We start from the raw sequence: 144179 nt of genomic DNA, 5'->3' as shown, positions 1-144179 counted from the left end.
AAAGAGAGCTTTGCAAACACTATTTGCAACTGCTTAACTGTGTGGTGCATATCTCTGCAACCACCCCAAAATATGCACATGCAAAAGGAATTTCCCCAAATAATGACCAGGGGTGCTGCCAAGACAGCAGCTGTCACCTGCCATTGCGACTTCCCAATTCTCTCACAAATGATACAGTGACTGTTCTCGGTGGTCTTCATGTTAAGTGCAAGACAGATGATTTGACTCATAGGATTATTACTTACTAATAAAATACTATTCTCAGGTGTTGTATTTGGTAGACGTGCTGGTTGCTTCCTGTTAACCAGACACCAGACATATCTGGGAAGAGGGAACTTTAGTTAGGAAAATACCTCTGTAAGACTGACCCATAGGCAAATCTGTAGGGTATTGCCTTGACTGCTTATTAATGTGTCTGGGGGGGGGCAGTTGACTGTGGGCTGGGCCACCACCGTGAACTTGGCCCTGCATTGTATAAGAGAGCAGGATGAGCAAGCCATGGGGAGCAAGCCGGTAAGCAGCTCCCCTCCATGGCCTCTGCATCAGTTCCTGCCTCCAGGTTCCTGCCCTGCTTGAGTTCCTACCCTGAGGTCCTCATGCATGGACTGTTAGCCTGGAAGTGTGAGCAAAATAAACTTTCCTCCCAAAAGTTTGCTTTTGGCCAGAGTGTTTTTAATCATAGCCACAGAGATATGCTAATTAAGTCTTTTAATGCGGTGATTGATCACTTGTGTCATGTGTGGACTGTACGCACAGTTTCCAGACTATTTGTAGCTCGTACATGCAGACACTATACTAATTGCTTAAAGTGCTTCCCCTAGAAATCCCTGTTGGGATCTTATGCTCATTTTGAGTTGAGTTTTTCATGTGATGAGAGATAGGGTCCACTTCAGGAAGGGACACTTTGCAAGCAGATGTCCAACTTCCTTTTCTTGGGGAGATTGTCCTTTCCTAGTGCTTTGTTTGTTTTGTGTGTGTGTGTGTGTGTGTGAGAGAGAGAGAGAGAGAGAGAGAGAGAGAGAGAGAGAGAGAGAGGGAGAGGGAGAGGGAGAGGGAGAGGGAGGGAGAGAGTGCTATTGTTGAGAATGAGCTGGTTATAGGCATATAGATTTCTTTCCAGGATTCTGTTCTGTTCTAGGGATCGCCAGCTATGTCACATAACCAGCATAACCAGAACATTTGTTTACAAAGCTAAATAGATAGCAGCATTTGTCCTGTGGGTTAGGCTATATTTTCCTGTCCCTTTCCCAAAGCATTTACTACCAAATGCTTACACTGGACTACCAGAGTGAGTCACCTAGACACCCCCCCCCCACAGGAAGAGGGGTATGTGAGCTGCTCTCATTCTGTACCAACAGTTATTCTTGGGAGAGGTCTCCTAAATTCTGATTTCAGCGATGCCACCACATGGCTATCTAACTTGTAGTTGAATATCTGGTCACATTGTTTTTGAAACCTACCAACTTTAAATCAAGCACTCAGCTTTTAAACAATGTCTCTAAATGCACTCCATGTTTGATGACAGCTTTTCTTATGGTGCAGACTCTCTGGCCAGTTAGCATGAACTAACCCTCTCACTACCGATCTCATTTGCTCGAGTAAGTGCAATGCTTACACTAGGCATCATAACCTAGTTGTTCAAACGGACACTTGGTTTTCTCTTCTCACAATGGCTGGATAATCTAGTTTCCCTGAATTGGCCTGAATAAATGCATCGTCTGTCACTAGCTGGAAACTGTCCTTATTAACTTGATTAATCAAGTGCCTCTCTTAAAGATGGATTGAAACACAAAACATCCAGTCTGGGTCTACATAGTGAAGAGATAATTTGACACTCAAGATAACGGATGTAGTACCACTCAACATCACACTTTCTTTAGAAAGCCATCAATTAGTATGTTTTCCCCGCCCCAGATGTACTGATTTGTCTTTCTAGTAAGAAATGATGATCTCCTCTGAAGTGTATATGCTTCCCTTAAACATCAAAAGAGATTGGCCTCCGCACTCTCAAATTCTAAAACATGAAGGTCTATGTTTTAAGCAAAGATGAAATTCATGATGGAGTCAAAAGCTCCCCGGGGGAGACTATCATTTAGGACCCTGGTAATTTTCTTTCTGCAGCGTGACTACAGGCATGGAGGCAGAAGCCACAGCATGAGAGACCTCAAGCGCTGCTGTTTCCACTCTGGAAGGAGGCTAAAACGGACAGTTACACACCCTGAAATGTAAAGAACGCACCAAATCGCGGGGAGACTTCTTTGCTTCTTAAAATGAGTGTGTTAGCTCAGAGAGGTGGTTTTTGTTTTGTTTTGTTTTGTTTCCCAAACTAAAAAGAATGTTGCCACAGTGTTCATTTTCTTCGCGTGGCTGGTATTGGAAGGCATCGAGAGCCACGTATTCACGAGGCTCACGTGGCAAGTGGACTTTTTAAACATCCCCCTTGAGCAGCCTTTCTCATGATGATGAGAAGAAACAGCAGCAAGGCCCTCGTTTTTTTAACTAAGGCTAATGATGCTTTTTCTGGGTTTCCTGTCCCCTGTGCCCGAGCTGTTGGATGTGGTGTTTAAACAGCTCTGAGTTGGATTACATTCCAAATGGTAGACTTGAAGAATTTCTTTTTTTTTCTCTTTCTCAAAAGAGTGATGCTGTTTCATTAATAGTTCATGGGAACTTACCCCTTGAGAGGCTAACGTGATGTGTTTTAGAACCTATTGTGGGTTATTAGATGCAATGCCACTTATGGCTCTGACAGGCTGTTTGGGCCAGGGAGGGGTCTTGGCATGAAGTGTACATGTGACTTTCACATGCACTAATGGTTATCATCTCCACTGTGGCATGTAGTCCTCCTGGGGTTGGCGGCAGCTTTCCTGGGTTCCAGCGCAATGTTACACACGGGTAGGGAGACTGACAGCCAAGGGTAGGCTTCCCTGGTTCTGCTGCTTTCAAAGGCCTATCCACACCAGTGAAGCCAGGCAGTAATTAAAGGAAAGGTAGTCATTAAGCATCCCCTAGGTGCCCCTCTTGTGGGCCATGCCAATGCTCGCCTCATGACTCCATCCTGTCGTCATGAGGCAGGAGGCCTTGGAGGCTTTTTAAAACAGGGTCCCTAATCCAAATGATCAAAAAACATCCGAGTCACTAATGTGGAAGATGTAAACACAGACACTTGGAATTTATCCCGCAGATCTGAAAATGTTTTCTGAGAAGATGAACATAGGAGCCAGGGTTCCTTGCCCGGTCTCCCTACCAGTGAGCAGGGAACCTGTCACCTAGGTGAGCTTCCTGATCTTTCAGATACTGGAATAGTCTAGAAAGTGGACAGTGTGAGAGGCTCACGTAAGAAGAATACATTAATATTTTGGTGTTCAGAGGTGAGCGCTAACACTTGCAGAGCATGTGTATTTGAGGGAAGGATGAGATTAACACTGAGAACGGACTCCCCCAGGGTAGAGACAGCTTGCGAGGGACTTCTGTCCTTCCAGCTCTCTTCCAGTGTTTAAAAGCAAATGTCAGCATCTCCACACCTTCCTGTTATTTTTTTTCCTGATTATGAAATGAGGTGCCTAAAAAAAAGAATATTTAGAAAATAGAGAGTATGACAAGGAGATAAAATAATATTAGTACTCACCGAGTAAAAACGAATTTAAATATTAATATGACTCTGTGGTCTTCTAGCTCCTGCACATATATTTGTAGACATACACAATCCTAATTGTATTATAGTGTATACAGTAGCGTATACAATCACTTGTTTTATTTAATTACATCCTGTGACCATTTTTCATGTTACTGTATGTTCTTCTAAAATGTAAATTAAAGTAAAGCCATGGCTTTAGAGCATGAAGCTTGTTTAAAATATTTTCTTTCCCATTATGGAAACCATGGGAAGAAGAAAAATAAAATCAATGATAATTCTATTATAAAATGTCCATCTTCCCATCATTTCTGCAGGCATTTCAAACATCTTCATTGTATTCCGTACGTGTGTGTGTGTGTGCACGTGTGTGTGTGTGTGTGTTATGCATGTATGTGAATGCTCATGTGTGTATTATGCATGCATGTAAATGCTTGTGTGTGTTATGCATGTATGTGAATGCCCATGTGTGTATTATGCATGCATGTGAATTCTCATGTATGTATTGTGCTATGCATGTATGTAAATGCTCATGAGTGTGTTACACATATATGCGAATGCCCATGTGTGGTAGTTTGATAAGAATGTGCCCCATAGGCTCATAGATTTGAATACCTGGTCATCAGAGAGTGGTAATTCTGAGGAGTGAGGGACACAGAAAGAATCAGAGAGGGTAAAGTGGGGTGAAAATGAGGTTAGTAATGAATGAATAGATATTCCTATATGAATAATAACAGTAGGCATATATGAAATTCCAAAAAAAATAATTTAAAAAGTAGGTAGGGGCTGGAGAGGTGGCTCAGTGTTTAAGAACACACGCTGCACTTGCAGAGAACCCACAGTGGGCTCCCAGCACTCTCATCAGGTGACTCACGGCCTCCTGTAACTCCGGCTCCGGAGGACCTGATGCCTTCCTCTGGTCTCTGTGGACACACACACTCATGTGTATGCACACACACGCTCCACCCTCCCCACAGTTAGGAATGAACTAAGCAAAGAGTATGCATTGAGACCTTACAATGGGATACCGTTGCCATTTTAATTAGACATGTTCCCTAAATGATTATTGACCAATTACAATATTTCTCTGGTGACTTACTTTTATTTACTGGTCTTGAGTCATAAGAACTTTTATAATATTAAGGACATTAACTGTGTTTCACTCTGCAGTTTGATATTCACTTTAAGGATTGCATTTCCCCACATTCAGAAGTTGTGTATTTCAATTTATTCAAGCGCACCAATCTGATATTTTATGTCAGAAAGCAACTCTCCTGGCACTCCTAAATTATACATACTTAAATTTTACATGATTTCATTTAGAATTTCGCATTGTTAGTGTAAGTAGAAACCGGTTATTTTGGTAAACAATAAAGTATAAAGATTACCTCTCTTCTCCACTCGGCAGGCACCTTGTGTTGGGCCACAGGCCCTGGGTGCGGGCCTGAGGGCTCACCTGGGCTGCCGGAGCTTCCAGCAGGCACCGAGGTCTTGGCTTGCGGTGTGACTGTTGTTAATTTTAACATCTGGGGGCTCACACTCGCCTTCCTTTTCTTCCCTTTCGGTTTTTCCTTGGAATTACCTTCTGATTTTCCCCCTTCCTGTTTTACGGATGCAGTCTCAGGTTAGTCTTCTAAAACGTGGCACACAAGAGGTTTTTGTCCTTCTAAAATGCCAGGCAGGGTTCTCTGCTTGTTTTCACTTTTCTTCCCAGAATTGTTGTTGAGGAGTCGAACCCAGGTCCTAAGACAAGCGCTGCTGCTGGGCTACACCTCCAGCCCTCCTGTGTCACTTTCTAGTTTTGGATGATCTATTAAGATTTTGGTGTTTATATTTTAAATTTGGTGAATATTTCTTTGAAGTGTTAATATATACCATCAACTTTTATACATATTTCATTGGTTTTTGAAAAGATGTGATAATGTACGGCTCTATTGTTCGTGTCTGGTAACTTTGCCCTCATTTGTTTTTGAATTTCCTTGTTCCTTTCCATTGTGTCTTGAGGACAGTCCTCAGTTTCATACTCCAGGACATTATTCTGGTTATCTGCCCCTTTGGGAACTTTTAGCGTGATAAACATTAGTATCTTAAATGCATACAACTTTTATTGGATAACCACCTGCTGTTTTCCCTCTGTGAAAGAGAATTTCTGTTCAGTGCCCCGCAGAACCCAGTGTCCTAATTTAACCGTTTTCCTGTTTCATGTATTGAGTACCTTCTTGAGGGCTTCCTTCTCTCCTCTACTTCCTCTTTCCCTATTTCCTCCCCTCTCCTCCTTTACCCTTTCCCATACCCCCCTTTTCCTTTCTTGGTGCCTCTGCTGTGGAGACTTTTATGCTAAGAATCTTAAAGACTTATTTATTTGTTTAACGTGTGTGGGTGCTTCTATACACATGTAACGTGTGTGTGTGTGTGTGTGTGTGTGTGTGTGTGTGTGTGTGTGTGCAGTGCTCCCGGAGGCCAGAAGAGGGCGTTGGATCCCTTGGAACTAGAGTTATAGACAGCTGTGAGCCACCTTGTGGGTTTGGGGTAAATCTCTGAGTGTACGACTTAACTTAAACATGTGGTGTCTCTTTTTTTTTTTTTTTTCATTAGGACATGGTCTGTCTATGTACCCCCAAACTGATCTCAAACTCACCATTCAGTTCTGCTGTCTTCCCTCCTAAATGCTGTGATTTTAAGGCGTGTGCCACTATGAATGGATGTACTGAGGCTTTCTCTAAATGTCCTCCTATAAATCAAAGACAGTTCGGACTTAGGAGCAGGGGGAGATCCTGTCTGTTTTCATTACACGACTGTGTGTGTGTGTGTGTGTGTGTGTGTGTGTGTGTATGTGTGCTTTGTTTTTTTCTTTCTGTCACCTTGACACAAACTAGAGACATCTGAGAAGAGGGATGCTCACTTGAGAAAATGCCTCCATTATATTGGCCTGGAAGTGAGTCCATGGGGACATTTTCTCGATTAATGACTGATTGGTGAGGGCCTAGTGCACAGAGAGCAGTGCTCCTCCCAGGGCAGGTCATCCCGGGAGGCAGAAGGATGGTAACTGGAGATGAGTCTGAGGGATAACTGTAAGCAGCAGTCCCTCATGATCTCCGCCATCAGTTCCCGCCTCCAGGTTCCCTCCTACATCGAGTTCCCTCCTCCAGGTTCCCTCCAGCCTTGAGTTCCCGCCTCCAGGTTCCCTCCCACATTGAGTTCCCTCCTCCAGGTTCCCTCCCACATCGAGTTCCCTCCTCCAGGTTCCCTCCCACATTGAGTTCCCTCTTCCAGGTTCCCTCCAGCCTCGAGTTCCCGCCTCCAGTTTCCCTCCCACATTGAGTTCCCACCTCCAGGTTCCCTCCCACATTGAGTTCCCTCTTCCAGGTTCTCTCCAGCCTCGAGTTCCCGCCTCCAGGTTCCCTCCCACATTGAGTTCCCTCCTCCAGGTTCCCTCCCACATCGAGTTCCCTCCTCCAGGTTCCCTCCCACATTGAGTTCCCTCTTCCAGGTTCCCTCCAGCCTCGAGTTCCCGCCTCCAGGTTCCCTCCCACATTGAGTTCCCACCTCCAGGTTCCCTCCCACATTAAGTTCCTGCCTCCAGGTTCCCTGCAGCCTGGAGTTCCCTCCAGCCTCGAGTTCCCTCCTCCAGGTTCCCTCCTGCCTTGCCTTCCCTTTACGATGAAGTGTAAACCTTAAGATGAAATAAACCATCCCCTCAAGTAGCTTCTGGTCACTGTTGTTTGTCAGAGCAATAGAAAGCAGATAACCTTGGTCCTTTAATCTTCCGTTGCCGTGGTAACGAGAAAGCAGTGAAGAGATCAGGGATTTGCTCTGCAGCGTGGATGCCCTGCTCTGGGGAGACTTGGTTCTTTGGGGCTCCCAGCCTACACCTTCTTGCTACTCTGAGGAGCACCTAACCCGGGTATCTTTTCTGCTGGGGTTGCCACCTTCATGTCTTCACACAGCTCCCTTCTGGGGAAAACATAGGACAACGGACCAAAGACAGGGGCTTTCTTACCGTGTGTGGAGGCTGCTGATGAATGGGCCTGCCGGCTGCTCGACAGCTCTGCTTTCTTCTAGGTTTCTGCACTTTGGATTCTCACAAGCCCTGCTTCCTTGGGCTAGAGAGGCAGGAGACAGGATGTGAGGGAGGCTTTGACACTTCATTACCTGCCTGGTAGCCAGACTGTTAGCTTCATGTGTATCTGTGACCCTTCCATCACTCTCAGACTGAGAAGGTAGGAAGGTGGAGTTGGGAAGATAACCTGGGTCCAATCTCTACCACCCATGTGAAGAAGCTGGGTGTTGTGGCTTCATGGCTTCCTTGTCATTCCAGGTGGGGGAGCCTGATGTAGGAGGATCCCTGGGGCTTGCTGGCCAGCCTAGCTTTCTTGTCTAGGTTAAGGCCAACGAGAGATCCTGTCTCAAAAATTAGGTGGACAGCACCCGAAAAGTGACGTCTGAGATTGACTTCTGGTCTCCAGGCACACCTCTCTCTCCCTCTTCCTCTCTCCCTCTTTCCCTCTCTCCCTCTCCCTCTCCCTCCCTCTCTCTCTCTCTCTCTCTCTCTCTCTCTCTCTCTCTCTCTCTCTCTCTCTCTCTCTCTCTCACACACACACACACACACACACAAGGAGAACACAACAGCAACTCTTAAAGCAGTCAGTGTGGCTTAGTGTCTGAGAAAGAAGATAACTATTTTTTGTTAAATGATAAGACCTTTAATTTTATTTATTATATACACACTGTTCTGCCTGCGATCCCACTATAGATGGTTGTGAGCCACCATGTGGTTGCTGGGAGTTGAACTCGAGACCTCTGGAAGAACAGCCAGTGCTCTTGAGCTCTGGGCTGCCTCTCCAGTCCATAACTCGAGTCTCTTGTAGTAATATTTCTGTACATAGGTCGCAGTCTTCACTGAAATACCTTATTTGGAAGCAGCTAAGTGTTCATTTGCATAGACTCTGTTTTAAGGGGGCAGCTACATGACCCTGAAAAATACGTGTTTTAAGGGTGGCAGACTGTCCATGCCCTGTCGCCATTCTGCCAAGAATAGCTACCAGGGCAATAGCTACCTTGACAGAGAGAAGCCCGTTAACTAGAGTAACTGAAGTTGGAAGCTCAAGTCCCACTGCTTGGGATTTGCATGCGGCATCTATCTCTACTCTTGGGGTGTGGCGGGTTGACCGTGGTTTGTCAGCAAGAGCCAAGCAGAGTGGAGGAGCAGAAATGCCACCGCTCACTCTTTTCCCCAGTCTTCGACTCCCAGAGGCTCCAAATTTGGAGCTGCAGGTATCACCTCTGCACCCAGGATGGCAACTAAGTGAAAGGATCTCTGTCTGTCCATTCGCGTGTGTGTGTGTGTGTGTGTGTGTGTGTGTGTGTGTGTGTGTGTGTGTGTGTGTATGTGTTGGGGTGGGGGTCGGAATGACAGAGGAGGAAACATGACACACATCAGACACCTTGAACCAGAATCCTCAGTGCACTGGATGGGATCTGAGAGCTGTTCAGAGCAATAAATCCTCGGGAGTCAATATCCTGCCTTCTGAGCTCTTTGAGCCTGTGGGGGAAATACGTGCAGACTGTTCCTCAGCGTTTGGATCGGTGGAAGCGTGCCGCAAGCTTTATACATGCAGTTGCTGTTGCGGTCTTGAAGAAAGAAAGACAGAGCAGAGGAAACCATGCCCATGGTGGCCCGTTGGCTCCTGAGCCATAACTTGGCTGCCCATGTTCACGGTGACCCTTGTAGTGAGTTCAGCCTCTTGGTGCTCAGTGTCAAGTTCCAGCATCCTGCCTCTGCTTCCAGCGGCTGCTGCAATCGACAGCTCGGTACAAGTTCATGCTCACCTTGCTCTGAAGTCAGGCATCAGGTGTCTTTCTGCTCTCCTCCCCAGGGCTGGCTTCAATGCCAGCGCTTACTCTATCTACATGCAAGCGCAGCCACGGAGTGTGTGTTGGGGGGTCATAACCCCAAGGTCAACCCTCAACCAGCGTGAGACAGAACCCAGTGGCCAGTGTCCCAGCTTGCTGTCATTTGTGTGGACGAGAAAATCGTATCCTGTTTCCCATTGTGGAAGCTGGGTAAAATACACTGGGTTGGTTGGGGTTTTTTGCATTATTTTTGTATTTTATTATTTACTTTTTTTTGTTTTTTTGTTTGTTTGTTTGTTTTACGAAACAGGGTTTCTCTGTATTGTTTTGGAGGCTATCGGTCCAGCCCAGCCTCGAACTCACAGAGATCTGCCTGCCTCTGCCTCCCGAGTGCTGGGATTAAAGGCGTGCGCCACCAACGCCCGGCTTATTATTTACTTTCTTAAAGACTTATTCATGGGTAGGAGTGTTTTGCCTGCATCTACACGTGTGCACCGCGTGCATGCCTAGCGTCTGCAGAGGTCAGAGGAAGGCATCAAATCCCCTGGCACTAGAGTTTTAGATGGCTGTGAGCCGCCATGGGGGGTTAGAAACTGATCCTGGGTCTCCTGATAGAGCTGTACCCACTCTTAAACCCCCCCCCCAGCGACCTCTTCCGCTCCCTGGGGACACGTTTGTTTTGTCTTTTTCTCCCTGTCTTTGCTCACCCTCCTGCTTCCTCTGCTTCTTGGAATCCTCTCCCAAGTTAAGCGTCCTCAAGGCCTCATCGTCCCAGGCTCCACTAAGACAGTGACACTCAGAGACTGCTTTAGACTTTGGAGCAATGGCTCTGATGAGGAGAGGTACTTCACAGCAATCCTTGACCGTACGGGGGAACCGTCAGGGAATCCATCAGGAATCTCAGTGTCCTCCACCGGTCCCCAGGGATGTTCATCACCTATGCAAGGAAAGCCCCTGGTAAAACTGAAGGATGGTCTATGTAGTGGGGATATCAGACCTGCTACCATCTTTTCTTTTGTGTTAACGCTGTGATAGCTGTTGTGAGAAATAATTAATTTAGCCTAATTGCATGATCTCCTTCCAACCACATAGTACAGAGAACTTGAAGGCTATAAACCAGGGTTTTCCCAGTACACACTCAGTGTTTATTGAACTTTAACTGTTGTGGCAAACGGGTAGGAGGTGTTGCTCCAGTCAGGGCAGAGTCAGGTTCCTCATTTAAATAACTATCATAGAAACCCATGGCAGGTCTTCATAGATCACAGCTTGCTACGATCTGTTGTTTATTGTTATTATTTGATCTTCCTTTTTTAATTTAATAGAGAGATTATAATTACCACCCGAAAGAGCTCCTATATTCGTCGTGGTAAAGCAGCATGGCCAGAGCCACTCACAGAGGAAAGTGTTTACTTGGGCTTATGGTTCAGAGGGTTAGAGTCCAGGATGCAGAGTGGTGGGAACAGCTAAGAGCACACACCACAAGCCACAAGGAGGAGGCAGAGGGAGACACTGGGGATAGGTCTTTTGCAATCTCAAAACCCCCAGTGACACAGGGCCTCCCACAAGGCCACACCTCCTAATCCTTCCCAAACAGCTCCAGTAGCTTGCGAGGGGGGGGCACTCTCACTCTAACCATCACACTATCCTTTTGCTTTATGTCGCAAACACTGAGTGAGTGTTTGTAGTCGTAAATGCCTGATAAAAACATATGCATCTTAACTACCTTCCAAGGAGGGTGAAGGGGTGTTGATGAGGATATGTGACCTTTGTTCAAACTGTCACCTTCCCTTCATATATATGTATATAAAATTTTTGATTGCCACTATTTAAACAATTCTATTCTCTTTGTGAATTGCTATCAGAGACTCTGGTTCATAACCAAAAAAAAAAAAATCCTAAAACAGGGGGTGCACTTTCTCTTTGCAAGGAGTTTTGTTTTTATAATCAGTTAGATCATCCAATTTAGAAAGGAATTTAAAACAAATGTCACAAGCTTAGCTCTTTATAAATAAAATATAAACATTATATTCTAATAATGTGATATTTAAATTAGATATTTAAATAGTATTTGATATTTATAATCAAATGACATCTAGATTATGATATATGTTTACCTATATAATGATAATATATAATGTGGAATTATATAATATTTAAAGAATACGAATAAATATAAAAACAAAACAGATTTGGCTTCTGTTCCCCCTTGACATTAAGAAGTTACAATGATGAAGCCGGGCATTGGTAGCGCACGCCTTTAATCCCAACACTCGGGAGGCAGAGGCAGGCAGATCTCTGTGAGTTCAAGACCAGCCCGGTCTACAGAGCAGCCTCCAAAACAATACAGAGAAACCCTGTTTCAAAAAAACCAAAAAAAAAAAAGAAGAAGAAGAAGAAGAAGAAGAAGAAGAAGAAGAAGAAGAAGAAGAAGAAGTTACGATGATGAGCTTTCCATTGCTGTCACAAAACACCTGAGATTATCAAGTTGGGAAGAGAGACAGTAAATCTTGTCTTGTCATTACAGAGGCCCTTGGTCAGTTGGCTCTTGTGTCCTTCGGGACGGTGATGAGGAATTACGGGACAATAGGAAGCGATGCTGGCCCCGGGGTATCAGTCAGGGTGTGCCAGATGAGCAGGACAGACGCACGGGATGTGTTCAATGTTCTCAGGTTACACAGCGTGTTTTAAATGTGTCTCTGTCGTATCAGAGAAACCGAGAGTCTGGTTATTGTTCGGTCCACCAGGCAGGATGTCTTAGCAGTCCTAATTTGGCACATGGGTGCCAAAAGCCTGGGAACTCCTGGAGAACGGCTGGTCTTCAGCCCACATGAGAAGCCAGAGGAAGCTGGCTTTAAGATCAGTGAAGGCGATCCACAGTGGCGGCAACAAGGCGGTGTGACCTTGCCGGTGAGCGTGAAGCCCACGTGAGGAAAACCCCAGAGTTCTCCTTCTACAACTGTCCTTTATGTGGGCTGAGGGCAGGTCCTCCCACGTGATTTCAGGCCACGGAGACACAACACACATAGCCACCGGAGAACGGGATGCACACGCTCCCTCACTGAGCCTCTCTTCCCAGACAATTCTAGGCTGCATCAAAGCTATGTATGGCTGAAAGGGGTCCCCAGTTGTCTTCAAGGGCGTGTCTCCAGGAACCTCACATCATCTGTTAGATCACATCTCCCAAGGCTCCTGCCACCTCCCAAGAGCACCAAGCGTGGGCGGGGGTCAAACCTCCAGCACAGACATTAGGGTTCTCAGCTGTGTTGGAAGTTTTTGCGTCTGCTCTAAAACACTTCACCAAATCATAATTCAAAACATACTGGAAACAGTCACAGCATTGTAGGGGTAAGAGTGACCCCCATAAGGTGGTCGTTGACGCTGGTGCACATCATTTACGGTCCATCTGATTTGTTTATGTGGAGAAATGGGAAGTAGTTCTCTGGCTATAAATGGAACGCTGTAGTTCCTTATGCAGTTGAAACCTGGTTTGTATCCTATCTGGAGCTACATTTGCTTTACCTTACCTCCTTTGTAATACATGGTTTCAATTGACATGTGTGTTTTTTTTTATTCTTAGAATCTTGAATAATTGTGGCCAATGCTGGGCAAGTAGAAACTATGTTCTTAGTTTCTATTATATAGTCATTTATTTTAAATCTGTCTTACCAAGATAGTGATACTAAATAGAAAACAGACTATTATTTTTTAAATTATATTATTAAAGTATGTAGACAACAGAGTTTATAAGTAGGGTGTCACTTTTTAATGGTCTCCAATGTTTGTCATAAATATATTTTCTCACCTTTATTTTTGTTCTTTTGTCTCTTCTAATAATATAAGTGGACAAGTTTCATTCATTTGGTGACAAAGTCTCTGTTGATGTGGCCAAAAAGATAAAGGGAATCTTGCAATTTTCTGACAAGCTAATAAGGAAAAACTTAGACCCCTTTTTGGTTAGGTCAAAAACAACAATTAGGAAAAATAACCCATAACCACATTCTTTGAAAAGCAATTCTCCCGGGGCTGTGTCTGTCAGAGCTAGACTGCTGTGCCGGGGATGCCGTGTTAAGCTGTACTGAGAACTTACGATTTTTCACAGGTGTGAAGCTACGCAGGTGACTTCAAACTCAACTGTGTCAAATGTCATGCTTAATTAAAAGGTGTTCTTTGCAAATTCAGATCTAAAATTAGATCCAAGAACTCATTGCCTTTCCTCATCATTCTTGAAAAACTCTACGCTGTACTTCAGGGGTTTTACTAAATAACCTAACCCCAAGTCATGCCTTTTCCATTTAAAAGCAAGAAGGATGACATTTTACCGGTAATGTGTGTAGACTGCTGTAGAGAGACGTCAGGTTTAAGCTGGACATTTATAGGTTGACTGGATTCTAATCCTAAGAGAATAGGGGTTTTTTTTCCTTCAGATTCTCAGCTTAACATGTACTGGATTGCATTGCTGGAACAACAGTTACAGCCTTGATTGGTTAAGAAACTGTCATGTTATTATCTCAGGAACTTGATCATTGCCCCTAAGCATAGATATGACCAGTTTCGTGAAATGCCACAGCGGTTCTGCTCAGATTATCGTTTTACCAGTGGTTACATCGGCACAATCCCTTAACGTTGTGGTGACAGTGGTGGAGTGTTCATAGACTCAAGTACCATTTAACCATCTGAAACTAACACTTAAGCGTGTGTCTGTCTGAAATACAAACTAGAAGTACTAATGACTAACAACGTATTGATTGCCACAGAGCAGAAATTTTAGTCATCAAATGTCGGAGCACAATTAGATTTTGTATTTAATACTTCAAAATTAAGAATTCCTACACAGACAAACTGAAAATTCTGCACATTCAAATTTAAATATTGGGAAGCAGTGGAAATGAATTAAACTTCCTGCTCCTGAAAAAAAAAGGAAGATAAATTAAAACACAAAAGTGCGTTTTGAAATCTGCCTCTTTCCCAAGCACACAATCTCCTGTAAATTCTACTTTTCTCTTTCTCCCCATGCCACTGAGTAAAGTCGCCTCCTTGGTCAGATCCTGAGAATAGTCAAGGAGCATTGTCTGGGCTACTAAACACCGTCCATCCATGGCATCCAGGCAAAGATGCTGTCTTTGTCGTCTTACTATCTGTGCTTGCTCTGAACACTATTGTGGTTCTGTGATGGTTACGCACGGTGTTGACATTTTCCAATGCTGCCCATCAGCTTGCTGGTTTCAGAAATCGCACTAAGACTTGAGGCCTTAGTGAAAATGATAAGAGGAAAAAGCCAGCATAAGAGCCCTTGCTTTGATGCATCTCATAATAGCGGCCAAAACCCACCCCAGGAAGGCTCGAGAGCAGAGACCACTCTGAGGCGCACTCGGTTCTTTGGGGGCTGATTATGGCTTATTGAGGCAGAAAACTTCTTCGAGTTCAAACTCTTTGAATTCCTTGTTCGCTCAATAGTGTGTCAAAAAAAAAAAAAAGGAGCACTCAATGTTTCATGTCACAAAATCACCGCCAGCCTAAATTGTTCCTATTTCTCTTTTGCATATGGTGCACAACAGAGAGAGCTCAACCCTCTTCCGCAGCACATAATTCTTTGATATGGGTAGCATTGCCATAACAGCCTGCATTCAGGAACTTTATATTTTATTCTTCTTTTCAGTGTACATAAAAATCCCAGCTTAGTCCTTTTTTTGTCTTTTCGATCCTTTGAACTCTTTCAAGCTATGATTCGAGACTTTCTGGGCTTTGACGGGGCTGGGCATTCACTGTAACCAGGGCCAGTGTCTCTGTGAGATCACAAGCACAACCGGGAGTGTCTTAAGCAGGGACCACACAACTCTTGTGAGAATTTGCATATTTTAGCAACTCCAAGCGAATGATTCGGTTCATTAATTTCCTTCGTTAAATATCTTGGGCCAGAGACTCTCCCTCCTCCCCCGGCCCCCCCCCCCCCCACCGCAGCATTACCTGTGTCAGATTCTTGGGAAGTGGGACACAGAGGGAACTGGACCTCTGTGTGAACTTTCGGAACCGTGCTCCTGTATGGTAAGCTGGCTCCAAAGTGTCACCACGGGATCCGCTCTCTCTGTGGTGTGAGAGCCTCCAGTAATGTGTTGATTCAGACACAACAGTGTATACACGTCCCATGGTAGCCGGCTGTGGCCTCAAAGGGAGCAAGGCCAAAGCTGGACTGTTGAGTCCAGTTTCCAGCTCAGTAGCTGTCGTAATCCAGCTTCGCCAGCTGCTAACAAGATTGGGTCTGAAGTTTACCTCCACAATGAGATAATCAGATTACAGCCACAAAGATCAAATAATGACCCAGCTTTCGAGCAAGTTCAGCAGGCCCTTGATAACACTGTGTGGTCCTTGAGGCTCCATTAAAAAAAAAAATTAAATGGCTAAACTTTGCCTCAAATATTTTGCATTGAGGTTTTGGGTGACTTGATGTTTCTTTTCCAGGTGTCACTTTCCTATTCTTTTGCTGGTTTGAAATTAAGAGGTAAGAGAAAAGGGGGGTGCCCCGCTGTGCGGTTGTTCCTGAGCTGGGTTTTCAAACGAAGCATGCGGAATTTTTAATTTGGCGGCAGAGGACAGAAGACAAGGCAAAGGCAAAGCCGTTTGCAAGCAAGGAGTTGGGCTGTAACAAAAACAACAGCCTTAGCTCCCCACTACATGTCGTTTTCCAGCGTTGGGACAGCATAGATTTGGTCTTTTTTTTTTTCCTCCAAAGGGGGGGGGGAGTTTGGGAGTTTGTGTTCTGGCTACTATATGATGGCTGTTTTCAGCGGTAAAGGGATTATTCCGAGAGGCACACAAATGTGATTGTCTCACAGCAGATGGTGCCCACTGTTTCACCTTTGAGGGAAGTTAATTAAGCCAAGCATATTGGGCCCATAGAGAGGAAAATGTAGATGAATATTGAGCAATCAAACTCAGTGTCCCCTTTTTTTTCATGCCTCTGCAATGGGACACAGAATCCCATTGAAAAGGAACTATGTACAGAATCAAATTAATTCACACCCAACTTTACTCTCCTCCCACGTCTTAAAGGGTGCGCACCAGGCCCTCAGAAGTTTTGTCCGCGATCAATGGGCCACACTGCGGTGTCCACTAAATTAAATGAGCCAGTGCAGAAGATCTCTTGTGAGATATTAAAAGGGCGAGAGAGGCTGTTTAATTCAAATCCTTCCGCAGAGTCTTTTCACAGCCCTCTTGCCTTGGTACAGTATAAATTATTAACTAACTTCTTTCATCTCAGATCAATTTACAAAACAGAAACAATTACCCCTTGTTAATGAGAATGAACACTTCTGATAATTATGAAAGTTGTGTTTGCTTCTGTTTCCTCACAGGTTCTTGTTTACGATCTAATTTAGAGTTCTGTGCCCAGGGAAACAGAAGGAGGATTCGCAGTCAGCATTGCTGGTCAGGAAGCAAACGGCCCTTGGGATGTGAGCGTCAGGACACTGAGGGATACGCTCAGATGGACTCTTACCTGCCCGGGTCAGACATCTCCGCTCTCAGATGGTGTGTGTGACGTGCAGGCTGCGGGAGGGGTTGCCTTTCAGGACTGGGTTTTGGAAGGTGTTCACACAGCTCTACAAATGGCGGGTCACTACTGATGCTCACGGTTTCCTTGGGAAGAGGCAAGGGTCTGAGGCCCCAGGCAGGCTCCCGACGTTTACTTTATGTGTCCCCCGAGGGTCAGAGTCCAGAGGGATAATGTTAGACTCCAAAGGAGCCCCCAGCCCCAAACAGAAGGGCCACTTTCCATCTCAACCGGACATAAAGGGGCCAGAGGAAATGACCCAGATCTTTGAGAGAAAGGGCCCAGTCTGAGGTAGGCCTAGCAGCTGGGCTGCTGTACCTGGTCACCCTCCTTCCCAAGACTGGCCATCCCCCAGCCTCAGCTATTATGTTCACTACTCGGGCTGAATTCAGAGAAGACTAGCAAAGAGGTAAGGAGGGAGGGTAGTCACCGCCAGGGGAAGAGGGAGGGTCTCGCAGGATCGGAGGGTGTCCCAGGCTGTAGAAGGGAAAAAGTCCAAAGCGAGATGAATTTCGACAGTCACACAGGCCACAGGTGACACACTCATACCCTGTGTTAGAGTGGACACAGGACAAGTGACCCAAAGGCTTGGAGATCATTAGCCGAGAAAGCCGAACCGTGTTCTAGTTTTCAAGCCAGGTTCGCCAAAACTTCCTTGTGGAGAGACAACAAAAAAGCAGGTCGTCAAGGCAAGCGAGCTCTACCTTGCCATCTCTCCCTGTCCCAGACTTAAGTCTTCCTTAGCCTGGTGTGGCGGTGCACGCCCTTCCAGCCGCAAACGCGACACGGGCCATTCCCCCTACCCTGTGCCCGCTGTCCCCGTTACTGACATCGTGGATGGGTAGGACACACTCATCGCGGTTAGTGAGCTGATTCTGCCACGCGGTCCCTGGCTCGGGTCCATGCTTTCCTTAGACCTCCCTACTCTTCAGCTGAGGCCCCTTCTACTTCATCGTCCAGCCCATGCCTTCTTTGTGCTTGGGGTGGTGACACGCTCCTTCTGCGGGTGATTTTTGATGGGCTGGAGGGATTTCGTATGTTTTGTTTTTTGGGGGGGGGGACCGGCCTTCAACTTTCCTGCTGTCTTTCTCACGGGGCAGAGACTGGCGTTACCATCCCCATCCTGTGGTCTCCAGGGTGCTGGTCATCCAGGGAACACTCGTCACAGTGGGTGTTGGCTGCCGTGGACAGCCACTTGACAACAGCGCGTGCAACTCCCTGCTACAGCGCTGTGTATTCACTACACACACAAGGGGGGAAGCATCTATGTAATATACATTACTTAGAATTCTACATGGAGATTTGTTGACTTTATTTGGTCAGTCTTTATGTTAGTGTCAGACTTAGGGTTCTCCGATCACTCTGGGCTGTCACCTGACTGCTTTATGATGTTGTTTAAGTTGTCCCAGATCGTGACATTTGGAGCTCGCTCGGGTGGTTACGGGAACGCAGTATCCTTCCAGCAAACCTCCTTTAGTTTTTCACTACTCCAGGCTCCACACTCACCCTGAATATTCCAGATGGTTCCAGCTCTAGAATAACCTTAGAATCATTTCTCTATCAGTCTCTTGTATCCTTTCGCTGGAGAGTCTTACAAGTCAAAATCTGCCGATGCTGCTAGACGTTTTCAAAACTGTTGTAAGTTCTGAAGGCGAATAATTGCGGCAGAAATCCCAGGTCCTAAGTTCATGCAGCTTCCCTCCGGTCTGTTGACAACTCAGTGCGCGGAGAATAGTGTTAGACACCAGGGGTACAAAATACTGAGTAACCCTTGCAAACATGAAAAATGCATGGCTGTCCGGAGGGACACTTGGGTATCTACATAAACGTTGCACACAGTTTTGTTCGATGGTATTCAACAGGTGCTTGCTGCGCACACTGTGTTCATGGAGAAACATGGCTCAATTTCTGCTTTTGAAGAACTCCCACTTAGTGGGGTAGGGGAGGGGACAAAGGTAACCACAAAATGGTGTGGTCCTACTTTGCACCAAGTGTCTTTTCAGAGCTGGAGACCTGGGTCTGCATTCTCACCAAGTAGCGTTTCGAAAGTGAACGGCACTCAGCTTCCTGAAGGCCTAGAAATTCCGCCCCCCCGCCCCCCCCCCTCTCAGTGTGTGCCTTTGCAATGGGTGTGGGAGCTTGTCAGGTTTTACCCAGCTACTGTGTTTGTCCTTATCCCACCACTAGGGTTGAACTTGTACATCCTGCCTGGTAGCTGCTCCCAGAACTTGTTTCACCAGGAGTGTCTACAGTCCCCTTCCCAGAGGGCTCGCCTCTGCTCACTGCTGCCACCCTCTGGAGCTGGGGCACATCACAGCCCCTTCTGTGTCGGCTGTATAACGCTCCCTGGTAGCTTTCTTACCTCAATATGGAACTCTCCGTTGGTTTAAAGATCTTTCGGACACAGAATCGGCATCTCAGATAGAAGTCACACAACAGCATCTGTATTATAGCAAATAGATACATACAGAAGGCTTTAACTGTAGACTGACCTGCCCATGATCATTAATGATCTTCAAAAAGTCACCCTCCAATAAGTGTTGGGAAGAGGACACGCCTAGGGATGAGTTCTATCTATTTATCTATCTATCTATCTATCTATCTATCTATCTATCTATCTATCTATCTATCTATCTATCATCTGTCTGTCTATCTATCTATCATCTATCATCTATCTATCTATCTATCATCTATCTATCTATCTATCATCTATCTATCTATCTATCTATCTATCTATCTATCTATCTATCATTTATCTATCTATAATCTATCTATCTATCTATCTATCATCTATCTATCTATCTATCTATCTATCTATCTATCTATCTATCTATCTATCATCTGAGACAGTGTCTCATTGTGTAGCTCTGGCTGTTCCAGAACTCACCATGTAGACAAAATCGGCTTCCGATTCACAGAGACCCTACCATCGCTGCCTCCCAAGTGCTGGGGTTAAAGACGTGTACCACAGTGCCCTGCTAGGGGTGTATTTAAACACATCACAGTCTCACTCTTTCTGCAATATATGCACATCAGTGAAATCCGCCCAGAACCTCAGTTCAAACTCACAGTTGTATCTGCACTGACTTCAGGTCTCTCTCTCCCTAAGGAGGACTAAGGGCTCTCTGATCATCCCTCCCTGTCCTCTCTTTGCTTGTGCTGTCACCGGGAAACTCACATCCGGGAGGGACACGTTTTTCTTCCTTTTCTGTCCCACGCCGAATTACTCACAGGTCAGTGTGGAGGTGCAGCCCGCAGCCTGGTCTCCTCCGCCCTGCCAGTCGCTACCAGTCTGGTGCCAGAGAGGAAATGACTAAAAATTGAATGGAGACTTCCAACAGGGCTGCGGGGAGATCTAGCCCATTTTTAGCACCTTTTAATGTGAAAATGTCTCTCAGCAGGGCCTCCCCCCCCCCCCGCCCCTTATTGTTTGTTTAGTTATGTGATCAGGAAGTGGACACAATTGTCTTAGATTATTCCTGCCAGACACTAAATTACATCTCAGAGAGATAACCTTTTGATTATTTTTTCCCTCCCTTTCACTATTCATTTTCATTTTTTTGTTATCACACCAGAGCTGATCCAAGGAAGCCGTTTTCTCACTAAATTCCGGCAGAAGTAAGGAAAATAAAAATAAAAATAAAAATAAAACAAAGCGAGTCCAGAGAATAAAGGGGCCCGGACAATTTGCTGCTGCATTGGTGGGATTTAGGCTCAGCCTTCTTAAAATGTCGGCACGGACCGGATGACGTGTTTTCCAGGACAAGAGAACCCTAGAAACTGTTGACCAAGCCAATGACACAGTGAGAAAAACGGCCACTGTTGTTCCTGAGTGGTACAAAGAGGTAGGAAGGGGTCGGGGTCAGATGAGAGTGGGAAAAAAATGACACCTTGTCATGCAAAGTTAACAAGTTTGATACCGGCTATAAACTAAAGCATGGGGAAGAAACCTTAAAATATGGGCCGACTATGAAAAAGCAATATAATTGCTAACCCTTTAAATGATCTCTCAGGTCTAATGTTATTGAGAATGGGAGATTGCTGCTGTGTAGCCCAGTCTGGTCTTGAACTCACTATACGTTGACCTCAAACTCCTGGCCTTGTGGTCTCACATGTCCAAGTGTGAGGATTGTAGGCATGTACCATCACACGCAGGCAATTCTGTTGTGTACAGTTCTAGCTGAATGCGCACGTAAATGTTAGTTCTCCCTTCAACAAATAGGCACCGGTGATCATCTATATGGCAGGTTCTGGGTCCCAGAAGCGAAAGCAACCGACCAGGGTCACCCTCTTGTTAGCCCTCCAGCTCTCCCGACGTGAAGGCCATTATTTGACCTTCTGACCCTCTCCTAATCCAAACCACGAAACTATAGCATTTAATTACACAGAGCAAATATCCATATATCTAATTAAGGTAGTTTTTTTGTTGTTGTTGTTCACAGCAAAACTGATTGAAAACCATATAGTTTTGTAATAGTTGATTTTTCATTACTGTCAATATTTTTGTTCTGACGTGCATTGCTGTTTTGCCATGGGTATCGGGTGCCCTGGAACTGGAGCTGCAGACAGGCGTGAGCCGCCGCGCAGGTGCTGGGAATTGAATCCCGGGGTCCTCTGGAAGAGCCGTCCGTGCTCTTAAGTGCTGAGCCATCTCTCCAGCCCCCACATCGAGTTTCTATATACTCCCGGTCCCATGTGTTCAGTCTCTCCACTGCTGGCCTCCCGTCAGGGAGGAGGATGCATTACCATCGACGTGAGCGGTCCCTTTTACATCTTCAGCTATAGACATAATTACTGAGGTGTGGCACCCACGCCGCCCACATGGGTTAGCGGAAGAGTCCCAGGAGCCACTTCCTCCTGCTTTACGTGGGTTCCGGGGCGTCTAGGTTGCCTTTCTGTTTCTGTGATGAAACACTGCGACCAAAAACTCCTCGGGGAGGGCAGGGTTTGTTTCAGCTTCCCCACACCGAGGGAAGGCAGGGCAGGAGGTTGAGGCGGAGTCGGTGGAGGATGCTGCTTGCTGGCTGGCCCACTCAGACTCAAGGTTAGCTAGTTTTCTCATAGAGTCCAGGAGTGGTGCTTCTCGCAGTGGGCGGGGCCCCTTGGCAATCAAGGAAGTCTCTCTCAGACATGCCCACAGGCCTGCCTAGATCGGACATCTCTCAGTTTAAACTCAGCTCTCCCATGACCCTCGGCTGTTTCAAGTTAGCAACTAAAATCAAGGCTAATCAAGACACGGGGTTGAACTCAGGTCCCTACACTTGTGCTGTGAGAACACCTGTACCCATGGGCCGTCCTACTTACCCTGTGAATGAGCTTTCATTTAAAAAGCATTCCAGGGAAATAAAAACTCTAAAAGTCAAGTCTCAAGGGAGGTGTTGACCCCCGTCCATCTTCTATTCACAGGAGTCCTCACCATACTCTTTCCCAGGCGGGACCGCCTGAATTTGAAGTTTACCCTCTCACGTGTTTTCTTACATTCTACTTCATTTTTTTGTACACCACAATATGACATTTCAGTGCATTTCTTTTCTCCACATAAATGGCATTGTCTTGGCGCGCTCCACAGTAGATTTTCCCAGTCAAGACTATGTTTGAGAAGCGTTTCCATGTTGGCTCAGCAGCTCTGGCCTACTTCCTGTGCTGCTAGGTTCTTCCTTATTTGATAATATCCATAAATATTTAGATTATTTCCTGTCGTTTCTGCAATTAAAAGCCAGTTCTTCTCCGGGTGTGGTGGCACATGCCAGCACTTGGGAGGTGGTGGAAAGAGGATAGTTCAGGGTTAGCCTCCGCTACATAGTTTGTTGGAGGTCAATCTGCACGAGTCCCTGTCTAAAAACACCTCAAAATTTATCTTAAAATGGCTGCCATCAATATTTTAAGCCTCCCCTACATATACAAAAGTTCCTTTATGAAGAAATGGAGTTTGCAGCATTATTTGGAGCTGCAGGCTTATATTTCTAGCAGCTGGGGAGGCTGAGGTTGGAAGATCTAAATCCAAGGTCTTGCAAGGGCTGCAGGATGAGTTCAAGGCCAGCCTGGGCAGCTAAGTGAGACCGTCTAACGGAGGACTCACTCGGTGGCCAAGTGCTGGCTTTACATGGGTAAGTCCTTGGATTCAGCTGCAGTACTGCAGACAAACACCCCAACTCCCTGGCCAAAGCTCAGGAATGGGGTTTATAGATCCCAGGATGGTCACATGGCATGTCCTGGCTTCCTGCCCTGCTTCTGTATTTCTGCACACTGACATTTTATGAGGCTCATACATTTGCTCTTGGCTTCAGACCCTTGCAACACTGGGAATGAGAAGGTGCAGTTCATAGAACAGGGGAGATTTATTTGTTTCTTTTCTCCCTCCTCCCCCGTTTTTTTTTTTTTAAGAATAGGTGAAATTTCAATGTCAGTATAATTTGAATTTCACTGTTTTCTAGGATGTTGGACATGCTTACGATTTGGCAATTTGGATTTCTTTCTCTTTGAAATGTCTCAGTAGTACTTGTTTGTAAGAATCCATTTTATTTCCTTATTTCTTTAAAACAAAAACAAAAACACCAAAAAAAAAAGATGGAAAAGAAAGAAAACAAAATATAACACGTTGAGGGAGATTTGTTTGTGTCGGTTGCCCCAAGACTACCAATAGAGTCCAACCTTGGTTTTTAGGTCGGAGTCCACATTTAGCTGGCTGAGGCGAAGCACAGAGTTTCCTGAAGGACTCAGGGGGAGACAGAAGGATGTGAGGAGGAGCAGGAGGAAGAGAAGGAGCCGAGATGCTGGGTCCCTTTGGATGAGGAAGTGGAGCGGAGAGCAGGTTGTCTTGTCTCCATCACTCTGTGTGGGTCTTTCGGGATTATTCCCTAATGTATACGCCTGAGTTTTATTTTATTTTTAATTAAAAAACATTAAAAGAGATCACAATATCTGGCACAAGGTAATGAGGAAATTGGTCAGCTGCTGGTGAGACATTTCTGGAAGCCTCAGAACTTCATAAGAGACATGCTGTGAACAGCAGAGGTTTGAAGGTTTTTCTGTGACTTGGCAGCAAGCTAAGCAAATTATGAGGGCATGTCCTTCTAGTTCTTTGTATAACCAAACTTCACCACCTGCAGGAAGTAACCCAAAGGATACTCAAAGAAAGGAGATTTGGCAAATTTGTTTTTTTTTCCTTCCGGAGTTTGGAAAATTAAAGTATGTGCACCATGCCATAGATACTTGTATTCAGGATTTCAGTGGGCAATTCCTTTAAGTTCTGAAAAGGCTGATTCTGTAGTCACACATTTGTTATGGCTATCATGGGGATACCTGTACAAATTAAGACTGACAATGCTCCAGTATATGTCTTTAGTAAAATGAGATAGGTTTTTTTTTTCACATTACAGGTATAACCCACAATCCTACAGGACAAGCAGTTAAAGAAAGATCTAATCTCAATTTTAAAGCTATGCTAAATAAGCAGAAAGGATTAAGGAAGGCCTCCCCCAGAGACAGATTGCACAATGCTTTATTGACTTTAAATATTTAAATGCTAATGAGAAAGGGACCGCAGTTGTAGAGAGAGTCACTGAATGACAGCAAAAAGTAGACCACTGAACTAAATCAGTCTATATGCTTTAAAGATGCGTTGACCTCAGAATGGAAACTAGGATACATGTTATGTTGGGGATGAGGTTTTTGCCTTTGTTCCACGGGAGAAGAAAAAGCTATGGATAGCATCAAATTTGATAAATGTTAGATTTGAACACGAGGGACCTCTCGATTAGGAGAAGTGATAGTTTACCAAACAGTGAGTCCATCCAACCTGCCAAAGTTAAGGTTGGGACAGGGTTTTGTTTTTGTCTTCCCAGGAGAATGAAAGCATCCAGCTAAGGAATCTGAAGACCACTGAACGAATGACATATCCGAAGAAGGACTAACCATCCAGAGAAAATGTGCCAAGGAAAAGAGCAAATTGGCCTAGGGTAGAGCACATTTCCAACAGGATACTATCTCATAGGCTCTGCAGCGAACCATGATCTTTCTTAACAGTGTCAACCTTTGAAATCTCCAAAAACCCACTATGACCATTCCACCTGAATTGTGGTAATGCCACTAAGCTGACAAATGCCATTGAGAAGGTCAACTTTGGATTGCAAACTGCTCAGGACAATTTCAATGTGGTTAGCTAAGGGGGTCCAGCTTTGTAGATGACTCCAGTCAGGACTTCAGACAAGCCTTGCACTTTCCCAACACACCAAGACTGGACAACAGCTAACTCCCTGAGGACTTGACCATTATCTTAGTTTTCCCAGGGTCCCCTAAAGATGCCATAATCCCCAGACAACTGGAAGCAATTTTAAGAACAGAATGCCCACTTTCCAAGAGGTGGGGTGGGTGTTTTTTTTGTCAGTAGGTGGGTTATGGATGCTTATCCTTACTTAAGGGGGTTGGTTACAAGTTGTTATTGGTCATGGTCAGGGAGGAAACTAAGCAAAGGAGATTAGATTCTAGGATCTCATTCTGAAAAGGGGTTATAGGATTGATAGGATAAAAGGGTAGATTTTTGAATCTACTTTTAAACTAAAATAGTAAATACTAGTCTGAAACAGTTTACATTGGTAATGATTTTTGTACATTGATACAAATTTAAGGTTATTTTTGTTATACTGTATATATGGTTCCACTTTTATTTAAGATATTTTTATATTTTGATACAAATTAAAGGGTTTTTTTGCTATACTGTATTACACGTTTCTATTTCTTGTTTAAAGTACTGTATCTACACAGCTCATTTAAAAATGGGATGTAAAGTTCTGGTCCTTGAAAGCTATTTAGGATAATAAAGAAATATAGGTTAGTAGTTAGTCATCTATACAATGAAGCTTTTAGTCATGTTAAGTATATTATCAAGGTCTATCAGAAACATTTTAAATAGATGGACTTCAAACACTTCAGAGAGCCTACAGAATATGGCATTATTATGTTTTAATAACATAGGGCTTTTCATGATAGTGAGACATGTCTGCTCCTGGCAGCACCAATCTACTTCATAATAGGATGATGGGCATCGAAGAAACTCCATATTGAGTTTGCATTCTTTGTGGCAAAGTTAGCCACTGGGCAAGAAACTGCCCTTGCCTCAGCTGCTGGCATTATGCTGCCCAAACTGGACAAGCAGAACACAAAAGAAAGGGACTGCCAAACTTTGCCTTTTGAAGGACAGTCCTTCCAAAATCCTGCTTCACAGAAAAGTCTGTCAGGCATTCTAGGCCTGTATGCTGAAGATGGATGCCCCAGCGTGGCTGAGGAACCTCGGGTGCTTTCTCGGAACTTCCGGTTCACTCAAGTAGTATTTTATCCTTCTTGGATCTCCGATGGGGATTGAGGGATAGTTAGCTATAGTTTTACAGTTTTCCTTGTTATCAAATTCAATTTCCTTGTTATCAAAAGAAACTTACATAAGAGAAGTAAAGTTTACAAGGTTGAGAAACATAAAATCTTAAGTTGTTTATTTAAGAAGATGTTTTAAGGTCTAAGAAGACATTTTTAGGATGGTAAGGCAAGTTACGACAGAAAATGGTTTAGGTATAAAACTTTGGATTAGGATAGGATAGATAATACAGTACTTTCTCTGAATTTGCCAAATATAAATGGGCTGGATATCATAAATGTAACCCCTTAATTGATAATTGTTCTTATTGTATATGGTCTTACTATGGTAGGGTCAAAGCCTTTCATTTTTATTTAGACAAAGGGGGGGAAATGTTGTGGAATATTTGCACACTGTGTGATGTGTTGCTGTGACGGGTGTAATAAAAAGCTGTAAGTAGCTAAGCAGGAAAGATAGGCGGGCCTTCCGGGAGGACGGAAAGGAAGAGGCAGAGAGATAGGCGGGCCTTCCAGGAAGACAGAAAGGAAGAGGCAGAGAGATAGGCAGGCCTTCCGGGAAGACAGAAAGGAAGAGGCAGAGAGATAGGCGGGCCTTCCGGGAGGACAGAAAGGAAGAGGCAGAGAGATAGGCGGGCCTTCCGGGAAGACAGAAAGGAAGAGGCAGAGAGGATTGATCAAGTCACTCGAGAGAGAGGCCAGGAGACAGGGAGAGGACATGGAAGGTGCAAGGTGGGGGACAGGTAACGCCACGGGATCAAATGTGGATTAACATAAATGGGTGAATTTACATTATGAGTTCTAGTTAGGAACAAGCCTAAGCTAGAGGCTGAGCTTCCATAACTAATAAGTCTCCATGTCATTATTTGGGACTGGCTGGCGGGATAAAGAAAGACTCGTTATATAACATTCCTTCAAAAGAAAACACACACACACACACACAATTTGAGGTCCATTATAGACCCTGACAGGTTTGTTTTGTAGCTTGCCTGAGGAAGTTCATATCATCTCCACTTTGTGTGGTTACTTTGCTGTGTTTGTGTGGCTGCAGTGGGAGCCCAGCCAAGCAGCCCAAGGTTTGTACCTGAGACGGGGAGTGTGGACTGAAGAAAGGCCAGCTGAGGATGTTAAAGGCTTTTCTTCCTCATCACCTGGTCTCAAGGGTCAGGAGCAACTACACCTCAAACCAGGTCTGTTGTTATTAGAATAAGACAGCCAAGGCCAAGATCAAGCATCCTAATGTAGCCAGGCTTTTGACCTTTAGGTCTTAAGACTTAACTGAGGACGGTTTTGAACTCTCTGCCCTTGAGCTAAGATGGAGTAGAGCCATCTGATGAGCACTTAGCTTTCTACACATTTCCAAAAGAGGATTGTACGTCCACCCGCATGCTGGCCACTTCTGCGTGGCTGTGACCAAAACGCGCCACAGAAACAAAGAAAAGATGTATCTCAGCTCAAGCTTTCAGCTGTCTTCACCTCTTGTGGTGAAGAAGTCAGAGTTCAGGGAGGTAGACACATAGGCTCAGGGACAGAGTTACCCCACTCACCCACTTCCACCTCCTAAGGTCCCCACAGCCCTCAAAACATCCCTCAAACTGGGAACAGAATGTTTAAAACACAAACCCATAGGCCAACACTTTGGATATAAGCCATGACCAGCTACGTTCAGAAAATAGAAATCCCTGTGTGTGTGTCTGTGTGCTTATTATACATATGTATGATTTATATTTGCATGAATGGAAGCCTATTACCTTTATCACCATTTACATACTTCTTCGTTGTACGTAAACTACAGGTTGGAGGAGGAGAATGCAGTCCTGACATGTGGCCCCGTGTCACACTTAGAATGGTCTGTCACCTCTCAGAGGCGGCGGGCTGAAGTGATGGTTTGAGCCAAAACCGTTCTGTGATCTGGGACTCCGAAGAAGGCATGGGAGGGCCCTGTCTGCTAGGAATCCACAGGAGGCAGGCTGCTTCCGTTTCCAGGAAAATAATGGAAATTTAATAAGACTCTGCAGTTCCACCTTGCACTTCTCATCTGCAAACCTCAAGGCATCCAGGAAACATTAATTAATTAAACCCCGTGAACGAGGTAAGGACATAAGAAACGCACCTCCAGGGAGCCGACGTGGCAGCTGTTTAGGAGCAGGCGGAATACTAAGTGGCAGTCAGTAAGGAGCCATGGGCACAGGCAATTAAAAAGTGGTGAGAGGCGTGTGGGGTGAGGCTCTGTCCTGGAACTTGGCCGGGATTCTGGCATGGAATGCTAGCAGGAGGAAGGTCTGGCTGCAAGGTCGGGCGGGACTCAGTCATTTGAAGTAAGTTCTGCATGACGACGCTGCCCAGCGTGCTGAATATTGTTTGTTGTTTTTAGTTTTAAAATACTTCCTTTTTTAAATATTAACTATTGACTCTTTATGTCCAAATACCATTTCTTCTTTAGTCTAAGAAGAGAATAGAAGTGAGGCATAAAAAAACAAAAGAAAACAAAAACAAAAAACAAAAAAAACCACCAGTAAAACACCAAATCCTCAGAGTAAAATATTCAGTATTGGTAATCTAAAGATTTCTCCTGTTTTTTTTTCTTCTGTTTTGGAAATAGCCTAGAGGCAAGAAAATGGTAGATTATGTTATAAGCAACAATCAAATTAAAGGTGCACATATTTTGGACCTTAGAAGAAAACTCAAATGTTTGTAAGTAGAAGTTTAAATACATTAGTTGCAGTTGGAGGACAATGTAACTGCTTTTAACCCTACCTAACATTTGACCATTTTATGACTCTGAGCTATTCTTTACACCTGGAAACCTCAGGCAGAGAGGGGTTTTCCGTTTTGAGATCCTCACTTATCTTCACGCATAAAGAACTAATGATTCGGGCTTTAGATGAAAGAGGGGTGGTAGGTTTAGAGAGAAATTTCAGCTGTAAGAGAAAATATTGATTATCGCTGCTTAGTGCCAAGGACCTCACATACTACAGTGTCATTTCATCTTCATATATACATTTATACAACTAATGCTCTAAGCAAGTGACAGGTAAGACAGCTCTCCTCCTTCACGTTTCTTCCCTTTGAGAGTAGTTTCAGAAAAGACAGCTTTTCTCTATGTGCTTGCGTGTTTAGAAATATAAGTCACACACAGGTGTGTTTTTGGTTATTACTCTGGTTTCTTTTCCCATTGTGACAAAAGGGGCCGAAGGAGGAAAGGCATGGTATGGCTCGCAGCTTGAGGTTGCGTCCATCACGACAGGGGAGTGGCAGGAACTTGAGGCAGCCGGCCACTCAACATCCACAGCGGAGCAGAAGAGCTGTATGAGGAGCTCACTTACATCAGCTCACATTCTTTTCACACAGTCCGGGACTCCAGCCCAGGCAACGGTGCCACCCGCAGTATCTCAAGTAACTTAATTAAGACATTCTCCCACAGGCGTGCTCAGAGCCCCGCCCCACTCATACAGGCGACAGTAGGGGCTAACCCTCACAATCGTAGATAGATAATGAAACCGTAAAATGATGTTGTGCCTCCCACAGCACCGTTTGCGTAGCTTCAAAAAATGAAACAATCAGGGCGGGCAGTCATTTTCTTTCCAGGACTGATGTACATGGATCTAGGCCCCCTTGACTTTTAAAGTGTTTGTTGAGGCCTGCGCTGGTGCTCGGCTCGGTTCGCCTCTTTGTGTGTGGCGTGGTGCTTCTCTCTCCCAGCCCTCGACGCCGCGTCCTTGTCTGTGTACTCAGCGTGTAACTGCGATGTGACACGGGAGGTTCTTTTCCGGCCCTTTAGCGTGGCGTTCTAGATGCTTCCTGCATCTGGCAGAATGGTCCCTACTTGGATTTGAGACACTTTCTGCTGTGATTTTATCGAACATATTTTCTACGCCTTTGGCTTGTGCCTTTCCTCCTCCTCCTACTTCCGTAGCTGCAGATTTGGTCTGTTATGGTGCCCCAGAGATCTCACTCGGTCTGTTTCATACTTTGCTATTATTGCTTTAACGTCTTTGAAGCTTTCCTTCCTTTAGCTTGTCTTCAAGCCCTAATAGTCGTCTGCCTTCCTCTTGATACATTCTATCGGTGAGTCCTCTTGATACATTCTGTTGGTGAGACTTCCTATTGAATATTTTTTGACTCCCTGAGATGATCACTTCCAAGGCTTTAATTTGATACTTCCCACATTTTTACGTTTAGAGGCCAACCATTCTTTCACATCCCGAGCCGACCATTCATTTGGGTTCTCTTTGACTCTGCTCAGAAGTTTGTGTTCTCTTTGATTTCACTGGGCATCCAAAAACAAAAATAAAATATTTTCTGGGATTCTTTTTCATCTCCTTTACTCCTGTTGAGGCTCATCACTCAGGAACCAGTGCATTTTTTTTTTTGGAGAAAACCGAGTTGCCTTGAGTTTTGGAGTTGCTTGTGTGTCTTCAGTGGGACTTGGCATCTCCAGGATTAGGTTGGTGGTTGGGCTGCTTTAGTCGCCCGAATTCTCTCAGTTGGAAATGTTTGCGGTGTTAAGTGGGACTGGGGTGTATTAAGGTTTGGATTTCATTTCTTCTCACTGGAGTGGGAGTGAGGCTCAGCAGCTGACCCCTCAGCCCCACTTGCCAGGGTGGTGGTGTGGTATCCAGCGTGACCCCGAGGATAGAAAACTAACCCCTGAAGCAGCCACAACAGATGCACGGGCCACTGTGAAAACACCGTAACTGGCTGGAAGATACTCCGCTATTAGGTGCTCGCTGCTCAGTCATGAGGCCTGGACTTTGAATCTTGGCACCCACGTCGGGAGGCTTACAGACACCTGCAACTTCAGCTTCATGGGGTCTGAGGCCCTCTCTGGCCTCTCTGGGCACCTGCACACACACTCACAGACACATGCATACACATAAATACTACAAAAGAGAAAAAAACAGCCAGTTATAGAGACAATGGCTCCCTAACTCTGGTAAAGCTTGGAGAGTAAAGGAACAGGGGTAGACCAGTGTGTGCGTGCTAAGGTTTACTAAGGGCAGGGATTGGAAAAGAACAAGCTGAGCAAGATGAGCAATTAGTATCAGAGCCATGGGGGAAAACTGAACTGACAAAAGTCAGCAGAAGGGAGAAACAATAAATAAGGAAGAAGAGGAGGCAGGCCTAACTAATGGCAGATCAAAACGAGGAAGGGATTGAGTCTCAACCACAGCATAAAAGGTGAGGTTGTGGCAGGGAGGTGCCCAGTCCTGAGCCAACCTTTGTCTTTTAGGACAGGTAGTGGGGAAGTCCTGTGTATATGTCAATAAAGCACTGTTGGCCAATAGGGAAGCAAGATAGGTGGGACTAGGAGTCCAGGAGGACTCTGGGAAGGAGAAACACAGGAAGTGAAGATGTAACCGCCATAGAGGTAAGAAGCCCGGAAACTTTTCTCTGGTAAGAGAAATACTTAGATTAGCAGTTATGTGGTAAATACTTAAGTCAGAGCTAGCCAGTAAGAAACAAGCAAGGCCAACAGCTTCATAATTAATACAGAGTCTTGTGTGTTAGTTGGGGACTACAACTTGGCAGAGCCCAGGTGACTGGTGGGGAAAAAACCAAAGCGGCCGGCAAGGAAAAGGCTTCTCTCTACAGACAGGCTGTCTAAAAGCAGAAGGGGAGGACAAAGAAGTTCACAAAATGGAAACTGAATATGAGTAGAGTCTGCCTGTCTCCATGTGGGTCACTTACATGGGACGAGTGCAGACCATCTGCGTCACCGCTTACCTAAGCACAGATGCAGAGCCTGCCTCTAGGGCTGGCTTGCTTTTACTTCTCTGGCTATTTGGGCTGGTGTCTTCTAGTGAGAACAGGACCTTTGGTTAACACTTCTGGCGTTGACCTTTGCGCGGTGGGCATCGTAGAGGTGTTGGAAAGGACTGTCAGGAAGTTTCCCCCTCCCTTGCCTGAGACCCCCTGTCAGTGCTCATTTCTACTCTGGGGAGGCACGAGTCATACTTTAACCTCTGTCTCTGACAGGGTTCCCACCTCATGCAACACGGCAGGGCAGGAGTCGGAGAAGAGTCACCTGGCACTTGCTCTGGGTTCTTGTAGTGGCAGGTCCAAAAAGGGACAAGTCTCTAGAGATGCCTAGCCGGTGACCGATGAGGGAGCCTTTAAAATGGCTTCTTGTGGCTGGTGTGAGTTTCCATTAACCTCCAACAGCCCTATCATCAGGGAGCCAAGCTGTCAAAACATAAACCTTTGAGAGGATATTTATGACCAAAGTGTAACATTATATTTCTAAGATCCATGTGTATTTTTGTTGCTTTGGAAAACAATTGGCATTGCCTCAAGAAGTCAAGCATCTACAGACCTTACTACAAGTCATTCTGAAGTTTGTATCACAAAGAAACTCTTAGAATATGTATATATATAAATATACATATATATATACACACACAAGGAGATGAGTTCAACAACATGAATGTACATGTGGAATTTTAGGCCTGATACTGTAATCTGCTAGTTTTAATATCTGACCTTATTAAAATGCTCTTGTTCTATAGATAGATTAGTCTTATGGTGACAAAGGTTATACATTTCAGTCATGACCAGAGCAGTGTTTATTAAGGGACATGTTTTTCCACTGCTAAGGTAAAAGCTTCCTGGATACATTTCATCACACTCTATGTGTCATAGGGCTTCACTGAGCCTCTCCTCCCCCTCCCCTCCTCCCCTCCTCTCCTCCTGTCCCCTCCCCTCCCCTCCTCTCTCCTGCCTTCTTCTCCTCCTTCCCACTCCCCCTTGTAAATTATAGTAACTTTAACATTCTTGAACTCCCAAGTATTTCCCTATTTAGCAATATTTTTGCGTTATGCCTGATTCGATTATTTTTCTTTACCATTGTGTGAATACTTTTTTTTAGCTGAATGAAAAACACCAACAACTCCTTCATTGACTCATCATGTTCAGTGCTGTCAGTGGATATCTCATGTGGCAAGGAAAGTCTAAGGGCTATTTCTCCTCCTCTGCCAGACTGGCACGTCCACTCTTTAAAACTGATCTATCTGTTGTATTTTTTTCTCACAACCATTCCTGCATAAAAAGAATCGTTTCTATCATTAGGTCTTGTACTAGTTAGATATGTAGCACCCTGGTTTTTGTTTCAAATTGCTGCCTCTTATTGAATACTCTTATCATTTGTGCCATTCTTCAGCTGATCCTATTTGCACTGGGAAAAGACCCTGTTGTAGGGAGCCTCTGAGGATGTTGATCTCTTCGGTGAAGCACTATTCAGTGATCCTGGCTGACAGAGGTGCTCAGAAAAGATTCATTTTTTAAAATATATCAATGCAAAACTTATTTTGGGCCTATAGAGATGAAATAGAAAGTCACAGAGAAAAAGAACAGTGAAGACGGAGGTTTCTGTCCCACCTGGTCCCATGCCACTTTGATCCAAATAAATACACAAAGACTTATATTAAGTATAGAAAGTATGACTTCAGGCTTCTTAGTGGCTGTCTCTGTCTTAATTATTGGCCCATTTCTATTAATCTATGTATTGCCATTGGGGTTGTGACTTACCTGTAATCTGACACATTACTCCTTGGGCAGCATGCTGTCTCTTTGCCGCCTCTCTCTCCACACTTTCTCCTCCTCTGGTAGCCCCACCTAGGCTTCTTGCCTGGCCACTGGCCAATCAGTGTTTTATTCATCAGCCAATAAGACAAACATATATACAGAAGGACATGCCCCATCAGAACAGTACAATTCGTTCCTGATATAGAACTTGTTTATGTGTCTTTGAAATAAAAATTTGTGTGGATTTTCTGCTCCTTGGCCCCTGCAAGTATTACCTGTGCCCCTGGCACAGGGTGGGGAAGCTGAGGCCAAATGAACTTGGAGACACTGAGTACTTGATCAGGCTAAGTGCATATTTGACCCCATCAATGACACCTTCACTGACTTCAACTGTGTCATCTTTATGATGCAGTATGGGCCCAGAAATTCATGGTGATCTCAATGACACAGCAACACAAGAACAGAAGGCATGCCATTAGTAGGAAGTCCATCTCTGTCTCCAGGAGTATGATCACACCCGTATCAAATGGAGTGATGCCAGTGTTCAATAAGCAATGGAGGCCACTGGTGTCTTCAGCACCATGGAGAAGGCTGTGTTAAAATCTGTCAGTTCCCACTCTGTAGCTTGGAGATGATCTTAACTCATTCAAGTTGTAAATTTTCCCAGCTCTTGGTATGATCCACAATTTCTTTTGAACATCGAACCCAGAATATTTTAGCTGTATATCCGATGACTTAATCACATCTTATTTTCTGGGCATTCTCCCTTCTTACATTCAACATATCTTGTCCAGTTTCGTGGGCCAAAGTTCCACTAATGATTTGATTTTTTCAGAGACTGCCATTTGAACTTGGTACAGGTGAGAAGTCTTGAATCTTACTTTCCCCTAAAATCTGGAAACTTTTATTTGATTGTGGTACAGCATACAGCATTTTTTTTCCATTTTAATGTTTTAAAGTCCATGGTTCCGGTGGCTCTTTCCTCGGGCACACAATTCAACATAACGAGGTTCATCCTTTTAGTCTTGAATTGAAAGGGTGGTGCTACATGGCTCAACACAGGCTGGATTAGTTACTAGTCTGGTGTCACGCCCAAACACCTGGCAGGAAGCGGCAGATGTATAGCCTCCCAGGTACCACACCCCTAAAGAACACTGACTCTCCCTCTCCCGGAAGTCATGATGGTCAATAGCTCCTCGGGTAGAGGGTGGACTTCATGAACACCCCTCCCCCACACTATGGTTTTTATCAACTATTCCTTTTTGTTTTTTTCCTCTCCCCAACCAAGATAGGGGTTCTCTGTGTAGCCCTGGCTGTCCTGGAACTTGCTCTGTAGACCAGGCTGGCCTCAAACTCAGATATCCACCTGTCTCTGCCTCCCAAGCACTCAGGTGGGCCACCATCACCTGCTTTAGCAGTCATTCTTCTAACTTTCTAAAATGATTCTTTTTTAACGTTAAAAAATGTACATTGATATTTTGCCTGCATGTATGACTGTGTAGGGGCATTGGATCCCTTGGAACTGGAGTTACAGACAGTTGTGAGTCACCATGTGGGTGCTGGGAATTGAACCTGCATACTCTGGAAGAGCAGTCAGTGCTCCTAATCTCTGAGCCATCTCTCCAGCCAGCTGCTAGCATCTGTTCATAATAAGCACTCTAAGTCACAACAATAATGGACAAACTCTTCAGCATCACAAAGACCATTCAGAAAAACTGGAACGGGAGTCAGAAAACTGTGGGCTGTGTATCAGATACAAGCCACTGTGTATTTATATAAATTAAAATTTGTTGGAATGGGTCACACTAATTTGCATATGCACCGTCTGCCTTCTTTCTGTCCTTTGTGTTGTACGGAAGACTTGAGAAACGCCAACGACGGCCAGACAGATCACGAAGTTCGAGGTGTGTATTATTTGGCTTTTTATGGGAAAAAATCTTTCTCAACCCCGTGTTAAAGAGGTAAGAACAACTGAACAGTATACCTACTCTCAGATATTGTCTATTCTGTCCTCTACTTCAAAGGAAAGGCAATCTTAAATCCAAATCCGATGATGCAATTTTCCTTAGAAACCTTGGTAGAATGCCTTTCCCACCATGCTTAGAAAGAGACCCAAGCTTACTTGTAGGATCTGTAGATAGGCCCTGGATGACCCGCCCTCTGCTGCACCTCCAACTTGCTGTCTCTCTCTTGTTCATCAAACTCCAGTTCCACGGAAGGAGGAATAGCGTATGATCCACTTGAAGAAATGCAATGGGATTGGTTTGGCGGGAGTCCTGACAATGGGGGAGTGGCCAGAGCTTGAAGTCATCATGTGTGTTGGGCATCAAGGAATATGCCGCTGAAGAGCGGTGGTAGAAACCCGGCTGGATCCCTCACAGCAAGCGGAGAAAGCATTCCTTTCTCCCCTCTCAGGTGTGGGGATGAGCGTGCCGCGAGACCTGATGCACGCTCGGATCAAACATCTTTGGAAAAGTACAGGCTTCTGTAGCTCTGATTTTAGAGTGACTCCTTTTCTCCCTAGAGAAATTTACTTCGGTACCTGCCAATCACACGCTGTCTACAAGAGCAGTGCTAGTTCCTTAGGTGCTGCTGCTCGCCGCACCACTGTTCTCTGCAAGAAGGAACAGCCTTGGAACTTGTTTGCAAAACCCTGTTGCTGGTTTCCCCAAGGTAGAGGATTGGGGCACGAGGGGTAAATGCTGGAGGCCTTGAATGTGTCTTTGCTTCCTTCTTCGGAGCCAGAGACAGTCTGGAAATGAATATCTTTTTTATGTGGAGTCAAGTTCAAAACAACATGCCAGGTACCCAATTTACACCTGTGGGGAAAAGAAGAAACTTCAATGAGAGCTAATTGAATAGTTTTTGCCCTCGTAGCAGGCACTTGTTTCCGCTAGTGGAGAGAAGGCCCCTGGAGAACCAAGGATCCAGTGACCCCAATTTCCCTGGGAATGCCTGCATTCTGGAGAAGCCCAGGATTTCCGAGGAAGTGCTTCTGCTTGCCGAACATGTGGCCTCTATGCGAGATGAGCAATTGGTCCCTGCGCTCTCAGTGGCTGTCTCCTGTAGGACTTCTGCCAACTGCTGGAGAGAGAGCAGTGGCTGTGAGGTGATCCCCAACTGTCGAGTCCCGCTGTTGTGTGACTCTTCCCTGGGGAGACGTGAGTGAATGCCTCTTCTTCCTGTAGAGCAATGGGTGACAGACCAAAACAAGTATTCCACCAAGGTCCACCTTGGTAAAGCAATGGCTTTCTCAGGCTCCCTTCCAGAGCCTGGCGAGGGGTTTCTGAGGGGAGTGTGGACCACTCAAGAACACCAGAGTGATGACTTATGGTGATTGCCCTGTCGGAACTTCCCCATTAAACCTGGCAGCTTGGCCAGGGCATCCTTCTCCTGGCAGCTGTTGCTGCTTGTACAGCCTGTAGGAGGGACTTTGTAGCTCTCCGGTTTCAGGAACTTCCTGAGCCTTGTGAGGTCTCTTTCCTTCCCTAATCCCAGTGAGCCTCCTGAAGGATGGGATGCTTTATGTCTCAACCCAGAGGGAGTTGCTCAACACAAGATCTCTTCTGAGGGAACCCAAACCTGACAGATCCAGGCGCACTTGCCCCTGAGGGTCTGGAAGGCTGTTCTGAGCAGGAACTGCATGAGCCACAGTGGAGCAGGACGGACTTGTTCGGGGATGTACATAAAGAATGCCCTAGGTCAGGAGAAACGAGGTCTCCCACTGGTGACAGGGGCATGAGCTGATCTTGAATTTAATTTAAAATTTGTTCTGGATGGGCACCGGGGGAATAGCTTGGTGGTAAAGTGCTAGGCACTCAGGCCTCAAGGCCCTGAATTTCAAGCCCTAAACCTCAAACAAACAAACAAAAAACAAATAAACAAAACCAACAACAACAGAAAAACCCTTGTCATGGTGGTGTCATTTGCAGTCCTAGCACTGGGCAAGTGAAAACAGGCAATTCTCCAGAGCTGTCTCGCCAGCCATCCCAGCCTAGCAGATTGGGTGAGTTCCTGTCCGAGCAAGAGACCCTATCCCAGTAAACAAAACAAACACAAAATCAAGGTGGATGGTATATCTTGAGGAACATCGGCTGGGGTTGACCTCTGACCTCCACCGCTGCGCACACATAAGAACAGCATCAAAAACACAAACAAACAAGCAAAAAAATGAAAGATTTCGGCCTGAGGAAAGGGAGGCTAACGGTCATTGTAGACAGAACTTGGGGACGGGTCATCAAGGCTACTCAAAAGGCCTCTCTGGCCTGGACTCTGCTTGGCATCCGCCCTGCCATTGGTCCCTCATCATCTGCAGATCGTGTCAGCTGCTTAGCCTTGACTTATTGAAGCCCCCCCTTCCCCAGCCCCATGCCCTGGTCCTTAGTCTCTAGGAGCGTCTTACCCTAGTAGCTCTCTGGGATTCCCATGGCATTTGTACCTTCAGGCTCTGTCTCTGATTATTTCCTCTAGAACGTTCCTCCTGACTGCCAGCCTGGATGTCAAATGCTTCCTTCCAAGATATCCCAAGTCCTCACCTTCGGGGTCATGAAGGGTAGAAGAAGGGAGAGACTGTTTTTCTTACTGGTTGATGAAGAAAACACTGATTGGCCAGTAGCTAGGCAAGAAGAATAGGTGGGGGGAGGGGCTCCAGATAAGGGGAATTCTGGGGAGAGGAAAGAGAGAGGAGCCACCAGGAGAGACACCATGCTGCCAAAGGAGTAACATGCCAGATTACCGGTATGCCACAGCCTCGTGGCACAACATAGTTTAATAGAAATAGGTTAATAATTAAGAGAGATATAACCAGTAAGAAGCCTGAGCCATTGGCCAAACAGTTTATATTAATATCTATCAGTGCGTATAATCGGGACTAAACAGCTGTAGGACAAGGCAGGAAGAAATTCCCTTTACAGAGACTCCTTGTGTTTACTCCAGGGCCTCTGCTCTCAATCCATGATGTCTCACCTGCAGGAAGAGCTCAGCAGGCACTGGTCTACACTGGTCGCAGTTTCAGTGTGTGAGCGCTCACTTTGGGAAGTGAAGTGCCCTTAACTCTGCCTCTTTTCCTGCTATGGTATTGACAGCAAGACACATTTACACCCGGGTTTACTTTTCAAATTTGTAGAACGCCAACCTTGTTTCTATTTATCCACAAGGTCATTTTCTTCTTCTTCTCCTTCTTCTCCTTCTTCTCCTTCTCCTCCTCCTCCTCCTCCTCCTCCTCCTCCTCCTCCTCCTCCTCCTCCTTCTCCTTCTTCTTCTTCTTCTTCTTCTTCTTCTTCTTCTTCTTCTTCTTCTTCTTCTTCTTCTCTCTCTCTCTCTGTCTCTCTCTCTGTCTCTGTCTCTCTCTCTCCTCTTTTGCTTTTTTGAGACAGTCTTACTATGTAGCTGATCCTGCTGGTCTCTACCTCCCAAGTGCTGAGCCTAGTTTGTGCCCAGCTTCCCACAGGCCAATTCATCTGCTATCAGCACACATCCACACCCAAGAACGTTGGCAAAGTTTAGCTCATGAACATAGAACTACATCAACGCGTGTTAAGTGGATAGCTCTTCCGAAATGGCAGGGATCAACAACTTGCTGATCGGATATGATCTAATATCAAGGGAGAGATTAGAAGCACACCTTAGAATCAAAAATCGCATGTATCTTTGTAAACAGGTGGAGGAAGGGAGGCTGACAAGGGCCTCGGGAATGCCTTCTCCTCATTGGGAGTGTGATCTGTGGCAAGGTTACACTCTCTTCTGTGTCCTCCCAGCAACTGATACAGTGTACGATATGGAATCTTGCAGTGAAGAGGAGATGGGCTCCGTGTGCAATCCTAGGGTAGCTCCTGGCACAAGAGTAGCCCAATAGCACACAGTTTGTCTTGCGGCATGGCGTGGGACTAGATGGGCTGCGAATGGCCTGTTGGCTGTCTATGGAGACCCGAGACCCAGACTCTCTCTAGCTACTGTGCCCCAGAATGCAGAATAAGCTTTGGGGGTGACTTATAGAGACAGCACTATAAGCAGTGTTGGCAATAGCAGCAGCAGCTACAGTGACAGCCGCCAGCAGGTCTGTGCTTCTGAGCAATACTGAGACATTCTCGGGGTTGGCGAGGAGGCTAGGGTCTTACTCAGTGGCCTGAGACACTCAACTGGGTGCAGTAGTTTCTGGGGGGGTTTGTCCCTCCCTGACTGCATGACACCATCCTACAGCATGAAAGAGCCCTCATGAGTCAACAGGAGGGCCACCTGAAGGATCCAGCATGTATCACCCCGGGAAACAGAGGCACTGACATCTTCTATTAAAATGCAAATACAGTGTGGAAGCCACGGCACATTGATCTTTTACCGTTGTTTCTGAAGTTATAAATCAGACGCGTGAGCCGGGCAGGTATCAGAGCACCCGGATACTCTGTCATCCCTAAAAATAGCTCGGTGCTAAGTTGTCATAGTGTATCTTCTATGCTCAAGCCTGGACAATTTCATTTTCTTTTCACTGATTTTTATGGTTGCATGCAAGTAATTCAGGCCCGGCTCGTACAGCATTACACATTTCTACAGCACAACAAAAACAATAGTTTGGAAATGAAGGATACTCTGGGAAAGTAAACACTTTTGTAGGTCCTGGTTAGTTCAAACTCAGACTTTTGGTTTCTCTTAGCATGTCCTGATATCATCATCATCATATCATCATCATCAAAATTCTCCCTGTACATGTGGACACAGGGAAAATTGCTTCATCAACAACACCTACTTTATGTCCTTAAGTAAAGGAACGGACAAATTGAGCACTTCTATTGTGAAAAGCTTGGGGTGGGGTGGGTGTGAAATCAGGAGACAGATTCTCATAAACCTTGCACTAGCAGGATGTGTTCTAGACCAAGAGTGCAGTGAGCTGTTCTTGGTTATGGGGGCTACAACACTTCACAATGATCTGAGATCCGAATGAAAGGCTAAGTGTAAATGGAGACAGACAGCGGCTCATTCTTGCAAGGAGAACGGCGTTTATTTATTTATTTATTTTTTTGGTTTTATGAGACAGGGTTTCTCTGTATTGTTTTGGAGGCTGTTGGTCCAGCCCGGCCTCGAACTCACAGAGATCCGCCTGCCTCTGCCTCCCGAGTGCTGGGATTAAAGGCGTGCGCCATCACCGCCCGGCTGAACAGCGTTTCTTTTAACAAGAGCGGAGCCTTAAATACCTGTTGGGCACTGGTGGAAAACCACCAAGGTCAGAAGCCTATGTTCCCAGGGCCCTCCTGGCAAAGGATGGGACAAAAACAGGAATTATCATTTAGACAATTAAGGATGGATGGAAAACAGGAACTTGCGTGCAGGCCTTACTGGGAGGAGGGGAAAAGAGGTGTTTTGCTAGAAGCTCCCAGTCACAAGCTGGTCAGCAGACCCCCTTCGGGGAAGAGGGAAACAGGGGCTGAGAGGGACAGTGAGATGAGAGGAGGGGGCGTGGCAAGGCAAGGGGCGGGGTACCGAAGGCTGGAGAGGCAAAATGGCTCCCAGGTGCTGAGCTTGGTTGGCTGGTGTCCTGGGACCGACACAGAGGGGGGGGGAGGGACAGGACGAGGGACGATTTGGGGCACAGCACAGGCTTGAACGAATGCGTGTTAGGGTGCCCTGCTGCCTCTGATGAAGATGAGCTCCTTACTGAGTTCTGGCTTCGGCATGGGCTCCATTCCTCGGTTGTCTTCACTGGGGATTTGCACCACCAGGCAATGAGAGGGGCTTCAAAAGATGCACCCGCGTACCGCCTTGGCACCCCTAGAGTTCTGGCCGAGTGGTTGAGACGATGGGTACCTGGTTGTGCCAGACACCGAGCCGCCACGTGAGCAGCGGTGAATGGGAAGACAGAACCGCTGGGACGCGACACGTGGCGGTCTGCAAGCAGCAGAACTGGACGGTGTTTTGGGGAGAGCATGCAGTGGGGGAGGAGGTGATGGGGGAAGTCCTGCCTATGTGTCAATAAAGCGCTGTCGGCCAATAGGAAAGCAAGATAGGTGGGACTAGGAGTCGAGGAGGATTCTGGGAAAGAGAGACACAGGCAGTCATGATATAGCCGCCAGAGGAATAAGAGGTCCGGACCCTATTCTCCGGTAAGAGAAAGTACTTCGATTTACAATTATGGGGTAAATAATTAATATAGCCTCCTGTGTGTTTATTTGGGGACTGCAACTGTGGCAGGGCTCAGGCGGATGGTGGGAAGGCTTCACTCTACAAGGAGGGGTGTCATTATCCCTAGAATCGAGAGCTTGGTTGCCCCTTATGATCATTTTATAAGGAAGCTCTCATGAAACGAAAAGGTATTTCAAAGTATCGATCCCGTTTAAAAACAAGCAAAGCAAGGGGAACAGGCACACATGCTGCTGTAATAACCTTGTTGACATTTATGTACCAGAGAGAAGGAGGGAGGGAGGGAGGGAGGAAGAGGTCACTAGAAATCGAGAGCAGGGTTTTCTGAAACCTGAATGAAGGCAACTTTCTGCCCTCAGGAATAACCATTACCATACTGGGTAAGGGACACCCAGAGACGTGGTTTTCCTTTCCTTTAGCTACCTCTCCAGCGGCCTTGTGTCCGGGGCTTGCTTTGGGTTCTCTGTCTCTGGAAGCCTGCTGACGTTCACGGAAGCTCACCCAGTTCCTGAGTGCATCTTATTGTGACTGATAACAGAAGTCACCAGGGCTCCGGTGCCGGAACTCATAGGCCTTCACCAGTGCTTCCAGGACAGATGGCTGCTCACACCATTGTTGTCTAGGGCTGTCTACGCGGTGTAATTAGAGTCCCTCAATATGAGGCTGAAAGCATGTGTAATGATAACAAGTCCTAGCAAGGACATTACTTCAGGCTATTGAAAAATACTCAATATTCTAATGGCGGTGTAGGCGGCTGTTAACAGTGGGGCTGGAGATTTTAGAATCATTGGAAATCATTCCCCTCTGATGGGGCTCCCATGATTTATTATGGACAATCAGGAGCAGTAGCAGGTTTGGGACACTTGACATTTGTTGTACACGTTTTTTTTTGCATCAACCTTGCCTTCTGATGGTGGCCGTGTTAAGGGTGAGGACTTCACTGTCTCAATTAAAATAGTGCCATCTAGTGGTGAATATTTCAAAATGTAGCCAGGTGCCCAGAGAGTTGCCAGGCACCCTCATGGGACCAGTGCCTAAAGATTTAACATTTGCATATATAGATTTATGACATTTATAATTCATCTATTCTTTTACCTAATTTATTTTACAATTACTCAAGAATGGGCCTCTTGGTGGGGGGTTGTATTTAAGCAGGGAGGAAGGCACTGCTCTGGTCTCCAGGGACTTTTAAGATCTAGATTTTTCTTTGTAATCTGGAGCCAATGACTATGACATAAGAACGCGGGGAGCCCGGGAGACTCTGGTGCTGCCAGGGCCTTGGCGGTGTTGTTACGAGTCCTACCTCTGTGTATACAGATGGTCCTGGTTTGGAAGTGTGGAGGCCAGGAAGAGAGCACCAGATAGAGGTGTCATCTTCTTGAGCTACCGTAGGGTTCCTGGACCTCCGAGATCTCTCTTGGTTCTCTTTGTATCTCTTGCCCTATGCCCTCAGGCTCACAGATGTCCCTCCTGGTCCTTCTAGGGTGCAGACATATGATAGTGCGTTGAAAGCCTGGAATGTTTCTCAGGCAAACAGCAGTGAATTTTATGTGCCTTATCTGCCTTTTTTTTTCTCATTTATATTTCCCTTTCTTCCCTGGGGGTTTTCTCAAGCACCTTCCTCCTTTCTCCATGGCTGTCCTTGTGCAGCCCAACCAACCACACAGTTCTTTTCTGAAGAAGTTCACACTTGTGCAAGTCTGCTGAGGCCGCTGTCCTTTCCTGCTCCAAGGGATGTTTTTGCTTAAGAACCAGGCCAGTAATATTGACCTACCTACCTTAATTAGCATTGGTAAAGTGTTTTTAATTATGATTTCGTAAGCTCTAACATCCAAACACAAGCTTGTTATACCTCCTTTTCACTTGTTTTAAGTTACACTTTTGGGGTAGAGTTTAACACTTACAAAATTTCCACTTCATTTGCTTTTTAACACCAAACTCCTAGAATAAGTCTTTTCACTTTCCTTCTAATTGGTTCTTATTAGTTCCCTCGCCCTTCCCATGTTTTTGCTACGAACAGCTTTTCTGTACCTCATTCCTTGGTGTGGTGCTCCCTCCCCCTACTGTCCCGCTCATGCCCCTTCCTCCCTCCCCCCTCCATCCCTCCTTCCCCCTTTCTCCCTCCACCCATCCATCCTTCTATCCCTCCCTCCCTCCATTCCTCCCTCCCCCTCCCTCCCTCCATCCACCCATCCCTCCACCCCTCCATCCACCGAGTAAGCATGGGGTACCAAGCACTATACCAAGGGGCAAATGGGGGCAGAGACTAAGAATGGGCTGGTTCTTGCTCATTAGGCACTCAGATTCCAACCAGAATCAGTCTCAGCAAGTTGCTATGATGTAGTTATGGCCTGGGCTACACAGAGACAGGCAGAAGGAAACCCTGAACTTAACAAACTGGACCTGGAAAACTGGTGAAGCCCCCCTGTAGCGTGAGGTTTTCTTGGCCCGGTTTGATCCCACCACCCTTCCCTGCTCCAAAGAAGCACACAGATGCTATATGGTTATAAAGTTGTTGGCTGGTGACTGGGGCTTCTTATTGGCTAGCCCTGTCTTAGTTATGAACCCATAGCTACTAACCTAAGCATTTCCACACCATCTTTGTCTTACCGGAGAAAGGTCCGGGGACCTGTTACTCCTCTGGCATCCTACATGGTGACTGGCTCATCATGTCCGCAGAGAAGAGGAGGGCGCGATTTCCTGTTTGTCCCTGCTTATATTCTGATTTTGCCCAGCTATGTCACTGCCTGACTGTCTGTACAAACCTCCAGGCCTCTATGCCCAGTCACGTCACTTCCTGGTATCACACGGCGACTCCTCTCTGCCTACACTTCCCAGAATCCTCCTTGTCTCCTAGTCCTACCCATCATCCTACCTGACCAATCAGTGTTTTATTCATCAACCAATAAGACAGACATATACGCGGAAGAACCTTTCCCATCAGCCCTGGGAGCAGGTCTGTACATCCGGGGAGAGGGGAGTCACACTTGGGAGTGGTTTGGGCCAGGGAAGGGCGGCGTTTCAGATAGCTGACTAGAGAAAGGAGCTGTCAGTGCACGTGGGTGGGTCCAGACCAATAGGAAATGGCGAGGCTGGAGGAGTATGAGGACCGTGCTGTGGGAGGCCTGACGTTCTCTGCAGTAGTTAGGGAACTGTTGTGCAACTATTGGGTAGTCCTGTGCAGATGGCGTGTCAGCAGGTGTTGCTGTGCCAGGGTTAGGAGACAGATAAAAAAAAACGAATGGATCTGATGGATATTTCAGCCATCAAACGGACAGACGTGGTGAGGGACTGGCTGCATGTGTGGGTGGAAGAGGAGGAGTTGCTTTCATTGGCGTGCTTCCTCCCAAGACCTCCAAACTCCCCTGAACTGGTTTCCCTAGGTACACCATGGACTCCGGGTTTTCTTTTTTTCTGGTCTTTCCATAAGGGAACCCAACTCTGCACGTTTCTGTGCATCTACGTGGAGGCGATGTCTTACATTTGAACAATAATATGTTTTCCTGCTTTGTCTGGGTTTGGCTCTTTATTGTGGGGCCCTTGGCGACTCCGCTGTGAGTCCCTTATTCCCCTGAGCCCGCTTCTGAGGGAGACAGGGTGTAGGGTGCTAGCATGTCCACACTTGTGCTAGTGTGGCGGGAGGCGGTAGAGCAGATTAGGGAACAGAGGGAAGTTCAAACGCTGAGCTCGCAGCCCAGGTGCCCTGTTGGTGTTTGTGATATGTAATAAGTAACATTCCCAAACGGTGCACAAAATAAAGAGAATGTGTGTTTTCCTTCTAGGCATCTTCAAGGGAAGACTGGAGCTCAGCAACTATTTTCTTGCTACACAAATACTCAGATTATTTCCTATTCCCCAGCTCAAAACCAGGGTAAGGGCAGGATTCTCCACTGTGGTAATGACCGCGTCAGTATTCTCCCGTCTTAGAATCCACTAAAGGTTCACTGATGGGGGAAGTCCTTTTGTGTATATGTTGTCCTATTGGTTGATAAATAAAGCACTGTTGGCCAATAGGGAAGCAAGATAGGTGGGACTAGGAGTCGAGGAGGATTCTGGGAAATGTAGTCAAGAGTAGGAGTTCCCATGCGATCCTGGGGGGAGAGGGCGCAAGTCTGGCCTTCTCTGTAAGATAAGACCTTATAAAAATGTATATTAAGCCAGACGTTGGTGGTGCCCGCTTTTAATCCCAGCACTCAGGAGGCAGAGGCAGGCGGATCTCTGTGAGTTCAAGGCCAGCCTGGGCTAGTGCCAGGATAGGCTCCAAAGCTACACAGAGAAAAAAAACCATATATATATGTATATGTATGTATGTATATTAGTAATTATGGGTTAATAATTAAGTCAGAAACCACAGGAAATGGCCAACAGCTTCATAATTAATATAGCGTCCTGCGTGTTCATTTGGGACTGACGTGGCTCTGAGACCAGGCTGGCGGGAAGAAGCCCGTTACGGTTCACTATACCGACTTGCTGTAGGGTTTAACAACACGGCTTGAGAAACGAGACACATCATGTATGGATTCAGCAGCCCTTCTCCATTCCCTCGCTAACCGCCTCTAACCTGCCAGCTTCAGTTGGAGATTTTCTGCTTCTGCTGCTTCTTTCAGAGAGGGGGCCGCTATACGCTTATTAACTCCCCGCTTCCCTCATACTTCCTGCACAACTCTAATATCTTGTGTGTGTGGAGCGCCGTGTTTCTTCACATCCATACACAAATTTCTGTCCCTGAAACCTGGCCCAGGGTGGCTTCACGCCAGGCTGACCGCATTAACTGCCTCAGTTCTACAAGCCTTCCTGACCACATGTGCTGCTGCTGACGATAATATTCCTCTGTAATTTCATTTACTGCCATTGGTTTTCCCATCCTCTGGTTTTGAGATTAGACACTTTGACTTTGGGCAGTGGAATTGGTATAAATAAGAGCCTGACTCCAATTGTGATGTTAGGCCATTGATAACATTTAGACTGTTGGGGTACCCTGAATTGAGGAGGGGTCCCCAAGCTGGATTCGTCACCCCAAGGATCAAAAGTCCATGCGCCAATTGATGCAACACGCAAGAGGCTTTAATTAGGCATCTGCAGATGGGCCTCTCAGTCAGCTTTTAGACTGATTGGCCCCGAGGTTCAGTTACAATTAACTTTTAAAGACAAAAACCACAAGCCTTTGGGAGGGGTCCCTATCTTGTGACGGGGGGGGGGGGGGGTGGTACATGACTACTGACCAGGGGAAATAGATGTCTTCCTGACCTACACGTTGTAAATTCCTCAAACCTTGGTATGAGTTAATCATCTCTCCCTAAGTAAATGGTGGTTCCCACAAATCTTGTTTGCCCATCTCTGACGCCCTGGTCAGTTCTTCACAGGTGGTCAGCAGCCCGGAATTGGCTTTTTGTGGGTTTACAGCCCTTCTGCAATTAAGGTTGCTAAACCATACATTCCATTCTGTGGTTTGGCCAGTTCCTGGGATGGGGTCCTTTGTTCACTTCCCAAGTTCTCTAGTGGGGTGCCCTCCCCCTGTTTAAGCTTATATTTTATTTCTATAAATTCGGGGTCTTTCAAGACTTCTACGCTTTCTTCCTGTGGTGTTTGCATGAGAACAGTCCTTACAGGCTCATGTATTAGGATGTTTGATTCCCAGTTGGTGGACTGTTAAGGAAGCATCAGGAGGTGTGGCCTTAGAGAGGGTTGCCACTGGGGTGGGTTTTGAGGCTCAGGCTCCCTTCCTCCCTCCCCCCCCTCTTTCTCTCTCTCTCTGCCATGTGGTTGTAGGCAAGGCATGAACTCTCAGCTGCTACTCCAGTGCCACGCCCACTTGCCTGCTGCCATGATTACAGCCGTGAAGATCATGGACTAACACTATGAAACTGTAAACAAGGCCCCCCAACTAAAAGCTTTCCTTTATAACCTGCCTTGGCCATGGTGTCTCTTCACAGTAATAGAACAGTGACTAAGATATTCCCCTACCGCTGTCTCTACGTCAGGAAATGCATGGACATCCTCCGATAATAACCCCTCTCTGTCCCTATCACTAGACAGGATCAATCTGTTTTGTTTTGTTTTTGTTTTTTTTTTTTTGTCTTGCCATTTCAGATTATCCTGATCCCTATTGTGTGTGCAATCAGCTCTGTGCATACAATGGCACCAGCCTATGAATCAGGGGCAGAGTGGGGCCTCAGCATCAAAGGGTGTCTAAACAAAAGTTAATGTATGTGACACTTGTACATAGTTGGGAAAGTGCTCCCTTGTCCATGGCCATGTAGGCAAAGCACATGGGATAGTACGCTATTGCCCAGACCCCTCCATCCACCCATCATGGACCCCAGAGTTGTGAGCAACTCATCTCATGTGAACAGCATCTCCCGGTTAAGCCACAGTGGCCTCAGCAGCCTCAGGAAGACCAGGTAATATTAGCCAGGTCCACCAGAGATCAGCCTCATCTCCAAACTAGTGAGCTAAATGGTTATCGTCTATTTCTTCATGGTTCTGTGGTCTGATGAAGCCCTGTTGCCCCAATAGATAAGTGAGGAATCAAGCCTGTGGACTTCTAGAGTGACCTTTGGGTAGATGATGCGTCTTCAAACATTAGCAAGTCCTGCTATAACCAGCAGGTTCAAAAGAGAAGTCAAGGGTTAGGAGCAGAACTTCCTGTTTAGTTCTTGCCCCTCCATTTTTAAGAGTTTATTTTGTTTAAAAAATTTTTTTGAGCTAGGACTCTTAATAAGCAATTAAAAAAAAGCCTTAAGTAAGATTAGCAATTTGCACCTTTTTAAAAATTAACAGCACTCTGTTGTTTTGATATTGAGCTCCATTATCAATTTGCATCTTTAAAGAGGTGTAACCTTTCTCAGATATTTTGCTCTGTGTTCTTATATTTAACGAGCGAGGCTTGATTTCTTTTCTTTTTTTTAACATTGCTTATGTTGCATTTACTTCTGCACAATTAAAGCAAGAGGGAGGAAGGAAAAGTTACCCGAGGCTCAGGAATCGGGAACTCCACATAGGCTTGGGGAACTCGCAGGCTGTTCAAAACGGGGGAGTGATCCTACCGAGAGGCAGCCCCGCGTGCTCACAAAGAAAGAAAGAAAGTTCTAGAGTTTTGGGAGACATATTGTACGAGTTACTCCCTTGTTGCTGTGATGAGAATACCGTGAACTCTGTAAAAGCAGCCAGGAGGAGGAAAAGGGTTTGTTACAGCTTAGGGCTCCAAAGGGATAGTCTCCCGTGTAGGGAGGGAAAGCATGGTGGGAGCTGGCAGATCACATTTTTAATCCACATAGGAAGGGTGTGGGGCAGAGTCCACAAAGCCTGCCAGTGACATAATCCCTCCAGCAGGGCTATGCGCCCTAAAAGTCGCATAACCTCCAGAAGCACCACCAGCAACCAGGGATCGATGGAGACGTTTCTCATCCAAACCATAGCATATGTCAGTGGGAATTTCTTGAGTGGCTGGAGACCATGCCCTATTCTTTGCTACAGGAACGCCAAAGAACAGTTTAGTGCTGCCACCAGCAGTGTGGTGTCACGGACTTTTTCCCCCATTGTCTACGCAGAACGGTGTTGAATTTTTTTTCCACCTTCAGCACTTCCCTTGACAAGACGGTCCAATAAGCTGTGCCTTGAGGTATCTTGCGGCAGAAGGTCCACACATCCCGGTCATCCTTTGCTTTCCAGTCAATACCTTCTCTGGAAGGATGATGCTTGCTGGTGGCCACGAGCAGCTCCTTCCAAGTAAAAGCAACAAAGTTTCTTTGCTTGATCAGGAATAAAAATCTATCAGCCTTATTTCCCAATAGAAGGAAATACATTTTAACAAGTAGATTTTGGGAGGGGGGTTCTGGAGTGATGGCTCGATGGGTAGAGAGCTTTCTGAGCAAGCTTGGGGACTTGAATTTGACACCCAGGACCCATGTAAAAGCCCTGGTGAGACAGCATGTTCCTAGAGTCCCAGTCAGGAGGTGGAGACAGAATGACCCAAAGAGCTTGCCTGCCAGCTAGTCCAGAGGGAAACCCTGTCCCCCCAAGGTGAGATGGGGAACCACTGGGGGATACAGCTGACTCTGACCTCTGGATCCACACACGTACTAACAGGCATACACATGTGTACTCACATATGACATACATATGTACACACACACACACACACACATACACACACTCTACAAGCATGCAGGCACACCTCCTCGTGTACACATTTTTAAATTATTCCAAATTATGAAACACTTCTTTATGACTATGTAACCAATAGGCAGCGGTCATGAAGCCCCAAGCAAAAACAATGTGTTCCTTTTGTATCAATGGACTAGTGACAACTGGAGCCTACCTTATAAATTGTCTCAAACCCAGGACCTGGAACAGAGCCAGGCCATCAAAATTTCTTGATATTCTGCGAGGATGAATCTTTGTTGAAGGTGCAGGTATCCTTGGTACTTTTGTATCGTTCTGTGTGAAAACCTAAAAGCTTGGTTTTTATCTTTAATTAATGTCGTTTGCCTCCAATTAATTGTTCTTCGGTACAGTGAGTAGAAAGTTGTCAGCAATCAGGGAGGTGGAAATGTGAAGCACTCAGGCAGGTTCTGCCTCGGCATCTACTGCACCATCTAAACCATCCTCTAAGGCTGGTATATGCTTGCTTGTGAGGGTGTGCTGTCCCCTGCGGCAATGTTCTGTAGCTACTTATGTGGAGTTTTCTTTGGGGAACCTCATTCTGGAAATATCACAGGATATTTTAGTTTATCATTATTAGTGCAGTCGAATGATCTTTGAACTTTTTTTGTATTTTGTATTTCTAAAATCCTAATAGGTCAAGGTGTGAAATGTGAGAACAGCTTACATATGTTGATGAAGTGGACCTGACTTATGGTAAGATTAGTTCATTTGTTTTTTTTCAAAGATGATAGAGAGATATGAAGAATTCTCTTAAAAATACTTTACATTTATATTATTAATATTCTTTGTGTGTGCATGTGCACACGGTGCACGCTGGTGCATGCGTGTGCATGTGTGTGTGCGAGCGTGTGTGCATGTGAGTGCATGTGTGAGCGTGTGTGTATGCATGCATGTGTGTGCATGCGTGCATGTATGTGCACACATGTGTGTGGTGTGTGTGTGTGCACCCACACAATGTCAGGCACATGGAGTTGGCTCTGTTCTTCCATCCTTACATGGGTTACAGGGATCGAACTCAGGAGCCACCAGGACTTGTACAGAAAGTACGTTTACTCACTGAACTATTTTGCTGACCCCAGGCGAAGTACTTGGAAAGGAATGAAAATATTTAAAATGACAAAGATGTGTAAAACTTGCCACATAAAAATGTACCGTATTTGAAAATTTAGGAAGAAAGGCAGCCTGTGCTGCCCATGAACAGCTCTGGCTGTAGAACGTCCTGAATAGGCGGCTCTGGCTCAGCTGTAAGCTACAGGCCCTGGAGAGGAGGGATGCATGGTGTCTCTGACGGGCTGTTCTCTACTACAACAAGGGTGGGTTCCTAGCAGATGCCACTTGGATTCTCAGCTTTATTTTTTTCTTTGCTGTTTTGTAAATCACACAGAAATCCACAGTGGTTGTCACAAGCGAAGCAAGATGGGGCCTGGGGCAGCTGCCCCACCCAGGCTCGGGAGGGGCCCCAGTTAGCCGCCTGCTAAGGTCTTCCATGATTTTTATCCTTTCACATTCACTAAAAGTCACATCGGCGTGCATAGTTTTAAAACAGGTCTCAAAATACGACCGGGGCCGTGCAAGTTAACTTTCACTTGGCGCTTTACATTTGAGAGCGAGCGTACCTTGGCGAACTCCGAAAGCAGGGCCAGATCCAGCGTCGTCGCTCTTCGTTGCCATTACTGTTTTCTGAGGCAGCGTCTCACTTTGTAGCTGGCCTAGCTTGGACCAGAGAGCCCTCCTGCCTCTGCCCACCCCCCAACGGCTAGGATCAAAGGGGTGTGGTTCCACGCCAGGCCCGTGTTCATTTCTGTGCACACAGAGTGGACACCCATGGCACCAGTGATATAAACTGTTGCTACAGTTCTCCTGGTTTGCCCCCTTCCCTTCCCTTAATCCTGCTTCACTTTCCCAATATTGCCATCCACATTCACAATTCGGTGCGTTCCTTCAGGTTTCTCTATTCTCAGGCAATTCTTACTCACAGGAAGATACACACAGGTGTATTTCAGTTCATATCATGAACCTTTCATACATTTATAAAATGCTCAGTTTAAATTGAAGTTGGGAAAGACCCCTGCGTCCCCCTCTCCTCCCTCCCTCCCTTTCTCCATATTTCTCCCCTCTTTCCTTCCTTCCTTCCTTCCTTCCTTCCTTCCTCTGTCCCTCCCTCCCTCCCTCCCTCCCTCCCTCCCTCCCTCCTTCCCTCCCTGCCTCCTTTTTGAGACAAGTTCTCCCTATGTAGTCAAGGCTAGCTCGGAACTCACTATGTAGCTGAGGCTGGCCTCAAATTCCTGATTCTACAGTCCTAGCTTCCCATGTGCTGGGGTTACAGGCATGTACCACTGTATCCAGTGATCTTCCCTGAAATCTTCTTTGGTTAGGGGCTGGTCTTTCTTTAACCTCATCTTAGGAAAGTCTCGGATTCAGCCATTCCTCCTGTCTTGCTACATAACCCACTTAGGCAACCTCACGCAGTCACTTCAATGAGCATGCTTTTGCTGTTCACATCCAAAGGTCTGTTCCCAATTTAGAAATCTATTGCCCCCCAACATTCAACTTGTGCCAGATATTTCTGACTAAGCTTTCCACAGGTACCCCAAATTTGATGTGCCTTTAGTTTCCTTTCCTGCACCTCTTTTGCCCCCAGCATCTATTGAAAATGTGCGATGGCCATTCCGATACAATGCTGGAACTCAACCGCTTTAGTCCAGCACGCGAACGTCTGCCTCTCCTAACTTCTCATCTAGACAGCCATGAATAGATTACATCTCTCCTCGTTCTCACTAGTGTGCCAGTTGTAAGGCTTTTATGAGTTACGGTAAGGTTTTCTATTTTCTTTTTTTTTTCATTTAGTTACCAAACTGTGGCGAGTCCCTAGGAATGTATAACGTTCAGCCTGTCAAAGAAAAATGCCTTATTATTTGGAGCAAGGTTTGGAAGTATGATAGACTTATTTACACGAAGCTTCTACTTGTTCTTTGGGGGTGGAAAGGGCAAACTGTTTGCTAACGTATAAGATAAAAACAAAGGCGAGCAATGAACAGAGAGAGAGAGAGAAGCCGGACAGAGACGATGTCAGAACAAGGAGGCCACGTGTGTGGGTGCCAGGGTAGCCTCAGCACCTCACCCTTCCCTTCCACGTCCCGCCCTCGTGGTCGGTGCTGGGGCTGCCGCCTTGGACTGCTTTGTAGTTATTCCTCCCGGTAGCTGCTTTTGAAGTGTGCTGTCTTGGAGCCAGAGTGAGCTGCGCAAACACAGAATAGCAGCCGAGAGACTTTCGGGCTCTTGAAGCATCGCGGTACTCGGATAAACGTGGATGGCTTTAAGGGCTAGGGTTGGCTCAAATTCACCCGGCAGAAGGACAATACATGAACATAAAGACCTCGAGTGATGGGAAAGTGTCCACAGAAAGATCACCGGTGCATCCCGGGGGAGGGGGCGGGGCGGGGCGGGTGAAGAATAAGATGGCCAGACTCGAGCTTTTGTGAAGCGCCACACCCAAGCATCCCTCATCTGCGTTCCGCTTTGTCAACTAAAAGCTAGGCTGCACTCGTAAATATCTCCCCGGGACTTGACTGCATTCTTATCTGCTCAGGGAGTGGAGCCGGGATGGAGTGGAGAAACGCATTGGAAAGAAGGTGTAGTAGACAGCAGTGATGTAGCAAAACTGGGGACGGCAAGGAAGAAGAGCTAAACATTCTGACGCTGGGCAGGCACCATTTTGCCAAGAATCCTTGTCTTTGTCAAATCTTGGACTTGTGCAGGGCTCTGAAAATGTTTTGGAACTAGGAGACAAACTGAGCCACGGCTTTCTCCTGTCTAGATGTTGAGTCTCCTGGGCAGCTTGGGCAGTCTTTCATCATCCGGGTCTTCCTGTCGGGGTAAGCCAGCACGGCTTGGGGTGCTACAGAGGGTAGTGAGTGCTGAAGGCTTCTCAGGATCCCTCAGCTAGCTCCTGGGTTGTCGCCATGCCTAACCGATACCCATGTCCACAACTTACGGTTTTCCAACTTTACAATGATATAAAAGAGGCATTTGTAGAAACTGTGCTTTCAACTCTGAATTTGGGCCTTGCCCCACAGTTGTGTTACTCTGGCAGTCCTGGGAGGCCGCCATGATTCCCACCTCCAGTCATGAGTGCAGTCATAAGGAACGTGGCTGTTTCTCTGCAGTGGACCCAAAGCACAAGACACTAAGAATGTTCCAGCATCCATAAGAGAAGGCAAGTACTAGCAGGATTCAGTTGACTTGGAGGAGAGAATGAAACACCAGCCTTATTTTTTGCAAAAGGAGAACCTAGGTTAATCTCCTACCTCTGGATCACAATGTCATTAGCCTTGGAAACAAGGGTGGACATTAAATATTGACTCATACCCAGAAGAGTGTGCACTGTTGACAGTGAGGGGCCCTAGGAGGAGTGTGAGCCACCAGGCTGGGGCTGGCTTTTCTGCACAGCTGCTACAAGAGGCGGAGCCTCTGCTGATAGCATGTGAGCCGGCCTTACTCTTCAAAGGTGATGGCCCTGAACACGTGTCCTCCACCACCCGACTGTTACCTTGAGGGACAAAGCCTGGGGGTCTATGCTGGCCCCACCACAAAGTCCTCACTGTTTTCGCTTCCCTTTCAGGAAGTAGCAGGTAGGCGATGACCCCCTTTGGAGGTAGAGCATCAGACAGAGGCATGCTTTGCCGTTAAATGTAGACTGGAGAGAAGAAACAGCTAGGAATGGGTTAAACTCCAGAAGCCCCAGAACGGCATCTCAAAGAACAGAGAGGAGATGCTGGCTGAGCTTTGGAGTTCAGCTCTCCTACAGGTTTTAACAACACTGTCAGCTGCATACTCACCTTTCCCTGGAAAGTGGAGAGGTTTGGCCACATTTCTTGGGTGGACGTGGTGTTGCTTAGAATAATGTATCATTCTATGGTGATCTACCAACTGTTTCAAAATGTGTTTTTTTTTTTGTTTTTTGTTTTTTAAATTGGGCATGTGTGGGTGGGAAGACAAGGTAAGGTGATATAAGCTAAATATATACAAATCAAGGACTTACGGGAGAAACAAGGGTGTCCATCTTTTAAACTAACATTTCTTGCAAGTAGACCACATCTGAGGGGGATTTCTCTCAACTCCCCTTCCTCGGAGTCCTCCTTGGAGCCCTTATTGTTCAGGTTTTCCATTCTCCAGCATGTCACCTGGGAGACAATACTACACACAGGGCTCTGGAGATGAATTTCAAGTGTTGAGTCTTCTAGCGAATTCAAAATGTATCCAAGCCTCTTCTCCCATTCGTACTTAGTATTCCTTATAATTTCCTGAGGAACTTTCCTACTGGGAGATGTCTCAGACAGTGACAAACCGAATCCTCATTAAAACAAAGAAAGGTTAAGGGGGAGAAAAAATAACCTATTTAAAACGAGGTACCGCCCCAGTCTTTCAGCCATAAATTGACAATAGGATTTATATAAATCCATAATTGTATCTTTTACCTGCAGTTAGGGCAGTTAATGATGGAAAAGGCATGAGGCTGATCGTGTGGCTTTAATGAGGATTCTTTCTACAGAGTTAAAAAAAAAATTCCGCCAAATTAAATTCTGCCAATTTACTCCATTGCAAATGGTGTACCACCCTGTGAGCCAAAAAGAAAAAAAAAGTAGAAAGAAAAAAAACGAGGAGGGGGGAGAGAAAAAAAGTCATCAAGTAGCTTAAATCAGTTACAGCTAAGTGTGTAAGTCAGCATGGGCTTTAGCCTTTAGTCATGAAGAATATATTAGATTTTAAAAATAAATGGCTTTCTGCTGAGTTTTCATTGCTGTGGCTTTCTGACTTTTAATTAAATTTTCAGTACTCATGGTTGCTTCCCGTGTTCCTCTGGCCACAGAGCTCGCATCGCCTCCGTCGCTAAGTGGAGTGGAAAACCAAATTGGAGATTATTAAGCTTGTTCATTTCTTTGTCATCAGTATCTGGCGACTCTCCTCTCCTTTTTTACTTGTTAAGTGAGGAGTTGGGGGGAGGCTTCTACCGGGCGATTTCCCAAGAATGAGATAAAGCTCTCACAAACAAAGCACGATTAGCCCAATGCAGGAGCTTGTTAAATGATCCTCATTATACATTTCTGGTCTGTTTCATCAGTGTTAAATGAACTTAATGTAAATTAATAAAAACAGGTTCGCATTATTTGTAACAGCATCTAGAGCAATGAGGAAAGCTGCAAGTAACAGGCACAGAGACTCGATTTGGAGTTTGCACTTCTGGGCTGCCCTCTCTGCTCTGTGGAGCTGAATGAAGTTGCTCTGTGGGCTGAACGGCTAATATTCCAGAGCCCAGTCTTCCACGGCAGACCCTAACTGCTAATTTGGCACCGAATTTTGGCTTTGCTCCCTTTGAACTCCCGAGGCACAGAGAGATTTATGGAAAATCACATGAAATTCTTGCACGGAACAGTCTCCCACAAAGGAATTTGGAATTTTTTTTTAGTACCAGGGGGGTCAAGAACAGCATCGTCTTGGCCATACAACCTATTAGTTGCTTTTAAATTCGTATTTGTTTTGGTTTCGTGAAAATAAGTCTGCTGCAGATGCTTCAAGGCGAACGCGTTGGGTAGAATTCACATTGTTTTAAACAGTGACAGTCTTAAAAACACAGGGCTGCTTCTCCTAATTAAAGAGAAACCACAGTGAAGAGACACTTACACAGGCACTGCAGGTCAACAAGCCAAGGGCCACTAATCTAAATGATAAAGCGGTTTAGCTCGGAGTTGTGGAATTAGACGCCCATGAGCAAATAAGAATAATTAGGGATCCCAGGACTTAAAACTTCACAACCTTCATCAACTAAAATAGAATACGCCTAAGCTATAAGCTTCTAAATGCTTTATTCGAGAGAGGAAGCCTCAGGCGCTTGGGCCTCACGGGCCACTGATGGACTTTGGTGAGCCCTCCCAAAATATCTCTCTCTTCCCTCTCTCTGTGTTTACCTGTGTTTATATCTGTGCATGTGCACCTGTGTGCATGTGGAGGTCAGAGGTCAAACTTGGACTCTCTTTTTCAAGTTGCTGTCCGCTGTCATGTTCTGAGGCAGTATCTCTCCCCGTCAGCTGAGCGGCCGGAGGACTCCGGGGACCCACTGTCTCTGCTTCCCCAGTGCTGGGATTGCAAGCATCAAACACGTTAAAAGATGGATTTTTTTTTTGGGTACTAAACTCGGGTTTGTCTCTTCTTGTGCTCACAAGGTGTGCATTTAGGAGGCTGAGAAATCGCCTAAGCCATCCATTGTAGTTACTTTGGGTAACTTGTATGGAGTCAAGTCAGGCATTTCTCATTTGGTTTTTAATGTATTACATGGGCATTGAGGATTGGAACTTTTGTCTTCATGCTTGGGTAGCAGCGTTCTAAACAACAGGGCCACGGCCCCACTCTTTGTAAACATCTTAACACTCACAGAGGTGAAGGAAGTGTGTGAGATCACATAAAAATGCTTAAAATGAGGCGCAAAAAATCATCGCGTAACTGTGGAGGCGGTCCGATCTTAAGTGGGGTCTTCTGGAATTTCACTTTTTATTGCAAAGCGTGTAGCCCCTCAGGCTCGGCACATGCAAGCGTGGTTTATTCAGCAGTAGCTGTTGCATGGAGAGTAAAACCTTGATTTTTAGCTAGAATCCTTTAAAAAGCTTTTTTTTTTTTTGGCTTTATTTTTATCGAATGCGTGTGGGTGTCCTGCCTACACGTATGTAAGTGTACCACACGGGTGCAGTGTCTGTTGGAGGCCAGAAGAGGGCACTGCATTGCACCAGACGGGTAGTGCAGATCCTTGCAAGGCATCATGGGAATGTTAGGACCCTAACCCTAGTCCTCCTGAACTGCAGTCAGTGCTCTTAACGGCTGAGCCATCTCTCCAGCCCCTTAACCAGAATTCTTAAAGAATGTCATGCTCGTAGCTCAGGCCGGTGAAAACCTGATCGTGAGCTCTCACAAATACCAACCCGTGGCAGTGTGTGCCTGGCTGCTCAGAGCGTTGAGTTCCCGCTCAACCTTAGACCCTCCCTTCACACACTATTGCAGAGAGCTCAGCTTCTACCAATGGGCTGCTGTCGTTACGTGGGATGCCTATTGCAATTAGTGAAATTCTCGAATATTTTTCTTTTAGGTCCAGTTAGAAATTTTTTTTTTTTTTTTTTTTTTTTTTTAGCTTTTATAGCCAAACCCTTCTGGGTCGCTTCCTATCTTTGCTGAGCCTAGCGAACTTTTCATTTTTATGTCGTAATTCATTCAAATCTCCACTTCCCGAAGGCCTTCTGATTCAGCATCATTACTATAAAATGGATTTTACGTCCATAGGAAACTACGCCAGCCAGCCGAGGAGACACCCGGAGCCCAGCTCTTCCTCCTGTTTTCCCTTCCTCTCTAGCTAACAAATCTTCAGTTCTTAGGGCGTTGCTTAGGAAAACAACAACAACAAAGCAAGCTTCCCAAGCCAGGGCTTAGTGGGAAGACAAACACGGGCTCCGTGAGGCGTCCAGGCGCAGGGCCGGCCACTCTGAACCCGCTCACTGTTTACCTTCCCCTCCCTCCAGTTGGCTTTGATCTCCTCTCTGCTGTTTTCACACTGTCCTCTCCTTCCTGGGCAGTTCCTGACCTGGGCCCTCCGAGCACGGATTCTGCTTGTTCTTAATAATAAAAATCCGGAGTCAGGTACTGGGGGCCGGGTGGGGAAGCTGAAAGATAAGAGAAGCAGTCAGCCGCTAGCTCTTCCGTCCACCTCAGACCAAACGGGAAAGCCTGTCTCCACGAATCCTCAGACTGAGTGCCTAGACCGCCCTGAGCTCCTGTCTCCTCCTGCCTTACATTCCTCTCGGCCCAGCCATGTCCCTTACTATCTCTACCTCCTTAGTGTCACTCCAAGTGCTGGGATCACCTTTGTGTGAGCCCTGTTTCTCTTTTTTAGACTGGATCAATTTCGTGTAGCCCAGGGTGGCCTTGAATTAACAGAGATCCTTCTGCCTCTGTCTCCGGAGTACTAGGATTAAAGGTGTGTGCCACCACTTCCTGGCCTCTGTGGCTAACTAGTGTGGCTCCTTTGCACTCTGATCTTCAGGTAAGCTTTATTTGTTAGATCATAAACAAATGAACACCACAGGCCCTTGTACTGGCTTAAAAAAACACATAGCTCTCTCCTTCTGCTATACCCAAGTAAAAAATTAAAACCAGATCATATTTAATTGGCAACTCTCATTGACAGAGATCTGCTTAGCAGAATTTACTAACTGTATTAACTACAAAACCCTGCAAAAGAGACTGCATCCCTGTGGTTAGGTAATGTCAGCCTCCAGTTACTTAAAGGTCCCAGGGAAAAATGGGGGCATTTCAGCGTAACACCAGTCATTACCTCAATATAAAAAAAGGAAATGCAAGGATTTGACAGGGGTCTCCTTGTGGGCAAACATTGTAACAACAAACAGTTGTGAGTTATCACACACACAAAAAAATCCCACAAAATAAATTTATTTGACATACCAAAAAGTAATTAGAAAATGTTCTTGAAAATGAAGAAGGAATGATTCATATATGATGGGAGATGTCATTCTGAAATCTGTCTCTTATTGGTTGTTGAATAAAGCACTGTTGGCCAATAGGGAAGCAAGATAGGTGGGACTAGGAGTCGAGGAGGATTCTGGGAAGGAGAAACACAGAGAGTCACGATGTAGCCCGCCAGAGAAGTAAGATGTCCGGACCCCTTTCTCTGGTAAGAGAAATACTTAGATGGGTTAAATACTTAAGTCAGAGCTAGCCAGTAAGAAACCAAGCAAATGGCTAACAGCTTCATAATTAATATAGTGTCCTGTATGTTATTTGGAGACTGCAACTGTGGCCAAGCAGCTGGCAGAGGAAAACTATACCCAACACATATATTTGTAAGATAATTGCAAGGGTTGAAAACACCAGTGGACTACTTTCCTGTGTTCTAACTATTGCTCCAAGTGTTTGAGTGTGTTGACCGTTTCATAAAACACTCAAGCTGCCATGACCGCCCTCCATGGTGATTCAGACATAAGTTGTAAGGAAGTTAAGTGACTTGTTCCAGGAACTGCTGAGTGACAGAGCTGGAGCCTGAGCCCAGGGAGGCTGGCTGCAGGTTTGGCTTGGCCATAGTTTCTAAAGCTGAGTGCTTTGTTTCCTTCCAGTACTCTTGAGTGACCTCAAGACCAAAGTGACGTCATCACAGTCGCTTCCCCCCCCCCTTCCCCTGTGATGCTTGAAGGTTGCAAGAGGCTGATGGATCACCTTCCGGGCTTTTACATCCCAACTTCCAGGAAACTGGAAGGAATCAGAAACCAGAAGCCAATCAGCAAATCTCAGACCTTTGGAGCAGGGTTTCCATCCTCATTCACATCGAAGAGCTTGAAGATGTTGACAGACTCAAAAGTGGGAGACGCTTGGAGTCTGTGTGTATACAAATGAAGCAGAGGCTGGACTTGGTGCAGTTCTGGCTTCTGCACCCCTCCGCCCCCACACCCGGCCCCCATTACAGAATGAAGACACTGTAGGAACAAAGGAAGCAGAGCTAGAAATTGTATCCAGCTATCTCTAGAAAACTGTCTGGTGGGAATAGGGACGCTGCTGTCACGAGCAGACGGGACAGCCCTCGTCACACCCTGACTTTCTGGCAAAACAAAACAAAAAACTGATGTTGGTGCACTCCAGAACAGCTCATTCTAAAGGGCGTTTATCGTGCTTTGGGCTGGATTCTCAGAAGCTGCATTCTAGGAAAAGAACATGTTTTTCTCTCCTCATACATAGCGAAAATCCAATATGCATGAAGTCTGGTCAAAATTACAAGACAAAAAAAAAAAAAAAAGAAAAAAACCTCTTCGGTGGTGGGGCCTGGAGGAATGGAGACGATGGTCTCCTGGGATAGGCGGCTTTTCTCAGAGCATCAGACGAGTTATACTCCGAGGGTTAAGGAGGCCACATTGAGTGAAGTTCTCATGAGTTTTGAGCCGTATGTAATCACAAAGACACACCGCACGGGGCAAAACCATGTTTCTTCATAGAGGTGCATGGAAGCAGCCAGTTACAACGAATGATCTAAAGTAAACTCACTCTTACCTGCTACACCGGGCAGGGGCCCCAAAAGCACGTTCCGAGAACAATTCCATGTTTTTGAAGAAACTTGAGGTCACAAGGCTCTTGTCTAGGTTTCTTGGGGTTTTGTCATGAGCACGCAGAATTCCCCTCACATGATTCCACTCTTGGGCCATGACCCCAGACTGTTCCAGATGTTTGTTTCATGGAAAATTGTGTTTTCTTTTTGATCCCACTCATCCATCTTCGTGTTAAAAGTGTTGATGTAGTGGAGTTTCCCAGAGACACAGCATGCGTGTGTTTCCCCTGAACACTCTTTCCTGTCACCCTCTAGGTGACACTGACAGGCCTACGAGGTACCACTTTGCAGTCAGAAGACAACCCATGACTCAACTCTCTGCCTACTGGCTGCATACAAAGTTAATTGTACACGCTATGTTGGACCCTATCTGTACATAGGACATAAAAAAAAAATAACTTGGAAGTAGTGGTGAAGAAAATGTGAATTAGTGATTCTAACCTCAAAAATAACTTCCCAGGTTGTTCTGGAAAGTGAAGGAAAGGTAGAGGAAGGAATAGATTTTTAGCCGTCAAATGTCCGGGATATCTGAATGGGTAGTGTGGATTTCTGGCCGATGCTGTGTGAGGTCACCAGCTGAAAATGAATCTTGTGTTTGGCAGAAATATGGGTTGCTTTGTGGGCTTCTCCACTGGGCTTCCCTCAGACACTTTCAGAGTTGAGTGGTTTCCGTGCAATGTTTGCCAACTTCACGGACCTTCCTCTTCAAAACGCAATCCAAAAGGCGTAAGGCAACCCTGTGTCGGTTTAAAAGACAGTAGCATGTATTTTCTTCGCCAGGTTTCCAGAGAGGGTTCCCTGGATCAGTTGGTGTCTGTGTGGTACGGACAAGGCCAGAGGTCCCAAGCACCAACACTGCACACCAGCTTGCTGTCTTTCTCTCTTTACCTCTGCAAGGTGATCCAGGAGAGAGCCAGCCAGCAGAGGCAGGAAGCTGTATGATGAAGCCAGTCATAAGAGCTCCAACTCGTCAGGGAGGGCTCAGTGAGTGGGAGGCCACTGTGCGCCCCCAGTTTCTCAAGGCAACCCTGCAGTGTCTCGACGACACCGTCTCTGTCAGCTGGAAGAGACAGACAAGACTCAGAAGAGTTATCCCCATGCCGTCCTGTGCTTAGTCAGAGGCGGAACCATAGTTTGCAGTAAAGTGTGCTGGGGGGGTGGAGTTTCGGTGCCATGCCCCTTGGTTTCCTAATGCGACCCTTGTTAGAAAGTCCTGTGTCACCTAACCCATGCATGGCTGGAACAAAAGGGAAAACACTGCCCTCTTGGAAAGTTAAATACCGAGGGGGGGGCCCTGTGAGCCCACCCAGCTGTTCCCCATCACTGACAACTAACGCTTTGGAAACAGGCTCTCAAAAGCGGCTTTCAGTCAGGCAGGTGTGTATGTCTAGACCGGACGAAGGCACAAGGTGCTCCTTTCCTGTCAGAGCGTATTTCCGCAGAGCCCCCTCCCCGCCCCCCCCCCCCGCAGTCTGCAAGCTGGTGACACCTCCTGCTTCTGCCTCCTAGTGGGCTGTCTGAGGAGGCTATGCATATGCATCAGGTTTATTAAGTGGTGGTACGGGGTTCTCACAAGTTCAAACACAAAGCATGCTGGGCCTCTGCTCCAGCATCTCCAGGAGGGCCTGGATTAGCAGGCATGCAAATGCAGCATCTGCACAAGGGCCATGTGATTAGAGCCTCCCACTCCTCACACCTCAGAGTCAAGAGCAGAGAAACGCTGCACGCCAAACACAACAACAACAACAAAAACCCAAAAATCAAAAAAAAACCGGTGATGTGATATGCAAAGCCTACTACTCCCCGTGGCAACAGCAGTCAGCAAAACATTTCCACCCGCACCACCACTCAGAACAACTCTGCCCCGGTTCTATTATGTAAGCCACAGTGTCTCGGCTCAGATGAAAGGGCTGCTGGGTGTTTGGGAGTCTCTGCTCACTGCTTTACTGCTCAGAGCTCAATGCTTACCATCGAAGGGTCCATCCCAGAAGCATACTGCCACGAGGAAGGGTCTGGCTTTGATATATCTATATCTATATCTATATATCTATATGATATATCTATATCTATATCTATATCATCTATCCATCCATACATCCATCTATATATTTTACCTCAATTCCTTCTTTCTGGGGTAGAAATATAAACGTCCCCGCCCCCGGGCCTCCCAGCCTCAGCCCTGGCATCACCAGGCTGGTTTGGGCTGCAGTGCCAGTCACAGGCATTGCCACCTTTTGAGGTAGACAGTCTTCCCTACAACTGTCTTCTCAGGGCAGAGGAGGCCAGATCCCAGCGCCTTGTCACAGTAGGCACTCTGGATGTGATTTGGGGACGAGCGGATGAAAGGGTTAAGTTAAAAGAAAAATCCTCTTTGTCTCCCAGCACATGCTACAGGCAGGGGGATGGACAGTATGAGGGGCTGTGGAGGGTTTAAGTCGCCCCCCCCCCGCCCCCCACGCCCACTGAAAAGAAACTCTGGAATTGCTTACACCTTTCCCTGCTTCCTCTCTCGCCAGGCCATTGGTCTCCCAGCCCGAAGCCAGCCCCTCCTTCACTGTAGATGGCTGATTGGGCTTATGCGTGTCTAAGTGACTCTAGAGAACAACCTTTTCCTAATTTCAACCTTGTGAAGTTGTCTAGCTGGTTGAGAGAAGCACAGTATTTTGCTGTCCCAGGGAACAAAGGGCACCTTTGTGCGAGTCTCAATCATGCGTAGGGATGGACTGTGAAGGGATTCTGACACCTGAGTATTAGCTATACTTTTGCATATGGGCATGCATGTGTGTGTGTGTGTGTGTGTGTGTGTGTGTCCCAGGATCTCCCAGGTGAATGTGAGTAGATAGAGATCAGGGAACAAACTCAGGTGTCATGCCTCAGGGCAGAAACTACATTGACCTTAGAGACAAAGTCTCCAACTGGTATAGACTTTCCCAAGTTGAATAGACTGACTGGCCAGGAAGCCCCAAGGGACTGCTTGCCTCTGCCTCCCCAGAGTCAGGATTATAAGCACACACCACCTCACTTGGATATTTTTTTTAAGACATGGGTCCTGAGGCTTGAACTCAGGTGTTTGGGCTTGCAAGGTGAGTACTTCATCACTAAGCTACCTCCCCAGACTAATGTTTGGTATTTTCTATGTTTCTGTTACTTCATGATTTGAATGGCAGCTGATCTGACAGAGATGTAATAATGGACTCACCAGGTGGACTGTGTTTCTGAGGGATATAATTTGATGTAGTGGATGTTGCTGCTGTAGACCACCTCACCTTATTTGTATAAGGAGTCCCATCCCCGTGACGATGGGGGTGTCCTTCTGAATACATGTTTCTCTTATTGGCTGATGAATAAAACACTGTTTGGCCAATGGAAGCAGGAAGTAAGCAGGGCTAGGAGAATTCTGGGAAAGGTAGGCGGAGAGAGAGACGCCATGCAGTGGTGAAAGGAGTAACAGGTCCAGGCCTTCTCTGGTAAGTTAAGACCACGTGGAAATACTTAGATTAATAGAAATGGGTTAATAATTAAGACAGAGATAGCCAATAAGAAACCCTAGCTATTGGCCAACGGTTTTATAATTAATATGTCTCTGTGAGTTTATTTATAATTAATATGTCTCTGTGAGTTTATTTGGGGCTCAAAAGAGGGCAGTGAGACCTGGCAGGACAAGAAACTCCAGTAACACCCATTCCTTTCCTCCAATAGACTGTCACTGTCCCCTGCACCCTATTTCTTATACTGTCACTGTCCTAACCACCCCCCCCCACCCCCTGGGCTTCAGATGTGTTCTTGTGACTGGCTTCTGGGCATTTCCCCAGAATTCGATTACATGGGCATTTACTCCTTCCACATCCGGCATCCCATAGCTGAGTTCTGCCCCTGCAACTCCTCCGCTTAACTCAGCAATTTTCGTTTGCCTAAGAAGCCAGACACAAGCTTCTCTGAGAAGAGAGGTTCATGCCTATAAGTCCCAGCACTTGGGAGGTTCAGCGGGGAGGACTGCAGGGGGGTTTGAAGGCAATCTGGGCTACACAGTGCATTCCAGGTTAGCCTAGGCTACAGAGTGAGTGAGACTCTATCTCAGAAAAAGAAAATTAAAAAAAAAACGTGAATAAGCAAAACTCCAAGCTTCTCACCTCGTCTCTCATCTCCCTTTGTATCTTCTGACACTCCAAAGTGTCTGCGCTTAAGCTATAGGATGAGGCTGTGCCTTTTCTTTTTAAACCCCAAACACTCTTCATTCCGGTGGACAAGAAGCTCCTCTTCCGCCACACCGCACTTCAGATCGTATCCGACTGTCTCTCTCAGGCCCCACTCACCGCTTCTCAGTGTGTCTGCCTCCAGCACCGCCCTCTGCTTCCTGTCACTCGGACAGGGATGTGTTAAGACCAATTTCAGTTACTCGCACAGCGAGGACTGTTGAATGAGTATCCACCTCTGGCTCACCTCTCCCCGTAGAGTTCAGGCGGACCCCTGAGGGACTCCGAGCACCATGAACAGACTGGGTCCCTGGGTCAGAGACCTGCACGTGTGCCCCCTGTTTCTCTGCAGGACCTTGGGACAAGCCACCTGCCTTCTTCATGTCTCATCTTGATCACCGTTTGTAGAGCGCACGGATTTTCCATGGTGGACTTGCTTGCTCACAGGCGAATTCCTTTGTCCCTAGAAACGCTGAACAGGGAGGAATGGCTGTGGACATGCAGGGAACGGTGTCTTCACATAAATCTTGGTATGAAACTGACATTGTATACACCATAGACCCGGTTAAGACTGCAGCTGAAAATAACGAGTCAGGTGGGCATCCAACCTTCTTGCTGGCGTCGACCTCCGGGGCAGCCGAGAACAATGTAAACCAGCGGATCACTTTTAAAACAGTGCCCACTCTGATAGCCTGACTAATCTAGAGACCCAGCAAGACAAGTGACAATCCAAGGGTCGGCAACTAGGAGTTTCTTGGGATGGGGAGCAATAGGAGAGAGAATTCTGCAGTGATTTCTAACATCTGCAATCCTAAATCTGATTTAGTATTAGTGCTGCTGACAGGAAAAGAAAATTCAGGATAGTTACTCACAGTTTTTGAAGGTTTTATTTGGTTTAACCTCAGAAGTAAGCAACCCGGTGCTCTCCGACGTGGGCGTCCTCTCTGAAATAAAGGACTGGAGCCTCTTCCCCACGCCGAAATGGGCCCCGAGGTGCTGTGGGGACCTCGCAAAGACGCCCCTGCACATTTAATGGCTTTTCTCTTTTCTTTTTCTAGAATTCTTAGACTGAGAAACCTCATTGACTATGCAATGGATTTGAGCGTGATGCATATGGAGGCTCAAGGCTGACACGCTTGTCCCCTACTGGGGTACGCTCGCTGTCATCCAGGGCTGTGTTTTGTGCCCTAGCCGTTGAGTTATGTATGGTGAGTGGTCCACCCACTTTCCAGGCTCTCCTGGAATCACGTCCACATTATTTACAGCACCACGTTGCTCTTCCTGGCATCTGTCCTTTTCCCCTGGCCTCGTGTCAAACTACAGCGGCAAAGCATAAAACAGAAGGCACGGTCATTTTTTTTCCTGTTGGGGGTGAGATAACTAAATAAGAGACCGCCAATCTTACAACAAACCCTACAGGTGGAATACCTATCCGCGCCACGGCACTGGTAAAAGGAACGGCTGGTTTTAGCATGGGCGTGCCTGAGCCTGAGGCCACATTGCTGTTGTTCATTTGTGTCCCCTGCTTCGTCTGATACTGTAAGGGCTCTGAAAAAAGGAGATCGTGGTCCTTGAACACGTCCTGATTTATTTACAAAGTGCTTCCCACACGTTTTAATATCGAAGGGGGGCACCCACGCTTTTTTTTATTTCCTAAGGGTAAGAACGAAATCAGACTTTATTAGTTAAGTAACCACCCCCTGGAGGCACTCCATGCTGCCCATCATTTTGCTAACAAGGGCCCCTGGAGGCGTTAAAGTGCATGTGGAGTGAGCACTATCCCAAGACCAGTGAGAACCCAAGAGGTTGGATATGGATGAGGAGCACTGCTAAAAGTTCAGGGTAGCTCATTCTGGGAAAACTGGATGGAAAGGTATTCCCAAGAAGGTAGGCTAACCTCGTGCCTCAATATCGACACTGGAATTCAGGGGCCTAAAAGGGGAGGAGCCCCAGGAGTGTTGTGCGGAATAACTGTAGCTGTCTTTTTGAGTCAGAATGAGCAGGCTCAGATATTGGATTGCAAATTTGGAAATGTTAAGCCCATGGACTGACAACACCTGGGAGACCTAGAAAATAAAATGAAGAAATGTTTGAACAGCAAGGATAGGAAATAGGACTACGGCTACCCTAGGAATTCCCCGCTCATTTCTTAACTCTAGCCTGTGAGGGTTGATGTTGGTTAGCTTGACAGGTTCTAAGGCGATCAAACAGACACATCTCTGGGCATGTGTTTTTACAGATTTATTGTTAGTTTTCATTATGGAGTGTATGTGGGCATGTGCACACGTGAGTGCAGGTGCTTGTAGAGTTAAAGGAGGTCCCTGGGTCCCCACTGGAGTTAGAGCCAACTGACTAAGGCACCGGAACCAAGCCCAGGTCCTCCAATCTCTTCAGGCCTCAGGTGCCATATTTTCATTATGTTCTTATGTTATTTACTTATTTCTGTATGTATGGTATGTGCGTGTGTTGGGGCGGGTGTGTGCATGTGTGCATGTAGGGGTATGTGTGAATATGTACTATTTGATCTCTCTCTACCTTCCTTCCCCCTATTCCTTCCCTCCCTCCCTCCCTCCCTCCCTCCCTCCCTCCCTCCCTCCCTCCCTCCCTCCCTCCCTCCCTCCCTCCCTCCCTTTCTTTCGTGACAAAGTCTTTCACTGTACCCGGAGCTCATCAATTCACTGAAACAGACAGGCCAATGAGCTGCATAGACCCACTTGTTCCTGTTCGCGCCAACTCTGGGATAACAGAGCTGAAGGCAGGGACTCATGGTCTCACGTTTAGGCCCTTTACTGACTGGGCCAACGTCCCAGCCCCATTAGTTAATATTCTCAATTAATAAATGCTTCGTTTTAAAACTGCTTGACTGCATGAAAACCTTCAAAGATGACGGATGGGTTAGGTTGAATAAAAACGTAGGCCAGAGCGCCCATGACACAACACGTGTCCCTTTCTTTTCAAGGAGTCCATGCTATTAGTGGTAAAAAATAAAAAAAAATAGCCAAACAGAGCAGGACAAGACGTATGACTGATGTTAGCACTACCGAGCCTCCCTCGTACTCACCAGCAAGCCCGTGTCCAGTCCTTAAACACCGGCTAGATCCACACGCTCTATCTCTGTGAGCTTGTCACCAATGCCCAAGTTCAGTTTATGGTTATACCAGTTAACGCCCTAATTATGTATGTCTAACTCATTGGAACTCAGGAATGTAGAAGTCCCTGTGCACTGTGTTTCCAGATGATTGGTCACATCACACAGGCAGAAAATGGTAGGGATAATGAAACCAGAAGCTGGATCTGTGACTATTTACTTTTCATGCTAATCCCTTACCTTAGCAGCCTGTTCTAGGAAACTGTCTAGAAGTAGTTTTTTTTTTAAATAGGCGTCTGCCTGGCTTTGGGGCTTGGCTGACCCTGCCACAAGAAGTGGAGAGCAGTGTTGATCCTAGAAGACCCTCCTGTCACTGATACACAGGGAATCCTAGAAGACCCTCCTGTCACTGATACACAGGGAATCCTAGAAGACCCTCCTGTCACTGATACTACGGGGAAACAGCGATTGCTACCCACAAGGAGACCCTTTCTTGGGGTTCTCAGAGGAGGGGGTCACTGTTTTTGTCTATTTGTTTTGAGACAGGGTCTCACATAGCCCAAGCTGGGTTCAAACTCCTTACCCACCTGCCTTGGTATCCTGAGCGTTAGGCATATTCCACAGCAGCTGGCCCGATCCTGAGTTATGAGAAGAGAAAGCATCAGCCAGCTAAGGGGGTATTTTCCCATCTTACACATAAGTCCATGATAGCTCTGTGTTCTGAGTCACAGACTGGTGACTAAAAATACCTCATTCTGACTTTAGTTGTAATCACTGAAGATGTAATTCACGCACTCATAGAACATATATACTCATCACAGAAGCCACAAAATCAGTAAAGATAAAAGAGAAGACCAACGGTGGTATGAAATGTACTTTTTAGGAGCCCCTTGTGTAGGTGGAGTTTTTCTGTTGTTTTGGCAGCTGCTTCCCAAACAACCAAGACAGAGGTTTAATATTAACTATAAGTCCTTGGTCAATAGCTCAGGCTTGTTGCTACCTAGCCTTTATATTTTAATTAACCCATATTGCTTATCGATGCTTTGACACCTGGCTCACGGCTTGTTAACCTCATTTCCAGGGCAGCTGGCTGGCGTCCCTTCTGACTCTGCTCTTCTTCTTCTTCTTCTTCTTCTTCTTCTTCTTCTTCTTCTTCTTCTTCTTCTTCTTCTTCTTCTTCTTCTTCTTCTTCTTCTTCTTCTTCTTCTTCTTCTTCTTCTTCTTCTTCTTCTTCTTCTCCTTCTTCTTCTCCTTCTTCTCCTTCTCCTTCTTCTATCATTCTCCTAGTTTGGTTGTTACACCTATAATTCCTGCCGGGCTACCAGCCAGTCAGCCTTTTATTAAGCCGATCAGAGTGACAAATCTTCACAGCTTACAAAAGGGCTATCCCCCAGCACCCTTGATTTCCAAGAGAGCATCTGGACAATAACTTCATCTTGACCTTTTCTGTGGAGACATTTATTTCAGCTTGACCTGGAGGGAAGGCCGTGGAGGGAGAAGAAGCTCAGGTATGAGAAGATGGACAGGGCTGGCCAGATGGTTGCAGGAAACTGGACAGCTGCCAGTAGGGTGGTGGGACAAGCCAGCCGCGCCGTGCCTGGACTGAGGAAGCTCAGGGGTGCCCCTGGCAGAGAGCAGAGCCAGCTACCAGTGTGAGGAAGGTGAAGACTCATTGGAGAGATACAGGGAAGGCCTGCATGCCAGGAAGGTAGGGCCTGAGATCCCAGGGTAGCTCGGGATTTGTTTTCCTTTCTTTTTCTCTTTCTCTCCTCTTTTGAAGGAGGCAGGAGCACACGTGGACGCACGTGGGTGCGTGTGGTGTGCGTGAATTCATGTGCACACTCGTTTCTGTGTTTGCGTGTAAGCCCTTGTGTAAATGTGCATGCAGAGACCACAGGTCAATGTCAAGTTTCTTACTCAGTCATTCCACTCTCCACCTTAGGTTTTTTTATATATATATATATATATATATATATATATATATATTAATTTAAATGAGGTCTTCACTGAACTTGGTACTCACTGGTGAGGCTGGGTCACCAGCAAGTTCCAGAGAGCCATTGGTCTCCCCAAGACCCCGTCACTGGGATTCTGTCATAGTGTCTGTTGCTACACCCGGTGCTGTGGAGACAAACTTATGTCCTCCTGCTTCTGTGGCCAGCACTTTACTGACTCGGCCAACTTCCCAGCCCCCTGGGTCTTGTATTTCTTTAAACTCACTGTCTTAAGTCATTACCCCAGTATATCTACCCACTAAAACACCTGTCCTTAGAATGAGGTCCTTTGCAGTCCGATTAATCAAATACTAACACTTCCGTGAAGATAACCAACACTCCTTTTTCTCAAGGGAACAGCCCACAGCATTCAGCACGTCCCAGGGCATGAGCTTATATCCCAAGAGGCAGAGAAAATGTGGATGATTGGCAGAGGCGCCTTCTATCACCGTACTGATCTGTTGCCCGGCAATGCCTTTTGGTGACTGGTATGGGGTTAGGGCACCAGAACTCATGGTCGCCCACCGGCCTTTATCCCACTGAGAAATGCGCATAAGCATGTGCCAAGTCCTAGCTAGGGTCTTGATGGCTTCTCAGATTTCTGCGCAGAGCTGACAAGCCACTGGGACCTACAGATCATAAAACCGGGACAAAGGGATGAAGAAGGAAGAGAAGAACAGCTGAGGACAGTGTCATTGAGATTTAAGACACGGTGCGAAAGGCATTTGGTAGTCAAAGATCTTGGCTAGTAGGCAGACTTGAGCCAGGAGCGCCAATAGCACTGCCTAATGTCAGAGTATTAAAACCTGCCTGCTGCTTCCTGTAGTCCCTTCTGCTATTATAAGACAGCTCTCCAAAGTGGTAGGTAGAGTCTGGAACCACTCAGACTTCTAGAGAAAGTTGCAGGCTTGCTGTTAAGAGGAGGCATTAAGACGCCAAAGGGCAGGGTGTAGGGCATTACAGGTAACCGTATTTGAAAACGGAACACATCCCTTCTACCGGGAACATGCGCACAGTGGTCTCTGAAGTCAGCCCTGGTCTGCATGCTCTCAGTGCTGGATGACGAATCCTGGGTGTTTCGGGTAACAAGCTACCTGCTGTCTGAGTGGAAGTATTTAAATGCCTGCTGTTTTCCATCACTCAACTCATTTCCCCCTGTGCTTCTTCGGCTATCAAACAGGGCTGCCATATGTACAGGGCCACCTGGCTGGGGGAAAAGAAAAACAAAACAAACAAACCAACAAACAATCCATGAGGGGCACGCTTGGTGTTGGCATTGTGAGCGGCTGTGATGTCCCAGGCCCTTGAGGGTTTGCTTGCTTTGGCAATTCTGGGAGACCGGCGTGGCCATCGTGCCCCAACTTTCAGAACAGCCACTGGGTACTAGTTTCAGCTGGAAGTCAGGGGTCTTAAGAAACCCCTGGGATGTTAGCTTCAAAGCTCACGCTTGTAATTTCAGCGAAGAGATTGGGTTCTGGAGACCCCGGGCTTAGAATCAGGCTCTGCCTGAAGCAAATGATCTAAGTCTTAAGTTTCTCTATTTATAAAACCAGGCTACGACAGTCTCTCTCTCTCTCTCTCACAAGGTTAGCTGGGGATAAATGGGGCAGCACGTGTGAAACCCTTGGCCTCGTGGCAGCATCCAGTGCTTGTTCACCTACCTTGTGCCAGACGCCAGCGACTGGCCACTTCTTACCTCCCCCTACCCCCCGGAGCTCCTTCACCTGGTTTGCAATGTTCAAAGTGTTAGCTTGTAGAAAAGATGTAAGATTATTTTATGCTTTCTCTCCCTAAATATTTTAGGAAACCAGGCTCTGTAAGATCCAACGCCAAATGCAAAACAGTTCAAAGGAGCGTAAACGCCGCGAGTCTCCATTGGTGGCCCTGCCTTTCATAGAACGCTGAAGAAGCGTTGCATTGAACGCTAAAGCATTGCGAGAGGCAAAGGCACTGCGATTCTAATTCCCCATGTCTCAGGCATCTCATTTGCAGCTATCCTTGGCTTTCTACTGGCGCTCTCCATCTTAACTACTTTGTTCCGCCTCCTTCTTCCGTTCCCACCAGCCATAGCCCTAGGTCAAGGCATGGGCGCGTACATGGAAGCAAAGGGTCCCCAGGAGGAACTTGAAAAGCCCGTTTTTGTTGCATGGGTGGCTTGTCCCGTGACGTTGCAGATGTTAGGGGGTCCACTGCCAACTTTGCAGACTTAGTAATGCACTTCTGTGTAAGTCCGCAGGGGGCTTTCCCAGGAGGCTTAGCTGCACAGGGAAGCCCCACCTCGGATACGGGTGCCACCACCCGGGAAAGGGGGAACAATGTGATCAGCCACCCCGAATTCCTTCTGCTACAGCTGGGGCTGGTTTTGCCTTCCTGACACGATGGGCTGAACCGTCATGGTTGAGTTGTATTTGTTTTTGTTGTGTTTTGTTTTGTTTTATCACAGCCATGAGGTTAGCAAAGTGTCCTGCTAATTCCAGAGAGCTCATAGGGGAGAAATGTAAAGAGGGCACCGGGTGAATAGCTGAAGGGGGGTGTGTAGACGTGGTGGCACGGGGAAGTCTGTGGAAGCTGTTAGGAGGAGTGGGGATGGAGGGGTTGAAGTAGGAAGGAACGGTGAAGTACCTGAGAGAGAAGTGAGGGTTAGGGTTAGATGAGATCACCACACGATACTGGGGGTGGGGCAATGGAACCTTGAAACTCTCTGGCAAATGGACGGCACTAGAAGAAACCATCCTGAGCGAGGTAACCCAGCCAGAGAAAGACAAACACGGTATGCACTCACTCATATATGGACTTTAGACATAGAGCAAAGGATGATCAGCCTTCAGTCCACACTGCCAGAGAAGCTAGGAAACAAAGAGGACCCCAAGAGAGACATACATGGCCCCCTGGAGAAGGGGAAAGGGATGAGATCTCCTGAGCAAATTGGGAGCATGGGGGGAGGGGGAGCTAGGAGAAAGAGAAGGGGAGAAGGGGAGGGGAGAGGAGGACATGAGGGAGCAGGAAGGTTGAGCCGGGGGAAGAATAGAGGAGAGTAAGAAAATAGATACCGTAATAGAGGGAGCCATTATAAGTTTAAAGAGAAATCTGGCACTAGGGAAATCTCCAGACATCTAGAAGGTTGACACCAACTAACAATCTAAGCAATAGTCAAGAGGCTACCTTAAATGCCCTTCCCTGATAATGAGTTTGACGACTACCTTATATGCCATCCTAGAGCCTTCATCCAGTAGCTGATGGAAGCAGAGGCAGACACTCACAGCTAAACACTGAGTTGAACTCCTGGAATCCAGTTACAGAGAGGGAGGAGATATGAGCAAAGGGGTCAAGACCAGGCTGGAGAAACCCACAGAGACAGCCGACCTGAACAACGGGGAGCTCATGGATCCCAGAATGATAGCTGGGTAACCAGTATAGGGCTGTTCCAGACCCCCTGAAGGTGGATGTCAATGAAGAGGCCTCTGTCAGTGGATCAGTATTTATCCCTAGTATACAAGTGGACTTTGGGAGCCCATTCCACATAGAGGAATACTCTTACAGCCTAGACACACAAGGGAGGGCCTTGGTCCTGCTCCAAATGATATGACAGACTTTGAAGATCCCCCATGGAAGGCCTCACCCTCCCTGGGGAGCAGAAAGGGGTTGGGCTAGGGGGTCAGTTGGAGGCAGGGGAGGAGGGTAGGGAGAGGGAACTGACATTGGCATGCAAAGCAAGCTTGATTCTAATTTAAATAAAAAATAGAGAAAGAAAAAAAGGATCACAACGTGAAGTTCGCTGAGGATAGATACATTATTTATATATTATCTATATATCTATATATTAGCAATAGATAGGTATATTATCCTATTACCAAGCCTCACGTAGCAGGTAGACTAGCACAGCTGAAGGCCCCAGAAACAGCTGTGGATGGGTGGAGCCTTGAGCTCTACCTTGCAAGACACTGGTGACCTGTGACCCCCGATCCTTCTGTCTCCACTTCCTGAAGGCTGAGATTAAAGGCGTATGCCACCATGCCAGGGCAGGTACGTGGTTTTAGTTTTTTTGTTTGTTTGTTTTTTGTTTTCTATTGTTTCTCTGAGTAGAGAATCTGTCTACAAGTTGTGAGAGTCATGGCGTCACCAAGAAAGACAACATTCTCCTGTGAAGACACTCATAGCCATGACTTGAAAGGAAAGGAGGGGGGAAGGGCGGTCTAGCTTGTCCCCCCCCCCAAGCTGGGCAGCTGAGAAGTTAGCTTACTCACGGTAAGTTCCTGGGGAGATGGGGAATGATGGTGGCTTTCTGTTGTTAGTCTCCACAGCCGGCCATAGCCAGAAGAAACACGGGGCTGACAGACCACACAGGCAGCTGTAAACAAGCTAATTATCTTATTTATTAGAGCCATAAGACATGCATTAAGCATTGGCCTCATTGTGTACACAGGATCACTGACAGCAGGATTGAGACTCTACTAGAGGAAGACCGTTTACAGGACAGGAAATCCACATGCGTAGAAGGAAGGCATTTAACCGCTAGAAAGTTAGGCGTGTTACTGAAAAAGCTCCTTGCCTGAGCTTACATTGCGACTCTCCGGGCAGTCATTGCTGTGGATGCAGCAGGTTCCCTTGCAACCAACTTAACGGTCCTACCCAGAAAACTTCCTAATTATAGTTGTTTGGCTTAGTCGTTTACCAGGAAGAGAATGAAGCCATAATCGAGAGGTCTTGGTGGGAAAACTCTGCAAGGGAAGCTGTGTGACAGCTAGATCAGATCACCTGGGGCGGAAACTTTTCACAAATGCATACATTTTTAAACAAGGGGGAGGGCATAAATGTAGGCATGCATTTTAGAAGCAGCCATATAACTAATTTAATTCTAAATGCCTCTTTAAAGGGCAGGTGAGAATGCGGGATGTAAATCACCCCAAGGAGGGTAATCGGTCTGAACTGATACCATAAAAGGGGTGCTTCAATGAGTCTTACTTAGTGCAGGCATTTAGAGAATCCACGGCAGAGACTCGTCCTTCAGGAGAGTGATGGAATGGAGGTGATCATGTTCTCTTCTCAGCCCCCTAGCCTTCTGCTTAGGTTTGGTAGCCACCTGGCTTTAGAAATTCCATAGAAGCCAAGGCGATCGATCCAACCCAAAGATCCTCCAAAACACAACTTCAAACTGATGAAGCCTTTCCATTGACAGCCAGAGGGACACAAAGAGCTTCGACCTTTAGAAGCAAGAGTACAGATGCCAGGAAGGACAGACGCCAGTGATGGGGAAGTCCTGTGTATATGTCAATAAAGCACTGTTGGCCAATAGGGAAACAAGATAGGTGGGACTAGGAGTTGAGGAGGATTTTGAGAAAGAGAGACACAGGCAGAGACATCATGTAGCTGCCGTAGAAGTAAGAGGTCTGGACCCTTTCTCCAGTAAGAGAAATACTTAGATTAACAACTATGGAGTAAATACTTAAGTCAGTAAGAAACTAAGCAAACGGCTAACAGCTTCATAATTAATATAGCGTCCTGTGTGTTCATTTGGGACTGATGCAGCTCTGGAACCAGGCTGGCGGGAAGGCTGCACTCTACAAGGAAGCACGGGTAAGCTTAATCCAGGTTCTTCTGATCCTGCAAAAATGGTCAGAATTCCTGCTTCCAGCGAGCAGCAGAGGCCGCATTTCTGGTTTAAGGGCTGAGAAGCTGTCCTCATTTAACATACAGAGGACACTGTGCTACCTGGACCACAGACAACCGTTTCTGTGACTGACCTCTCAGCTGGTTTATGGATTTCCTGTCTCTTCCTCTCTCACAGACAAGGACACTGACTGACTGACTCAAGTGGTGCACGCTTAGTGGAAGCCTCAACTAGAATTCCATCCTGAGTCTTTTGACCCTAATTCTGATAGTGTCACCTGTTCCATGAAGAAAGATGCTGCTGTCTCAGCCCCATGCAATGGCCCTTTAAGGACATTTGCATTTTATGCTGTAGGAATAAGGTCTTGAATCATAGTAAAAGACTGTTTTAGCATCACAGGGCAAGTGAGTAGATATGTTTTTGGGTGATGGTTCCCCCAAGCTTTCCTAAGACCATATACCTAATTCTCTGTGCAATCGATCATCCTCATTCTCTCCCCTAAATATGAGCCTAGGATCATGGTGTCCTTAACAGTGTGTCTGTGTGTGTGTGTGTGTGTGTGTGTGTGTGTGGACTTCACATGTGCTCATCCATGGGTGTGTGGGTGCACACACAGGCATATCATGCATGGTGTACATGTGGAGGTCAGAGGGACAGCCTTGGGTGCCAGACCTCAGATATTTTCCAGGGTTCTAGAGCTTTATTTATGTAGGCTAGGCTAACCTGCCCCGAAGCTCCCCTGTCTGTCCCTCCAGCCTCATAACATATTATTTGCTGTTGTTGTTGCAAGCAGATGAGGGATAATAAAGGAACAAGAAGAACCAGTTTCTCAGAAGAAGAAATTAGGAATTGGGGAAATAACGATGAGGGCATGGTCTGTGCAAAGAGTAAATGTACAAGTTCCAGGTTTTGGCTTTACCAGCTGTGGTCCAGGTGTTGGCTTTACCAGCTGTGGTCCAGGTGTTGTTGGCTTTACCAGCTGTGGTCCAGGTGTTGTTGGCTTTACCAGCTGTGGTCCAGGTGTTGTTGGCTTTACCAGCTGTGGTCCAGGTGTTGGCTTTACCAGCTGTGGTCCAGGTGTTGGCTTTACCAGCTGTGGTCCAGGTGTTGTTGGCTTTACCAGCTGTGGTCCAGGTGTTGTTGGCTTTACCAGCTGTGGTCCAGGTGTTGGCTTTACCAGCTGTGGTCCAGGTGTTGTTGGCTTTACCAGCTGTGGTCCAGGTGTTGTTGGCTTTACCAGCTGTGGTCCAGGTGTTGTTGGCTTTACCAGCTGTGATCCTCCTACAGCACCCTGCAGCCACCATACATTATCTATAGAACCAGAAAAAACGTCACCGGCTTGTGCAGAAGTCCTCATGCTCAGCCCAGCTCACTATGTGCTCAACAAGGAGAGTTCCTCTAAGCGGTTTCTCCCCTTAGTGTTGCTGGCATCAAGTATAGTTATTTATATGTTTTCCATTTGCTGCTTGATTTATTTTAGAGACTGACACTTTTACAAGCTGACATCTCAGCATACAGACACTTCTTCTTTTCTTTTTTTTCCCTTTGCTGAATGCGGGCCATGCTACTTACTTGACGCCATGCCGAGCGAAACCTAGTTAAAGGTTTTTTTTTTTTTTCTTGGTGCCACGATCCATCACTCCCTTTTCAGTTCTTCATCGGGAAGAGTGTAAAATGCCTCCTAATTCTGGCATCTGTTACCTGCCTCCTGACTGCTCCCTGTTGCTTCCCGAGATCACTCTGTCAGGTAGACACTTGAGGATTTCACTCCCGCCCACGAGTGTAGCAGATTCTACATTAATTTAATAGGCTTTTTAAAAAGCTCCTATTGAGATAGTTATAATGGGTGAGTGACTAATAGCAAACCAGGTTTTAAAATAGAAACTTGGTCTTCTATTTTGAGTCAGTTATTCACTTACCTATCCCGTTAGGAGGGTTTGTCTATAGTGAGCCGCCCTATTCGAGGTGAAAAATAAAGTCCTCTTCCATCGAGAAGTTCAGCGTCATGAACAACCATCCAGGGATCTGTTTAGCTCACCTTGGGTCCAGCTCCCATCCTTGTCTATTCTTTCTCTGATCCTACGTTGTTTCTTTGCGAGGACAGCTACGCACATGCACCGTGCTCCTGGTGCTCTCCGTGTTCCTCATGATCCCCGTGCTCCAGGTGCTCCTCATGCTTCAGTGCTCCCTGTGCTCTCCGTGCTCCCTGTGCTTCCCACATTTCTGTCTTCCTTTCTAGTACCCAGCATACCTGACATGTGGGCCTTTTTTCCTGTGCTGATAGCCAGCTAACCCAGTGAACAGAGCCAGGACTAGCTCTACCTACTTGGTGACAGATGTTACCTCTGGGGTTTAGAATTTTTAAGGGCCAAGGGCACTTTTTAGGTTGGGCTGCTCTGTCTGGAGCTCTCGATCACGAACCAAATAATAAGACGATTCCCCTCTTGCTGAAAGTCTGAGCCGGCAGCCGCTCCAGGGAAGTGGAGAAGCCTTGTGCTGTGCGTTAGGCAGAACCCCCACACCTGGCTGTTTCCTATCCATCACACAGCTGTCCTTTAGGGCACTGACCTAGCTCAACCCCCATGGAAGAGCTACTGTCACGCCCCACAGACTGTGAGGAGCCCGGGAGGGTAAGCATCCTCCTTCCAGAGTACAGCCTGGAAATTGTACCAACCATTTTTCCTTAGCTGTTATGGGCCAGAATTACTGTAAAAGCCACGCGGACTTCGACGGAATGACGGGGAATGCCATCCCTAACCGAACAATTAGATACCCGTTCCTATATCTAGAGGAGATTTATATTGATGGAAACACAGGAAGTGGGGGTATTGGGGAAAAATTTGCTGCCCTGCACCAGTGTCTGTGCAGAGTCTTTCATAAGGAAAGGGTCATACAAACCATCTCAACTTAGAGGACACAAAATCAGAGAGGAACACTTCCTTGTATGCTGCGTATCACTGTAAGGGTAAGAGCTGGGAACCGACTACGTTTCAACAGACTGTGAGCACCTTGCTCCATTCCTGTCCCTGATGTTTCCTGAGGAACTCACATGGGCTCCAAAGTATCTATTCTTGCTGAGATCTGCACATGAACTCTTCAAGGACTTGGTACACCTGAAGTTCATTACTGGGCCTCCTCAGCACTCGAGTTTACCCGTATATGGCTAACTGGCCCCTTCTGGTCAGCTGATTGGAAGCCGCTTTCGTTCTTATGATAATTGCTAATGGCCCTATTAGCAATGGGTCCCTCGTGGAACTTAAATCTTCCTCGTCCAATTTGCCCCAAGTCCTGTCAGCAAACGCATCATTGTGTGTACCATGAGTGGTACCGGGTGCCAGTGCTAGGAAGGCAAGAAAATGAAAGGGGAGAAAAAACTACAGTGTCTCTTTCCTAGTGTCTCACAAGGCAGGAGGAGAGACCGACAAATACACGCAAAGGATGTGTTACGTTTCGTGCTAGAAAGATGAAACCGCACCCGAAGCCCCGGCTGGAAGGCAACATTGAACATGAGGGTTTGTCCAGTGTTCATGGGGTTGTTGGATTTTCACCTGGAAAAAGATGGGTAACCGTTCATCTGCTTCATTTGGCATGTATGGATCACGTGTCTGCCTGACTGGCTCGTGGGTTTGAATAGATACCAGGTGCTGGGCTTGGTGGGCAAAACTAGGGGAAGGAAGAGACTTGTGGGAGGCAAGCTCTCATTTTTGGAGTCAAATTTTCAAGGTCTTTGCAAAGTGAAGTAAGAAGCTAAGAAAATCCTAGGAGAGGTCTGTGGTGTGTCTTGGACTTCTGTGTATGAGAGCAAAGGTGTGTGGCGTGGTATTCACTCTGCGTTTTGTGTGTGTGTGTGTGTGTGTGTGTGTGCGTGTGGTTGGGTAGGGAGAAGAATTAAGTGTCAGCTGTGGCTAGGGGATAATTGTGGGAGTAGAACAAAGGTTTTGAGGGTTTAGTCTGGTTGTGGTGGCTCACACTTGAGAGACTGGGACAAGAGAACTGTTCCGACTTTAAGGCCAGTCTGAGCTTCCGTTAGAGAAAATGTGGTAAAAGTGAAAGATCTTAAAGGTTTGGTGACAATGAACTTCTGGAGCTGGTGGAGAGAAGGGGTGAAGGGAGAGAGAGGAGAGAGAAGGGAGGTAGGGGAGGAGAGAGAAGGGAGGTAGGGGAGGAGAGAGAAGGGAGGGAGAGAGAGGAGAGAAGGGAGGGAGAGGAGAGAAGGGAGAGAGAGGAGAGAAGGGAGGTAGGGGAGGAGAGAAGGGAGGGAGGGAGAGGAGAGAAGGGAGAGAGGACAGAAGGGAAAGAGAGAGAGGAGAGAAGGGAGAGAGAGAGGAGAGAAGGGAGGTAGGGGAGGAGGAAGGGAGGGAGAGAGAGGACTTCTATTTTCAACTACCGAGAAACACAAGTTGGCTTGTGGATACAACTGGAGATATTAGGACCTTGCTCTGTTATGCAAAGGCTTTTAAAGGGCCTTGGAGAGCCAAGTGCTATAGGAATCCCAAGGTAGCACTCTCACATTTCTTTAGTGGGCCGTGGAAAGTGTCATGCTCTACAGGGAACGTGGGTGTCTTATTTCCTACCTGTAGCCTATGTTTGACAGAACAGTGAATATTAACCCAAAGTCTCCCAAACGTCTTCAATAAAGAAACAATCGATGCTTTGTTCCCCCCCCCCCCCAGTATTTCACCCGGCTTTGAACCATTTTCATGAAGCTGCCCCGTGAATGTCTCACAGAGTAGTTTTTATAATACACCGAGAGACACTGCCTTGGGGTAGTATATGATTAAGGGTTAAGCGATGAAAGGGAGAAGGGCACCAGGGTGTCTATCTGTCTGTCTGTCATCTCTCCATCCGTCCATAATAGAATTAAGGTCTTTGGGAGCCTTGAGGAGGAGCGCATGGCTGACCTCTTCCCCGACACCTGATCACAGGTCTTAAAAGGCGCATCACCAGTTAAAAAAAATGTGTCTTCAAAGCTGTAAATATGGCCCTAGGACTTTGCTCTTTAGACTCCGGTTCAAGGTGATGGTCGCAAGTATGTCCTGGAGGCAGTTCTGAGACCTTAAAAAGCCTCATTTAGCTTTCAGACGTTTACCCGTGCTCCAGGCCCTGGGAGGCTACCAGACACTTTTAGAATTCAGAAATATAAGTGAGACGCGAGGGCCAGGATCGAATTATCGTGGTTTCTTTTTAAGGCACTGCTTCTACGATAGGGAGAAATCATAACACACACACACACACACACACACACACACACACACACGCACGCACGCACGCACGCACGTATGCACACTGCAAGAAGTTATAGTTTCTCCTATAAAAACTCTTTGCAGGATGGGTAACAAAGGGAGAACATCAATGCAATAAGTGTGTGTGATTTCTTTCTATCTGCTTGCAGCCATTTAAAAAATGACGGCATTAATATTTTAAAAAGGCGTTGACAAGCTTTCTGCATAACATACACACACACACACACACACACACACACACACACAGGTTGGTGTCCTAGTCACTTTATCCCATAGGCATTGTATTATCATTACAGACCGACCCTAGGCCTGAAGACTAGGATGGTTCACAGTTCTACTGAAACACGTGTTCTGTGTCTACCCCTTTGAGGAGTGGCAGCCATGCTCGCCTCTTGTCAAGGCAAAAAGGACTGCTGTTTCACGAGCTGTTAAAGTGCTGGGAGCTGGAGATTCACAGTTCCCTTGCTCACAGTGCTCATGCCCCTCTTGTCTGATGAAAGACACCCATCGCCAGGCAGATCTCATTTACAGAGCAATCCTTGGGTTACCAAGGCAACATTAGGTTAATCATCAGCACCACACTCTGACTAATTGAGGGAGAGCACTCCAGCTCCCACTTCAGTCCCCCTGGAAGATAAAAACCTTTCCTTCCACCCTTCCCCGCCCCATGCGTGCAGGTTGTTTGGGATGTACTTCACTCCAGAAGTGCTTCCCCTCACTGGTGCTGACACATGGTTGTCTGCCTAGGTGTCACCTATGCCTGAGTGACCGGGATTTACAAATAGGTCACCCCCTATTTGTTAAATAGAAATGGAATCACCATTGCGGAGCGTTCTACGAGCTCTACTGACATAGTTGAACTTATGGTTTTTGTCTGTTAACACCAGCATAATGAGTTTCTAAATTTACTATTCTTGGTCTTTTGAGTGGCTACAGATGAGGAGTTTTATTTAGGCAAAAAGCTCTGGAGATTTGGCTGAACTTCCTAGAATATTATGTGCCAAACTTTAAGGAAAATGTCCAAGTGCCATTTTAAGTTTCCTCTTCAGTTTTTTTTTTATTTCACCTCCCTCTGAAGAAGAGCAAACGTACCCCCACAGGCCAGCTGCCAACTGCCTGCCTCCGAGGAGTCCCATCCCAGCTAGCATGGACAGAGTGAACAGTGATTTGGCCCTGTTGGAAGACAGATATAAAAGTTATGAGCGGCGGTGCATGTTTGTAAATCCAGGACTCTTTGAGTTTGGGGGTTAAAAAAAATCCCACTAGAAACTCCATCAGGCTAGGCTTGGTCACCTGTCTCAATATGTCAGCCAAACAGACAAATGGTGAAAAGCAGAGGAAGTTTCCTTGGGAAAAGGAAACTAACAGTGTAGGGTTCGGGCTCATTTTTTTGTATTTTCAGTCTCAGAGGACACCAAGATTGGTCCTAGACCAGGGGTTCCCAACTTTCCTAATGCTGTGGCCCTTTAATACAGTGCCTCCCGCTGTGCTGACCCCCCCCAAACCATACAATTGTTTTTGTCGGTACTTTGTAAGTGTAATTTTGCTACTGTTATGACCTGTGATGTAAACACCTGTGTTTTCTGATGGCCTTGGGTGACCCTGGTGAAAGAGTTATTTGACCCCCAAAGTGGAGTTGAGGACCCCTTCTCTAGAGAGACACTGAAGTGATGGTGTGTCTACTGCAGGGGTAAGCAAGTGCCCCAGGGTGAAAGAGACAGATGGAGAAGGGGGCCAGAGCCGGGCGGTGGTGGCACACGCCTTTAATCCCAGCACTCGGGAGGCAGAGGCAGGCGGATCTCTGTGAGTTCGAGGCCAGGCTGGACCGATAGCCTCCAAAACAATACAGAGAAACCCTGTCTCGTAAAACCAAAAAAAAAAAAAAAAAAAAAAAACCAAAACAAAACAAAACAAAAAAAAACAAGCAGAGAAGGGGCCAGAGGTGGCATCCTTCAGCTCATTTTTAGTTATAATGAAAAAAAAAACAACAGGAGAGAGAGACAGAAAGAGGGGGAAGGGAGGGAGAGATGCCATCATTCGACAGGGCTCACATGGAGGGTTTTTTTTAATTAGGGGAAGGGAATGGGAAAGGGGGGCTAAGACCGACCTCTGGAGACAGGAGCAGGGGAGGAGAGACAGGAGGCAGGCAGGGCCACCTTTTATGAGGAGACTGATGACATCGTCAGGACCCTGAGCAGATCAGAGTACTGCCTGAGTACTGGAATCGCATCCTGCCAGGCAATGGGCGGTGGGCAGCATCATGCCTGAATGCTAACAATCTCATGGACCCAAGGGGAAGCCAGTGTAAAACGCAAAAATAAAGAGAACAAATTCGCAGGCTATTTAGTATTCAGCCTAGCAGACCACCTTCTTAGAGAGCCAATCTACAAGATTATGTAAAGTCAAGCCTTTAAAAAAAATCTACCCCTGTGGTACATGTCTGTAATCCCAGAAGTTGAGAGTCTAAGTCTGGGGAACCAAGAATTCATGGCCAGCCTAGGCTACATAGCAAAGCTTGAGACCTCATGAGACCCTGTTACAAACAAGCAAGCAACGGTAATGGCAACAACAAAAATCCACTCCATACCTGCTCAAGGTGTTGGTATTTGATTAGGTGATTTTTGGCCGCAACTAAAGAGAAACAGTAAGCAAACATTAAATGGAAAAAAAATCGTGAGTTTCAAATCTGAGTTCCAAGACTGCACAAAAGTTGCACCACAGGAGTGATTTGCTCCCCTCTCCTACTTTTTATCTTAGACTTTGGGAAGACCATGGTTGGCTTTCATGACGTTTCATGTTGCTGTTTCATTCTGTGTGACTTATAAGTATTTTCAACACATGAAAATGGCTAAATGGGGGAACATCAAAAAATGTTGTTCCTCCCGTACCTTTGAATTAAGTGTGAAAGTTTACACACTCTGGAAGACTGAGAATTCTGTAAGGCTCTAGTTCTTCAAGATTCTGTGGAGATGTCCTTGTACATTGAGTTCTCTGTTCACTTGATAACTGGTTTGGTCTGGTTAACTAATTTTTTCCTTTAGTATAATGAGAATGAATTCTTACATTTTGGGCTGTTGTGGGGATTGAATGAGATCAAGGGTTTGTGTGTGTCCTGTCACTAAGTGCAAAATAGAGTTATTAGGGTGATGGCTAATGTTAACAACTTGATTTGTTTTCATTTATCTTTCATCCCCTTGGGTGGATAGTAGCCATTTTGAGTGACCTATAATTGTTTTTATCCAAACACGCAATTTTAGGCTGTATAGTTTTTCTTGAAAGGCCTCTCATCTTGGTTTCATCTTACTTACTTTAACATTGTATCAACTCAAACAAATTATGTGTCCTAGCTGTAACAAAAAACCCTTGAATATTACGAATATGACACTTGTCTTAGGTGATGCACCGTTTTTTAAAAAAATGAAAAATGCTAAATAATGTAACATACTATTGCTACAGTGAGGTCGGAGTCCTCCCATAGAAAAGAACTGATCAGTGAAGAGCCGTGGTGCTAATAGTAATAGCACATGCAGTGAGTATTTCTTTGTAAACATTAGCACCTGCTATTTTAGAAGCCAGCAGCCTGACTGTTCCTACAGGAGACAGTCTCCTAATGTGTGTTTGGCAACAGTAAATGTCTAAAAAGGACCTATGTTACTTGGCACAGACTACAGAAATAAACAATGTATCTTTTGAATTGCCATTTGGAGCAACGTCAGCAAATTGTTGAGAAAGTTACAAATCTGAGCAGTCATGCGGACTCCGTGTTATCAAGAGTCTGTTGTCAAAGTTGACATCTTCTGGATACCCATATTGCATACAGTGGGTGAGTTTAGGCTGAAGGTAAATTACACCAGTACACAAATTCTCCTGGCTGTGACCAAGAGTTTTTTTATTTTTATTTCTTGCTTGACTTCTTCTATATCCTCTACTGGAAAGCACCCTAGGGACACCTTCTGGATTCTCCCAAGCTGGTTATACTTAGGTCTCTTTCTCACTGTGTTCTATAGAAAGTTCTTACCCACTGATAAGCAGATTAGCCATTTTAATATAATACTTGCTGAAAATCTTCCTTTTCTGTTGTTGTTTGTTATGTGTATGCAGGTGCAATGTTTGAGATTAGACTCACCCTCAGGTGTCCTCTGGTACAGTGAGCAGGGTTTCTTATTGACCTGGAGCTCACCAGGTAGGCACGGTAAGCCCTTGGTATCTGCCTGCCTCCTGTTCCCCAGCTTCCAGGATTACAATCATGTTCCACTATACTGTTTAGTTTGTTTATTTTCACACCAGAGTTATAGGGATGGAACTCATGTTTGCAAGGAAATCACATTAGTGACTGAGATATTTCTCCGAGCCCTAAACTTTCATTCCTTTGAAAACCTTTTATCTAGTAAAGTGATCTCATTCACTGTTTAAAGTTTAGTATGCTTTTGGGGCATGTGGATCTCTGTGAATTCGAGACTAGCCTGGTCTACAAAAGAGCCTCCAAAGTCACAGAGAAACTCTGCCTCGGAAAACAAAAACCAAAAACAAACAAACAAACAAAAAGTTTAGTATGCTTTTGTTTTTGTTTTTTTACAACTCTGGTATTTCCTACTGTCTTCTTACATTTGTTTTTGGAAACAACTGGACTTTTTTTTTTCTTTGCCCAGGCATTTGTGTTCTGCTATAAGCTGGCCAAAGAGTCTTCTTTTCCCTTGGGCAGTGGTGCCCTTGGCTGAGTCGGTCCCCTCCCCCCACTGGCTTCTTTTTCATTACGTGTCACATTTTTATGATTCTATTTGTTCTGACATATCATCCCACTCTTATTCCTTGTGCCCATTTTAGGTTATGAAATTGGTATCTGTAGACTTAAGAAGTAGTATAAAAATGTACCCATGCAATTTTAGGTGAAATTGCTTGCATATTTAAAGAGCCTTTTTTTTTTTTTTTGTTCCTGTTCATTCGTTCAAAACTTCTCAAAGGCACGGTTGGCACATACTGTCTCTTTACCCTGAAACCCAGTTTCAGAGATTTGAGCCTCTTCTAAAAGCAATCTGCCATTAAACGTAGGCACGGAAAGACCCCAAGAAAAGCAAAGTGTCGGGAATACACTTGTGCACATTCCCCAGGCAATAACATTGTGTCTCTCTCTTGCCTTCTCCTCCTTGGCCCTTATTTCCTTCAAGATACGTCTTCATTTAGTTAAGAATAAGATGGCTTGTTTGGGACGATCCTTTTCAGGCACTGGAGGGTTACAGTATGTATCCTCCCAGTTGTCACCATCATCCTAGCGATTATTACGAGTTCAAAAGTATCAATTCCTTATTTGTCATAAGATCTGCATCCACATTTGAACTTACTATTGCCTTGTGCACTTGCTGGGTAACAACAATTCAGAAGGCACGCACTACTTTATCCCAAAGAATATGGTGCACTCTGGACCAGCCCCCTCTCTTTACCAGAATTTAGTTGTCTCTGAACAAGACGTTTTCAGTGGGATGTCATCTGGGCACTGTTCATGCTCTGGCAACCGGCATTCATCTCTGGTTAGCCGAAATGTAGTCAGCGACATTGATGCCTCTGCATCTCAACACTGGGATTTCTTTGTGGGACACAATTCCCTTCAATCAACTTAATATCCCATCCTGGTCTCTAAGGGACAATAATTGGGTTTAGGCTAGTTTTAAATAACGATAAGGACTGGGGACACAGACGGGTGGGCGCTTCACTGATTAGCACTCACCCTGGCCGAAGGCCCCAGTGTCACGCATTAGATTAGGACATTATGAACAGAATGACAGAGTTTTGGCACTTTATTCCTCTCAATAACATTCTTTCACATATTAAGTTTATCCCCCCCCTAGGTAGCTACTTTATCATGCAGAAGGCCTTAATCCACCGATGGGACTCTCTGCTCTCGCTTTGATGCCTTCTCTGTTTACAAGAGTAATGCAGCCTGTGTAAGACCAAGTGCTCAGGACAAGGACAACTGAATACGGCTTTCAGATGGACAGCGATCCGCCTGAAAAAACAAAAGCTAACCCAGAGCGCGCGAACACACGCACACACCCAGACACGCACACACACACACCCAGACACAAATCCACAGACGTACATGTACACACAGACACCAGCAGAATGAGGCCGCTTTGAAATGAAGTTATGAGGCTTGTGTCCCGAGAAGCAGACGTTGGGATTTCATCAAGAAAGCTCCATGTTACTGATCTCCTTGTTTGGCACTTTATCTTTTCTTCACCTTTGACCTCCCTTTCAGGCTCTCTTCAAGGCATAGTGAGCATAAGCCCTTGTGGTGTTCTTTTAGAAGTGGGATTGCTGCCATCCCCTCGGGTGAGTTCAAACAGCTGCTGGAATCAGTGACAAGGTTGGGTACAGATTTGGTATCCTGGCTGGGAAAGAGATTACGGGTCAGTCCCCAGTGCTGGGGGACAATAGAATCAAGCGGTTCAGGATTTCTTGGATATCCGAAAAAGATTTCATGAAATTTGTAAAGATCTAACAGTGTATCGCAGGTTTCATGTGGTCTAAACAGCTTATACTAAATAGAACTCTCGATGGTGAGTAAATGGCATTTGCACAGCTCGGCAATTCCTCCAGGAAGGGCCTCTGCTAGGATAGTTTAATTCTGCCACACTGTGTCGCCTCATGAAGCAGGTGGCCACTTGTATTTAGATGCACATCTTCGAGGGGGATCCCAACTTAGAAGGCCTCCTACCCTTAGCTGTGAAGATTCACGGGTTCACTCCAGTAGGTACAAATGACCAGGAAATGCCTTTTCAACCTTTCCAGACAGAGCCTGGTAAGCCATGAGTTCATAGTCAAATACTGTAAGAAATGTATACTGCACTATACTATAAGGTATACTATAGACAGACACGATGCACGTGGTGATATTTTGACTAGTTACAAGGCTAGATGCTGTAGACTGCCCAGTATGTATATACGTACGATGATCACGTTTTTTCCCACAAAGGGAAAAAAACACACAATGCCCCTCTTACCTGTTGCTAGCTCATCTTTCGTCACCATCCCAAAAGCAAGTCTTCTTTGGGATTTATCGAGACTTGGAAATATTTTTTTAAAGTTATACTATTCTTGCTCTTATTGCACTTGAAAAGAAATGTATGACTGCAGGTCAAATTTGTAAACTTCTGAGATTCAAAACAGCAGTCAAAATCTTCAAGTCTTCAAAGGCTGGGAATCTGGCATAGCCCTCACAGCCTTTGCCATTTTTTCTTTACCTACTTTCCCTCCAATGCCTTCAGGTGGGAATTTGCAGGAGAAGTGTATACAGCGGTTCCTGCGTGCACACAGTAAGAATGTAAAAGCAGGGCTCGTTCCTGAAAAGACAGCGTTTGCCAACACCCAGGGTGTGCCTGGCCCCAGACTGTCTAATCGGCAAGCAGCAGAGCCTTGCTTCAGCAAGAGGCCTGTACATTTACACAGGGTCCACAGTCACATAGCTGCGGATCCAGGCGTGCTCATCAGAGGAGCTTCCTTAGGGAGAGTGGCATTTCTTAGCTCTTCGGAGGCGGTGATGGAGGTGTTTTGAAGGCATACAATCATGGTTCATGCTCTCCTTCCAGAGTTCGTCAGAGACCTGCTAGCCTTTTAAACTAATTCACAAAACCTGACTGAAAGCATTTACCAACAGTACACGATGCTAACCACGTATACCTCACCAAATCCTGGGCTTCCTACCAAGACACCCTTCTGTCTAGGCACACGGAACAGATGTCATCGTTTCCAAATACACAGCGCCAAAGGCCTTTTTTTGTGTTGTTTTGTACCTGTGGGCCCTACACTTTGAAAGACTTTGTCTAAGGGTGGGCTTCCATCCTGGTTAACAATGGAGGAAAAGCGACCCAGGGAAGGACACATTGCCTGAGGTCCCTGGACAGTCCTGTGACCCCAGTCCTGGAACCTGTGACCTTGGTACACCCATACCCGAGTGTTTTCCAATTACTTCCTCCCAGGCACCGATTAAAAGCCAGGGTTGGAGCCGAAAAGAATTGTATTACGTACAGTCAAAATTTTCTGGGGAACGAGCGGAAAGGGTGGTGATGGTTCTTTGCCAGTGGGCTCCGCCTGAAAGAGTGTTTTTGCACAGCATAACTAACCCTTTCTCTTAATGCCTCATGGTTAAATTCTTACACTAACAATTATAGCCAACAAAAGCCTTGTGGCCGACTGCCCCTCCCATACACTTCCGCACGGGTTCTAGCATTACAAAGATTGCTTCTACGATGTTCGTATGGACTCTTACCTGAACCAACAAAAGCTGGAGACGGGTTAGAGAATAAAATCCAGCCCTACGTCTTAGGTCTCCAAGGGTTCCGTATAGCTCCTGGGAAGCTAGGGACTTGGACACGGAGCATCTATGATCCAGCTCTTAAACAATACAGGTGGGTGGTAAAGTTCAATTAAAAAAAAAAAACAAATCACTTTGGTGGTTGCCCTCTGAATTACCACCTATGCTAGTGTTTTTTTTTTTTTTTTTTGTAATGCCAGCTGTGTCCTGAATGTGAACTAGTTAAAACAAGGTAAAAATCCATACGAAAAATGAAGCAGTTGGTTTGAATTATGAGTTTAAAGTTTTTGTTTTTGTGTTTGTTTGTTTGTTTGTTTGTTTGGTGTTTTCTTTTTTGGTAAGGAGATAATTTGCACATCTCGCTCCGAAGGGTCTGGTCCCTTGCATTCTCTGACAGTCAAAGTTTAGCTCAAGTTTTTTACTCCCTCTGCCATTAACAGATGGCATGCAGATCTAAGCATAAGCTGGGGTTCCCGGGCCACAGGCAAGGGTGAGGGCCCCTCCCCTGTGGACACCCTCAGAAGGGGCTAATCTGGAGCAGCACGAATGAAAAGGTCTAGTGCTGGTGTTAATTACACAGAAACCACACAGAAAGTGCTGGCTGCTGCTGAGTCGAGAGGTTGGGCGTCTCTTCTTCCCCAGATAAAAGGCTTGATATGGGAACACTTTTCAGAGGACAATGTGGCGACCATTAGCATAATCTCTGCTGCATCCTCAGAAAGCCATCCAGGAGCAGCCCGCGACTTTTCTCATTCCTTTGCCTCTAATGTCTGGATTTAAGGAATGGTATTGTAAAGAGTGGGCTTTGTCCTTGGAGCCTGACGGGTTGTGTTTTTCCCGCCTTCATCTGATCATCCCTGTTGCTAGTCTCCTGTTCTCTGGGTAGGCGGACAATGGAGAGGAAAATGAAGCCTCGGGCCATTGACAAAACCTCTCTGGGCTGTGTTATTCTTAACCCAGACTCTGGACTTTTTCATTTTCTGGTTTTTATTATTATATTTTTTAAGACATCTTCTCATCTATACTCCCCCTTTGAATACAGGAACGCCCCTTTAATATTATCCCGAAGAAAACGTAGAGCAAGGGACACTGAACTCTGCCTTAGGTGGCTTAAAACACACAGATGAAAAGATACAGACAGGCAACATGACGGTTGCTCTGAGTCTCTGAGTCTTCCCCGCTTCAGTCAGACTCTGAAGTGCTGCTCTCACGTTTTCTATCAAGATGTGGGCTGTGGTGAACGTGGTTATTCAGACATCTGCACCTAAAACCTTTGGTGTTGAGGAGTTTTGTTTTTCCCTGAAAAGAATTTAGCCACTTGCACAATGCAGCTTAGCTCGGTCCTCTCGGGGGCTGGTCCCCGTGGCTAATGCACGGGTTTGTTGGCCACTTTGATCCTGGATGCCCTGTTTTAAGTCTTGCTAGGACTGGTTAAGCTGGTGCTGTTACCCCGGGGATAACTTGAGGGTTCTGAAAGTCATGAGGCATGGTCCCCAAGATCAAAATATAAAAATAGGTCTGGGGTGGGGGCAAGGACCTCAACAGGCCCCACCCGGAAGCTCATCGCTTTTACAGCTGGAGACAGTCTCTTATGTATTTAGAATTCATCATTAGGATTCTAACAAAGGAGTGCAGTATGGGATTGCTGCAGGGCAGGCTCTTTGAATCTTATTCCTGATTTAAAAACAAAACAAAACAACAACAACAACAAAAAGCCCAACCCAACTGCAACAACCCAGCTTATGGCTGCTGACAGGAGACAAGGCAAGTCCGAGGAACACGTCAGAAAACAGCTCTGTTCATCAAGGGCCAAGGCAGGGCTAGGGCGGCTGAGTCTGGAGTCTGGGTGAAAACCCCAGAGTTTCCTTTTTACATGAGATGAATTTTTCGAGTCGCTGGTGGCTTCTACAGGAGAGACTTCTTGTGTGGATGGAGATCTTGAATGCCCATGTCAAACAATTTGCTGACCTTCCTAAGGTTGCACCCTGGCCAACTGGGGTTGGATCTAGTTCTGGTTCTAAACAAGCTGCTTGTATCCAGGTCACACAAAAACTTGGCATTCTGCCTCATCAGATTTGCTTAGGATTTTCCCTTCTGGCACGAATGGCTCAAATGCATCTGAATTCCCTTCACAAGTAGGCACATCCTACTTCAGTCTACAATCGGAACAAACTTTGAGCACCAAGGGCAGTATGGCCAGCTGGGCTTATGGGCATCTGAGTCAAGACGTCCCCACGGTGTATCAAAGATGACTTGAGAGACCCTTCCATGTCGCCTGGGAGTCACATCGTGACTGTTAATTAGAGCCAAAGGGTGAGCCAAGCCACTCTGTCATGAGACCCTGTGTGCTGTGTGCCAGAGGGAAAAAGGCACCTGATGGAGGACCTGACCCACCCTGCCAGTCCTGAGTCTACTTCAGCTCCTTGGTGGCTGCCCTGTGACACTGTCCTGTCATCCTTACATTGGTCTTGGTGGTGACTCCAAAGTTCTCTGGAAGGGTTAAACCTCTTCTTTTCACTGCTGGGTTTGAGTATGGAAACTTAATGGCAAGGCACAATGTGCTCCTTCTGGAATGATGCTGGTGAACATTATCCACTCAGGGAAGACCCACTGAGCACTGATCTGATTGCACACCAGACTGTCTGAACCAGGACTTAGGGCAAGTGTTCCACTTGCCAGTTTTTCTAGGATTAATAACTCTGATCTCAACTCCAAGCATCTAGTTTCCTACTGTCAACGGTAAAGTTCTTTAAAAAAAAAACGAAATCCTTTGGCTTAAGTGTTTCTGCAGCAGACTAGAGTCTTCACTCCTGTCTGCGCAGGGTGCTGGCTTTGCTTGTGATCACATGACTCCCGTGCTTTCAGCTGCTGGGAGCTTAATAAACATTTTTTGTTGTTGTTAAGTGAAGTTGGCCCTCTCTTTCTACTTGTAGGTGGGTCCTGAGGATCAAACTCAGCTTGCCTGCCAGGCTTGCTCAGGAAGTGCCAGAATGTACTGAGCCATCTTTCTGGTCTAATAAATTTTTTTTCCTAATAATAAAATGAACAAATTCTTCCTGAGCATCTGTGGACGAGTTAAGCCAATGGCAGCTGTTCCTGCAGCCTGAAGACTTTGAGGTGTTAGTCTGGAGACCTTCTTGCTTGAAACAGCATTAGCAGTCTGAACACTTAGTAATTTTGGCCCCCTACACGCCTCATGCATGAGTGGAAATGAAAAGTAGCTGGGTCACACAATCCGTGGATGGTGCAGTATCTTCCGGCATCATGTTGGCACGCTTAGCCTGGATGGTTTGGTGTTGTTTTCCGTCCTCCTTTGGGATGGTCACCACACCCAAGTTAAGACACAGCAGTAAGCACTGGGGGGGGTGGCAAGGGGGGTGGTGTCTCAAGCTCTGCTTGCTCTTTGTAATGTAGTGTTGGCCTTGTAACATAATTGTCCCTCCACCACGATCTGCTACTTCAGACTGTGTTAAATGAGGCAGTTTCGGTGTTGGGCTGCAACGGAGGTGGATGAGTCAGACGAGCCAAACTGGAATGTCGTTCTTAATGACCATACGGCTTCGGGTTTTGGTGAAGGATCATGTCGGGGAGGGGGTGTTGTGACAACTATTCCATTTTTCCAGAGTCACCCAGCAGGAGGGGGAGCATTCAGAAGAGAGATCTTATAATGTGTAGACACACAGCTGGGCCTGACTGTGAGAAAGTAAATAGACAGGAACTAAATACACCACTGACACGAAGGCAGGCATAGCGCCTATTATGGGACTGCGGGTCTTAGCGCTGGTGAGTCGTCGGAATTCAACAGTCCGCTGGCCTGTGCCAGGGGGCAGCAGTGGAAGAGACAGGCTGAGCCTGGCATGGAGGGGGTGGGGGGCATCTTCTCCGGAGCTATAAGAATGGCGAAGGTTCCCAGGGGTTGCTCCCAGCTTTCTTTGACTACTACTGAAGACAGTAAAATTGAAAGCAACCCAGAGCATCCCACTTCCTATGCTCTGGATTACTTATGGCGGAAGAGTAGGGCCACCTGCGCATGTGTTTATTGGGCATCTCTGCAGGTGTGCTTATAGCACCGGGACGTCTCTCTACTCTGAAATTCAGGTTGTGTGTGACGTGGGATGTCCTTCTGCACGCTGCCAACACATTGCTTTTATTGGCTGATGAGTTAAAGCTGTTTCAGCCAACGGCCAGGAAAAACATAGCTGCGGGGGAAGCCCAAACAGAAACGAAGAGAGAAGGAAGGCTGAGTCAGAGAGACACCAGGTTGCTGCCGGGTAAGCAAGATGCGACATAACAAGCCATGAGCCTCACGAAAAAACATAAAATATTAGATGTGGGCTAGTTTACAGGTAGAGCTAGCCAGTAAGAAGGCTGAACCACTGGCCAAACAATTACAGCTTATTATTAGCTTTTGGTGTGGTTATTTTATAAGCGCCTATGGGGACCATGGAGGAAAAACTGGTCCAGTGAGAACAGGAGAGACAGAGAGAAACTTGTAACCCTAGGTGTGACGTCAAGGAAAGCAACAGGTGTGAAAGACATTCAGGAAGATGGAGTGAATCGCGACAGGTCCTGGGGCCTTCGGAGTCCCACCTCTCTGATCTGCAACCCGACTTCTTCATCCGTGAAATCACGGCGTGATGTATCTGCAGTGAGTGGACCATTAAAGAGATAAAACAAGGTAGCGTGTTATTAGAAAGCGCCGAAATGTCATGTGATTTTAACGTGTGTATTCAGAAGGCATGAAACATAATCTTTTTTTTTTTCTGCAAACACAGATAATTAAGTATGTAATACAGCTGGGACTGTTACTGGTGTAGCAGGAGCTTCGGGACAAGTTGGTGTGGACTGCAGTGGCCTCGGGAATGTCTTATTCCAGTTGCTCCGTGCGATTCACTCCCTGTCTTCCGGAACATCTTCATACCCTTGAACAAAGCAGCCTTAGTTAGCTCTGGCAGCCTTTGTTCCCTGACGGGAGTTAAAGCTTCAATTAGGCTGGTACCCATTGAAAGCTGACATACCCAGTCCTTTTCCGTATTTGTACAGACACTGAAGTAAGTCTGTATTTGGGTTGTGTTTTGGCAGGGTTTGAAGTCATGTTCAAAGATCTAAAAAAAAAAAAAAAAAAAAAAAAAACCCTGAGTGACTGAGGACACAGACTAGAATTCTAACCTTCAGTTTATGTGTGAAATCAAAAACATGCAAAGTTTGTGGGAGCTGAGCCCCATCTGATCATTCCCACATGAAAGTGTAGAAGGAAGGCCCAGAAATGGGATTCTTGTCAGCTTGAATGTTAGTTAAATAAGTACATAAGAAATACAGTTCTCAGAAGGTTATACAGCTGAATTCTCAATCAGAACGCATACCAGACTTCCCCGGCAGTCAGCCTGCTGGATTTCTTACTCATCCTGCTTATGGAGACAAGGTAGTATTTGTGTATGTGTGTGTGTGTGCGTGCTTGTGTGTGTCTGGGGGGATGTGTGTGCAACACGTGTGTTGATGTTGGTGTGTTCCTTAATCACCCTCTACCTCCTGTGTTGAGGCATGGTCTCTCACTTGACCCCAGAGATTTCCCATTTGGCTCCAGGGATTCCCCTGTCTTTGCCCCCCACGAGCTAGGATTACAGGAATGTTGCTATGGCCCCACCCAGCACTTATATGGGCTATGGGGAATCCAAATTCCAGGCTTTTTTTTTTTTTCTTGCTTGGCAATTGGTTTACAGGCCGAATCATCTCCCTGGCTCAAAGTTACTTTTAATGCTTGATTATTCCCACATCCCTTTGCCTTTGAAATGTTAGGTCTATCAGTTCAAACCCCCCCTCTGCTCTCAACTCAGCGTCGCTGGAGGAGGAGCTAACGGCAGGCACCATGTGCACCCCGGCTTGGTGCCTTTGGCAACATCTCTGCAGTGACGTCTCCTCTTTCAAGGCGGGACTTTAGTGGACTTCTTACATTTCATCTGATGAGAGAGAGGGAAGAGGTTTCTAAGTGTAAAGGGGGGGGGGTTCTTTGTCGGCATGGGGTGGGAAGGGAAGCTGCACACTCACTGGGGCATCAGGAAAGGTAGAGTGTTCAGAATTGCCCCAGATAGTCCTTGCTCCTACTTTATGCTCTCTGTAATGGAATCAGGAGTCATGGCTCTAATGGTGTCCTTTAGCGTAGGTGGGAGAGTGTTCTCCATCCCTCCGGTCCCACTGGGTCAGTTTCTCTCTGCCCACCCGGTTCCCCACAACCGCTATGATATAACCACTCTGAGGCTTAATACCAGTTACAATTGTTTGGCCAGTGGCTCAGGCTTCTTACCGGCCAACTCTCTCTTAATTACTAACCCATTCCTATTAATTTGTGAATCACCACGTGGCTGTAGCTTACCGGTGAGGCCCTAGGTTCTTGCTTCCCTGGTGGCTACACGGCCTCTCCTCGACTCTGTCTTCCTCTCTATAGCCTAGCTATATCCTGCCTGTCCATTGGCTGACACAGCTTTATTCATCAACCAATAAACACAGCAATATTTGCAGCATGGGATGGACTTCCCATTTTACTTTTGTTCACTGCGGAGTAGGGCAATATGTATAGAAGGTGAAAGCAAGGGCTTGTGAGTCAATCTTCAGTCTGAATCTTAACTCTACCGCCTGCATTCCCCTCCTCTCTCTGAGTCAGTCATTTCCTTTGCATGGCCACTCAAGGCCACGTCACTCACGGCCACATCACTCACAGCCACGTCAAACATGGCCACGTGAGAGTTAAAGACTACGGTACCTTTACCACCAGAGGGTAAGTTGCATTCCTCACCCTTATTTGAGTCCTTGGCCTCTGCTCAGCCTAGGAATTATTGACCCTACCAGCTCTATTCCATGGATCCCTGTTTATCCAATTGTTTTGATGTCTCCTTGGTAGATATCTAGCTAGGAGTGTTGTTGAAGACCATGGAAGATTCATGTTTACTTCGAAGACAACAGTGCCAAGTGTTTTCCGGAAAATGACCACAACAATCCACACAGGATCTGTCTCCTAACGCTTTTGTGACATTTGGAAGTGGGTGCTTCACAACCAGAGAGGTATGTATGCATGTGTGTATGTATTGAGACAGGGTTTCTCTGTGTAGCTTTGGAGGCTGTCCTGTAAGACCAGGCTGGCCTGGAACTCAGAGATCCTGCCTCTGTCTCCCTTCTCCCTCCTCCTACCTCCAGCCTCCTCTGGGAATAAGGCACACGCCACATTCCCAGTGTGACTGTAGCCATTTCAGTGAATGTAGAGTGACAGCCTGGGGATAACGAAGTTCCTGGGCTCACCAAATCGTTGTCTGATGACTAAGGACACGGCATTCCAGGATCTTTTCATGTGCACATTACCTTCATGTATCTCCTTTAGTAAATTGTTCATCCAGCTCTTTAATCCACTAAAACTTTTTGTCTTCTTATTGACTCATTAGTTCCTTATATATTCTGTGTGAAAGTCTTTTATGGTCAGTCTGTAGCCTGGCTTCTCATTTTATTAATAGCATTTTGGAGAACAAAAGATTTCAGTTTTCTTTTTCCTCCCTGAATGGATTTTGCTTTTGATGTTATATTTATGAAAGCTTCTCCTGCCGCATGGTTTGCGAAGATTTACTACTCTCTGTTCCTTATGAAGTTTTAATTTCAAATCCAATTCTTAGATCTGCAATCCATTTTAAATTAGGGTTGTGTATGCATGTGTGTGTGGGGGGTGACAATCTAGGGTTTTTTGTTGTTGTTGTTGTTGCTGTTTCTACTCTTTTTTTTTTTTTAATCTCCAAAATTACCAGAGGGGGAGCTGGAAAGATGGCTCAGTGGTTAAGAGCACTGGCTGCTTTCCCAGAGGACCTGGGCTTGAGTCTCCTCCACATTGCCGTTCACAACCATTTGTAATGGTCCCAGGAAACCCAACGCCCTCTTCTGGCCTCTAGGGGCAGTAGACAAGAATGTGGTACACAGATGTGTTTTCAGGGAAAACACTCATTACATAAACATACTCGAACAGAATTTAAAAAAAAAAATCAAAGGTTTCTTTAATCATATGATTGCTAATGGTTCCAGCACTATTGGTTGAAAACCTGTCCTTGGCATACCGAATTGCCTCGCTGCTCTCAGATTGGAAGTCTGTTTCTAGACTCTGGTCTTTGATACCAGTTTGTGTGCCCATCCGGATGCTAATACCACCAACACCCACCTGGCAACCACAACTTTACACTGTTTAGAAATCAGATCGTGTAACTTGTTTTGAAGGCTTCTGGTCCTGGTTCTCTGTGGTTCTGTCTAAACTAAGATAAATTTTTGTTTATAAAGTTCTTGATGGAGTTTTGATTGAGCTTATGCTGATTTATAGGTTAATTTGGAAAGAAATGCAATCTTAGAAATATCAAACCTTCCAATGCACAGAAAAACCTCTTTAATAATAGATTCTAAATAACTTCTGAGTTACAATAGTTTCTTTTAGAAATGTTTATAGGTTTTAGAAGCTCCACTCCTTTTTGTTTTTATGTTCCTCAATGGAATTTTTTCCTCCTTCCTCCCTCCTATCCTCTCCCCATCCTTTTCCTTCCCCTTCTCCTCCTCCTTCCCTTCCTTCTTCTGCTTCCTCCTTCACACACCCTTCTCTACTTCCCAAGTGCCGAGATTGTAGGCATACTTTTCCTTACTCAACTTGGAACTGTTTTAAGTTTATTTTTAAATTACTAATTGCTACTAATTAGATTTTTGACATATTATTCATATGTCCTGTAGTCTTGTAAGACTCTCTTGTTAGTTCCAATAAACTTTTAAAAAGTTATTTTAGAAGATTACAACATTTAACATTGAACTGCCTATGATAAAGGACAATCGCCGGGCGTTGGTGGCGCACGCCTTTAATCCCAGCACTTGGGAGGCAGAGGCAGGCGGATCTCTGTGAGTTCGAGGCCAGCCTGGTCTACAGAGCTAGCTCCAGGACAGTCTCCAAAACAATACAGAGAAACCCTGTCTCAAAAAACCAAAAAAAAAAAAAAAAAAGGACAATTTTAACTCTTCCATTTCAATGAGATCTTTAATTTCTTTTTTCTCGCTCAAATGTACTGGCTTCAACCTCCAATAGGATGTAAGACAGAAACAGTGCCCATAGACATTTTTACCTGCTTTTTCATCTTACTAGCCAGATTTTCATCATTGCTTATTAAAGCGATCCTTCCTCCTATCATTTCTAATTAGTCCAAAGGTTTTTTTTTGTTTGTTTTTTAATCATGGATGAACGTTGAGTTTCGTCAAATATATTTTTTTGTGTCAATCCAAGTAAAGGTATGTCTTTGTCTTTTATTTTATTAATGTAGTATATTCTGTTAATTGATCTTTGGACTGTAAACTGGCGATTTTTTGGGTAACTTCTACGTGGTTATGTTAGATTTCCCCTGTGTGTTTCTGTATTCTAGTTGCCTTCCTGTGATATCTTTCGGGTTTATCAGGGCAATGCCAGATTAATGAGGCACACTAAAAAGTCACCCCCTTATTTCCTGAAAGAATTTAAGTGGTAGCTCATGGGTTTTTTTTGTGGGAGAGTTTTAAAATTATTTGCTCATAGTTTTCTTTTACATATGTGGATAAAAAGGTGTAACTTGATTAACATGATACATAAGTGACCCAGAGGTTGATATTGGGCCTCAAACTTCAAGCTGAGGGTCAGAAAAGCAAAGCAGTGGGCCACTACTTCAGGCTGAATGGGTTGACCCATGAGCTCTCCTCAGCGTGGCTGGAGAATAAATGGTCCAGTCTTCTGTATGGCTGGAAAATGAATGCCTTCTACTGAATCCTGAAGACTCTGCTTCTATCTTTTATACCCCTCTAGTGCTGGAATTAAAGGCGTGTGATCTGTTACTCTTTTAGACTGATTCAATGTATGCCTGGGTGGCCTTGGACTCACAGATATCCATTTATCTCTTAATCCCAAGTCCTAGGATTAAAGGTGTGCACCACCACCACCTAGCTTCTGGCTGCTGGGATTAAAGGTGTGTGCCTGGCTTCTATGCCTTGTGGCTGACTTTGCTTTCTGAATCCCCAGGCAACCTATAATAAATCATTAATAAAATGTCACCACACCAAGGATACATTTGTTTATCATTTTTCTAAAAAAATTATCTATCTTATCTAATTTTTGTAATAATTGAATTCTGATCTTTTTTTTTGCCGTATCTATACTGATTTTCATTCTGGCTTTGTCAATTTGTGTCTTTAGCATTATTTTCCTGGATAATTTAGCTGCATGAAGGTTTATTAATTTTCTTGACTTTTTTCAAATAATCAAATACTGTTTTCCTTAATTATTTATTCTCTTTCATATTTTATTTAATTTTTTTTGTATAGTTTCCTTTGCTGCTTAGCAATATTCCTTTTCAATCTTAAAGTCTTCCTTTAGCATTTCTGCCCAGGTGTGTTGGCAATGAATCCCTCTCAGTGTGTGTTCACCTGGGAGTATATTTAACCTGCCATTATTTTGAAGGACAGTTTTGTTGAATGCAGAATGCTGGACTGAAATCCTTTTTCCTTGGGGGAATCTGGATATGTCGTTCTAATGTTTCCAGGTCCACACTGTTCTATCAATGAGAAGTTAGCTACTCCGATGCCTTGGGCACAATATCTCCCCCAGTGTTTCCAAGGTGTCCTCATTGTCTGTGACCGCCAGTCGTTTGAATATGCTGTCTCTACGTCTGTCTGTGTGTGTGTGAGCCTTTTTCTCTTAGGAACTTGTTCAGATTCTTAAGTATGTTAATTAATGTCTTCCTCAAATTTGGGGATTTCTCACTTATGATGTCTTCAGTTATGTAGTCTTTGCTCTTCTCTTCCTCTAGACTCCTTTACACGTGGGTCGGTAGGGCTGACACTGTGATACAGATCTGTGGATGTGGGCTCATTCCGCCCCCCCAGTCTTCTCAGCAGGACAAACTTCTCTGGATTGGATAATCTCCGTTGTTTCGTCTTTGAACTTCCTTTCCTTATGTCATCTCAGATCTGCTGCTGAACTTGTGCAATGAATTCTTTTTTTTCCAGTTATATTTTTCAAACTTAATATTTCTATGTGATATATATTTATGAATATATATATATAAATATAGTCACTCATTCAAAATAAAGTCATTCATTCATGTACACATTATGATTCCCTATTTGTTGATTCATTATTATGTGTCATTAAATTCTTTGGATATAGTGTCTTTCATTTCTTCGATTACATTTATTAGTTATATTTTTAAAGTCTTTATTGGAGTTAAAGACTTTATTTTCCATTTGCTACTTACTAATAGTTGACTGTACTAGCCTCCTGTTTCTCTGTCCTAAACATAAATTAGAAGACTATATTGCTAACACCATTTTTCAAGCTTCTTTTTATTTAGACACTTAACATTTTAGTTCTGTTCTGTGTTCTCTGAACAGACCTTTCTTGTGTATGTGTTGGGGAACCAATGCAGGGTCTTGCCCATGCTAGGCAGGCAGTCAGCCACTGAGTTAAACCTCCATCCCTGTGGATTCATCCTTACACTCCTCACGTGTGGCCTTTACCAGTCTCTAATAAATCAGTTTTGCTGACGTGACCTGTCTGTAGCTATGGTTTGTACATACAAGGGCTCCATTGCTGCAAAAGAAATGCAACCCAACTTTTCATATCTTAATTCTGTTTAGTTGGGCTAATTCCAATTTCCGACTTAATCTATGTTGTCAGGGAACTGGGAAATGGCTAGTGCGGCAGGTGGGAACCCGAAGTCACTGGCCTGTGACTAAGCAAAGGGATGAATTCCAGTTGAACCAAGGGTATTTTTGGTCTGATAAAGATGGAACGGATGCTAAGAAGAAGCCTGTAAACCTTCCTTAATTTTTACCCTCATCTCAGTTTCCCCCCTGAGATATGAGGGGTTCACTTTGGCAATCTTATAGCTTCTTGTTTATAGTCTGCAAGTTAATTCTTCTTGACACCGTAAGATGGAATCATATTGGTTTCTTTTAGGACTTACATCTTTCAAAATATGGAATATGTTGGTGGTTTGTCAAGTCTTTTCTTTCTTTCTTTCTTTCTTTCTTTCTTTCTTTCTTTCTTTCTTTCTTTCTTCCTTTCTTTCTTTCTGTCACAAACCATGCTTAGTTTATCACCCAGTTCTGGGGACTATAGTCCAGCTTCTTCTGTGAACGACCTAGCTTGTTGCCACCCCTGAGTCTGAGGAAGTCGTCGGTAACATGAGGTGAAAGTTCACGGGATCATTATGTAGTCCAGCGGACTCCCGTGAAACCTCCTTATAGGCATCGCTGGTTTTCTTACCTCTTTGTTTGCTGGTCCTCAAGATGACAACGTCCTCCACCCCTTTCGTCGTGCACATGACTGTGTTTTCCAAGCTAAGATCATCGTTACACACTCTTTACCGACGGTCAAGGGCAAGGCCATGCTCACAGACACTGGCTTTGCTGGTGGACAGGGCTGCGTACACACAGACCTACAGAACTGGAGTGAGTGGTGAGGGCAGGGAGTGAGACCTTTGGTCTGTCCATCCAAAGAAGAGAAGCACTTGGAGATGAGATACTTAGCGGTTACCTAGGAGATGAGATTCTGAGTGGTTCCCTAGGATGTAGCAGTTAGAATAGGAGCAGAGACGCTGGCTTGAACAGCAGAAACGGAGACGTATCAATGGCTACAAATGGCACAGAGAACAGGACACAGGATATGAATAGATAGATGGCTGCCAGTTAAGCTCAGAAATTAACTACAGGACCTTGCCATTTATTGCAGACTATTCCAGCAGCGAGCGTTTATTAGGAATTTAATAACAGCTACTGTTGATTGAATTCTTGCTTTGTGCCCTGTACTCTGTGGAACACTTTATTTAATCCCCTCAATAACTTGATTACCTCTATCATAATATGAGAAAATGAAAGCTTAGAGATCGTAGAGAAATAAGGCTTCAAATCTCGCAACCTGTGACCTAGACCAAGCACACGCTAATTTCAGCACACGTGGCCCTAGTCACTGCATTATGTCATATACCAGGCTGTGGGCTGTGCAGTGAAAACACGGCAGACGCAGTCTTCATCCTCAGAGAGTCTCCACACAACCCTCAGGTTCAGTGTTGCTTTTTGTTTTTGCTGTCAACGCTTAAACGTTTTGTGAATAGGCACAGCAATGGTGTGTGAACTTGCAAGGGTACAGGAAGACGTTTCTGATTCACATGTAGAATACACACGATTGGATAGGGAACAACCCAAATGTCTGCATAATTTCCTCGTGTGAGGAACATTCAGAACCACGCCTACTGCTTGGACGCACTTGGTAGCTGTTAGCCACAGCTGCCTACCGTGCTGGGGAACTCGAGTTTTCCCTTCCACCAAACTGTGTCCTCGTGTCTACCAGACACGTACCACCCTGTCTGTCTCCCCCTCACTCTTCCTAGGCCGGGGCAACCCCTGTTTTACTTCCTACGCCCCTGAAGTTCTACAGGTGAGGGCACTCCTGCTGTTCTTTGAGACAGCATGGCGTGTTGCTGGGCTGGAGGTAGCCCTATCATAGGAGACCACCCCACCTCTCTGCCTCGTGGAAACGCCCAGTGTGGAAGAGAGCAAGGTGAGGCGTAACTGTTGTCAAGCCCAGCACTAGGAGAGTAAGGCGGGGGTACCAGGAGTTCGAGGCCAGCCCCTGCTACTACAGAAGCTGTGCCATGTGATTCAAGCCAGCGAGGGTTTAGCGTGAAGCTCAGGGGAGGTTTACCAGGTGCTTAAGTGCTTGGGCTGATGGAGGCAGGGTCTGGGTGGGCGTGTCCTTTGAGAGTAAAAGTATCTCAGAACCTCTTCAGAATCCAGACTGGACAACGGAAAGACAGTGGTAGCTGAAAACACTTGGCCGTGCCTGAAGTTGGGGGATGGAGGTACATTTCCAATACTCCATTTACAAGTCAAGCCAGAGGTAAGCAAGTTCTTCTATATGTCTTCGAATGTCTTTGAAATGGGAATTATTAGCACACCTTTCACTAGAGTAGTTTTGACTTATGGCAAAAGTATGTCTTGTGAATTTTTTTTACATTGCTAAACTAATGAAAGTCATGTGTTATTGCTCTTTTTCCTTTCTGACTGTACCCTTAGGGTAACCTAAAATGGGGAAGGAAGTGGTGGAATATTGCCTGACCTATAATTGATCGAGTGGTTTATAGTGAATGAATGGTAAACCCAGGCGCAAGCCTATGAAAGTACTTGTGATGGCTAACCCTGGTTACCGACCTGACTGGATCTGAGGTTAACTAAAAGGCGAGTTTGTGGTTATTCCGCAGAGGGTGTTTCTTAACCAGTTGATTTGACAAAGGAAGACTCAGTGTGAAAGTGGACAGCCCCTTTCCCTGGATTTGGGCTCCAGACCATTAGCGTAGACGATACTAACTGCGTGGATGCTTTCATTCCTCTCTGACTATGGATGTGGTGTAACCGGCTCTTAAATTCTCGATGCTTTGACTTCCCTAAGCCAAATAATCCTGTTTTCTCCCACATTGCGTTTTGTCAAGGTATTTTCATTAAGTCACAGAAACAAAACCATAATGTAGATTTTTATTTTCCTAAGTTTTACTCTAATAAGTACGTATGATCCAATTGCTTGACTCCTTTCATAGTGTTAACTTCTTATTTGAACACTTATCTATGCAATATTCGGCATTACCTAAGTTCACTATCTGGGTTACTTTTTTTTTTTCTGAGGCTGCCAAACATTAGACTGTCCCAGCGGCTCGCATCTTCTCGAACCTCGTGGAAGCAAGGGCTGTCTCAGTCTGCTCTAGCGTGTGAGCATGCCGAGGATAGGACTCATGCACAGATTATGACTTTACAGTGTTTTCAACCCAGCGTGGGACTCACAATAAACATTCAATAAATGCTTCGCAAGTGGCTGACTCCCCTGTTTAATTATGTGAGTGTCTTAGCGGAATACATCAAGATTTTAAAGAACAAAACAGCATGCATAGAAACATAATTGAAGCCCCGACGTCACACCTCATGAAGACTGCCGTCGCCATTTCTAGCTTCTTAGGTATTTTATGATAATTGTAATATCCAAAATCTGCCTGCATACATATTGCAGGCAATGTAAATAGAAAAAAAAAGTCCCTTTCCGGAAGCACGGCTTTTTTTGTCAGAGACAAGACACATCCTTACGTGAAGGTACGAGACCAACGGAACAGAGTGGACCTTACTGTGGGATGAAGGACCTCTGGAGGGAAAGCCTGGTGTGGGTGGCTTTTTTAGCGACGAGTTTTGCGAGTTTGACTCCCAAGAAGTGTTTATGATTTAATTACATGTCCCTTCGCAATGCTTATACGTCAAATTTTGTGTTTGAATCGGCATGATAAACTCATATTGAAGAGGGCAGGATTTTTATGGTAGTTCTAAGCTTGGCTTTGAGCGTGACGGTAGTAAGGTCCCAAGGTGAGGGGATCTATGACCGGGTGTGCTTGGCAGGAAAGAAGAATGAGGCCCGTGCAGGTCAAGTTTTATCCTCAGAGAAAAAGCGTCACCACAGTGTGAGAACTGAACGCGAGGACGAAAATGTGGGGTGGTCCTACTGGGCGTACCGTGTGGGCAGGGTGGACCGAGCACAGGCAAACAAATGTGTGCTGCCTTTCATGACTCACAGGGCACGGACAACCGCCATGTCAACGCCTGCGTGTTTCTAAAGGAAGCATCACCCAAGACCCTCGCAGACAGGCACATTCAGCTCACCTAACTGGGCTTCAGGTTAATGGAAGTTTACTTGATGGACACTGTGAAACTCACAAGTTATTTTTCAATTATGGCATATAATTAATAATCCCAGACACTTCATCTCCCACCCTAGGAAACAAAAAGTTCTTGTGTTGGGAAAAGTGGGGTTCAGCAAACGCAACCATCTTTGACTGGTGTGGGTGCTCAAGAAGCAGTTACAAAATTCAATCTCTGAAAGCTGATTTTCGGATCTCGGTAAGGGACTAGTTCTATAAAAAAAAAAAAAAAAAACTGCCACAGTTTCTCCAGAGCTCGTTTACCAATTCCCCTATTTTATTCAGGGACTCCACCTGCAATTCCTGTTAGCTCCTTGAGTGCCACGTAGGTGCTTGGTAAACATGTTTTCTGGATTTGTCACAGAGCTCCCAGTTGCAGGCAGATACTTCCTGCGGTCTGCTGCGTTCGGTTGGGAGGATGGGGGAATGTTCCTGAAACCGTAAATTGCATGGGGGTTCAGCTTTATGTACGACGGGTTGACACTTGAAACACATATCTCTCATACCTCTAAGAAGCATGTCACGCTTTTAAACACATAGACCCATTGTCCTTGCTGGCACGACTTTCCTAGGACAGGTGGACAGAAAGGCTTTGACTTCTTACCACACAGTCGGAAATTCCAAATCTCGCTTCTCAAACAATAGGTGTAACTGAACAGAAATACGGATTACCGTACAACGAGTCTGCCATGCATCTGGGTCTTGGGACAGCTAGAGGGGATGAGCCAGGGGACGCAGGAATGTTCCTGTCAGTGTTTCCCTCTGCTTCTCATCCATGCTGAGAAGATGGAGAATGGTCTGAGGGTGGCACCAGCATTTTTGTTTTTTCCTTCTAGACCAGATTCTTCATTTTCTCATAGTCAATCAGAACTGTAAAAATGAGCTTGGTGTTCCTCAGGCATAGCATGCTGTTACATGAAATGACTCCAAAGGAACATGTTGCAGAATGCTTAAAATTAGGTTGGTTGCTCTAGCAACAAAGCCACGCGCCTGGAATGGTTTGAATGGCTTCAGCTTGGGCAGGTGAGCAGCAAAAATGAAAGGTTATTGGTTCCCCAACTTTGCCCAAAACTTGGGCTTTGAATAGTGGTGCCAGCAACGTGTAGCAGTCTTTAAAGACATTACAGTAAAGCTTGGAGACCAATCAGTTTAATTTCTGAATTCCTAGACAAGACGTTTTCTTCATGTAATTCCCTTTCCATAGGAAAGACGTTTCATTGGTGTTCAGCCCAAAGGCAACAGTAACTGTGAATACTTGCTTATTGGCATGAGGCTGAGGTGGATATGGGTTTGAGTATAGCAAATAATTATGTCTAGAACTAGAATTCTTTACTTATGCCCGCGAGCAATTTGCTTACGCCTTTTGGAACAAAGGCCACCTGACAATGACTGGGGTGCAAATATGATCTTGTCAACACACTCAAAATTATACAGTAATGGGTGATATTAGGAGAGCTGGCTAGCAAGAAATAAAGGAAGATATTTTTACATATGCATCATCGTTGAAAACATTTTTTTCATGCAATATATTCTTATCACCGCTTCCCTTCCTCCAACTCCTCTCAGGTCCTCCTCACCTCAAATTCCCGTTAAAATACTTGAAGACCAAATGCAAGAACATGTTGGGCCTAAGAAAGGCTTGTATGCGAGGCCCAGTGTAAGCTCCTGAGCCTGACTTGAGTTTTGGGCTCAGATGTGAGGCCCAGTGTAACCTCTTGAGCCTGGCTAGAGTTTAGCGACCTGTCTCTAACCTGTAACCTCCACGCGGGGATGACTCAGCAAGGCCTCATGGAAGACTGCCCCCTGCCTAGCTCCCTGCCTGCTTGGGGGAATACTATTGGTCCTTAACTCCTCACATCACCTTACCCTATCCCAAGATTCCCATCCCCTACCTCAGCCCTATGTAAGTTCCTGCCTGTCGGAATAAATCAAGATCCTGCTTCTACAGACTCCCGACTCAGTGTGGTTTTTTTCTCCCTGGTAACTAATGTGGGGAGGGTCTGAGTCGTCGACACTCACCATCCTGCTCGGCCCCCCGGGAAGAGGCCAGCTGGACCTGCCCTTCCCATGCTCTACCTGCAGGGAGGACCCTGCAAGAACACATCAAAAAGATCATCCACCATGATCAAGTAGGCTTCATTCCGGAGATGCAGGGATGGTTCAACATATGAAAATCAATATAGCAATCCACCACACAAACAAACCGAAAGACAGAAACCACATGGTCATCTCATCAGATGCAGAAAAAGGCCTTTGACAAAAACAGCACCCCTTCATGATGAAAGCCTTGGAGAGATCACGGATACAGGGAACACACCTCAACGTGCTAAAGGTGATTTACAGCAAAGCCCACAGCCAGCACCAACCTAAACTCACAGAGCGCTCTGGAAACGCCTCAGAATCCTGGGAATGTCCCAAGCTCTGGCTCAGTCTGAAGTGACACAGAATAGCTTGTCTAGGAATGCAGTGCTCAGGGAGAGTGACCCATGGGTGTTTGAGTGAACGTCTAAAAGCAGCGTAGAAGAAACAGGGAAACGAAACAGGCGGGGTGGGGACCGGATTCTAGGAAGAAAGAACCAAGTGTAAAAGGCACCCAAGAATGGGGGAGAGCACCTCAGACCTGTGCATGGCTGGAGAATGGCAGCTGGGCAGGAGGAGTGTGGGTCAAGGCTGGGCACGTGGAGGAAGACCAAGGGAGACTTCTGTCAAAGACTGTAGCTTCGAAGGACTTCGGGTCACAGACATACGGAGAGCTGTGTTCCAAGGTAACGTGTTTTACCGCACTGTTGGGAATGCACGGCCCCGGGAAGAAGACGGTGGGTCGGTCGATCGTGATGCTGCTGCCAGAACCCAGTGAGAGACAGGGCTCAGGGGCAGAAGCCAGTGGGAGGGAGATAGTAGTGGCTCTGGGATTGGGGACTGAAAGAGGGGCTTGGAGAGAGGTCTTCCATGCCACAGGTGGGGGGAGGGGGAGATGTTTGCGCGGCACTGTCAAATGTGAGATGTACGTAAGTGATCTGCACTCCAAAGAGACACACATTTCAGGACTCAGGCACATATAGCTGAAACTGGGATTCCATAAGGCTGGTGAGAGATACAGGGCAAAGGGTTCAGGACTAACCCCTTGGAGAGCCCCAGCATGTCGTGGGTTTGTATACAAGGACAGTCTGGAGAAGGAGAAGGGCCAGGAAGACAGGGTTCTAGGAGGAGGGGTGGCTTCTCTGACTCTGTGGGACGAGGTGGAGTATGCAGTATCATTCCAGCACGCACTTCGAGTGGAGCCGCGGCTGTCGTGAGTGCGAGGACAACACAGTGCCAAGGCCATCCTCCCGTCCATTTTCCCACGCACACTCAGTCTGTAATCTTACACAGCGATGACCAACATCTATTTGAAGAAAAGTGTCTGTAATTCTTCTTTTAATTTTTAAACAATAACAGTCATCATAGTAACGAGGAAAATCTCCTATTTGTTAATATATTTTTGAGGAATATGTGCAATTCCGAGAGAGGGGATTAAAACTGATTAGAGAAATAAACGTTTTATTATTTAAGAAAAAGTGTAAGTTGGAGAATTTCTGTTATTTCTGTTGTGAGTGAATGAATACGAACACTGGCTTTTACATAAAGAATCCAATCTCCCAGTAAGACATTTCAGAGGATAGACATGTATATTATATATTACATCCAATGCTGTAAAATATATGTTAGAGCTATATCCCAGAGAGATGCAAGAGGTCTCTGAGATTTTGTGATATGTCTTTTGGTCTCTGCGTGACATCTGGTTGGGCACATGTCTGTTTTCTGCTTCCTTCGTCATTTAAAACTTTTGTCTTCTCTTACAGAAACACGTGTGGAGTAGGCACTGCTCCTGTCTATCCACCTCAGTATGTAATTTTTACAGCTGTTTCTCAACTGCTAATATATTTCTGTGGAATACGTGTAAATAGACACCAGCAAACTGTCTGAAAGTTATTCAGCTAGCCAGTGAACCGTGTAATCTGTTGCTTCCGAGACAGCAGATAATAGAGTGAGATATTTGCTTTGCCCATCCATACACTTCCAAGTAGCATCTAGACTCCAAAAGCCAGTTAGGGTTCTGTTGGGGCATGTCTTATCTCGCTGTATTATCACGTCTGGGAGAGGGAATTTGGATAATGACTGTCTGATTTAGAAAGACAGACGACACTACTTAGTGAATCAAATCTTGTCAAGGTGGGAATTTTGAACTGGGATTTGGTTCTGTCCTCGCTTAATTTCATACTCCGCCATTTCATCGCCGTCTCCTCTCTTTTTAACAACGTAAGTTAGAAATAACCTTGTTAATTAGCATCTATTCTTAGGTTGATGACATGACACAGCCAAGACAGAGTGAGAACATCCCAGAGCCACCAACACACAGGCAGCAGCGGCACTCTCCTCTGAAGGGATGGAAGGCGAAGGGAAGGGAGTTTAGCGGCAGCACTCATAGGTGTGCCTAGAGCACACACCTACTTTGAGTAGTCGACTTAAGGAAAGCACCGGCTTACAGATTCACTTCATAGGCCATTACGTGGCATACGAAACAGCTAGGCTGTCTCCCTGGGAGGCTTCCATTGGTTCACTGCAACCCTGCAATGAATGTAGTCTCCCCCAACATCACGATCCATGTTCACATCCGTGCCTTTGCCTCGTACTCCTTATTCGGCCGTGTTTGGATGTGCTGACGCTTCCACGCGTGTGGGCAGGGACTCTCATCTCCTCCCTGGGTTCTCTTTCCCCTCATTCTCAAGCCCCGTTCCTATCTACTTCATCAGTCCAGCTTGGATTCTTTCTTGCCAAAGGGGCTTGTACTGACCTCTCCTGGCTAGAAGTGACGGGAGGCGGGTAGTCTGTCTGCGTCTCATAAGGCAATTAACGCCTTCTTTTGACAATAGACACATGTGCTCCACTTTCCTTCTAGTACGAAAACTCCCACTTATGGAACCGATAGGCAGCTTAGCCAGGCCAGTGAAAGCAGGGATAAGGATAAATACCGGAATAAAACGGAAATGGAGGGAGTCCAACTTCACACGCAATGACCTGGGGCCTTACCCACTCTTCTTCCAAGGATGCCCCCTAAGTTTAGTAGCCTTCCCTAAGTGTGGTCCTGCATGCGCTGTGTGTCTCTTTCATCTTAGAAGGTAGTTTACTCTCCCCATGTAGTGACACCTAGGTGTGTGGGCTCCATAGTTGGGTTGGCAAAGTGGAACTTGAGTAGGACCTGTTAGACTGGAGGTGGGAGAGGATGCCTCCTGGTCATCTTCTCCCCTCTAAAGTTCTGTTTCCGTTACACCAACAAGAGACAAGTTAGCACTTACACGGCTTGGGTACAGCAGCTTTGCCTTCCCCACCAGGCTGAACGTTTCTAGAAAGCACAAATACATTCATTTTGTACATGTGTGTGTGTGTAAGTATTATATGTATATGAATGGGTGTGTCTGTGCTATATGTATATGTATGTGCATGTCTGTATTTAGAGAAGGCCAACCACAGTTCTGGGCACATATGAACACTCAAAAACCAGTTGAGGGACTGGAGAGATGGCTCAGTGGTTAACAGTTTGCTGCTCTTGCAAAGGACCTGGGTTCAATTCCCAGAACTCACATGGTGATTGACACTGTCTGTATCTCCAGTTCTGGGGAATTCGACGCCCCCTTCTGGCCTCTGCAGGAACCAGGCGTGCACATGGTGCATAGATACACATGAAAGATAGTGAGGATAAACCCCGTTGATCTATGGTTTACCTGTTGACTTATTACTTGGTGAATCACTGCATCTAGTTCAACAGTTGTTTACTGAGTGTCTCCTGCATTCCAGACATCATGTCACCCAGCCTCAGCAAACACAGAGGTGGCTCGGTGGTAGATTGCAGCTTTACAAATGTATAAGAAAGTTCTAGAATGAATTACGCAAGAAATTGCATGCTTGGCTGGAGGGTGAAGAGGTGACCTCATGGGTAAGAGCACTGGCTTTGCAAGCCTTAGGACATGGCTTTTGATTATAGCGCCCATGTAAACAGCCCATCATGGACCCCAGGTTCAGAAAGAGATCCCGTCTCAGAGGACTGAGATGGAAGGTACGAGACAGGATCCTTGCCTCCATAAACACATGGTACTCACATCCACATGCACTATACTCATGACATCCGCACGTACATGCACACACACGCACACACACACACACACACACGATAAAGTTGGGGTAATGCTCGTGAAAGTGTAATTACTTCAATCACCCAGGATCTCGAGGACTCCTTCATGGGAGGGATGGGTGAGACTTGAGACAAAATGTGGAAAAAAAAATGGTGGAACTTACGTGGAAAGGAGAACTTGGGAAACAGGTGTGCAAGAAGACAAGGACTGTTCTTTATGAGCGAGCATGGCTTAATTGAGGAGGCACTGAAAACCATATTTTTGTGAGAATGGAAACTGATGACATCGTATTATTTTTCTAAACTTGGGATTAATAAACAACAAACTTGACCACTCTTGTTCAAACACCTACTTAAAATGAAATAGGTTACTCAGTGACTCAGAGAGAGAGAGAGAGAGAGAGAGAGAGAGAGAGAGAGAGAGAGAGAGAGAGAGAGAGAGAGAGAGAGAGAGAATTCCCTCATCAAGACCCCATTTTCAAGTCTCATGACTACAAAATTTTCAGCGGCAAAGGTCACTGACCTCTGGACTTCCCTACCTTATAATCTATCTTTATTTCTCATTGTGCCCTCACAGGACGGTTTTTTCCCTGGGCTTTCCGTGGGTTGAGCCGCGCATTAACCAATGGCTTCTCAACTGCCTTGCAGACCTTGCTCATTCAACCTCTCAGCTCGGGAGGTGGGAGGGGGGCAGGTAGCTTTGTCTTGGTGGACCGGGTAGGAAGCGCCAGGGCAGAGAGGTTAAGCGAGTGTCTAAGGATCACAGGAGGGGTCAGTGGCAGAGTGTGAATAGGGCTCAGCATCTAAAGCGTTCAGCCTGGGACTCAGCCTAGGGCGGGCAACTTTGCCTGTCAAGAGGGAAGAGGAAGTCTCAGCGTTCCGATGGGTGCGCTAGACAGGTGATCGATGGGAATAGTCATTCCCACTAAGAGCCCACAACAGTTTGCCTTTTGCTATCTGTTTATGAAACGAGATTTCTGTGCGATGCCTTTTGTTTTATTGTTATTCTTTTATACGACGAGATGTTCAGGCTCCCCACGTGCAAAGCGATGTGGGGAGCTGTGTCCTGATACTTTTACTACTTTTAGTATGCCGACGTTGATACCTCATAATACACTAGTGACTTTCTGAGTGTCACAAAGCACAGAACGGCCCCGTTCCACGTCTGGCTCCAAGTGGCTTCTCTCAGCGCTCGAGGCACCGTCAGCGCTGCCTCCATCCTTGCTCCTTCCCATCCATCCTGACTCCCTGAATCCTGCATAGCCAGAACCCCCTCCCACAAGTCAGTCTCGGAATCCAGCCTCAAGTTTCCCCAGCACAGTGAGTTTCCCAGGAAGTCTCACAACCCTTAAAAGCCGGTTCAAAAGAACAGCGTCATGATCCGTGGCTATTATCCTGGAGTTGTACCCACTCTACAGTCGAGTTTCCCGCATTTTCGCCCTGACCTCCCATTTTCTTCAAATCTTGACCCCACAGAGGAGCTCTAATGAAACAGTGGATTGCTTTCTGCCCCACTAGAGAGAGACAATCGAATATAAGGTCCATTAAATTCAGAGAACCGGAGACCTGTCCTGTGTGGGTTTCTAGATAAATCTGCCTCTCCCATGTACATTTTTAATGACAATGTGGTCTCAAACACAGTGTTATTCAGTGCTAAATCAAAGCTGACTCTCGGAGGAATACTGTTTGATTCTATTTAGCGCGCACTTCCCTCCCCACATTCGGGTTGTCTGCCTGTGCACACGGGGGTTGTATAATGCGGCCTGAATACATCCTTATAAGTATTGAAGCACAGAGCCCTCCGTGACCCCCAGAGCCCTCCGTTGATCACTGGTGTTTGTTGTAGGAGGAAGGCAAACACCAGCATAGAAGTGCGATTGAACAGCAGCCGCTTCAAAAATGTCTCCGGGCTTTTGTTCCTGGACTGCATAGCAGTAGGGGGCTCCCGTCCTCAGAAAGCATACTTATGCAAGTGTTAAGAACTGGCTGGGATGAGAAGCCCAGCCTAAGAGACCTTCATCATTAGCCGCTACTGGTAGAGATTAGTGATCCTACTGCAGGATTACAGAGGGAAAGGGTGCCAGTGTTGGTTAATTGTTCATTAATGCTTGTGAAATCAGCCAGCTGGAGGAACACGGACCATTGTCCATTCTCTCCAAGAGAAGCTAAATTGGATGGCCCCTCAACGGCGGCATTGATGCCAGAAGAGAAAATACACATGTATGCCACTTCCCCGGGACTTACTCCCAATTTAAAATATTTAATTAAAAACTGTTTTCCTAACACGCAATGCTTAAGTTGTCAATTGCATCCTCTGTCTGGGGATGACCTTGGTCTCAAAGATACCTTCCTTCACACACATTAGCCTTTTCAGATTTGCTCTGAAGCAGGAAATACGATTGACTTCCCAGAGTGACCCAAGATAGAAAAAACAAAGCAAAGCAAAACAAAACAAAACTCTACATGCTTCAGAGTTGGTATTTTGAGATATAATAGGCATTTTATTTACAAACTCCAAGGACTTTGGGCCTATCTCTTTTTTTCTGTTGGGACCCCCGGGGAAACAAACAGATAACAGTAGTAAACAATGCTCCCAAAGTCACTACTACCCCCAGTGAGGAAGAGAGGCAACTTCATCTATCTTATTCTAGCAAGCATCACTGGAAGGCTGATGTCAAGGCCTGAGAATGTACACCGCTCCCGAATGCAAAGCAGGCAAAGGTGAGGCGTACTTCCTCTAGCCCTCCAAAGCGAGTCGTTTATCCAGGGAACAGACAAGTTTCTGCCACATGCCAGGGTGAGGAGACAACGGAAGGTGGTTGGGGCTTGTGCCCTCCGCCCACTTTACCGCTGCAGGCAAACGCCAAGTTGTAAGGAGAAAGGGAAAGCTGCGGCACGGGCAGAGACCCCCTCAGAGTTGGGTGAGCTTGAGGTTGTGGGTTAAGGCGTGGCATCCCGGGATGAGGGACGAGTGTGAGATGGGCCAGTGTGCTGGGGGTAGGAGCGTCACAGGCCAAGCCGGGTCCAGGCGGAATTCGGAGCCTGTGCAAGGCCCCCGTGTGCCGAGGCATCTCAGTGCGCCCAAGTGACTCTGCAAAGGAGAGATTTCAGTGTAGCCATGTGCAGAGGTAGCTTTCCCCAGGAGATGGGAAGTGACTGTCTCCTGTCACAACGCTTCGGGTCTCTATACTGAGTCTCTGTGAGTCAGATGAGCTCTGCTCTCCCGTGGTAGGTGAGCAAGGCATGCCGCTGACGATCTTGGGGTGTCAGTGTAGTGAGGAACATTGCCTAGCCCCTGCCTCCTCTTCTCCATTTCCTCCTTCCCCGCCGTCTCTGTTACTAGGCTGAAGTCACACCAGCCCATAGTTGTTTCTCTAACACCCCTTTCGCTGTCGCTGCACATACGGGCTCCTTAGCCGTGCTGTGTATGTGTGTGTTTGTGTGTGTGTGCACATGTGTGTGTGTTCATGTGCACGTGTGTGAGTGTGTGCTCCAGTGTGTGTGCACGCGTGTGTATGTGCATGTGCGTGTGTGTCTGTGTGCATTCGTGTACATGTGCACATGTGTGTGGGCATGTGTGTATATGTGCATGTGTGTCTGTGTGTGCACGCGTGTGCACGCGTGAGTGAGTATGTGTGCGTGCGTGTGCATGTGAATCTGCATGTGCAGGCCAGGGCTTTTGGTTGTCTACCTTCCCTAACAATTGCCACCTAATTTCTTTGAGGCGGGGTCTCTCACCAAAGCTGGAGCTCACCAATGCAGCCGAACTGTTTGGGCAGTGAAGCCTGGGGATCCTCCTGCCGTGGCCTTTCTAGCACTAGGATTATGGGTGCATGCACTGTGCAGTTTTGTATTTACAATGTGGGTTCTGGGGTTCAGACTGAGGGTCTCATGCTTGCATAACAAGCACTTCACCCGCGGGATGCCCCCAGGCCCCCTCACACACAGTCTCAGATCTGTGAACCCTTCTCTCTGATCTTTTGTCTACCCATCCAGCATCTATTTATTCAATGTTTGGCAGCTACCAGTTTGAGGCAGCACTGGCTTAGCGAGAAGGGCAGTCAAACCTTCCTCCGACCCTTGTCACTTCTGATGTGGCCACTTCCGACTAGGCCTGCTTCCTGCCATGGTTCACGGAGGCGGGGCAGACCAAGGCTGCTGTGCTCTATGTCTGCTTCCCCAAGCACAGGCATTTGAGGAGGCGTGAGCTCCAGGACTCGTCACCAGGAGAACAGCACCCTGCACACAGTAGGCACTTTGATAACACTGAAAGACCAATATGTGGAAAAGAAGAAAGCCAGAGTTGATTAACGATCAGGCAGCAGTGGACAGAAAGCTCAGGGAGGGAGGTGGCGTAGCCAAAGGCACCAACTGTTCGTTAAGTCTAGTTACCTGGATGTCAAGGAGGCATCGCATCACCAGGCTCAGCAGCCACAACGTGGCTTTCAAAGCTCTACTTGCATTTTGCTTGGAGGGTAGATACATTAAAGCGACTGGTTTTGCTGACTGCTTTGTGTATCACTTTATAAAAAAAAAAAACAACGCACTTAGTTGACCAATAGTCAAGACATTGCCAGACTCCTCAACATCCTCCAGTCCTCCCCAGCTAAATAGCCGTCATGCGGAATGGAAGGTCACGGCCACAGGAAACGCCACCATTTTTCTGGTTGCTGTTTTACCTAAGGCCAGAAATGATACGATCGGAGTCCCTCTGTTTATGGGCTGGGCTCTGAGCACCACGTAAGACCTCTAATCTGTTTGTCTTTGTAACAGGGAGCAGAGTCAGACTTTTTTTTTTCATAATGATTCATTGTTTAAATTAGTTGGGAAACTGTGAGGGAGATGACCAATGGCCCATCCCTGTCAGGCTGTTTCAGGATAGACTGAATATGATCCATCTAGCTTCTGTGTCAGGCCTGAGGTGGGGCTGTCACATGAACTGTGCTGCCCCCTCACAGGTAGTAGGCGGCTGCCGGTACCAGTTATCCAGCAAGCTCAGGCCAAGTTAAGGTAGAAGGTCCCCTGGCTTGCATGGCTAATGCCCTGTGGCTGTTCGGGCCTCAGTTGCCATCCATGCTAATTCCCGGATCCTCTCTTGCAGCGAGGCAGACAACGTCTCATGAGAAGTAAAGTAAGGGACACAAAACCAGGACCAGTCCTCACCCTGGCTTCTTTAGGCTGTCTTGCTTCCTGTGGGATGTACCACAAGCAATAGGACAGTCTGCAAACCCTGGGCTAAGCCTGTTTTGAATCACAGGGGCTGCGCCGTAGTTGGAGATTCACGGGTGGCTGTGAAAACAGCATGGTCTCCAGAGATGCTGTGTCTGCACCGCCACAGTCACCGACTGCCTGGGTTGTGCTATTTAGGACAACCTTGTTTTAGTGTATACGTCATTTGGAAAGACTCTCTTGTTTTGGCATTGGTATTGCAACATGTCAAGAGGAGATTCTGCAGCTTGACCAAAAGAGAGTAGTGGGGAAAAAGGAAAGAAGAGAGAAGGGGGAAAAGGAGAGTAGAGAAAAAGAAGGAGAGAGAGGAGAAGGGGAAGGAATCTGTGGGGGGGTGTGGCGGGGGGGGGACACACCAAGAGTCGACCCTAATCCGTCAGGCTAACAGCCTTTGATCGGTTTGGAGAGAGAGGCTTAGAAACGATGGTCCTGAAAGGTTAAAGAAGAACCAGTCAACAGGTTGGAGAAAGTTTTTCAACCCTGACCCAGCTACAGAGCTAGGAGGGCCGGGTTGCATAAGAGTCGGACAGATTGAAAGCGGCAGTGTGTATTGTTAGAATCAGTCTTAGCAAGTTATGTGGACGACCCCGGCTCCCTACACCTCACCGCATCTTAAGAACAGTTTTTTTTTTTTTAGCCTTTCCTCACCTCTCTGAGGCAGTGACGAGCAAAGTTCAGCTTGTGACCATCTAAATATATCCTGATGGCTGCGCCTGAGCCTTAGTTTTGCCTCTTTGTAATGCAGGTGGACAGGGTGGAGGAGTCTACTGGTGATCTGCTTTACTCGCCTAGGCTCAGGAGGCCTCCAGAGAGGAGCCCGGAGGCCTGGCACAAAGGCAGGAGCTCCGAGGTAAATCTGTGGATTCACCTGGTTTTTGCCAACAAGTGTCAGCTAAACCCTTCTCTCTGGAGATACTTTCAAGTACAAAGTACTTCCAGGATACACACGCAAATGATTATAGAAGAGACACTAATGTCTGAAAGGCAGGATTTCCACATCTTAAAACAGATATGCTCATGAGCCCATTAAAGGTCAACAGGCAGGTTTAATGTGCCCCCCCCCTGAGTATTTGTGATGGTTTGATAAAGACTATTCACCCTACCCTGCCTCGGGGATTAGCCTGAAGGGGAAAAGTTATGTACTATTTGCAACGTGGCCCTGCTTTCACCATGGGGAGACCTGTCATGAAGCCGAGAGAGCACCCCATAAGAGGCGCTGACCGTTAATTTCACAGTCAAGAGGGATGCCCACAGCCCATAAGATTTTCTTCCCTCGAAAACCATCTATTGAATACCCTTCACAAGCAGAAACAACAACACAAAAAACCCTACTGATCACTGATCGGCCCTATTATCTACTAAATAAACTTGAACCCTTAGGAAATAGCCTTTCTTCCCACCATTGGCCATACTCTTGACGCTTCGGGAAAATCCAGTTATTAGCCACTACGTGGGGGCATTACAGATAACCTTTCTTTTAGTACAATAGTGTAAGTCCAATATAAATGAAGGCTTCAGAGCAGCTCTCCTCTGGTTCGCTGAGGACTGGGCCCAAAAATGGAGAGGAAGAGGAGGGCACAGCCTTTTACTGCTCTTTCCTCTTTGGATGTCTCAAGTTTCAGGTAGAGAGGAGAAGGGGCGATGGCTGGCTTGGGATAAATAGTGAGCTCCAGATCAGCCAGGAGTGCACAGTGATACCATATCTCAAAATAAAAGTCTCTGTAGAATAATCAAGCCAGGGTAGTACCTAAATTCTCAAGGATGTTAACTATATGCAAATATATACATATGTAATTGGGTTATGTTATATATGATGTATAATTATGAAGGATTGTCTTGGTCAGGGTTTCTACTGCTGTGAAGAGACGCCGTGACCATGACAACTCGTATGAGGAAAACATTTAATTGGAGGGGCTCGCTTATAGTTTCAGAGGTTCAGTCCATTATCATCATGACGGAGAACATGGTGGCTTGCAGGTAGACACGGTGCTGGCTACATTTTGCAGGCAGTAAGATACACTGGGTGGTATCTTGAGCATAGGAGAACTTAAAACCCACCCCCACAGTGACACACTTCCTCCAACAAGGCCACTCCTCCTAATAGTGCCACTCCCTTTGGGGGCCATTTTCTTTCAAAACACCATAAGGATATTAATCATACGCAACATTTAGCTTCACATGGATGCCCAGAAAATCAGTATGTGTGTTGCTGGTAAACAAAATTAAGCACCCTGTTCTTCTCGTCAACAATACTGTCAACCATAGGCCATCAGTAACTATGTTGATGGTAACTCATTCTTGGTTCCAGTATCTTCCAGTGCTACAAGATTGAAAACTTCTGTCTGCCACGGAAAAGACTCGACTTCATAAAGGGCTGTATACCAAGGATGGTTTCAACGGAAGATGTTCACTAGAGATGAAAGCAACATCTGACAACATGGTTGGCAATGCCAAATTCGATGCCCTCAGGTGTGCATTTTAATGTTGAGAGTTAACATCTCATTAGCATAGGCGTGTATTTGCATGCATTCCTATGTTTGCTCCAGGGTCCCCAGGCAGAGTATGTCTCACACAGAACGTAGCTTTACAAAGAGTCGAGGCCATTTTCATGGGGGCGTGTGTGCAACAACAGTGCTCTCACCACAGGAACGTTTTGGGATGTCTTATGAATAATGAGTGAATGATGAGCTTGTTAAGAACAGTTACTTGGAGGGCTGGCGAGGGTGAAGTTGGTAAAGTTCTTGGCATGCATCATGAAGATCTGAGCTCACGTCTCTACCACTCATGTAATCATAACCATAATCACAGTCATTAAAAAAGCCTAGGTCTGTAGGGCAGTCTGGCATCTCAGTGCCGGGGCGGTGAAGCCTCTGGGACTCGCTGGTGGCTGGCTGGTCCAGATGGATCGGTGATATCCAGGGGAAGCGAAAGCTCGTGTCTCAGAGTGTGACAGGAAAAGTGAGGAAGATACCTGATACCCAACACTGGCTTCCACATACATGTGTGCATGCTTAGACACCCCATGCACACACCACAAGAACATGGACATACAACACTCACACACAGCCACACGTACATACACATACACAAGACTGTGGTTGTTTTCCAGCTAGGGGTGTGGGTTAGTTATATGGTGCTTTCCTGGTGTGTGTGATAACCCCTGGCTCAATCCCCACCACTGGGAAAAAGGGTTATAGTTTGCTCATGGTCTTTCTCAATGTTTCCTTTTCTAACTTTGAACTTGTTACCTTTAAGAGTGACCATTATTTTTTGTATGCCCATAATCAAATCCATAAGTCTGCTTCAGAAACAATCTCCATGAAAAATAACCAGTGAACCGAACGCCAGGACTCAGACGGTATTTCCCGAAGGATCCGGCTTTCCCAGCATGCAGAGGGTTGGCTCTACTGGGTGACTGATACACAACCTAGGGCTTCTCACACTACTTTCTGAGGCCACCCTCCACTCCAAGGGCAGTCAATACCCTTCCATGCCTGCAATGAGGACTCACTGGCCAAGCTAATTCCAAAGCACTGAACGAATTAGTGTTTCCAAGTAAAAGCAAAACAAGTTTACCTACTATGTGACTTCCCAGAGTATTTCAAACCAAATCGCCCCGTGAAGCTCTGTGTGTTCGGCTGGGGACGAGACATTTCCAAACGCACGGGATCAAGGCATCCCGCGGTGATATTCGTGGACGCATGCTCTGTAGAGCGGGCTCTGGTAAAGATGAGTGTCTTTTTGTCTCACCGGGTCTTCCCCATACCTTGCATGGAGGACAACTTCTCATTCGTCCAGATTTTTCTAGTTGGGGACTGAAAGGCCCACGCTACCAAAAGTTTGGAGGTCAGACGTCAGCTCACATCACTCCTCGAGGGTGTGCAGTCACTATGGCCGCCGCGCCTCTAGTTCACTGGGGGCAGGACAGACAAGGCAGGCCACAGGCAGACACTCTTCAAGAAGGATGGGGATCGACTACCTGGGAGGCAGGCAGAGGTGGCTTCCAGGCTGCTTGTTACGACCACACGGCCCACGTGAGGCTGGTGAGAAACCGCATTTGACTTTTGATATTACAAAAGCGGACTGTGAAATGAGTCCCTCCCCTCCCCCCCCAACAGGAGGCTGTGATGTTTGGGAAGGGAAGCCCTGTTAAAACCCTCAGAATAGCCCCTGCATTCACCCACGCCCGCCCCACACAGCTTTCAAACACTGACCACCACCAGCACCACCGTCAGGAGTCATCTCTAGATAAAGGGGAAAAATTATCATTACATTAAAGCAAAAACATATTTGGAAGTGCCGCAGATGACTTAATTTGGCCTGTGACAAAAGGGAAAGGGACAGCTATGCAGTCCAAGAGGAGAGAGGTGCTTCCTAGAGAGCTTCACCCTCTCCATTATACCTTAGCCGGCAGCCTGGGAGGGGAGCGGGCTTCTCTGTGGCGTGGCTCATCAGCAAAAGGAGAACTCTGACATTGGTTAAAATGTTGACGTGACAGGCGACGCGAAGGTGCCACACTGTTGTCAAATTGCAGTGGGAGCCCTGCAGCCTGTGTCTTGATTCCTATAGTCTCCCCTCCCCGCCACCGCCACCACCCCTAAGTGCAGTGTACTTTAAGCTGCTACAAAAGGGAATCTTTGTCGAGCAAAATGCGCTGGGAAAGGACAGATAACTGTTCCGAGGTCTGAGCCAAGCTATGACTTCCTTCACAAAGTGTTTGCCTGCGTTTAGCGTTTATGCATACCCAAATCCAGTGTTTGCCTTCATCTCAAGCCTTTTGATTCCGGGTGGCTGTGTTATTTATGTTCTCTCTTATCCTCAAATTCTCCATTGGATCTGTTTCCTCTGCCTGCGCTGACGGCCCCTCTGTTGGGAAAAACACAATAAAACAAAAATATACTAGAAGCCACGGGGAACTCTTTAACTACATCCGGGAGTCCTCTGGGGCACTCACATAAGCTCTTCTCGGCACCACCACCAGGCTGGTTTTAAAATGCTTTCTTGGGGGCTAGAGGGTAAGTGTGACCTGAGTTTGAATCCCGGACAACCATTTAAAAGCTGAGCATGGCCAGAGAGTGGGGTTGTGGACAGATATCCCTGGAGCTCATGGACCAGCCAGTCTAGTGGAAAGAGGAAGCTGCAGGCTCAGTGAGAATAAAATGTAAATTGAGCATAGAACCTAATTCCTGTCCTTTCCTGGTGTTTACACAGACACACACACACACACACACACACACACACACACACACACACGAGGGAGAGAGAGAGAGACAGAAAGACAGAGAGAGACAGAGAGAGACAGAAAGAGAGACAGAGAGACACAGAGAGAGACAGAGAGAGAGAGACAGAGAAAGATAAAGACAGAGAGACAGAGAGGACAGAGAGACAGAGAGGACAGAGAATCTCTTTACCGCAAATCACTTTCAAAACACCTACTCATGTTTAGACATTTTCAGTATAGTTTGGTTTCAAACATAAGGAGACAGCTGTCCTGGAAATCCTCACTACACATCCTAGCTAACTTGTCTGACCATCAGAGGCCTGTCTTTCTGTGTTCATTCGTGAGCACCTTGTGCGCTAATGTCATTGATTCCTACTCGGAAGCTCTCTGAGACTCCTGGTCTTTTTTGACACGCTGGGTGTCCCTCTGAGAGTTAGGTGACCGTCCTGAGTCATCTGCGGCTCACTGTGTGCTGCAGGACACACTAACTGTTCTGTTTCCTCAACACTAAGAGAAGGGAGGGCCAATGCCTACCTCATAGAGGTGATTTAAAGATTAAACAGAGGTGACCCTTAAAGTCACCTCAACAGACACCAGTCTCCCGCTTGCTTCCTTGTCTTTGCCGGCCCCTGGATGTGTGCTCCCGCACTACTTAGTGTAAAAGGAGCCACAGGTTCAATGCCCTGCCCTCCTTGGCGGTCCTCACTGCTGTCAGTATACCCATTCCTCAACTGCTCTGTCTACACTCTGCTGATTGGATCTTGAGTAACGAGACCTGCCTGTGATTGCACTGACACATCTCCAGACTCTTAGATGTCCTTACCTCTGTCTCGTGTGTGTGTGTGAATGTTGCGCATTCAGGTAGCTGGCACTCGGTGGACGTGAGCCCCACCTGGCTCTTCTGAGCGTTCCCCTGGTCCTTTGGGCAATGGTACAGAACGTCATCGGGTAGGGAGGTTCCCTCCTCCACAGCGTGTGCCATACTTGGGGCTCCCCCTTTCAACTTCTGGAGGACAGTGCTCTTAGTAACACTGTTTACGATAGATTTGGGTCCCCAGACTTGAGGAAACTCCAGATCCTTGTTCCGCCAATTGCCCATTTCCATGTAGAGATGACATCATCACTCAGGAAGAAAAAAAATACATCAACAACAGTCAACCTGCCTCTGAGAAGGCAGCCTTGAGAAACACAGGCCCTAGTTCTTAACCAAACCACATAAACAAGAATGTTTGATATATACACTATATGATTATATATATATGATATCAACCTGAAGAAGTGGAGTCAAGACACAGCTAACCTTTCCAAAATCATTGCTCCCAAGTTTTTTTATGTCTAGAGCAGTGGTTCTCAGCCTTCCTAATGCTGTGAACCTTTAATACAGTTCCTCATGTTGTGAGCCCCCTAACCATAAAAATTATTTCTGTTGCTATTCCATAACCGTCATATTGCTACCAAGGGGTGTCTTAGCTCCTAAGACCATCAGAAATATGTATTGCCTGGCGGTCGTGACCCACAGGTTGGAAAATGCAGTCACCTAGAGCGCAATACTTCCAAAGAATACCACCATCCTTCGGCCAATACATATTCAAAAAAAATCTAGACCGAAAATTTTGATGTTGAATTTTGTTTGAGCCCTATGATCGTAAACCATTTTAACGTCCCTGAAAATCTGATTTTTTTCCTGCATTTTCATTCCTGTGCACTTATGACACTGGGTCCACATATACTACTTATGTAAAGGGAAAACAAAACCTGACAGATCAATCAGGCCTGTTGGCAGCAGGCTTCATAATTCACTTAAGCTGTCTAGAGAAGAAAAGTGGCACTCGGGAGGCAGAGGCAGGTAGAACTCTGCGAGACTGAGGTCAGCCAGGGCTAAACAGTGAAACCCTGTGTGGGAACACCAGACCTTGAGCAGAGACCCACTTCCCCTTCTGCCTGGGAGTAGGCAGCTGTAAGACAATGTTTGGTAAAAACATGTTTACTAAAAACAATACAATAAGTTCCTGGCCACTTCCCCTTCTGCCTGGGAGTAGGCAGCTGTAAGACAATGTTTAGTAAAAACATGTTTACTAAAAACGATACAATAAGTTCCTGGGAAAGGCCTTCCCACGGAAACCGCCCTGACCTTGACCTTGTCCAAAGACTAACCGCACCTTCAAAAACCCACACACATCCACCTCTGGTGTCAGAGCAGAACCAGCCAGGGGAGAGGAGAGAGCAGAAGCTTCTCTGGTGGGAGCTTTTTCTTAGGAAGTTTTTCTTGAACCTTTTTGGAGCCTGTTTAAAGTTTTCTTTATATCATTGAACGAGTCTCTGTGTTGTCAATACCCGACACCCTCCGCACGTTCTCGGACACAGGCCGCGCAGCAGACGTGACAATTGGAGGTCCCACCGAGATCGTGAAAGCGAGGTAAGTGGACGGGGTTAAGAAACTATGGGGAATAGTTCCGGGAAGCTAGAATCATTGCAGTATCAACTAAAAAAGTTACTTAAAGAACATGGGACTGCAGTCAAGTCTAAAACCCTAGAAGGCTTTCTAAAATCGATCGAACGAGCCAGTCCATGGTTCATTACTGGGGGAAGCTTAAATATTCCAGATTGGGAGGAGGTTCGCCGTGATCTTCATAGACTTTTACGAAAAGAGGGATCTGAGTCCTTGCCCCCTACGACATTCTCCTTATGGAGATTAGTGAGGGGAGCACTTTTGACAGATAAGGTTCGTCACCGCCAGGTAGTTCAGGACACAAAAGAGGCTTTTTAGAGTTACAAGAGACTGAGACTCAAGCCTCCTTGAGTTCAGGGGCAGAGAGTGATGATGAAGAGACCGTGATTGAAACTAGAGGCTCCATTGTTAGTGAGGATGAGGAGGAGTCTCTTAGTAACAACAAAAAAACGGGTAGACATCTCCGGGCGCGACCCAAAAAGAAGGACTCCGGTCAGAATCGGTTATATCCTTCTCTATCAGATCTAGAAAATGGAAGTAGCTCAGACTCAGACTCGTCACAGTCTGAAAAGGAACGGTTACTTGCTGAGATCACGGCCCTTAAAAAAGAACTAAAAAAGATTCTAATTAAGGAAAGACAGGACAGGGAGAGAAACTCTTCCCCATACTCTGAAAAAAGGGACTCCTCCTATGAGATAACCCAGTTCTTCTCAGACCTGGAGGGAAGACCCAGGGGAGGGGTCCAATGCTGCCCAGTGGTGGCCCCGGTAATGGAAGTTCCAGACCCGAACAATTCTCGACAGGTCATTCGGCGCCATGACCCTTTAAGTTTCAAAGATATAAAACAACTGAAAGAGGCAACTTTAAATTATGGAGCACAGGCTCCCTTTACACTTTCCTTAATGGAATCTTTTGCGTCTCTTAATTTGACACCTGGCGATTGGCAGCAGCTTTGCAGAGCAGCTCTGTCGGGGGGAGATTATTTGATTTGGAGAGGTGAGTTTCAGGAAAGATGCAGCCAGACAGCCCAAAGGAATGCACAGGCCGGACAGCCCCAGAGAAATGTGGAGATGCTTACCGGAAGTGGTCAATACGCCACCATTCAGCAGCAAATGCAATATGACATCGCAGTCTATGCCCAAGTGGCAGCAGCGGCCCAAGGAGCTTGGAAAGCATTGCCTTCCAAGGAAGGAGGAGATCATCTGTCCAAAGTCCTTCAAGGACCTTCCGAACCTTTTCAAGACTTCGTAGACCGTCTCAGTCAGGTAGCAGAAAGAATATTTGGGGGCATTGGGCCTGCGATGCCAGTCATAAAGCAGATGGCATTTGAAAATGCAAATAAATATTGTAAGGAAGCCCTTCGCCCCTATCGCAATAAAAGTCTAAATGACTATATCCGGATCTGTAGGGACATTGATGGGAACTTCATCCAGGGCCAAGTGTTAGCTGCTGCTATTCGGCCCCAAGTGGGGAAAGAAAGACCTACTCTGGGAAGGAGAAAAACATGTTTTAGCTGCGGTAGGGAGGGACACTTCCGAAGAGAGTACCCTCAAAATAGTACTACGGGTCTCAAGAGACCTGGTTTATGCCCCCGTTGTCGAAGGGGATATCATTGGGCCAATAACTGCTACTCTAAAACTGACAGGGAGGGAAATTTCCTTTCTGCTAATAATAATCAGGGAAACGGGAGGAGGGCCCCGCCCCAGGGCCCCAAAACCAATGTGTACGGGGCAATGACCCCTGCTCTGGGCAGTGGCAGGACTCATTTTCTCCCCCAGAGCAACCCCTTCATATCTCAGACCTCCTTAGAGCCACCTCGGGGAGTGCAGGATTGGACCTCGCTCCCTCTGCCCGGGCAATCCTAACACCAGAAATGGGGATCCAGGCCCTCCCTACTGGGGTGCATGGGCCATTGCCCCAGGCACAGTAGGACTACTCTTGGGATGGTCCAGTACTATTCTTCGAGGCATCCAGGTACACCCCGGTGTTATAGACCAGGATAGTGAGGGGGAGATTAAAATAATGACATCAGTGGGCAGTGGGGTTGTTGCCATCCCTGCAGGAGAATGGATTGCTCAGATACTCCTTCTCCCTACAGCTCCTTGTGAGGCTAGAAAAATTAAAGAGAAAAGGGGCAACCAAGGTTTTGGAAGTACCGGCCCGGCAGCATTTTGGGTAGCCACTATGGAGAACTGCCCCCAGCTTACATTAAAGATAGAAGGCAAGTCCTTTAGGGGCGTCTTAGATTCTGGGGCAGATTTCTCTGTCCTCTCAGATAAATTCTGGCCCCCCACCTGGCCGAAAGAGGAAGGGACAGTGACCCTCCAGGGAATAGGACAGGCTGTGCCCCAAAAAAGCCTCAGAATCTTAAAGTGGCAAGACTCTGAAGGCCACACAGGGCTTTTCCAGCCATATGTTTTGCCTGGCCTCCCTATTAACCTCTGGGGACGGGACCTCATGCAAGAAATGGGAGTGGTCCTCACCACTCAGGCACCCAAGTCCAAAAGCAGGGGCCCCCAGATGATGCAAGGGAGGGGCTGGAGCCCGGGGAGGGAACTAGGTAAACTAGAACAGGGAGAGGTTTGCCCTGTGGCATCCCTCCCTTTGGAGACCAGGGCCCCAGGGGATAGGAAGGGTTTTGGCCATTTTTGATGAGGGTCACTGTTGCGCCGCCAGCCCCCATACCCATCACATGGCTATCAGATGATCCGGTATGGGTGGAACAGTGGCCCTTACCAGCGGAGAAACTAAGGGCGGCTCACCAGCTAGTTCAAGAACAATTGGAGGCAGGTCATTTGGTTCCTTCCACGTCCCCTTGGAATACCCCTATATTTGTAATAAAAAAATCTTCAGGGAAATGGAGGTTACTACAAGACTTGAGGGCCGTGAATGCGACCATGCAGCCTATGGGGGCTCTGCAGCCTGGCTTGCCCGTGCCTGTGGCCATTCCTAAAGACTGGCATTTGATTGTCATTGATTTGAAGGATTGCTTCTTTTCTATTCCCTGGCATTCTCAAGATAGTCCTCGGTTTGCGTTTAGCCTTCCTGCGATTAACTTTAGGGAGCCTGCCCTTCGCTTCCAATGGGTGGTGCTCCCCCAAGGGATGGCTAATAGTCCAACTATATGCCAGATTTATGTAGCTGCCTGTTTAGATCCCCTCAGACGTAAGTTCCCTGATCTTTACATTATCCACTACATGGATGATATTCTTTTGGCCGCGGCCGAAGAAAGACAATGTTACATAGCCTTTGCAGAGCTACAGGAGCTTCTGGAGGCCCGAGGATTTATTTTGGCTCCTGAAAAGATCCAAAAGAGACCCCCTTATACTTATTTGGGTCATCAAATTCAACAAACTGGCCTCCGGCCACAAAGACTCCAAATCGATTGTTCAAATTTAAAAACACTTCATGATTGGCAGAGATTCTTGGGAGAGGTGCAATGGTTTCGCCCTTCTCTTTCTATTAAAACAGGGGCTCTTAAAGTGCTTTATGATATTCTTCCTGGGGACCCTGCTCCAACTTCCCCTAGACAGATTACCCCAGAGGCCAGGGAAGCCCTACAATTGTTGTTAAGAAGTATAGAGCAAGCCCACCTTCGGCGTATAGATTATGGGCAGCCCCTTGTTCTGGTTGTACTTTCATCTAGCTTTTCGCCCACTGCCGTGTTTTGGCAGACTGGTCCTATTTATTGGGTACATTTGTCAGCCTCCCCTAAGAAGGTAGTGACCCCTTACTATGATCTCATTTTACAATTGTTGTGGAAGGCACACAAGTTTAGCATTCAAACCTTTGGAAAGAGTCCTGATAAAATTATCCTTCCTTATGGTAAGGAGGAGGTGGAACATCTACAGATCTTCCATGATGGGTGGACCCTGTTTATTACATCTACAGGCGCACAGTTTGATAACCAATATCCCAACAGCCCCTTGATGTCTTTTTTCAAACAACACCCTGTGATCTTTCCCAAGATTTTAAAGGAGAACCCTCTAGTTGGAGCTCGCTCAGTCTTTACAGACGGCTCCTCCAAGGGTTTCGCGGTGGTGGTTTCTTCTCAGGTGCAGAAGAGGGTACCCATAGGGCAGATGTCAGCACAAGCCGCCGAGTTGTTTGCATGCTTGATGGCTTTCCAAATGTTTGAGGGAGAGCCCTTTAATTTATATACGGATAGTGTTTATGTTGCCAACATTGTTAGACCTTTAGAAACTTCTCCATATGTTCTTCCAACCTCCCAGGTTCGTTCCTTATTAGTTCAGCTCCAACATCTTATTTGGCAGCGCATCCACCCTGCTTATGTGGGATTTATTCGTGCACATACTAACCTTCCAGGACCCCTTGCCCAGGGCAATGAAATTGCTGACTCCTTGACCCGCCCTAGGGTCTTATTTACTCAGGAGCAGCTGGCCCACCAGCTCCATGAGAGGTATCATCTAAATGCCCGCTCCATTAAATTTCACACTGGGTGCCCCTTATCCATAGCTACACAGATTACCTCTCAGTGCCCTGATTGTGCCCCTTATCATAATTCTCCCAATGAGGGGTAAATCCCCGGGGCCTCAGGGCCAACCATCTCTGGCAAATGGATGTCACTCACCTGCCGCAGGCAGGGAAATTAAAATATATGCATGTCTCTGTGGATACGTATTCTAAACTGATTTTTGCCTCTCTCCACTCAGGAGAGAAGATTAAAGATGTTATTTCTCATTGCCTACAGGCCTTTGCCTACATGGGCGTACCCGATGCCCTAAAAACGGACAATGGCCCTGCCTATGCCAGCAATCGCTTTGCTGCCTTTTGCAGGGAACATCACATTGTCCATTCATTTGGTATTCCTCACAACCCCACGGGACAGGCTATTGTGGAGCGCACCCATGCCACTCTCAAACAGTATTTTAAGAAAATAAAAAAGGGGAGTATGTTACCTCCCCCAATATTCAGTTATCCACCATACTTTACATTTTAAATTTTTTGACCATAGATCATAATAATTTGTCTGCTATGGAGAGACATTGGAACAAACCCTCCCAGTCCTTGGGATGGGTCAGATGGAAGGATTTGATTACAGGAAAATGGCAGCCACCCACTCCCCTACTAGCTAGGGTCCGAGGGGCTGTTTGTGTTTTCCCTCCAGGAAGTGAGAAGCCCATTTGGGTCCCCGAACGGTGCATCAGGCATGTCGACCCCAATACTACTCCGGATACTAGTAATGCTCACCATGCTAAAGATGATCCAACCATTGCTGAACACTCAGGTAAGGGAAATATGGGCGTTGGTGAGGATTCCCCCCCATGTTGATGCCAGTTAGTCATTCCAGCTCCCTGTTCATCAATTTTTATAACACCAATAATACATTGGAAGCGGCTGCTGCCAATGAGATTAAAAAGTCAGAAACTAGACATTCTGAGTTTCCCCCTCCTAAGCCTGATACCAGGGTCAGGAAGTAGGGGAATCCAAGAGATTCCCAGCGGCATACGCCTTTAATCCCAACACACCTTTATGCAAGTTCCAGGACAGCCTCCAAACAATACAGAGAAACCCTGACTCAAAAAAAAATTTTTTTTGGTAACAGTAAAAGAGGTACTGGTATTAAGTAAAGAAAAAGAAAAAGACAAAGGTATATGGAATGGAAAATTTTGTTTACATTTAAGTTCTATTTTGTGAGTCATCTCTAAAAACTTTTGGCCAAAAGCCTGGCCTCTCTACCTTGCATCTACAGAGTTACAAGGAGTAGGTACGGCTGTACCCCATGACTGTAGCTCAAATGGAGGAATGATAAAAACATATAGGACTTTTTAACCTTTTTAGTTCAAGGATTGGCTGGAGTTGTTCTTTTACATAGATTTCAATTAAGGAAGCTTCATTGCAACAGACTAATCATGACCTAGGGAAAAAGGATGACTGAAAGATGCATGTATGTTCTGAATGTATGGTGTGGCCACACCGGTATGTATGAAATGTGATTGTGAATGTGTGAGTGTGAACTGCTTATATGATTAAAAGGATACTTAAATCCCTTCAAAAATAGTTAAGAAGCTACCTAGATTGCGTTAAATATAGCCAAAAGGAACATCCAGCCAGTCTGTTAATGTTTTAACAGAAAAATTTAAGATACAAATGAGGCCTTGTCAGCTAGTGAGAGTTCTACAGGTTAGATTGGGAAAGACTGCTCACAGACTTCAAATAATTTTCAAAAGTTATTTAGTAAGCCCAATTTACCTAGATAGTTAACCAAGGAGGGTAGACAAATCCTTCTACTGTTATGGTCCAGCTTCAACAGTTCAAAAAAGAAAACTTTTTTAGAAAATAAAAAAGGGGGAATAATGCCCCCAGTCCCCACATGACTCATCAAATAATACACTCCTCATTTAAAAATTTTATAATGTGAATGCCAGTGAGCTTCAGACAGATTCTGGCATGATGGAACTTGAGCAACCATTGCTCAGGTCAAATGGAGACATCCATGCACTAGACAGTGGAGAAGACCCTAATTTGGGGTCGAGGGCATGTTTGTGTTTTCTTGTAGGAAAAGAATAAAGCTTCGGCAGCTGTCAGACCAATTAGTGAAATGCATGGAGCAGAGAAAAACTGGACCTGAGACCATGGGAGCCTACCTAAGCCAGTTTGAGTGAGATCTCCTAAATCAGTGTTCCTGACCCTTGATGTCATCGAATCTACAGCCCAAGAAAGAAAGAAAACAGTCAGTTCGAGATTTCCAGTTTCTCAACAGACCTGCTGCATTAACCTTCCGGACCCGTGAGTTTTCATCCCGAAGCCAACAAAGAACTGGAAAGACTAACTGTCTGCCCTTGACACACCTTGAAACAACAGAATTCATTTTGCCAGTTTTCCCTTTAGGGGAAAAAAGGACCCATTTAAAATATTTGGACATTGATATGGACTATGAGTGGCAAAAGCCTCTTTTCAGTATTTGAACAGAACATGGTCACTTGAAATACCAGACTTGATGGTTCCTGTTTCTGGAATCACGACTAGGCCAGTGTATTTTTCTGGAGAAATGCAACTTGTCCTAATGTGACAACTATTGTTCATATTTTTCATAATGCTACATGTGTAACATCAATGATTGTGCCCAATGTATCTGTGCAAGTGCACTCTCTAAATGCTTTCCTGAGCAGATCTTAAAACGATTGGAAACTTTATCAAATTGTAAATGTAAATCACATGCGGGTTACCCTTGTAACAGATGAAGGCTGGTAGAATGTTATGGCCCAGATCTGGTGATGGGTATGGTGATGGAGAGGCGCTATGTCAATGGGGGTCCTGGAAATGGTGGCAGGGGCGGTAGGCATTCTGGCTTTATGCCGAGCTCAAACGTGCCTTGTTCCAGAGACAAGAGATCCGTAACCAAGTATTGCTTAGCTTAGCCCATGGCAATCCCGATAGCCATGAAGGTTGGTTACAGATGATTTAAGGTTGGGGTATCTCCGATGACGGGCAACCTGTGGGGAAGACCCCTCCCACCTAAAACAGGGGTTCAAGGTCCCCCAAAGACGGGAAAGGGAGGGTGACCCTACTTGACCTAAGCCAGGAGTGCCTCATTTGAAAATAAAAAGGGGTGAATTGTGGGAACACCAGACCTTGAGCAGAGACCCACTTCCCCTTCTGCCTGGGAGTAGGCAGCTGTAAGACAATGTTTGGTAAAAACATGTTTACTAAAAACAATACAATAAGTTCCTGGCCACTTCCCCTTCTGCCTGGGAGTAGGCAGCTGTAAGACAATGTTTAGTAAAAACATGTTTACTAAAAACGATACAATAAGTTCCTGGGAAAGGCCTTCCCACGGAAACCGCCCTGACCTTGACCTTGTCCAAAGACTAACTGCACCTTCAAAAACCCACACACATCCACCTCTGGTGTCAGAGCAGAACCAGCCAGGGGAGAGGAGAGAGCAGAAGCTTCTCTGGTGGGAGCTTTTTCTTAGGAAGTTTTTCTTGAACCTTTTTGGAGCCTGTTTAAAGTTTTCTTTATATCATTGAACGAGTCTCTGTGTTTTCAATACCCGACACCCTCCGCACGTTCTCGGACACAGGCCGCGCAGCAGACGTGACAACCCTGCCTAAGAATAAAGGAGAAGAAAGGCAGGGGTTTGGGCTGTTGCTTTTTGTGTTTGGTTTTGTTTTTGACAAAGTCTTAACTTTGCAGCCCGGGCTCATCTTAAACTTACAACCTGCCTCCTGCCCCAACTGCAGCCTCCTCTGCGATGAGATCTGAGCTTCTGGCTTCTCAGAATGGAATGTATGGAAATATGGGGGATAGCCCACCGGCGCCTCTGGCATGGACTGAGAATTACACAGCCCAGGCAAGGGGCCAGCCACGCTGTGTATCTACCTACCAAAGGCGGCGTTCCAGCTGCCCTCCTCATTCTGTAAGCACGGACATTCTGAGACAGGCCCAGAGGTCCTTTCCCAGCCACCGGGACCTAAGAAAGGATCACAATTCCCCGATGCGCATCTTACTTCTCACGCTGCTTTCTGTTGTGCTTGGTTGTGATGCATTTTTTTGAAATACACAGCATTGTCCTGTGGTATGGCTGCAAAGGAATCTGGCAAGTATTATCTTTAGCTTTCCCATCTCTAGAGCAAGAGAATCCATCAATAGAGAGGTGTGCAGGGCCTGGGCAAGATGGTTTAGAAGTTAGGAGCCCTAGCTACCCTTCCAGAGGACTGGGGCTCGATTCCCAGCACCCAAAAGACTGCCTGTAGCTCCAGGTCCAGGGGATCTGATATCCTTCCTGGTCTCCATAGCCGCTGCCTGCATGAGGCGCACAGATATACATGCAGGCGAAACACCCGCATCCGTAAAATAAAACCAAGTCAACAAATCTCCGAAAGTCTTAAAAGAGAGGGGTGGAATTAGTTTTAATTAAAACAGTCTAATTACATGCCACAGCTGATATCTGGTATGCTTTATCATCTTTCAAAGATCAAATACATAAATGATCTCAGCTGTATAAGGCAAACTAGGCAAGAGCAATTTCTGCTCTTAGATACTTAAACCCAAGATGTATGAGCACCCACATAGACAGGCACACGTAGGAGCCACGGATGTATGAACACCAATATAGATGAACACATACAGGAGTCATAAAACACAATTGAGAACTATAGATTTCTGATGGATGATTTAACAGGGCGAACATTAGGTAGATTCTCAGGCTTGGCTTAGAGATGAAAGTTGGGAATACCATGGCATCATTTGGGGTGTAACTCTGGAATAAAACTGTGCTATCAGAGGAACTCACTAAGTGTTCAGGTAAGAAGGGCATCCTAGAGAAGAGGAGGGGATATGAAAGAGTAGAAGCCATCCCAAGCAGCACGCAGAAGAGAGCTGAGAGGCCAGAGCGCCAGTGAGAAGGCCTTGGCACCGCACCGCAGATGGAGAGTGGGGGTAGGAAACAGAATGGTTTAAGCAAAGCCCGGATGCTTCACATTCCACAGGAGCATCCACATCATCTGTCTTTCCTGAGAACTGACCAAGCCCCCTTGATGAGTAGGAATGAGTGGTTCAGAAGTTAGGATGGGCAACATTGCCACGGAGGACTAGTCCCACTGACCTCCGTAGACACAGCTCTGTGGTTTTGGGCTTCCCCGTGCTCCCCCTTATCTGTGTGTGTGTGTGTGTGTGTGTGTATTTTCTAGTTCTGTCATCATATGGGAATAAACATGATTTGCTTGCATGCCAGCGTTCCTCAGTCTTGTTTTCAGGTTTCCAACAGTCACCAAGTTCTGCTTTGTTACTTTCTACCATGATGCTCTAGCTGCCTGTCTTCAGGATGATGGGACGGTGTGGATGTCTACCACGATGCTCTAACTGCCCGTCTTCAGGATGATGGGATGGTGTGGGCATCAGTGCTTGTCAAGTGCTGTTTGGTGATTACTGAACCTTTGGTATGACTGTAAGGAACCTGAAAGTGTTGACTCCCATGATAAACCAGTAGTAGGAACTGGGGAGATAGACAGTAAATATGAGGACATGAGTTTGATCCTCAAAAAAAATAAACCCAAGTGTTGTGGATACTGAAAATCCCCACACTGGTGAGGTGAATCTGAGCCTCACTGGCCAAGTTAGTCAAGCTTACTTGATGAATTCCCAGCCAGTGAGAGACCTTGTCTCAAACAAAGTAAGCAGGCAAGCCAAAGAGAGTAGAGACAGTGCCTAAGGAATAATAAATAAGGGTTACCTTTGGTTTACACACACACACACACACACACATACACATACGTGTATGAGTGCACACACACATATTTGGACTTCTCTCACACACTCACACACTCACTTTTTCACATACATGCGAGTGCACAATGGGGATGTGTGCAAACACTCACACACTTTCACACTCACACATGCACCTCTGTCGCAATGCTCGTTCTTTTTCACACACACAAACACACATGCACACGAGTGTTCACACACGTGTATTTTCACACACACACACTAGCACACACAAAGAAATCAGCAACAGTATGGCGTTCTGTGCTTGTTTTGCCTGGCCTGTTCTTCAAGCAAACCACATGGGTATCTTTCTTAACCAGCCTCCTATTGAGGCCTGGTAACATGAGTTCTCCCCCAAACGTGAGGCATGTATAAAATAGAGCCCTCTATTCCTTCTCGATATCCAGTTTTTCACAACTTCCCCATGTCTAGTCCTCCATAACATATTTGTTTGTTCATATTTTTCTGATCTCTCTCTCTCTCCATTTGTCTCTCTTTCTCACACACATGCACAAGTACTCTAATGCATAAATGTTTGCTGGGTTGTGAAGATGAGAATTATTTAAAATGCGCTTCCCAGGCTTGCTCTCCCTAGTTCTTTAAAACTGACGGCTGCTTCGGCCTGAGGTGGGAGAAGGATTGGATCCACGTTGAACTCAGTGCCATCGCCAGCAAAGATGCACGGCTCAGCTGACCACTTTTCAGATTTGTGGTGCGGGCTCCTCGGTTGCTTTAGAAAAACCGCCAGTCTACGTCGGTTTTACAAAAGGATGCATGTATGTGCCTTTCTTAATTCATACGCGAATGCAATGTCTTTTGATAGTGTTCACTCCTCTATCACCCCCCTTCCCACCCCCTCTTCCTCTTCCAACCAGGCCTCCTCCAAGCGTCCTGTCTCTACTCCACCTACATTTCCTGTTGAAGAAGCACATGGTGCTTGTCTTTCTGAATCCGAGAGCTTCCTGTCTTGTTGCACGCTAGCAAGAAATCTGTTGCTAGCTAGATTTTTTTTAATCCAAGTTAGACAACAACAAATAGGAAATGATGTTTAAGAACCTACATTAGCTATATTAATTTATTTTGGACTCTACATAATACCATATGTATCTTTTAAAACCAATCTTTTTTTGAGACAGGGTTTCTCTATATTGTGTGGCTGGCCTTAAACTTGACATGTAGTCCAGGCTGACCTCAAACTCACAGAGACCCGCCTGTCTCTGCTTTCTGAGTGCTGGGATTAAAGGTGTGTGCCACCATGGCCAGCAACGGCATATTATTTTTTATTTGTTTGTCTGTTTTTGTTGTTGTTGTTGTTTTAAAGACTCACCCAAGATACTCCTCAAAGAGAATGAGATAACAGCCAAGGAGGAGTTAGAGAGACGGTTCGGCAGTTTAGAGATCTTGTTCTTGTAGAGGACTGGAGTTCCACTCCCAGAACCCACAGGGCAGCTAACAACTGTCTAAGTCCAGTTTCAGAAAGACCAACGCCCTCTTCTAGCCTTAAGGGCAAAATAATCATACACAGAAGAAAACCTTTACATAAAAAGCCCAAGGGATGTCTGTGTATTGAGTTCAAGATCACTTGTTGAGGCCAGGGATTATATATTCATTAAAATTAACCATTACTTTTTTTTATAAACCCTACACAACACAGGTAGCTGTCGTCAGGTAGATCCTCGCAGTGGAATGGAATGGAACCTGATGTTTTTTAAACTAAATGTTTCTGTGTCTTTTAAAAAGAAATGGTAATGATAACAGTTTTTGTTCCAAGCACGCCAGTGGGCATGTGGAGACCTGAATCCCTGTGTGCACCTTTGTACCCTGTGGTGAGGAGGCCGTCTCAGGAGGCCTTGTCCCCACGGAGGGAGGCATCCTGGGCCCTCCACCCTCTCTCTTATCAGCCTTTCCATGCATAGAGAAGTTTTCCACCAGAAAACTTTCCTGGTTTTTTTTCCTAACATTTAGCCTTCACCAGGACTCATGGGTCCTCGTTGCCTTGTTTCTATATGTAACATAGTGATTTTTTTTTTAAGAAAACTCAACGTCAACATGCTTTAGATTCTGAAAGTTCTGTTAAAAAGTATACCTCTTGGTAGGATAGAAATGAAAAGGATGGGGATAGTAGAATTAGCAATTACAAGTTAGCAAACCTCTATAGATTATTAATTCAACTGTATAAACTGCAGTTAAATGACTTTTATCAAGCAGACTAGGTTAGGGGATTGAAAGCAAGGGGGAAAAAAGTACTAAAAACATACAGAGGGTAGCAGTTTATGTGTCAAGAAAAACTGAGAGAATTTTTGAAGCTCTGATGTCTAGCAGATAACACTTAAATCATTTTTCTCCAAACTTCAGTCATAAAACTTCAAAGAGTTATAGCCATAATACAAATTTTTAGACTAAGAAGTGGTGTTTGAAGTTATTTTATGGGATTTTGCTGTAAGGGCTCCAATTGATTTGTAGGAAGATAAAAGAAGGAAACTTATTTTCGAGGCTTTGTGGGAGAAGCAGCCTCCCTTCCATTGGCCGCTCCGTTGACGCCTGCAGGGCAGGGCGCCGTAGACTCTGGCATCGTATGCCTATATGAGCTGAGCCACTCTCCGCCGCCTGCTGTTTGTGTTGTGGTTAAAACCTGTCATACACTGGTGGTGATTTATTAAATGTTTAATGAGGGAAGACAAAAACTTCAATAACTACAAACAGAAAAGTAGACCATCACATTAAAATATAATAACACATATTACATTTCTATTTTTCTTCCCAGTTCAGTTTTCCTTTTCTGAAAAATGATGAGGGCGCACTGGAGACTCAGACAGTACAAAAGGAACATGGAGGACTTGTCTTAACAAAGGCGCTGTTTCCCTTCATGCTTGGCTCCTCTCACAAAAGAGGAAAAATAATCTCTGTCCTGGAAAAACAGATGATAAGCAAGCCTACACAGCTGTCTGTTAGTAGCCCAACCCCCTTCCCCCAATCATGCAGAGGTGGATGACAGTTTTGGAGTGATTGTACCTACTGTGTGCTATTCTGTTTACACAATGTTCTGATGGCTTTTCCTCTCCCATGAGCATGAACTAATAAGACAATAAATGGTCACAGTTGTGTATGAAATACTGTCTTAAAAATAAAATCCACCCTTTCTGTTTGAATCTAAGAGTCCATTGGACTTTATAAGTTAAACAGGAGTTGCATATCACTCACCTAGATTCCTTATGTCCCAAGCTAATGTGTGGGGTTAGGGAGGAAAGGTTGAGTTATAGTTTCTATTTTCTTTTTGTTGTTTTGTTTGTTTGTTTGTTTCTCTGTGCAGCTTTGTAGACCAGGCCGGCCTCGAACTCACAGCGATCTGGCCTGCTTCTGCCTCCCGAGTGCTGGGATTAAAGGCGTGAGCCACCAATGCCACCCGGTTAGTTCCCATTTTCATTGCACAGCTGTGAAGATTGCTCACTAATGCATCACTTCTCTCTCCTCAAATCTACCTGGCAACTTTGTGCTGTCAACCTGCAGGCTTCACAGTTACTCACATTTGCTGATTATGCATTTGATCCCTATAAAGGAGGGTTTGGACGCTAATAAAGACGGAATTTTGAAGTTTTTACAGAAGCATGAACTTCTATTTGGCTGTGTGACTATCCGCCTTGTACTAACATTCTAAGAGGCCTTTTCCAGCTACGTCCACAGAAATTACTGCACAGCTGTCATGCAAATCAGATTATTAGCTCTCTTCATAGGTTTGATGGGCATAGACTCATCATGGTAAGCTCGTAGCACGGTTAATCCGAGAGACAGATGGCGCACCAGTTGAGTCATGGTCTCGGTTTTCTTTAACTGGCATCTTTTGCACTTAGCACGCAGAGACCACACAATGTATCACAGTGGAAGTTTTGGCTTCCGAAGTTTTGGTTCATTCATTCACACACTCATTCGTTCATTCGTTATTATATCTACACAGGACACTTATCGAATACTAACTGGGCATGTCCTTTGGAATGCCCTCAGGAATAGCTATGAGGACATGGTGAGGTCTCTTCCTTCTCAGGGTTCACAGGCTAAGCCCAGAGATGACCAAAAAGTAAAGTGTGTACAACGTGAGAAACTCCTTGGAAGAAAAAGAAGTTGCTGTTGTAACAGGGTGGGATATCCCAGATGGGTCAGGACACGGCTCCCCTGTATAACAATGGCTGCCTTGATTTGTATCACTACAGCATTATTTGGCCAAATAACTCGTCCATAAGTGTGTTTATTTACCTCATATTAGCATATTAAATAAAATTAATCATAAAGCAATGTCACCCATTCATCAGTCACTGATCTAAGAGCCATCAGTCTGTTAAAAAAATTAAATCAAGTTTTGTGACTGTTTTTGCCTGAATCTAGTATTTTCTCGCTGTGTTTTTAGCTTCAGCATCCAGGACAATTTCATTTTAAGTAAAATCACTTTTTCCTTAGACATTAGAACTTGGGACTGCTTGTGAGCTGATGACGAGTCTTCAAATGGATGTAACAACGGATGGCGGCATTTGTGTCAGCTTGTTTTCTGTTACTATAACACAATGCCCAAGGCTGGGTACTTTTGGAATGAAAGTTTAACGGAGCCACAGTTCTGAGGCACAGTCCAGCATTAGGTTGGCTCCGGCAGCTTCGTGGTTGATGACATCACAGCCATGACATGCATGGAAGGGACAGAGGTCCCACAGAAAGGCAAGGAGACAAAAGCAACACGGGCAACAGTCTCAAGCGCTCATAACAAGTCTCGTGAGAGCTAACGTGGAGACACAAAGGCAGCCCCTTCCAGGGACCCACACACCTTCCGTCACTCCCTAACACTCCCAAGTGTTTGGGGGACGCTACATCTGAATCATGGGAACAGCTAATCTGTTGATACTATCCCCCAGATAGAACTGCTGACATCTACCACACAGGCTGTTCAGACTTAATCTGGTGCATTTAAGGATTGATTGAAACCAATTGCTTCAGTCATGATACCACCCAAGAGATGCAGTAACAGAGTGGGCCCAACGCATGTCAGGCAGTCACGCTGGCTTTGCTCCAACCATCTGTGAAATCATTTTTAAAAAGTAAATTGATCTAACCTGACAAATACTCAACCTCAACTGGACTTATTTGGATCTTTATGAAAAGGTTCCTGCCCCGAAGGACATTGTCTTATGTTTACGAGAACAAAACAATTCCATTAGTACTATGTTATAGGATAGAGCTAGTTTTGAGGAAACAGGTAAGAATTGTCATTGTTCAAATGACACATAAAAAGACATAAAGATTGGGGCTGGAGAGACAACTCAGCAAGTAAGGGCCTTTGGTGCTTAGTCAGGAGGACCGGTGTTTAATATCAGCACCCACATCATGTACCTTATAACTGCCTGTAACTCCAGCTCCTAGGATACAACGGCTCCTTCTAACCTCTGAGGTACCTGCACTCATGTGTGTGTGCATACACGCACACAGGCATGCACGTGTGTGTGCGCACACGCACACACACACACGAGCAAAGAAAAACCTTCAAAATGAATAAATACACAAGTAGAAAATAAAACTAAAAAGCATAAAAAAACTGAGCAAATCCAAGAGAGCTCTGTGCAAGAACTGTTGAACAAAACAGTCCTAGAAAGTCAGCAATGTTTCAGTGTGCAAAGATATGGACACACGGTCCTAGCAGGGAAGCTCACTGCGGGAGACAACAGACAGAAAAGTGGGAGTGAACTTTAGTCACTTGGAACTGAACGTGTAACACAACAAACGTGTCTGGCCAGCTGCTCTGCAAGACCTGAACAATGACACCCCCTGGCATGCCAACCCGGATAGAGGCGTGTGTGTGTGTGTGTGTGTGTGTGTGTGTGTGTGTGTGTGTGTGTGTGAACTTGACATAAGCTCCAGTCATCTGGGGAGAGGGAGCCTCAGCTGAGGAATCGCCTCCATCATGGTGGCCTATGGGTGTGTCTGACGACTGGTGGGGGAGAACCCAGCTTCCTGTAGGCAGTGCCACCCTCCCTGTTCATGTGGTCTTGGGTTCTATAAGAAAGAAAACCAAGCAAAGCGTGGAGAGCAAGCAAGTAAGCAGCACCCTTCCGCGGTCAGCATCCGTTCCCTCCGCGGCCAGCATCCGTTCCTTCCGCGGTCAGCATCCGTTCCCTCCGCGGCCAGCATCCGTTCCTTCCGCGGTCACCATCCGTTCCTTCTGCGGTCAGCATCCGTTCCTTCCGCGGTCAGCATCCGTTCCTTCCGCGGCCAGCATCCGTTCCTTCCGCGGCCAGCATCCGTTCCCCTCCGTGGTCAGCATCCATTCCTGCCCCGCATTCCTGCTCCCTGACTTCCCTCAGTGATGGACTGTGGCATGGAAAGCAGAAGCCAAATAAGCGTTTGCTCAAAGTGTTCATCACAGCAATAGAAAGCAAGCTAAGGCAGAGCCCAAAGGCATTTGAAAGCTATTGTTTTCTAAGATAGTGGAGGCAGTATTTTTACATTTGATTTTTCCATTTGTTTTTATTTTTTCCACTATGCTGTTTTTTTTGTTTTGTTTTTTATCCCCCACATCCAATTAGATCCCGAGTAGAATGAATCTGGGGAATGTAAACCTTGGTGAGGGATGTCCGTCGACTGACACTTGCATTACAGTCCCCAAACTGCTAACATGATACTCGAGGCTCACAATGTGCCAGGAAAGGCATTTACTTCTGCTCTCCTGCCTGAGAGATTACCAGCAGGACTTGCTCATTCCTGAATGCCCTTTGATGACTACCCTGGGGATCCAAGGTGATGCTGTGGCAGATTTCTCTAGTCCGAGGGCCACTCCAGAACAATTGGAGCAAAAATGCCCTCTCACATTATCCCTTGGCATGAGTTACTGGTATCTGCAGAGACTTTTATGCCTTGTTAGGAGATGGAACTTCAGAGGGACACCACACCACTTTAAGGCGTCATAATAACCACCCAAACTGACAAGATAGTCAAGCTTCAACTTCAATTTGGTTAGCAGTCAAAGGAGATAACATGGTGTGAACAACTCCTCTGAATAAGACTGTAATTGTTTTGTTATAGCCACACATTACCCTTCTCGCTAAGAAAGTAATCTATAACAAGACAGCCCGTTGAGTCTGCTCAATGAGAAAACAAAGCTTTATTAGGAGATCCATCTTTGCAAGAAGGAAATTACGTGTGTGCATGCGTGTGTGTGTGTGTGTGTGTGTGTGTGTGTGTGTGTGTGTGTGTCTGCTGTTTCCTCACTCTGATGATTCTGGGACAAATGTTTCAAGCATACTTTCGTAATTACTTACAAGCCTCATAACAAGCATGCTGGGCTTCCTCACACATCCCACAGCACTGTGTTTAACTACTTGTGTCAGTAGGAAACAAAGCAGAAAATGGTTGAACAGATATTTTGGAAACCTAGAGCCTAAAGTCAGGGAAACATTGCCAGGGAAGGAATGCAAATCCATGCCCCAGATTTCCTCTTGTTTAGTCTCTAGGACATCTAGTGGTGACTGGAGCACTAACAGCACCCGCCGCTTGCTATGGTGAACCTTTCCATCCCCAGTTCCTTTAATGCCAACTTTTTTTTTTAATTGCATGCTAGGAAAACAGAAAACTGACCATCTGTTCCAACTGCAAAATGCTTCGTAGAAAACAAGCATAAGCTGGTGTTAGAATGTAAGTACTCAAAAGGCGTGGCTATAAACTGAGTGGGAAGATTTTAAAAGAAATGCAAGCATAAACTCTACATCATCACAAACTCAACAAGTTTTCAGTGACGCTCTGTGCCTCAGAGATAGCTGCTCTTCCTTGGATGTGTTGAAGGTTCACAGGTCATTCTCTTTCAGAAATCATTCCCTGAGTTCTGTTCGCAAAACTTCCTATTCCTACCCAGGCAGGATTATTAGTATAAATTGACAAATGCACTTAATATAACAATTACCAGTTATTTAAACTTTGCCCCCAATTATGCACGAGTGTGCACATCCAACTTGAAGTAGGTAGACAAGTGTAGAAATTCTACAAAGTAGGTAACGTGCTGCCACCCACAATATCTAAAGGGCAGAAATTAAATTTCTCTACATAAATTTCAAGAGTTTGGGCCCCCAAATCAATTTCAAAGATCAATATGATTGCATACTTTTTAATAGCTTTTCCAACTTATATTTAAAACGATTAGGAACACAAACTCATTTGATGCGGCTATTAGTAGTTTAATTAGGCAATAATGAGCAAAATGTTGTGGGTTAGCATGGATCTGGCACGGCAGGATATGCTGTAGCATGAAGCATGGTTGAGTGTTAAAAATTTAATCTTTATGTGCGAATATGCACGGGCATACTGTGTTAATTATTGTGGAAGGGTTCTTTCTACCTCTGAACACTAACAAGTGGGTGATTCTGAAACAGACGATGTTTCGCAGCTGTCTGTGGATTACTTTGATGACGCCTATAAACCATGAAAATTACCCAGTATGTTAGTATGTGCATGTACTACACACAGAAAAATCCATGTAGATGCCATTATGTGGGACAATGATGTTGTACATAAGCAAGGCAGAGATAACTTTTGGTCATTCATTTTCAATATAAGGCAAAAAGTATCAACCCTTAGTTACCAGTGTTGGCTTTTCAAATTTCTATTTCCTCACGGCTGGAGAAGAGAGATGCGTAATTTGGTATCAGCCCTTACGGTTAAGTAATGATGTTGGATTACAACAGGAGGGATACGTTTGTGAGCGGCTAAATGAGAATTGCAAACACAGCTGTTTGCAGGTGAGCATATGTGAAGAGCAGAGGTGGACTGGCCCAGGTTTACGCACTCTGTTGCTCTTAGAATCTGGCCAGTCTCCCTCCAGGGTGGGTGCTACACATGTGTTACCTGCCCTCCTCCGCTGTGTTAGGCACTTCTCAGTTGCCGTGCTAAAACACCACGGCCAAGGCAACTTACGGAAGGAGGCGTTTATTTGGCTTATGGTTCCAGAGGGACAAGAGTCCCTCATGGTGGGGAGGCATGGCAGTAGCAACAGGAAGTTGAGCCTTGCAGGAACCAGAGAGACCTCACTGTCAGGGATGTATTTCCTCTAGCAAGGCTGTACCACCTAAACCTACCTCCCCAAACATCGCCACCTGCTGGGGATCAAGTGTTCAAATCCCAAGACCATGGGGGGGGGGGCATTTCTCATCCTAACTGCTATGCTCACCTTCCAAATTCATATGTCGGGATCTTAAGCCCCAAATGTGACCTTATTTGGAGATAGGCCCTAGAAGTACTTAATTAAGGTTAAATGGGACCATAAAGATGAGGCCCTGATCCTACAAGATTGGTTTTCTCCTAAGG

At 46.0% G+C, this 144179-nt stretch overlaps 2 long non-coding RNA genes across 5 annotated transcripts; both read left to right on the top strand.

Moving 5' to 3' along the window:
* The first annotated feature begins 31738 nt into the window (after window positions 1-31738).
* Window positions 31739-37813, top strand: LOC121135136. 2 transcript variants are annotated; one of them, XR_005872325.1, is made up of 3 exons: window positions 31739-31767; window positions 35780-35824; window positions 36129-37813. It is a non-coding gene; the product is annotated as an uncharacterized LOC121135136 (long non-coding RNA). The 2 variants fall into 2 exon arrangements; XR_005872326.1 differs by lacking the exon at window positions 31739-31767 and adding an exon at window positions 33399-33654.
* Window positions 37814-41971: 4158 nt separating this feature from the next.
* Window positions 41972-121877, top strand: LOC121135179. Of its 3 annotated transcripts, XR_005872392.1 has the most exons (7): window positions 41972-42010; window positions 45830-45918; window positions 50848-50906; window positions 96692-96852; window positions 117698-117802; window positions 119261-119421; window positions 120250-121877. It is a non-coding gene; the product is annotated as an uncharacterized LOC121135179 (long non-coding RNA). The 3 variants fall into 3 exon arrangements; XR_005872390.1 differs by lacking the exons at window positions 117698-117802; window positions 119261-119421; window positions 120250-121877 and adding an exon at window positions 100629-100836; XR_005872391.1 differs by lacking the exons at window positions 96692-96852; window positions 117698-117802; window positions 119261-119421; window positions 120250-121877 and adding an exon at window positions 60383-60752.
* The last annotated feature ends 22302 nt before the right edge of the window (window positions 121878-144179 follow it).

Source organism: Mesocricetus auratus, unplaced genomic scaffold (assembly GCF_017639785.1).
Source record: "Mesocricetus auratus isolate SY011 unplaced genomic scaffold, BCM_Maur_2.0 Super-Scaffold_100031, whole genome shotgun sequence".
NCBI classification, from domain to species: Eukaryota; Metazoa; Chordata; class Mammalia; order Rodentia; family Cricetidae; genus Mesocricetus; species Mesocricetus auratus.
This window is presented reverse-complemented; position numbering and strand designations above follow the sequence as displayed.